The sequence below is a fragment of the Anas acuta genome, chromosome 3 (genome assembly GCF_963932015.1).
Source record: "Anas acuta chromosome 3, bAnaAcu1.1, whole genome shotgun sequence".
NCBI classification, from domain to species: domain Eukaryota; kingdom Metazoa; phylum Chordata; class Aves; order Anseriformes; family Anatidae; genus Anas; species Anas acuta.
The window spans coordinates 87,510,362-87,632,257 of NC_088981.1; the positions used below are offsets into that span (position 1 = coordinate 87,510,362).

General features: G+C 41.6%; 2 protein-coding genes across 5 annotated transcripts; one reads left to right on the forward strand and one right to left on the reverse strand.

Moving 5' to 3' along the window:
• Positions 1-15,076: 15,076 nt before the first annotated feature.
• Positions 15,077-36,367, forward strand: B3GAT2 (beta-1,3-glucuronyltransferase 2). The gene is made up of 4 exons (XM_068678236.1): positions 15,077-15,634; positions 27,396-27,540; positions 35,549-35,697; positions 35,773-36,367. Exons 1-4 carry the CDS (start codon positions 15,101-15,103, stop codon positions 35,857-35,859), a joined length of 915 nt encoding a protein of 304 aa, XP_068534337.1. The 5' UTR covers positions 15,077-15,100; the 3' UTR covers positions 35,860-36,367.
• A 393-nt stretch (positions 36,368-36,760) lies between these two features.
• Positions 36,761-119,621, reverse strand: SMAP1 (small ArfGAP 1). Of its 4 annotated transcripts, XM_068678232.1 has the most exons (12): positions 119,276-119,621; positions 101,788-101,921; positions 101,003-101,088; positions 97,732-97,807; positions 83,462-83,536; positions 79,921-80,001; positions 58,085-58,169; positions 50,004-50,131; positions 41,788-41,862; positions 40,658-40,826; positions 39,724-40,052; positions 36,761-37,359 (listed from the first exon to the last, which is right to left on the reverse strand). In XM_068678232.1, the coding sequence occupies exons 1-12, from the start codon at positions 119,391-119,393 to the stop codon at positions 37,225-37,227; spliced, it is 1,491 nt and encodes a 496-aa protein (XP_068534333.1). In that variant the 5' UTR covers positions 119,394-119,621; the 3' UTR covers positions 36,761-37,224. The 4 variants fall into 4 exon arrangements, with proteins under 4 accessions (XP_068534333.1, XP_068534335.1, XP_068534334.1 ...); XM_068678234.1 differs by lacking the exon at positions 83,462-83,536 and having other exon boundaries at positions 119,276-119,611; XM_068678233.1 differs by lacking the exon at positions 41,788-41,862 and having other exon boundaries at positions 119,276-119,603.
• Positions 119,622-121,896: the final 2,275 nt, after the last annotated feature.

The window sequence follows — 121,896 nt, forward strand, 5'->3', positions numbered from 1 at the left end:
GAATGGGATCCAGAAATCATAACTGAAAGCAATAAAGCAATAACCCTCAAACCTCCTCCCAAAATTGCACAGGTATTTTGCAGTCGCTGAAGGCCTCTGGCATCCCCCTCTGGCCATGGGTGGCTGGGTGGCCTTCTTAACTACGAAATTTAAACTACTTAACTATAAATTGCTTTACAAACAGCGTCTGGCACCTTGTGTTTCAGTCGAAGTCACCAGTAATGTGTCCAGGTTTCCTGGAAATGCATTCAGAAAGACTCGTATTGATTTAGACCTTCACACAGCTCCATTATTCCCTGCAAAAATCTCCAGGGGGTGAGGTTTGTTTTTTTCAGATGACAATCGTGCCAAGCAACCCCCCGGCACCAATCAGACAGGGCGTTTGACAAAACCAGTTTGGGGAAGACAGAGACTTTTCATTTGATGGGGGAAATAATGTAGGAGAATCCTATTACCCTGGGTGTTTAATTTGGTTTTCATCCTCCCAGTTTCACCTCCTCTCTCAGCATCACTGTGGTAGAGGCTGATACGAGTAACTGAGCCTGATACCATGCGTAGTAGAGCTGTGAATTATGTTGATCCCAGCCTTACATAAGCCCTGCACAGGTGTAGGAGCCTGTCTGCACCGTTGGATCAGGGTGTTGTTAATGAATCCCTCATCACAAGCCCCTGCACAAGCTCCTGCAGGGCGCCTGGTGGTTACCTGCGAGGATGCCTGGGTGCTGAGTGGGGCTGGGAGCAGCTTCAGGGCAGGAGCCCTGCAGAGGAGAGGGCTCTTTGCCAGCCTCTGCTGGAGTCTGACGATTAAAAAAGGGGGCTTGCCCAGGAGGGGGTTGCTTTTTATTTGTAAGACTGGTAGGAGTGATTCTGGTAAGGCGCAGCTACGCTGTAAATTTGGGGATAATAAAATTCTACTGTTCTGTTATGCTGTGCATTAAACAGGAGCCTGAACAGTTTAATAATGAAACCTCAGGCAAACAGCTCTGGGGTATCGCAAAGGGAAAAGGTTCCCCTGGGGCAGGTGTCCCTTTGGCAGGCATCACCAGCAGGCAGAGGCGAGAGGTGGGCACACCAGCGCTCAGGCTGCAGACGCTGTAGATCCAGAACAGAGTGAGCGTGTGAGGAGCCAGGAGGCTGGAGCTAGATGTCATGCTAAACCCTCAGCCGGGAGAAGCAGGGGTGTGAGACTGTCACTGGTGGGCAAGGGAAAACACCAGCAGGGCAGAGAAGAGCCATCCCTAAATGACCATCTCTTTTTCTTGTTGACTGTTTCTTTTCTACTTCTGCCTCCAACAAGCCCCTCCTCAGCCCCCTGCAAAACTCTCCTTACATTGTTTTTCTTTGAATATTTTTTTCTTTTTCTGTGTCTGGGGAAGAGTTGCTCCTCGAGAGGACGCAGATAAGGCAGATGAGTTCCCCAGGTTTCCAGACTGGACCTCACTGCTTACGTTGTAAGGGGACAAAGGCTTAGGTAATCTTAATTCAGTGTAAACTTCTGCAAACAGCTCCTGTCAGAAAAGTAACATCATCCCCCCTATAATCACTCTTCCTGATGTGTTGTTTTTGGTTTTGTTTTGTCTTAATCTAGGAAACTGGACAACCATGGTCTTGTTGTTTGATCTTATTTAATATTTAACATGGTCTTTATATCCCTTCAGTGTCTGCTTCATGTTGTTGTTGTTGTTGTTTTCTCCCTGTTGCAATGTTAAGAAATCAGGCAAGCAAGTTTTATTTCCAGAAAGCTATAAGCAGTTGAAGAAAGGGTTTTAATAATGAAAATGCCTGTTTTATTGCATTGCTGTCTATAGCAGCAATATCAAGAAGGTATAAAAAGCACACGGCTCCCTATAGAGGAGAAAAGGTCTGTTTATCACCAAAAAAAAGCCTGTTTAGCATTGAAGGAAGTATTTTAGTTTTCTGTAAGAGCTTGAAAACCCCTTGTGCTTCCTTTATTTTTCTACCTCAGTGCTATAGCCACTTATTGTCTCTGTTTGAAATTAGATTATGAATTCTTTGTGGCTGCAGCTCCTCTGTAGTGCAACCAGTGCTACGAGCCCTTCATCCCTCTGCCTTCTGTGTGATTACCCATTCCCTGCAAAGAGGCAGTGCTCAAATAAGGACAAATGCATTTTATTTATGCTGTAGTCATATGAATTACACAAAATGAGTGTCTTACTGAAAGCTCTGGACAAACATCGGCTGATGCTCTGACCCTGTTGAAGTCAGCGTTGAAGCTACCACCGGCTGCCAAACAGCAGAAATTTTATTTAGAAATTCTAACACCTCTCATTATCTAACCTGACACTGTAAACATGTGAATCTGCATCCACGAGGACAGACCGTGTGTGAGTAAAAGGAGCACATCCAGGATTTCAGGTGATGTTTTGCACCTATCACAGAAAAACACTCCGACATAAGAAAGAGGAACTGTATTAAAATAATAATGATAATAACAACAATAATAGTCTTGCATAAAAAAAAAAAGTCTAGGCATAAATTTCACGTCAGTCACAGAAGGCTGGAAGAACAAGAGGAAAGTGAAAAAAATAAGGGTGAGCCTTGCAAGTGGTGCATCGAAATAAAGATATTAACTAGCTTTCAGATGTATTTTTATCTTACGTTCTGCCTGCACAAGTTTCATTCATGCATGCTATAAATACTGTAAAGGTGAAGACGATGAGTTATGAGAGAGAGTAAGGACTAGAAAACCCAGCTCTTAAAATGATACATAATTTGACACTTACACCTTCAAAAGATTCTGAGAAAGAGAAATGATTCAGACTTTACAATAAACAGTAAGCTGTGAAGAACTGATCTTTTCATAGAATGACTTTGGTGGCTGTGACTCCGTCTCTACATTTTAATCTAGCTAGCAACTGCTAAAATAACCAATTTAATACTTATATGGATCTCAGGGTAGAATTTGAAAATCCTGTGCTGCGTTTGATCCGTGAGGGTTTCTATATAGCACTATAGGTGAGGTTTTCTGAAAAGTCTACCCAAATGTACATAACATTTTAAAAGTAATTTAACAATATTTTAATTAAAAATATATATATTTTTTAATTTTAAAACATTTTAAGTATTTTTTAAGTCTTTAAATACACATATATATGACTGAGCTTCCATCAAGCTCCTTTTGTCTTTTACTCAAAAAAAAAGTTATTTTTGACCAGATAATTAATTTCAATAAGAGCACAGGAGCAGAGGACAGATTATTTAAACAGGCGAGCTGTAATCATGTCAGCTGGCTTTGAATAAGTTTATTTAAGAGCATTTTAGGACTTAGCTTGAGCAATTTCTGAACGGTTAATGATCATTTCTGAAAAGTGTAAGTGGATGGGGAGTCCCAAAGGGCTGGAAAAATGCAAACAAAATCTGTCTTAAGAGTAATACTAGGAAGAAATCTATGGGACATACAAGATGGATGAGTTCAGCTTCAGTATTTGGAAATACTCTTACTAAAAAGCCACTTCATAAACAACAGACAATATTCTGTCTTGTTAAGAGCAGCTCACTTGATACCATTATAACAAAATCCTTTATCATGGTTAGAAACCAAGCACAAATGAGAGGAATGATAGAATTTATACTGACCAAGCCACTACTTTTGAGCTCACATGAGCTGAAGGAAAATGATACAGAAAAAAAATGGTGAGGTGGATGTCCAACCAATAGGTACCTACTGGTTGAGTTTATCCTTCAGGGGGTTGCTCCATTGAGATAATATAAGAGGCGGGGCCCTGTAGAAGCTTGTCCTATTGTGCTTGCTTTTATTCTGCTGCAGAAAACAATCCAGAAGATCACAGCGGAGCACAACTTAGAGTGGAAAATACAGCACTTTGCAAAACATTCAGATGCTCTTCTGGGATGCATCAACAGCTATAAAATATAGGAGGCATTTCTTTTACTCGGCTTGGCACTACTGACCTCAGCTAGAATATTGTGCCCAATTTTGGACTGGGTATTTTTAGAAGAATTTAACTCTCTGAATCATGCGGCTCAGAGGTGAGCAACACACCTGGTAAGAAATGTGGCTTCTTAGGAACAGCTGAAACAATCGAGCCTGTTTTTTTTTCTAGGGAGAAAAGAGGGATGATAGTGTGAGTCTTCACAGGCACAAAATATGTACTATTCCTCAACAATCAGTAGGAAAACAAGTAAAATTGTTTGTTGAGAAGAAAGGTAATTTAGATTAGATATAAGGGAAGAACTGAAAGGACAGCTGAGTGTAGGTTACCACAAGGGCTGCTGGCATCGTTCTCTACACTGAGCATTTTTAAGAGCAGCTGAGAATGGTATAAATCTACTTGATTTTGTCTCAAGAAAAAGAATAGACTAAATCAGGGCTGCTTGTTCAGCCAACCATCAGTAGATTGCTTGGACAATTTACCAAGCCAGAAGCCAGCTGTGACCTGGGTGAGCCATTTGGGGGTGGCAGCCTCTGCCCAGCTCACAGTTTCACAGAAGGCCCTCTCATATGGTGCATGCATCTTGGCTTCTCGGACTGGAGAAGGACCAGAGCCATTTGGGGAGGATGGTGGTTGGGAACAGGCTGCTGCCAGTGCAGTTTGTCTGCCCAGAGCCCATTCCCTGCTCAGGTCTGAGGATTACCTGGAAAATGGGAGAGCCAAGAACACTTGGTGTGAAATACAAGGGTATCAGCAGCATACACCTGAGTCTGCAGCAGGAGGAGGTGACTGAGATGCTATTCCTGGACTCAATATTTCCATGCTGAGACACCTGGCCACCCATAAGCTTTGGGTTTGGTGGTCCATAACTGGTCTACAGGATCATCCTACAGCTATTTCCCTTTAAAGATTCACCAATAAAGCTAGAAGTAGTTTGGGAAATATGCTGAACCTTGGCACTGATCCACCGTTTCAAAATGTGTGGAAATCATTAGATGAAATGACCTCTTGAGGTCATTTTCTGCCTCACACTGCAGAGGTTTCTGTGAAATAGAGGAATAATTTCAGTCACCTTTGGAATATCAGCAGGACTAAAAATGGAAGAGCAAATAATAGTTAAAAAATGGTGTCGATTCGGTATCCATTACTGACATAGCAAGTTCACGAGGCTTTTCTATTTGTGCTACACCTAATAGAAAGTTAATGCAGGTTTGAAAGAGATGGTGTTAATTATGCCATTTGAGAATTATACAACCCCTCATCTGTAGTGAAAACTTCTGGCAAATAGCTAAACTATGTAAAATTGTATTACTTGAGAATTACACACAGAGTAATTTGGGAGGAAGGTTGTGACAGGTACAACTACTTGCCTTGTCTCCTCACAAAGGATGAGACACCTAATTCTTCTCAAATGCCAGGACTGGTCAAGGATTTCTGAAAGAATAATATTCCCTAAAACATTATTATAAATCTGAATCCCTAAAGTTCCACCTGCCAGGGAAGAAAAGAAATGAAAGTTTCTGCATACGATATCTCACTGACATGTACTGAATTTCAAGCTGCAGGGCAAGCAATCTTCTGTGGAAAGGCCCAATTTTAATGCTTCAGGACTTCACAGCTGTGAAACGCACATCCTTACACTAACACATAGGGCTGGTTTAAGGCACATTTTTGGTTGGGACCTGGTACTTGTGTTTATCAGAGAAATCTTCTGGAATAGCAACGCCTGGCACAGCCTCATCCACTGAAGGAGGGCAGTGGGCTGGTTGAGACCCCACCACAAGCACTATCTGAAGTTGAATTCCTACCTTCAAGCCTCAGCAGAGCATGGCGGGGGTGGGAGGGGGAGCACCCCTGGTACAGGGTGGTGCTTTCATCCAGCCCTAATTATTAAATTGCAGAATATGCTGCCACGTTTATTTATCCAGCCCTCACCCTTACAACGATAAGAAATCAAAGTGTTTGAACATGGTGAGTAGGAATGTAAGCTGTTTACATAATCACTGTTTGCATTCTGTTAGAGGTGACAAAATCGTCAAGAAAAAAAAAATTGTCAGTGTTGATAAAGAGCATATCAGTAAACAGCAGATTAAGGAGGACACAGAGAGCCTTACAGCCCAATTATACATAATTTGCCATGGACATGGTTTGAGAAAGAAATGCACACAACGACTTAGAGAAAATTGCTTAGCTTGGCCACATCCTTATTAACAAAACAACAGTGCCTGAGGGCAAATTGCCCTTGAAAAATAACTCCTGGGAATAATAGCGTGTCCTCACCCATTGCCTTGCAATGAAGAAGAGACCTTTCCTCCCACTACCCACCCCCTCTAAGGCATGCCGCAGCCTGAGCCTCTTCAAAATTTACCTGACCCCCATGCTTGCCCACAGCTGCTTAGTCCCTTGTCCCTTGGAGAGACAGGGTCTGCTCCGATCTATTATGGGATTCCAACAGTTCGTTTTGGGGGATCTATGCAGTGATTCACTTTAGCCTTACAACCAGGACGCTGTGGATTTGGGTGGCTGCAATACCTCTCCCAACCCTGGTCTGCTCTTTAACCCAGTAAGCTTTCTTGCATCCTCCCCAAAGTCTCATTCCCACCCTGTCCTGCACTCATGCATTGGCTGCAAGCACGGAGGCAAATCAAATTGTCAGAAAAGTGGATGTATGAGCCTACCAGCAGCCTAAGCAAAATGTTTCTATGGCTGTATTTTATCCCATCATTCATGGAAAAGGTTCATTTTGTTCCACCACACCTTCAGCAATGGCCCCATAGGGCATTTTGTTGATCATATTTCAGAGTGACAGTCAGCTTACAGCACGTTTTCAAAATCAGAGCATATCGAGGAGGATAAGGACGGTGACTTGTTGTGCATTGTTCTCTTGTAATGAGAAAGGGATTTTAGAAAGCTTTTAAACTTCATTAAACTAACATGAATATTAAGAACAGACTGCCATAAAATATATCCTAAGACTTAAAGGTGCAATGTCTCTTCTTGTGGATTATCCCTTCCTAGAAAAATGAACTATGATCCATTGCCTAACAAATCTTAAACTTAATAGCAAGTAACAGTAACACAGAAAAGGACCTGTGATGAATAATGAACCGAACTCAACTGTTCAAAGTGTCATATGGAAGACATGGGTGGTAAATACAATCCTTCACGTGGCATTGTTAGAACCTTTGGCAGAGTAATAATTCTGGTATCGGAGTCCATATTTTATTAAATAGATGAGTGTAATAAGACTTTTACTTATTTTTACAACATCAGGTGGATGGAATATCGTCACTGGACATTTAGACAAATGTCTCCTGGCCTGAGATCAGTGTCTGGACTGCATGACCTTTTGTGCCCGGCATTTCCACAGCTTGATTCTTCCCAGCACGTACCTTGATTTTTAAGGCAATTCTCTTTGTACCGCATTCAAATTCCAGCTGCAAGCTCTTTGTTTTGTTGGCCATATGCTTTCAAGCACAGAGCAGTCTAGTGTTCTTGACAAGCTGGAAGGCTCCAGGGACACCCTGCTGGAGCAACGCAAAGAAGAAATACTGGGAAGGTGAGAGAAGAGGGAGGGAGGGATGTGTCAGCTCTCTGGCTTGGTGGAAGTGTTACAAATACCACCAAAGTAGAGCCAGATCCTCAGTGTCTTTGAGCTCTGCTAATGATGGGTGAAGTTTGCAAACTCAGCACACAGGTACTATGTAATGTATATTTACGGTATCGTGGCCATAGCTAGGGTTTAATGAGAATTTCAGTGTGGGAGGAGACACCACGAACAGATGGAAAGGCAGCAGCAAGCCACAAGACATATTGATGAGGCGTGCGGGCCAACTGGGTGCTGACCAAGCCCAGCTGTCCCTCTGTCTGGTCTAGTCTGTTCGGGAGAAAAAGAGGCAGAGTTTCAAGTAACACTCCCGGTGCATGAATTTCTGGTTAGTGTTGATGTAGTGCAACCCTTTTTCCAGTGCCTGTCTTGACCGTGACAAAGATGCCATCTCCATCTCACTAGTTCCACCATCCGCAGCCTGCACCAGGAGGCAGCCAACTCCTTTTTCCTTTCCTTGTTGGATCAGCATGGGCAAGCCCGTCTCAAGGAGAAAAAAAGGTGAAGCTAGGGAGGAGACGCTAAAAGGTGCCTGCTGTCCCCTAGCCATGATGACTTCTCAGCTGTTCTGGGACTGTAAGGTTATCAGATAGAGGTCACACCTTTGTACATGATTTTCCCATTGCCAGCCTGATGTCTCATACAATTGTTACACAATTGTTGTATACAGCACATAGAGGAGCATACAGCAGGGAGTTGCCTCCAGCTTGGCCAGTCAGCTCTACAATGTCCCTGGAGATCTGGGGAGGCAGGTATATGCTCTAGGACTTTGAAGGGATCTACCAGTCTCTAATCTGATAGACCCTACAGCACTGTAAAACACTCAACATCTCAGAGATGCACAATTTTTTATTTATTTATTTATTTTTATCTCTACATAAAACAGAGCCAGGTTCAGCCAATCACCTCCATATGACAACTAGTAAATATTATATCATGGAACCGAGTCCTCAGCCAAGACCAAGAAACTTTGCTGTCTGCTGGTTCACAACACGAGGTATCCCTCAGCTGCCTTGCAAGACAGCTTGCAAGCCTGGTCAGACAATACCCATTTTCAGTGGTGATTGCCAGCTGTCTCCGTGTGTGGTGTCAGATCAGATGCGGGTTTTTGGCCAGGGAGATAGAGGACAATAGATTCACACAGGGATGAATTGGTCTTCAGGTAGGGCTAAGCAACTTTCCTTTATTAATTAGTCAAATGATACAGCTTCACGAGTACCACTTCTGTCACTGGTATTAATTTCAGAGTGGCTTGGTTTGGCTTACCCTAAGCCTTTTCCTGATCAAATCATGCTGGACAGAAAACCACTACATTAACACTAAATTGAGTGCACTTGGAGAGAAGTTTGCTTGTATTTAGCTGTGCTGGTCTAAGTTAATGTCTGGTTAACTAAAATGACCTACTTTCAAAACCATAAGCTTAAGATTTTTACCAAAACCTCACAAGATGTTGAAATTTTGTTCTTTATGAGCAATGACTGGTAGTAGCCTGGAGGAGTTCCTCTTTTGAGGGCGTTTTGGAAAGCTGCTGTTTCCAACCCTATGAAAAGCTAGTATGCCAAAACTTTTGTTTGCTTGGTTTTTGTTTTGTTTTGTGTTTTACCATGTCGTGGAGTCTATGAGGAGGTACGGCTTCTCCTTACAAGTGTGCCTCTCGTATGCTAGGACACTGGAGCTACAACAACATTACCTCATTAATATAACATTACACTACAAACACAGAACAAAACTCTCAACGCTGCTAGTATCAGGACTAAGGGTCGAGCAGCCTTTTCAACCATGCAGCTTTTAACTTGCTCTTTTTTTTTTTGTTTGTTTGTTTGTACCTGGGGCCTGCTCAAAATAAAACAAACTGACCACATACCAGGACTCAGGAGTGAGCTCAGTAACTTCTGAATTAAGTTATGTGGATACATGGGAGGGGCACCCAAATGGTGTAAGGATGATCCTTTTTCTATCTGAAAATGTAGATTTAAGAGAAGCTGGAAAGTGCAAAGGCTGAATCATAAGGCGAGAGCTCAAAGACACCAACATAAGTTTCAAGAGGCAGTTTTAATTCTGGCTTTTCCACTCTTTGAATTCTTAAATTTGCATTTCTGAAAATATTCTTGTAGAGTGGTATTCTTCGCATGCGGTTGCCTAGGCTGAGAAGCAAGTAAGAGCTTTGCCTTCTGTGCAACCATATTACCCTGCAGGTTATTTCCAGGGATGGTGTTTTTGGCTTGACTTCACTAACCTTTGCCACTTGAGCAGATGCCATAGTTGTGAGGCGTCATCTAGATGTGGCTCAGACCCAGTAGTGTTTCAGAGGTGTTTTCAGAGGTGTCTGCTGGCAGATATTTGGTGAGAGCATTGATTTCCATCCATACCTGCATCTGGAAGACCTCCCCTGAGCAGGCTATTTGCACGTCCATTTCTCACCTCTTCCGGCCTTCATCCCAAAGCCTTAGCACAAATAATTGACCCTTCTCACAGCTGAGGATTCAGCTCTTTGTTTCAACCTCATCCTTCCTAAAGCACTTATTTCCAAGTAAAACACTGCTCATTTTTGGGATGGCCTCCGTCCTGCCATACAAAGCCACATTCCCTCCGATGTCCCCTCACACCACATGGTACCTGCCTCACCCTGCTCTGTCCTCCTGGTGCACGTCAGCCCCCAAGGAGGCAGGCACGGCACCTTGCCTGTGCAGATTGCCTGTGACCACAGAGGTCCAAATGGGCATTTGCAGCTCTTCTTTCCAGGAATTTGGAGCCGGTTGCTATAGTGATAAACAAGTTGGCTTATTAGGGAGAGGAACAAAGCACTAGAGAAAATGATTTCAAAATGGCCTACGTGCATACATAAACATGCAATCTCAACCTTCATTATCAGCTCAGGCAGCTGGTTTCTCATTTTGGGAACAGCGCAGACCCCCGATGTGTTATTTTAGCAAGTCCAGCCTGGTCTCCACTGCCCGTCCCTTCTGACACACTCAAATCTTGTGTGTGAGCGTGGGGTCCTTTACTTCTAAGTTGGAGAACAAAATTTCTTGGTGGAGAGTGTAGGGAAATGTGGTCTCTTAAAGAAAGTGTGAGGTGATCTAATAAGGCTGGAATAACTCTAAAGGACCAGATGAGGACAGAAGAAGTGTCTTTGCTGCATCCTCTTCTGCTAACTTCTTTTTTTTTTCGCCTCTTGCTGATGTCCATATCCCTCTAAGCAGACAGGGAGAGGTGATCTGCGCCTGTCAGACAGCAAAACTTTAACATTATCTGTAGGAAGTCTGGCTTAAGCTCTGGTCTTCCGGGCCTTTGCTGAAGTATAATAAACCTGATCTCATTCACATGCCCAGATAGTGCCGAGATCAGGCTCGCGCCCTTGAACGTACCGTAGACAGCGTACGTTCACCTCCTGCGAGATGTGGCCCCGGTGCTCTTTTTTGGCTAATCGCGCATTTTGATTGACTGAGTGGTGCCAAAAGGTGCAAGAAACCACACTGCGCATATTTAATTTAGATAGGCAGGCCGGCCTTACTGCCTGCTGTGATTTGAGTCAGCTCGTATCTGGCTTCGCCTATCACAGAAACTAAGCTGAGGAGCCACCTTTGCATGCCAGCGCTGATTACCCATTTTCAGTTATCACCAGTTGGTGCTGCTGAAAGGAAAACCTCAAAACATTCTGAAGAAATGAACTGTCCTTGGGCTTGATCTTTTCAATTACAAACATATGAAATAGGAACTCTTTCTCTACGGTGTTTTATCCACGAGTTAAAAATAATTGCACATTTTGATATGTTTATCCAACTGGTTTTGCTTCTGTTCCTGCAGGACCATAACAGTTCCATCAGCCACAGAACCTACAGAACAATCAATTTTAATAGCTTTTTTTTTTTCAAATGCTATCTATAACTCTGACTGTCTTTCCAATATCTGAAGAACAGTCTGTAATGCTGTAGTTAGCTTGAACAAATCCCAGCATTCAAAAACCACGGGGAAATTCAAATGTTTTGAGTAAGGAGAGGGTCTGGGCACATCCAGCTGGAAGGCTGGGGGGTCCTAGCAGAAGCTGTGGCCGAGCTGCCCAGTAAGAGGGAGAAAAACAAAAAGAAATGAATTGTTTTAGAGCCAGTAGAACCGTACATGGAAATAGAAACTCTCATGTCATGCCTGTCTTTTTCTACGGATGTTGGAAAGACTGAAACCAATGAAAAAGAAAATAAACAGGGGCACGCAATCACAGGCTAGCAATGCAATCCCTTATGACTGTGTCCAGCCTGCACAAGACAGAAGAATCTGAAACGTGCTCTAATTTAAAGAAAGGAAGAAAAAAAAGCTTCTGTGTGTTCCTGTAGAATAAAAATTCTTGTGTATGACCAGGTATATGGATACTTACACATACAAGCTGCTTTCTAGCACTGTCAAGCATTCCTCTGCCAGAGCCAGGCACCCTCCGCTGGTAAGAACCGTGCACAAAACTGGAGTTTTTGTTTTGGTTTGGTTTGTTTGATTGTTTTTTGAAGACAAATGAAAAATTGTGTGACAAATCCTGACACATCTCTGACAAAAATCTTTGGAGAACGGGGGCAGCAATCAGCAATCCCGTAATAGATGAGCCAAGCAATAAAGTACTGCAAACAAACAGCGCTGGACTAGATCCTAAAGAGAAATGCCTGCCCACACACCATCATACAACCCGGAATATGCACTGTACTGCATACCGTGTGTGAAGCCATAGGAACAACCCGAGTCACACGGTGATTGGTACCATCCATCACAAGTTAGAAACTTGTCCTTTGTTTCCGAGTTGCACCTGAGGCCCCAAATCAAATGTGACAATTTTTATAATAGCCAGAGCTAAGGCGTTTTGCAGAAAAAAAAACTATGTTTGTGGATGGTTTGTCCACACAAATGGAGTGGTTATTTGATTGGGTTTCTCCAGTGTCCAAAGGAAGAACATTTTTTCTTTGCTCATCAAAAAGCAGCAGTTTAATAAATAGCAGTTGGCTTGTACACAGTGTCTTATTATCATTTACCTCCCCATCTAATGCAATCTACACCTAAAGCCAGCAGAGAATGATGTTGCTTTATTTGATATCACACCTGACGCGCTTGAATCGTGACCTCCGAGTCTGTTCTGTGGCACATGGAAACACCTTGCAGCAGCTCTGGAGTGAAAATACAGCTGTAGTGATTTGTTACCCAACAGCCGAGTATCTGGAATCATTATGCTACAGATCCCATGCGCAGTTAGGAGCAGTAAATGCTATGTTAGCAAGCACACACAAACATGTAGTTACTGGCTTCCAGGGACGCAGTTAAAGAGGCGGGATAATGCCACACAGTTCACCAGGTGCTGGCTTAGTTTGTGCTCCTTCCTAAACCGCTGCAATTACGCCCAGCTATTCTTATTGCTACCTTTATCGAGGTTTTATAGCCACAAACTATCAGGCATCCTCCTCAGGCTAAGCTCTGAATACGGACTCGAAGTCCACCAAAGACTATTTTTGGCCGAAAAAAGGCTGCAGGCTCTGCGAAGAGCGCTAATTAAACACCTTCATTTGTAACCCTTAGTTTCCACGTTCTGCCCCAGCAGGTTTTTAGGGTGCTGACGCAGTAACACAATGGCTGGAAGTTACGAGCCTTGAGTTCCCTTTTCCAACAGACTCCCCGCTTCCAAAGGAGCACAAACAGCAGCTCGCTGGCATGTGGCTTTCACACATACGTTGCATTACTTGAATGAATCTCTCTGTAAGCAGGACCGTACTATAAATGAGAAAACAAGGGTATGTTCATTCACTGGGGAGAGATGTTATTTAGATTATTGTCCTCTAGATAAACTGCATCAGCACAAAATGGGCAACTGTAATTTCATGTCTGAGACGCGTTTGGTTGGGATATATCGAACTATTTGTGGCTGCTGCATTGTTCCATGTTATTTCATTAATCACATAACAAGCCTTCCACTTCCCGACTGAACATGCTAACTCCAATTACCTCTCAGCTACACAGATGTTTCCTCATTTAGATATTCAGTGCGTGGCCATGTGTCACCCCCACTTTCCCGAGCATTTCAGCTTGTATTACATCACTTCGACGTCCTTCCTGTGGGCGAGCCCTCTGGGTTAATATGTCCTTTTGGGTAACAAATTGATCGCTACAGAGATATGAGTGATAGATGGACGCAGCATCCACATTATCTGCGCTGGTAATACACATGCAAATGTGAAGGATGCATATAAGGCAGAAATGAAAGGAGCAGTTTGAGACAAGGAGGCTGATGTGAAGACACTATCAATTTCTCTAGCCCACACCGTTCCCACTGATAAGTCAGTGCTTCGGCGATGAATCACCCTGCTCCTGATCTCAAACCGCCCAGAAGTTGGTGAGCCCACAGTTTGGTCTATAAAGGGGGAAATGGTTTAGTCAGGGAACCGAGGAGGGTTCCCCACTTTGTAAATACTCGCTCTGTGCCCCCGTGTTTTTGTGCAAGACGGAGGCTGAAGCGCTCAGCTCCAGTTGTAAGCAGGTCTTCAGCTGCGACAGCAGCGAGTGCTGCAAAATGCACGGGGAACTTCCTCGCTGAGGGATTATTCCCGGGGGGTTTAGATCATGCATTTCAGGCGTGCTACGGCACTCGGTGAATGCCTTTTATTCAAGCTAAGTGCAGAAAGGTGGGCTCTTAGCAGATTCCCATACACGAACGATTTACAGAGGGGCTCTCACGTCATTCCGAGCTCTTCGGAGATGAGGCAAAGGAAAAGACGGGGGGAAAGCAGCGAAACGGGATTCAGAAAGGTGCCGGCAGCAGGTGCTGCCCCCTGCTCCCGGTGCCCCCCCTCCGAGCGGCAAGGGCCCGGGGGTGCCGCCGAGAGGGCTCCGGGCCACGGCCGTCGGGGGGACCCGAGGGGGATGTGGAGCAGGAACCGGCGCCTTATGCACAACTCGGGGCTCCTGCCGAGCTCCGACCCGCTCAGCCCCTGGAAGGAGAAGGAGAAGGAGAGGGAGAAATAAAATGAATTAGGCGGACCCAGGCCGCTGGAGGGGGAAGCGCCGCCGGCGGGGGGCTCGGGGCCGTCGGGGGGCGGCGGCAGAAGTTGGCGGGGGGCTGCGAGGGGTCCGGGGGGAGCCGCAGCCCCCCGGGGGCGCCCGGTGCCCCGCCTCGGAGCCCGGGGGGAGGCCGGCGGAGCGGAGCGGGGCGGAGCGGGGCGGGAGCCCCCCCGGAGCCGCCCGCGGGGACCCTCCCTCCGCTGCCTCCCCGCCGCCTCCCCGCCCCGTCAGAGCCGCCCGGGGAAGCGGCGGAGGAGCAGCCTCGCTCCCCGGAGCCCCCCTGGAGCCGCGGCGATGCTGAGGGAGGAGGAGGAGGAGGAGGAAGGGCGCTGGTAGAGGGGCGGCGGCGGCGGGGCCGCGCTGCTGCCCCCGTCGGGGGGCACCGGGGGTCTTCGAGGGGCAGCGGGGGGAGACCGGGGGGCACCGGGGGAGCACAGAGGGGGGACACCGGCGCCCCGAGGGGTGGGTTTGGGGGGCGGCCATGCGCTGAGCGCCCCCGCTGCCGTCCATGGGGCGGCGCTGAGTGTGGGGCTGGGGGGGGGGGGGGGGCTGCAGCATGAAGTCCCTGCTCTTCGGCCGCTTCCTCCTGCTGCTGCCCTGGGTGCTGGTGGTCATCATCGTGCTGGACATCGACAGCAGCCGCCCGCCGCTGCCCCCGCGGGCCGGAGCCGGGGCTGATGGCGGGGCTGGGGGGGGGTCCGGTGTGGGTGTGCGCGGCCCCGAGGCGGCGCTGCCCACCATCTACGCCATCACGCCCACCTACAGCCGCCCGGTGCAGAAGGCCGAGCTGACCCGTCTGGCCAACACCCTCCGGCAGGTGTCGCGGCTCCACTGGATCCTGGTGGAGGACGCGGCGGCCCGCAGCGAGCTGGTGAGCCGCTTCGTGGCGGCGGCCGGGCTGCCTTGCACCCACCTGCACGTCCCCACGCCCCGGCGCTACAAGAGGCCGGGGCTGCCCCGGGCCACCGAGCAGCGCAACGCCGGCCTGGCCTGGCTGCGGCAGCGCCACCAGCACCTGCCCCCCCCGCAGCCCGGGGTGCTCTTCTTCGCCGACGACGACAACACCTACAGCCTGGAGCTCTTCCACGAGGTGCGTGGGGCTCCCCTCGGGCAGCGTCCCCCCCCTAAAATCTCCTCCCTCCTTGCCCCAGCCCCGACGCCCCGCGCCGCCGCGGTGTTTTGGGGCACCCCGCCAACTTGCGGAGGGGTTTTCTGCTCCTCCCGGCAAGTTTCGGGTCCTTCAGGCTGTGCTCTCGCTGCCCGGAGGCAAAAAACTGCTCCAGGGCCAGGCACCGAGCTGCCCCGTCCTTCCTCCGGGGCTGTCCCCTGCCGCCCCGACTTCCCCGAGCCCCCCGCCCCTACAAGCAGCCCCTACGAGCAGCAGCAGGCTGTCCCCGTAAGGACCAACCAGCCCTTCGGCAGGCTCTTTCATGAAGAAATGTGCTTTCAGCCCCCCGGTGAAGGGCTTTGCCCCTTCTCGGTGGGAAGTGGCGAGGATTTGGGGGAGGTGATCCGGCTTTCTGTCTCATTTCCCTGGCAGGAAGGAGGGATGCTTAATAATAATTAATGGATGTAAAGCAGCAGCAGGATGAGCACTCGCGTCTCCCGTGACATTTGGGAGGGTAACCTTGGCAGGATGGCGTGGGAAGGGGACGGGACAGGTGGCTGGCAGGCAGGTGGGGAAGGCGAAGGGCTCGGGACGGATCCTGAGCCCTGCCTCTCCCCGGCAGGCGGTGCGGTGTAGAGCAGCGAGCAGCCCCGATCTGCACTTCACAGGCATCGTGCTCCCTCAGATGTTTTCCTCTTGGTAGGCTAAGAGGATCGTGGCGCACAGAAATGTGAAGCACGTGAAATTCCCCAGAGCGGGTTATTTTAGAAATGCTTATGTTGGCTTGTGTTTAGATTTGTAGCGCATCCGCTTTCGCTGTCTGCGTGTTGACAGGTACGAGGTCCCGTTGAGCAGAGATGCCCTAGTTCCCAGTTTAGCATTTGGCATCAAAACTGCTAATTGGGGGACCTCTGCCTGGGGGCTAAGCCCCTGCTGTGCTTGATTTCCTTAAGATCTCACGGCTGTGCTGGGGGTGTTATGAGGCGGAGTAATCCCATATACTGATCTTCAGTGGGATGGGAGTGCCCGTCTCTGCTCGGAGATGTGAAACTAACCTCACTCTTACTAAGGGACTCTGTGAATTGATTCAGAAAATGCACTTTCACACCACAAGTAGTGTGAGAGAAAATACCTGGAGGTGAATCTCTACTTTTTTTGGAGTGCAAGTGCTTAAGGCAAACTAAAGGAACAGTATTGCATGTCACCTGAGTGGCCCACAGCTATTGGGGTCTGTGTCAGGTTTATTCTTTTATTATTCCCTGTACTGTTGTTCTAATTGTTGTGGATGATGAAAAGAAAAGGTACAAGTGATCTCTCGGTCACAGAATGCATGAAGGCGAAGGAATAAATGTCTGAAGGGCTGACCTTAGAAATTACCAATGGAGCAGGCAACCTGTGCTCCCTCCTGCTGGCAGGAGCAGTAACCTCACACCTGCAGCTGCGCAGCCCCACGGCTTCTCTTTGACCAGGGTTCAGCCGCTGTGCAGGAGGTGTTTGTTTTGAATCCTGCGAATGAATGAGCTCTCCTTGTGAGAGGTAGCAGCTGGAAAGCTCCAGTGCAGGAGCAGAGGAAGAGCTCCTGCTCCAGCTATCCCTGTCTCCTGGCACTGCCGATGGGCGGTGTGTAGGGCAGGTCTCTGGGATGCCACTGACAGTAACTCCAGGAATGAATGCCCTGTTGGCCTGGCCAAGTTAACCAAAGTCTTCTGGCAGCATTTGCCGGCTGGATGTGCCTTTCTGACAAGTGGGAGGTTACGTTTGGAGGGAGCTAGTAGCCTTGTTTTCAGTCTAGGCATTGCTTGAAATTTTATTTCTTGTCTAAAAAAAAAAAAGGAAGGAAAAAAACAACTTCTCTGTGGTTACGGATTCTGGCTTGACAGCTCTGTAGTAAATCCTGCTCTCTCCTTCAGGGATTGATTGATTTATGGGGGTAAACTGTGCTTCTCTTCTCCAAGCACAAAAAGAGCAACTTCAGAACGTGTTGCATGCAGAAGGACTCCAGCAGTAACTCCGTCGTGGAAGTGGTGTAAAGAAGCCTGGGAGGGAGGTGTTTTCTGCCTGCTCTTGGTTACCTTACCAGGTGGATTCTCCAGATGGGCAGTTGCCTAATCCCGAGGTCTGATTAACTATAGTCTGCTTACCTGGGAGAGCAGTGCAAACATGGAGCAAGGAGAGAGGAGCTCCAAGTGCTGGTCCCACCTGCGTTGGCTGGGTGGCCTCCAGCTGGGTTGGTGTCAGGTGTGTGTTTCACTCACAGGTCTGTTCGTTTATATATGTAGTCAGAAAGGGGCAGGGGATGTGCCAGCTGGCTGCTGGTCGGTGTCACCATCTGCAGTAAATCTGGTGCTTTTATAATGGTTTATTTTGTAGGACACACAATGGCACGTGTGTGTGTAGCTTAGTGTTTGACTGGCAAAAGTACTTCCTCACAGTCAGGCTGGAGGGGGGCTGAACATGTTTAGTTGTAGCTGGTGTCTTTCCACTGCTACTGTGTTCCCTGCTGGCTGAGCTCAGGCTAATCCTCATGAAAAGGCTTTGGGGAAAGGAGCAATTGGCTCAGGGGTTGTAAAATTACTTGGAGAGCTAAGTGTGGTTACAGTTATGATCAAGAAATATTTCCAGGAGTGGAGGTGTGGCTTCTTTAAGTTATCCCCAGCTCTTTTCACCTGAGAGTGTAATGGTGCTCAGGTGAAAAATCATGCTTTTACTTCAGTGCTGCTGGGTCTGGTGTATTGTTTTGTCATTTATTCTTTTGGGATCCAGACCTCAAAACTGATTTATTTTTTTTCCTGGCTCAGATATGATGTGTTTGCCTGGAGGTGTCCAACTGCATCTCTCCATCAGAAAAGCAGGCCACTTTCTGAAAATGTCTTTTATCACTTGAACCTCAGCCTGGGTTCTTAAAGCTTCTGAGGGGCCTGAAATACCAAATTCAGTATCCAATAGGCTATACAGATGTTCCTACATGAGTCATCATAACTTCTATTTTTTACTGTAGGCTGTGCTTTTTGGAGTGACTCTGTTATGGTTTGTTGTCTTTGTGCTTCATCTTATTCCTGAATGCAAGTTATTGTAATATTGTGACTGATGCCTAGCAACTGCAGTTCTGTATTTTTAGACTTCCAGAAAGAAAATCTTAGATAAGGCTGGCATTCCACCTTCATAGAGGATTTTTTTTTTTTTTTAAACAAGATCAGCCCGAGCACTGGAAACTGAAGGCAGACGTTGCCGAAATTCCACTTCCCTTCCCTCTTCACATCCTTCATGTGTTTGTGGGTCTCAGTTGTTTTCTCTGCCTTTTCCATATTTTGAGTAGTTGGCCAAAGGCCACTGCTTGCTTGGCCCACAGATGGTTGTACATGCAAGTGAGGTGAAGTTGGAGATCCATTCTGCTACTGATTGTGTGGTGAAACCTCCCCTGAAACCTTTGGGGATGAGGGCCATGCTGCTTCAGGAGTACAAAGAGCAGGAACAAAGGTCTTTAATGTGCTAGAAGGTGAGCTTGCACTATTCAGAAATGCATTGACTTTCAGAGGGTCCTAAGTTTTATCTGTCACCTTTGCTTGTATTTTGATCAGACACGTAACTGTGAAATTCAAGTGCTTATATCTAAAACCATTATGTCCCTCACTGCCACCCCTAGCCCTTTGGTCACTGGTGTCTCAGATTTCATAGCAAGGTTTGCTGGGTGTCTAAAGTGTGCAAGCACACACCACTGTCTTAGACGTCTGAGTGTGAGCTGAGGATTCACAGACTGAATGTCCTTAGAGGAATTTGCACTGTAAGGTGTGTTCTGAATGCAGACCTGCAGAACACAGTGCAAAGCATTAATCACGATTTCTAAGGGGAAAGTAATCCTTTTATTTAGTGGCTTAGTTTGTCTGGTTGCTCACTGAGTTGGGGACCAGAATTCAAATTGCCACAGCTGTTGCCTAAATGAGAATGCCCTGTCGGGCTAGAAGGGAAGGAGGTGGAGGAGAGAGACCTCCATCTCCTTTGCTTGAATACTTGAATCTGAGGTAGTCTTCACAGATGATTCAAGATTTGTGGAACCACAAAAAAAAAAGATATGAATCTGATCAGTGAAGAGGACAGTCATCTGGGTCACTCTCCAAAGGAATAATTTAAACAAAATCAAAACAAAAATTCTCTAGTATTTTGGAAGTATGCTAATGCTTAGGTGGTGGCCTTGATTGCCCAGGCAGGATCATCCTCAAATCAGCCAGATGGGAATGAAGATTCATGAAGAACAGAGGAAAAATAGTAAAGATCATGCCTTCGCTAATAGACACTGATAATTTCCGTAGTGGCACTGTGGAGCAGAGGATGAGCTGTGAGAGTGATTCACACTGAAAACATTTTCTCATGCCTCTGTCCTTCCCTCTCCCAGAGGATTTGTACAAAGTAGCAGGTATCCTAAATGCTGGTAGCAGTTCGTGGCTTAAAATACCCATGTTAGTAAAATCAGAACAGAAATACTTGCAGGCATTGTGTGTCATGTAGGCATCGGATGGCCAGTGGATGTGTCTGTCAGCCACGCACAGTTCTCCTTCCTTTCCAGGGAGCCCTCTGCGATGGTGTGGGGCTTTCTGTGACGTGTGATGAGGGCAGGACAGCCTCCATCCTGTTATGGGACTGAACATGGTGTTCCCATACTGATGCTGTTCTCATTGCTGTGCTGTGCACCCCTTGCAAGGAACTCATGAACTCACCTACCTGTTACACACTGACTTGTCAAATGCATGTGTGATGCAGGTGTTGGCCCTTATCAAAGTTAATTTTATACATGTTTCAGGGTATTGCGTTCTTTGTCAATGGCTTGAATTGGTTTGGGTTTGTAGGAGGTGGCAGTTTTAATTTGCTACTTTATCCATGGACTTAAATTAGCACCAAAAGCAGACCAGCCCATTCACATTCCAGGGACTTCTGATCTGATGTAGCGATCAGAGAAACCTAATGGGAGCTTCTCCCTCCATTTGAATAGTTTCTGGATTAAACCTTAATTGAGAAGTGACATTGATATCTGCTTTGTCAAAAGAAAAAATCTCAGGAAAGAATTATGAAAGTGAAGACAAAATTTCTGCATCTCTGACTGTTCATGACTGTTATTCTCTATTAGCATAAGAAGGGCAAAGGGTTTTAAGTATTTTCTTAAAAATCTTTTTTTTTCCAGTCATTCTTCCCATCCCCCCAAGAAGGCTTCATATTAGACAGGGTTTTTCTGGGAAAGAACAGTGGGAAATTGAACTCAGGCTTCAGTTTTCCCATGATCTCCTTTGTAACATAGTTTGAAAGCAACTCAGAGAAGACACAGGAGAAGAGTTGAGTATTCACTCAATTTACTCCAAATTTAACAAGGGAAGGGTTAGTGTTCTTTTGAAAGCTTAATAAAGTATATTCAAGTTATGACAATTATGTAAAAGTAGACTTCCGTATATCTTTTAATGGATATATTTATGCAAATGATTTAAAAGTAGTGTAAATTAACCTGTTTCTCTCTAAAAACATGGAGATCTTTTGTCGCATCTCTTGGAACTGGTTGGAAAATCAGATTTTTGCCATAGCCTTAAAAATAACACTCAGTAGCCTAGACAGAATTAAATATTAGCTGGCTGTCATTAGTTATTTCCTTCGTAATAAAAAAGATCTAAATATGAGTTAGCAGCACACTAAATATCTTCCTGGTATATAAATGGTTTAAGAATACGTGACAGATTTTAAATGCACACTGACAATTCCCCTTGCACGTAGACGTGTAATACCTATGCTAAAAAGGTTGGATGAGAAAAGGCTGGTAGAAAAACAATGAAATAGCTTTTTTGTCACTGTTTCCTTGAATTTTAAGCTATTTGAAGCAGATTTATCTAAGTGAAGGACTCTGGATTACATGGTGCTAAGCACTGTCTATTTCTGTATTTTGACAACAGTCTTTTCCTTTTTACCTGTGAAACTAATGCCATTACTATCAAATTAATTATGAATGGTTGGAGGCTCTTTCGGGGGGTGCCTTGCAAGATGCAGGAACACAGCCGAATGGAATGACAGAAAGTAGGATAAGAAAAAGAATTAGTAAGTAGAAGAGCCAAAAGAAACATGAACAACAAATTTTTTGGAACTCTTCCCAAGTTGGCTCCTAACTGCTGTAGTTTAGTACTGTTTTCTCCCCTAGGGAAGCAGTGCTGACATTTGTACCCATGGATTTAGAAGCATTAATCATTGTATCCAATACATAAAATGTTGCTTGAGAGAAGGGAAAATTAATCTATCATCTTTCCGATGTGGTGTGGACTGGGTAAAAATCAGCAAAGGAAGCTTAAGGCAGATATTTGGGAAAAGTCTAACAGTAAGGATGATAAAGCACTGGATCAGATTAGCTGTGAGGGTTGTAGAGCTTCTGTTTTTTGTGGTCTTTAAGAAAAGATAAAACAAACATCAGAGGACCATAGAAAGGCTCGGGATAGGAGGGCTCTTAAAGATCACTCCGTTCCAACCTTCTTGCCATGTGCAGGGATGCCACCCACTAGATCAGGTTTCCAGGGCCCCATCCAGCCTGGCCTTGAACACCTCCAGGGATGGGGCATCCACAGCTTCTCTGGGCAGCCTGTGCCAGTGCCTCACCACCCTCTGAGTGAAGAGTTTCCAACTAACATCTAATCTAAATCTCCCCTCTTTTAGTTTAAAACCATTCTGCCTTGTCCTGTCATTATCTGACTGAGCAAAAAGCTGCTCCCCCTCTGTTTTGTAAGGCTCTTTCAAGTACTGAAAAGCTGCAATGAGGCCTCCCTGGAGCCATCTTTTCTCCAGGCTGAACATCCCCAGCTCTCTCAGTGCTCCAGCCCTCTGATCATCTTTGTGGTCCTCCTCTGGACCCGCTCCAACAGCCCCACATCCTTCTTGTGCTGGGGTCCCAGCCCTGGATGCAGCACTCCAGGTGGGGCCTCACAAGGGCAGAGCAGAGGGGCACAATCCCCTCCCTGCCCTGCTGCCCACCCCTCTGCTGGTGCAGCCCAGGACGCAGTTGCCCTTCTGGGCTGCAGGCACACACTGCTGGCTCATGTCGAGCTTTTTGTCCACCAAACTCCCCAAGTCCTTCCCTGCAGGGCTGCTCTCAGTGAGTTCTCCCAGTCTGTCCTTGTGTTTGGGATTGCCCTGGCCCAGGTGCAGCACCTTGCACTTGGCCTTGTTGAACCTCATTAGGTTCACATGGGCCCAATTCTTAAGCCTGTTCAGGTCTCTCTGGATGGCATCCCTTCCTTCTCTTGTATCAACCACACCACTCAGCTTGGTGTCATCTGCAAACTTGCTGAGGGTGCACTTGATCCTACTGTCTTTGTCACTGGTAAAGATATTAAAGAATACCAGTCCCAGGACAGACCCCTGAGGGACACCAGTCGTCACTGGCCTCCACCTGGACGTAGATCCTTCAGGTCTAGTTTAAATGCCATTTATCTAGCTGTGGGGCAGGGCAGGCTAGGTCAGTGACTGACACGTTCTTCAATTTGTAGACCCTTCCTACACATTTTGTGGTGGAGACACAGACCCCTGTTTACTGACAACAGACTTGCTTCTTAAAGTTACTACCACGAAAGCCTCACTCACAGTCCCTGAACCAGAAAACCACTGGCACAGATTTTCTGACACAGGACCTCCTCTGAAGTAAGGAGCTCCTCTTCATGTCTAAGGAAATGAACATGGCAATGTTGCTGCTGAGCTGTCATAGCTTGTAGTGCAGTCAGGTAAGTTTTGTTGAAGTAGAAGTTGACTTGATGTGACCTGAGAGTAACGCACAACACCTGGTTGAGAACTGATAAAGAACCTGGCTATGGTCATGCTTTAAAAGACTTGTGCTGAAGGAGCTCTAGGCTCCAGATCACGTTTTTGGTAGTAATAAATTGGAATTTTGCATACAGATTTGTTTGAAACTCACTGGGATGGAGTTTCATCCAGGTGAGCCTGGATGATAATCTGTAGGCTGACCAGTGCAGATCACAAACTACACAGGGGCTGAAGTGACAGAGAACAGAACAAAGCTTACTGCACATGGCAGCCAGGTTTGTTTTTGCTGTCAACACTGAATCCAAATAGAAACACATCAACATCAGCCTGCAAAAACACAGGAATTGTTGTTCCTGCCTTGAAGCCTTTTCACTGTAGGAAGTATATTTCCTTCTCTTTGTCATTTACCTTCATTCCCCTAGGGCTTTTTTATTTTCTTCCTGGCTTGGCATCTTACCTATCCATCAGCACATCCCATTAAGTAGCTCTTCTTGATTGACTGCGGTGCTATTTTTGGCAATGCTTTTAACGCTATCTATTTTATTGCTCAGCTACGTTTTGTGCATTTTCACTTGTTATTCTTTAGTGGTTCCTATATTAGTACTATGTCTACTGCTGTATTCCCATCACCTCATTGGGATTTCTTTTGTCAGTTGTTACTGCTCTCTCCTGTCATTTCCTTGCCCACTCCTTCCTAGTTCTCAATTGCTTCATTTTCGCTTGATCTGCCATCTTGCAATGTCCTCCGCATCTTTCCCCATCCAGTGCATCACTGTCCTCCTGTGTCCTGACCACCTTCAGATAATCAAAAAGTAAAGAGGAAAACAAAACATTTCCAGAGGGACATTCATCCTATTTTAAGATTGCTGTCTAAGCTGGGCAGGATGAATCACATCGGCAGGTTTATCTCTGCTCATTAACTCTCAAAGTTTAACTAGGATTGACTAGATGCCTACCCTTCGGAGAGTTATGTGTAAGAAAGATGAATCTTATTCGTGTAAACTAATAGGACTTAAAAGTGGCAAACATTAAGATAGCATGTGCTGCCACACATTAAAGTGACAGCTAGAAGAGTAATTTAGGAAGCTGTTTGTAATTTATAGGATTTTGGCGGTAGTTTAACTCACAGTAGCAAAGCTATTTAGAATTAACATGTTTTTCAATCACCTTTTTGTGTCCTAATGATTAGTAGTGTCAAATCTCAGTTGCAAGCTGACCTTTTAATCCAAATACAGCTTTCTTCCCATCGTACATAAATACAGCCATGACACGTGAGTACATTAAATGCAATAATGCAATTCTCAGAAGATTAAAAGAAATATTCCTACTTCTGTCTGCCTAGCAAATCCTGAGGCTGTAAGGTATTTCAGAATTAACATAAATACCGGTCTAGATGTGCTTTTTCAGTTTGTACTTAAAGGGATTGCTGTATTCTTGACACCTACTTATTTCATTCTCCACAAATGTAACCTGTGAGAACAAAGAAAGTAACACGAGTGCAAAATGAAGAGCTCTGTAAATGTGTGCCTATTTTCCCCTGAGGTATGGTGGCATTACAAACTTAACTCACAGACATGGAGATGAACACAAGACTGTAATAATTAAACCTTCCTGGGACATTTCATGCTACTTTCTGGAGGTCAGTGGGATGCTCTTGAGTAGCAAGGTTTCCCTACAGACTGTAAGCTGAAGTACTGATGAAAATTTGTCTAGCTGTGTTAGCATAAATGCTGCAGCTAGTATTTGCCTTGCCTAGAAGCTCTGTGTGGTCGGGCTCACTTTGCAACGTAGCTGCCCAAAGGCTTCCTGTGGGAGAAGGCAGGGCTGTGGTGCAGCTGGGATCCTGCCCATACCTTGTGGCAGCTTGTGATCACCATGCAGAGCATGGGTGCAGGCTGGCAGCTAGCACAGAGCTGTCAAAGTGCTGTAAATCCAGACGCCGAGAAGTTGCTCCTGCAGCCATGCACTCCAGAAGGTATTAGTGCCAACAGAAAGTGGGCAGAGGACACGTGTCCTAACACCGGTGTGCCATAGGTGGGTGCGCGGTTTGATCGTGCCCCATAAAACCTAAGGCACAGTTAGCTGTGTAGACAAGCCTGAAAGGATCATGCTCTGTGTCCATATCCCATGTGCTTAGATGTTAATGCCAATACGCTGTTAGAAAAACTTGCAAATGGGATGTATCATTAAAACCAGAGCTAAAAGAGCTTCATGAGAAGGTTTGTCTGATTTCCATATCTGAATAGTTACTTGCTAATTCTGTTTTTTTGTTTTTTTTTTTTTGTTTGTTTGTTTGTTTTTTTTTTTTTTTTTTCTGAATGGAGGAGTGGGAGAGAAAAGAAAAATACTTTTAAGCAGGCAGAACGGTTAAAGGCAAACACCTTTGACAGTAACCTGTAGAGACATTCATGGCGGTCTCTTACCGACGCTGAAATAGTCAATAGTTTTGACATTAAATGTGCACAAACAAGTGGAAGGAGAGGAGGTGTACACCTCTCCTTTGCGTGCACATACATATCTGGATTTTTAAATATGTATTTTATGCATTTCCTGTATTCTCTTAAAAAAAACTGCTAATGTGTCTAGCTTAGAAATGCCAACAAGAGTGAAGTGTTCTCTTTGTTTTTTCTAGTGGATCTCTTGGGAGTGTAGATGATACATATGATAAATCTTTCACCTTGACGGAAAGAGGGAAGTGTTTAATATTTAACCAAGGTTGTCTTTTACTTGAACATCTATCGATAGGGGAGTGCAGTTACAAATAAGTAAAATTTCATTTGCTTTTCTTGCTAAGATGAGTGCTTGGAAGGAGAAAGGGATAACCGTTCCCTAAGGAACAGGCCTCAACTGCACTAGAAGATGAGATTGTTTTAAAAATTGATCGAATTAAACCCATGTCACACTGGAATAGTTTCCTGCTTGCTTAAGTAAGATCATATTTAAGCACGGTAGTTAAACCAGTGGCTTTTGAACTAGCGTGTTAAAATGGTGTGAGTTGTGTCCCCGTTGTCAGTTCTGTGCTTGGCCTCTCAAGTCCTCAGGCCGCAGCGGCGGCCATTTTCCTGCGGGGAGCAGGGCCTGGGGCTCGCCTCCTGTGTTCTGCAGGTGGTGGTCTTCTAGCCTGTGAACAGAAGAATCCCAGTACAACACGCCTGTTGCTAAAGAAAGAGTGATTTTCCAGTACCTATAGTTTCTTCTAGGATAGATGAAGACTGCATTTCCAGAATTACATTTGGTTACACTGGGGAAAAAAACTCCCATTACTGACAACAAACTCGCAGCAGCACACTGCCCAACCTGCCTCATGTCCTTCTCAGAAATATAACGGCTCTTTCTGAGAGGAAATGTAAATGTTAAAAGGGATAGCCCCAACATTTATTTATTTGTGAGCCTTTAGTAGATCTAATCTGCATCTTTTGTCCAAATCTGGTATGTTGTGGATAGGGGAAGGGTTGTGTGTCACCGTATCTTGTACTCTGTGTATTTGTTAACAGTCTCTAATTATACATGTCTTAATGAAATGCGTATTTGTTAATCATTCCTATAAACTCTCTCACTGGGATCTCTCTCACAACTGATAAGAGGTCTATAGAAATACACCTACGGATAGTATGCTGTAGTTTTTTGCCTGCAACAAAGATCTAATGCACCATGAAAAACCCAAACAAACAAGAAAGCAAGTACTGTTTTTTCATGGCTTTTAACATTTTTGTTATAAAGAGAACTTGAATCAGGTATTTCCAGTAGAACGGAGGTGCCTAGTAGCTAGGGAGCTGGAGATTTCACAGAAAATGAGTGGGCCTATGCAGCTTCCAAGTGTTTACTCTGTTGGGCTGACATCTGTAAGCTAGAATTCCTCATAAGTATCTAGTATTGATGATTAATGTGTAGGCTTTCCACCAACGCTTACAGAAAAGCTTACTAGGTAAAAGCATGCCCAAAGTCACGCTGTGCCCACCTCTTGCAGATGCGTACGACCCGCAAAGTGTCGGTGTGGCCCGTGGGACTGGTGGGAGGACGGCGGTACGAGCGCCCCGTGGTGGAAAACGGCAAAGTCGTCGGCTGGTATACGGGCTGGAGGGCTGACAGGCCGTTTGCTATCGACATGGCAGGTGAGCACCAAGCTTCATGGCACATGAATGTGTTTCTTGTAACACCCAGACCTACATTTTCTGTGAGTGGGACAGAAACAGATGTCTCGAGGTAAGCAGCTGTTAAAACTTCTGAAGTGTAGCCGCTGTACGTAGCCCTTTAGCATTAAATATCCTGGAAGTCTTAGCTTGCACATCTCGTTTAATTAAGTTGCTTCTTAGTGATAGCTGAACTTACTTCTCACTTGCTTTTAATTTTATGTGGCAGCTTGGCAGTTACGTTGTATAAATTGTCTGAAACAATTACAAGTACAATTTACAAGTTAATTGTAAATTAAGCTGTTAATTTTTTTAAAAAATTAACGAGTTAATTTTTGCAAGGAACGCCTCCCTTTCCTTGTGTCATCAATCTACTGCAGCCAGTATAAATGGAGACCCTTCTTAGACCCCATATTGTAAAATGCTACTTTATCATGAAATAATTCATTTTTTATTGGCTATTTGGAATGATGGTGATAACTGTAGATGGATATAGTATGAAATGGTGTGCTGAGGGGGGGAAAAAATCACTGTCAGCTATAGCCTAATAGATGAAGGCAGAAAAGCTTCAAAATTGATCTACTCAATCTTCTGCTATGAAGTTAGCACACCACAGAGCTCTGTCTTGCTGTCAGTCCATGCTTAGACACTCTTTTTTATATACTCACAACTGCCACATGAATCAACACGGTGCCGAATTCTGGTTGCTGATGTAGCAGCAGCTGGTTTCCCAGAATGATACGGTATTTGCACTAAAGCATATTCTGTACTCAGGGAGCAGAGGGAGGGGGAAAAGTAGGGATACAAGGGCAAGAATGGGATAGAAATAGCCAGCAGTTTTCAATTTTCTTAAAACCTTTATGCTTCAGGAATGGGAAAGGGGCACTGCTTTCTCCTCTCAACAGAATGTTTTTATATGGATTGAAGTGTTTGATGACAAATATGTGCAGTATTTATAGTACAGTTGGTTAAAAATAGCACTAGGAGAACTAAGTAGTAGCAGAAGTATCAACAGGTGAATTTTTCTGCACTGTAGAAACCTGACAGGTTACTAGTATCACCTGGCATGAAAAATTTTGAAGCCCCTAGGTAGAGGCATTCCTCAGGGAGATATCTAGGTATGTCAGTCCCAAAATGCCAGCAGCCTGGCTGCAGCTCCATGCTTTAAGAACAGTCTCTGCCTGTGGATATATAGATATGTACAGATACTATGTAGTAGAACTGGTTGCTCTTGGGCATTGTAAGGTTGATAGCATGGTTCATAATTCATTAGCAGCAGGCAAAAAGCCATTACAAGACATTAGCCAAGGGACTCTAACCCTGATATGAAGAGATACATGGGAAGTTCATGTCATCTTTGCTTACAGCTTGCAGTGGCTGGCTGAAACACTGGCATGAGGGAAAAGCAGCTCCACTAGGAGCATGACCTGCTCTGACATGACTACAGAAGTCATGGAAGAGAGAGTTACGGAAACAGATGCAAGGGCTGAGAGTATAGGAAATTATTGCAGAATCACCAAAAAGGAGGTACTACTTTGTGAAAGTACTTATATTTTTCTTCAAAAAAGAAAAATCGGGGAAAAAAAAGTTTTTAATACCATTATTTCAGTAAAGAGGAAAATGAATGTTATGTAGTCAGGTAAATATGTATTTTAAGTTTGCATCTTCATTCCCCTCAGGAACACAGCAGAAGGGCACAATCAGAACAGAAGCTGTGAATTCAGAAATAAAAAGGTGTCTGAAGAGGTGTAGTGTACAGGATGTGCATGAGCACTGTTTTCCAGCCTTGTCACCCCTACCACACCTCTATACCTTCAGGGACTTAGAGGACTTGCTAGTAAACTGAAGTGAATGCTTGTTGCATCATTGGAATTCCTCCTCCTACTGGCACCAACTACGTAAGCAACTAAGGTTATTTCATATATTGCACCTAGGGAAGATCAGGAATAAAAAATAGTGCATAAGTTAAGCTGTCCAGCTGTCTATAGCTGTTTCTAATTAATGTTCTGGTTCCCAAGGTACTGCTAAGGGGCCTCTGTTCTTTCACAGAACCGTATTTTCTTAGTGATTTTCACAAGGATTTGATCAGGAGGCTTGGTATGAAAAGGATGGCTGTTCAAAAGGTCCCCGATTTAATTTGTGGCTGTTCAGCTGAAGTGCATCCTTGTGTTTAAGTACACAAACTTCTTATCCTCGACTTTAAGATACAGGGCCAAATTCAAATCTACCACAAGTGGAGACAGGTACTGCTGATTTCATCAGGATCAGCTGAAGACCCTAGCTGGCCAACTTCTGGTTTCTTCTTTGAAACGTCCTCGCATGTGGCAGTCACATTTTATCTGTTCAGTGAACATTGATTTCTTTCGAGAAGTTTGTGGTTGACACTGTTATTCCCCGGTGCTAAATTGCATTCAGAAAGCAGAGGAGCTGTTTCCTGTGTTCCTTATTGTCTGGCAACCAACAGAGCATACAAATTAGTTCTGGTGTTTTTAAAGTACTGCCTCAGTTTTAACAGTAGGTGTTTTCTAGAGTTTGACAGACTTCCTTATCATAAGGGAAGACAAGGGAAGGAGAATTGGGTGTTGTAAGCAAAATGTGACAGTGAGTCCGAGTTAGCAGGAAGAAGGGGTAAGAAATGACTGGAAACACATGGGAGAGCATTTGGCTGTTAGAGAAAAGGGGTGTGAGAAAAGAGTGTGTGAGTTCAAGGAAAATAAGCAGGAAAAGCACAAGTTACCTGGAAGATAGATAAGTGTGCATTCAGAAAAAGGCTGGGGCAGGGGAAGAGTATATGTCTCTTTTTTCCCCTTTTTGCTCTGTCCAGCAGAAGCAGGGGAGAGCGGGGCTGAGGAGGGAAAAGAAAGGAGCTGCTCTTTGCTCTCTCGCCTCCTGAGAGCCCCTGGACTCATCCGCAGGGCTCAGTGATACAATAAGCACCCCTCTTTTTCCACAGTTAGAAGTGGTCTTCTTGCTAAAGCCTGTGTGCCAGGGCTGTATTTCCATGTTTGCAGAACTGGCTTTGGAACAGATTTAAGTAGGGAAAGCAGTGTGGCAGAACAAGCCAAAATTAATTCTCAACTTCTAAGGTAAATTTTACCTATTTGGTTTCATGAGAATGGTAAAAGGTGTTTACCATTGGCTGAAATTCAACCTGTGCTTATTACTTTAGAAACGTGCATTACCTAGAGCTGTTGAAGAGTTGGCTTTGTAGTTCTCAGTGAAAACGGTACATTACTGGATTCTGCAATAAATATTGTTTGTACTTTTACCTAGACTATGATGATATTTTATTAAACGAAGCTAAGCAAAATTCTATATCCACAACATGAAAGGTACAGAAGTTGGGCTCTTGTATTACACAAAGAATGAAATTAAGAAAATCTTCCTCCAGATACAGACAAACATTGCCCGGAGGGTAGGAAAGGAAACATACTGTCTTTTCAAACACACAGTCCTAAGGTTTTAAAAGTGTTATTAAAATCTAGGTTAAACACAAACTGAGGAAAACTAGGTTAAAAAAAAAAAAAAAGTTATACCATCATGTTAGGAACTAGAAGTATGGAAATGCGTTGTCACTCAAAGCAGGTTTCATCTTAATCTAAGCAAAATTTACTGCAAGACAGACACCTTTTTTCATTAGTATTTCTGTCACAGGCTGAACAGGATTTGACTGTGAAAGCTGCGAAGCATCTTTGCTCCTGGTGACTCTAGCTGAGGCACTCTTTTTGTAATAGGTTGGCAGAAAAATGATGTGACAGAGCCATCGCACTCCCTTTTTCAGGGGAGTCCCGTAGTGAAGGAGGTGAAACTCCAGTAGTTGGTTGCCTTGATGTAAAACTGCCTGAGAAGGGCTTGAACACCGTTCCTTATTTCACCAACTTGCCTCCTGTCATGGCTTTTATCCCTGAAGGACGCACACCCATTGAGTATGGCATCGTTTTTTTTACGTCTTTTTAGGCAGCTTGGTCTGAATGGTTGGGAAAATAATAACTTGAAGCAATAGCTGCTTTTGGTTTGGTTAGAACACTATTCCCGTGTACTGCCTGATAATTTCTGTTAAAGATTTGGTCTATTTGTGCTTGTCCTAACATCAGGCTCCACAAATACTTAGGCTGCCTACAAGGACATACTAGAATTTCTCTGGACCTAGAGAGCCTGATGCAAATACCAGCTCCAGTACGTCATGATATGTTGATATCTAAAAGAACGCAGGCTGCAACAAGAACACTTTGAGGCTAGGGGGAATTTAAAAAATCCTTCCCTGTGCCTCCCCCAAAAAAAACAAATCACCACAAACTATTTTCAGGTTACAGAACCACAGAATTTCTAGGTTGGAAGAGACCTCAAGATCATCGAGTCCAACCCCTGACCTAACACTAACAGTCCCCACTAAACCATATCCCTAAGCTCTACATCTAAATGTTTTCTAAAGACCTCCTGGGATGGTGACTCCACCGCTTCCCTGGGCAGCCTGTTCCAATGCCTCACAACCCTTTTGGTAAAGGAGTTAACCGTAGGGGTTATCCATAGCCACCTGGGCAGCTGAAGTGAGTGCGCTGTGTTGTTTATTATAGACCTGATTCTAAATCTTCTGTAAGTGACACTGTTATCGATTTACTTACAGCTTGTTTCCAGTGCAGGAGTTTTTCACCACCCATGAGAACAAGTTAGATCATGAATCTCGCAATGTCAAGCCTGGTCAAGGAAAACAGATGCATGCTTCACATTAGCATTGCAGCAGCTGCTTCGGGCATACAGATTAATCTATATGTGAGATTCACTGGGCAGGCAGATTTTGAGTCATTCGTTGTGCTCCAAGTCCCTCTGCTAGGGCTGGAGCAGCCACCTGCTTCCTGGATGCTGTGGCGATGAGATCTTTAATACATCTCATCCTTCTCACGGTTCTCCTGAGAAAAAAGCCAGTCTATTAAAGACACTGCAAAGCATGGTGCATTGCATCTGGATCTGATAGAGCCGCTGCTGCAAGACAAAGTACAAACAAAAAAAAAAAATATTGAGTGGCTACAGCAGACAATCTCAGAGCCCCCACCCCGCCATCAAGTATGTAACAGCTATTTCACAGGTTGCCCAGTTCATAATGGAGAACCTCTTTCAGGTGAATGAATTGTTAGAACATTTCTCTGTCCTGAAGTACAAACAATACATATTTTTAAAAATTGAACCCAAATTTTCCATCACAGGGAGAAGGAGGAAGCAGATCCCAGGTCAGGACATGTTTAACACATCAAAGTTGGTACTACCTCAAACTGTGTGGAAACCAGTGTCAACACCAGCACTGAGCTAAACAGGCTAAAATGCTAAACATTTATTCCATTATCACTCTGGAAGTGATAAAGATGTTCAGTTTCTAGCTTGCCTTCAGCTAGTATCCTGTCTAGAGCCTTCAGGAGGCAGAGGCATTTATTGTGGCAACTCAATCCTCAAAGGCTGTCTGACTGGGTGAAGAAAAATGTTTATCACTGAACAGGAACTATTCATCCAAGACAAGCCAAGGTGTGAATTAACAGATCGGTTCCACAGAAGGAAGCACAGATGCAGGTTTTGCCACGTCTTCCAGAGGTCTCATCCTCCAAAAACTCATTCGTATCCAGGTAGAGATTCAGCCTGTTAGATTTTGGTCACAGCCTTGCACTTAACAAACAAAATGCCCCTTTACACTTTGTCTATGAAATTGTCCTGTGGTATTTCAAGTGATTAAGCTCAGTGTGACCTTGCAGGAATAATGAAGTAAGAGTTGTCTGAGCGTGGTGCTGCTCAGTTATGCTACACTGGAGACATTAATTCCACGTAATTCCTTGGTGGGGAGAGAATTCAGACACAACGATGGCTCTTCATCTACTGTCCTGGGATCGTGAGCTACCAAGGGGAGTAACTAGTGCCAGCGTGGCCAAAACCTCAGCCATCTATCTCTTCTTGATGCCAAAATGATCTGTGATAAAGCCAACCGAAAGCTGGCACTAGAAAATGTTTTCCAAGTCCGCTGGAAGTCTTATCTACAGAAATATGTCATGTGAAAGTAAAGCAGTTATACAGCAGAGCTGAAGAACTGCAGAGCTGGGAGATAAGTCTCCCTGAATTATTTTCAAGTTGCTGCTTACTCAGTCTCTTAAGATACCCAGAGAATGCGTGACCACTGCTCACGAAACCAAGCCTCAGGCCAGTCAGTGCACAGCAGTCTATGTCCTTATTGTGTACAACAGTTTAATAATTTGGCTTAATTTCATGTCTGAAAACGTGGGGGGATTTTTGACAGCACTCTAGGAGAGTGGTTTGCAGTAACACAGTACCGAGGCTACAGCATTGTTGAAGATATAAGCATAGGACAAATTCATCCTTAGACCTGACTCCATTTCTCAACGCAGAAGCAGGTTTGCACCAAGAGACCCTAGAAGGAATTCTTGTATTGATAAGTATGGACTATGGGGAATCAGAGGCCAAGTTAGGTGAAACGTGCAAAGAAATGCTAGGAAATGTGTTTCTGTTCTACCTAGGATGGATGCTTTCACCACTCTTTAAATCTAGGCCACGGCACTAATTTTGGTGTTTACTTGGTTTTCTTCTTCACGGATGACGAGCTTAAATCTTCGAGCGTTTTAAAAGGAAACAGCTCCTGCAGCTGATCAGGGCTCCAGCAAAGACTGACTTACCTTGCAGAGCAAACAGTGTGGTTTTGTGCCCAAACTGTCAACCGCAGTGGTTACACCAAAAATTGTAATTGCTTGTTCTAATTTAGAAGAAAACCTAACCAAAAATACTGAACTGAACCAGGGCAATTCTTTACTTTTAAAGAAAAAAATCACTTTCTGGAATCTTACTGTATTGTAAGGTAAACATGGTTTCAACACACTATCTTTGCATGTGATGTATTAACTGCTTCCTTTTATTTTCCTCTTTAAAAGACTCCCATAAAAGACCCAGGTAGTTTCAAGGAAAATACAGCAGCAAGACAGTTCCGGTAAAAAAGGAGACAGAGTTATATTCCATTAGAGAAAATTATACTCCTTTTTAATGAGAAAAATCTTAACATTGTCTTTAGAACTTAACATGCTCACAGTTTTCCAAAGCAGATGTCAAAACTGTTGTAAAGGGACAGCAGCTTCTCTTACAAAGGGCAGCTGGCACCACTCAGAACTGACTAAAAAGCATTTATTTATGTGGTAGTCTTAACTATTAGACATAAGGCATTGCAAACGTATTTTTTCTCCACAAGTGTATCAGAACAGTTTTGGGTCATACCTGAAGTACGCATATGACTGAACCTTACTGAATGAAAACACACATTTCTGTAAGTAACAGCAAATGGGAAGGAAGGCTAACCTTTCTGCTTCAGAAAGGGTGTTTGTTCACACTCCTGATTTTTTCTTGGTTTCTTATCTCCCTTTGGGGGGCCTAGGGTATGTTATTAGGGGGAACGCATTGCCAACAGAGCTATGCCCACAGATAAAATCCTTTGCATAGTGCAATGCACAGATCAGCTACAGACTGTCGTGCAGGTGACTGCTTATAAACAACCTGTCTGATCAACAAGGTAAAAAAATCTCTAAAGATGACAGTCATCAGTTACGTAACTTTTTTTTTTACTCTCACCTTTAAACCTAGAAGTGTTTGTTCAGTGTCAATGTCATACATTTTATTTTAGTAAAAATTTAGTTTTATTTTCTGAACTAGGAGTAGAAAGGGAAAATAGTCCAACATCTTAGCAATAGCTGACTTCTCAGGCAAAAAACATTCTCTTCATTACAGGAAACTGATTAAACGTGTTGAAAATACAGTGCAATAAAAAAAAATCTGAGTGCATCTCCAGGGCAAAACAAAACAATGTGGGATGTACAGAACTACTAAATATTGTCTACCCAGATAATCAAATTTACACGTTTTTAAAAGGAACATGGAGATTTCTAGGCTTAAGTGTAATCTGCACAAAATGTAAAACCTTAAGCGTTTTCTTAACCTTTTTTTTTTCTTCAAGGGTTTGCTGTGAGTCTTCAAGTGATTCTGTCGCATCCAAAAGCTGTATTCAAGCGTCGTGGTTCTCAGCCGGGAATGCAAGAATCAGATTTTCTGAAACAGATAACTACAGTGGAGGAACTGGAACCAAAAGCAAACAACTGCACAAAGGTAATAATTTCCTTTCTAAGGAGCTCTTGTGTTTTCTTTGGAGAAGGCTGTACTAACACAGATGCTGTTTTATAGGTCCTTGTATGGCACACACGAACAGAAAAAGTCAATCTAGCTAATGAGCCAAAATACCATCTGGACACAGTCAATATCGAGGTATGAACTGGAGACAAAGTTGTACAGGAGGTGCAGTACAACAGGCGTGTCGGAAGGTGTTTGCAATCAGCCAGTTACAACAGTCTACACGTGTGAGATCTCTGAACAGTCACCTGGCGGACTTCTGTGGAAACAAAACGAAAGTTGTCAGATACTCTAATAAGCAAATCAAATGGGTGTGCTTCGTTCTAACTTGTTTGCATGCATTTCTGAGCTCGTCTTAATAAACTGACACTTACCTTTATTTTGAAGCTGTTTCCACGTAGTAAAAACAAGCAAGAGAAACATGACTGCAATGGAATATTTTCAAAATCATCATGTATGTACATAGTTTTTGTATTTATCCAGCTTAATGGTGTAATTATAAACTGATTTTAAATCATGAACAGTTGATCTCAATATTTGCATAAATAGCTGCTCCAAATTGAACGTTTTCCTTCATTAAAAGCAGACTTCTGGAAGAAATAGCTGTCCAGTTGATCGTACAATGATGAAATAAAAACCCACAATCATTTATGGATTTATCCTTTTAATATAGGGAAATAACATTTTATCATTACGAGGCACCATAAAATGTAAACACAATCACTGTCATAAACCTGGATCACTGCGAGGAAAAAATATATCTGTTCACACTGAGTTACCTTGTATACATGTTGTGCCACTAGTTCTCAGCATTAATACTGTGTACATGCCTCGTGAGCCAGATTGGGTACTTTATCACAGGAAACTCAAATGGATCAAATGCTCATTTTTTAAAAGAATAAACTATTAATTTGTAGAACTACAGTAACATCCAGGTTTATCTTTCTTTCAATAACCATATTCCCTGTTATGCACACCATAATAACATCACAGTGAAATGTATGATGAAACAAAATTTCTTTGATACACTAGAAAACATTGCTCAGTGATACATTTACATTCTATTTATATATGATTAAACATTTGTTCATACAGTACCTTCTACAGGATTACTGGGTAATTTTTTTGGGGGGGGTGGGGTCAGGGTTTATATTTTTGGATATTACTAACATGATAGCTACATCCCTTATATGCAAACATTTGATCTAGAATTTTGAGGGAAAAAAATCAGTATGTGGTTAAGCAGCTTCTTAAATACATGGTCTATGAAATCATATGCATTGTATGAAAACGCTGCCAATGATATATAAATGTGTTCTTGATCTGCTTTTCACTACATCAAATTTAAATCAATATAGACCACAACACGGTCAGTCAGTTATATTCTTAATCTGAACAGCTTGGGAAAAAGAAAAAGAGTATGTACATGGAGAGAACAGCAAAAGTAAATGCATTTGAACAAGGAATGTTAGGTGGCTGTTCTGGAGGAAACTTCTATTGCAACTTTCATTTCCACAGTTGTGTGCTCAGAGTCTGACCAGAGGAGCTTCCAGTCCATCCTGCCACTGTGCTGGGGGGCTGGCCAAAGCCCATCACGTTGCTGGAACTACTGAGATTCATCCCGGCCATTTGCTGATTCATCTGTGAAGCATACACAAGTCTTGTTAGTACTGGTGCTGAGAAACAACACACTATTAGCCAAAAAGCAGTAATGCCTCCTAAATTAGCAACCCAGTTAAATTATATTTTCCTAACTTTAATATTTCGTATTAAATATTGACTCAAGATAAGCTTCTGAACATTTTTTAAGGGACCAGCTTGTTGGGAACCAGTTTCTGGTCAAGTGATCATCATTATACATAGGTTGGCTGGCTGTAGCACTTGGTGTGTATGACAAGCCTACAAACATTCTGCTGGTGAATTCACAGAGCATGTGACAACGAAATCTGATGTGTTTCAGTTGGTACCAGCCTGAAGTTTCAAAGCTAACCAACAAAATGTTGGCAACTGCAATAAGGAAACACAAAAGCAGGTAGCACAGCCTTGTCTACATTTGCAACTCCACATGTTTTTTGTTTCACCATTATTTATTTGGAGACCTCAAAATCTTGACTACACTTTTTTATATAAATTGTCGATTTAGCTGGCCAAAAAAGATACAGATTTATTAACTTGCGTGTTGTCTAAATCTAAGCATTTTTGCTAAAGAAGCAACTCAAGATACCCTAACTACTTTAAAACAAGTGAAATAGTTTGCCTTAAATTAAGAAAGCTAATTCGTTAAAGGTGGGAAACGGTTCAAATCAAGCACATTTATCTTAAGGACAGTGCAAAAAATACTTCTACTTTCTAAAACTATTATCTATTTGGTGTAATTTTCAGCACCCAATATAAAAACCTTTAAAAACCTCTTACCTTCTAAAAAACACTTACTGACAAGCTCAAAACTTAACCATATAGACAGAGTAAAGATGTCCCCTCTTAAGTGTTTGAGAGCAAGACAGCAATTAATAATCAGAAGCAATGAACAGGGATGTTGGCTAAGCAGCATCAGATTAAAGTAAGAGACTGCATTAGGTAAAATTTCAGAGTTCATGTAAACAAAACCATGCAACACCAGTGTACAAAAGGAAATTGTGAAAAACTGGTGAAAGAAGTTGTTAAATGAACTGCAAGCTAGTATTTCAGGGTAAAATTCAGTACTGTGTGCTTTCATACTTTTATCCGCAAAAATGACTGACCAATCACTGAACATGGAAATTAAAAACTGCTGATGAGAACATCTCACCTAATTGTTAATCTTTTCTTGAGCAGAATTCTTAAGAAGCAGACTATATAAAGTAGGCTATTCTGGTAAGTAAAGCAAGCTCTTCCCCTTTTAACTGAAACACATTTCCCCTACAAATTGCTGAATATGAGCATACTGATATTATTATCTGGTGTGCAAGTAGTGCAGAAATAGGTAGGAGCTTGTCCTGTGAGCCAACTTTTAATATATATTTGAAAAGAAGCATAATTTTTATGTCAAAGCTGATATGGGGCTTTTTTAAAGTCAGGTATCTTAAAAAAAAGATTGTTAACAGTAAGACCATAGAGGATTTTTTCATTTGAAATTCTGGAATTCTCACATTTTAAAAAGTAATTTTCGAAGCAGAATGACAGCCTCTATTTTCAAATAAGGCCTATTTTATTCCTTTAAGAAATACTGCTTACCTTCATACCTGTTCATACTGCAGGACTTTATATAATTAAATCTAAATAAGTCATTAAGGTTCACTTCATGAATCACTAGAGTAAGCAGCATGTAAATATTGTATTGTTCCTCTCATTAAAAACATATGAAAAAAAGAGTTGCTATCATCCATATTGATCTCTTAGGGAATCGTTTATTTAAAAAAAAAAAAGCTTTCAACTACATAATTTTAAGACGTTTCATTGGACACTGTATAAATATAGTACTAAGCATATACCGACACTTAGAGAACCCTTTAAACATAAAAAATAGCATGGAAATACTACAGATAAGTAACGTGAATCTAAGCAAATTATGTACAGTAGAATATCGCAGTGTAAAGCAGTGCACATTCCACTGCAATTTATCCTGAAGTCTGTAAATGAAAGTATTAATTGTTAATAGCCATCCTCAAGCAATTAAATTCTGCTTTTAGCTATACTGCTGTGTTTACACTTCAGTATGGCATGATTACAGTGAAGCTAGTAGGTTATTATTTTATTTAACCTAATTCAGACAATGGGCTGAGACTAGCTACAGCAGCAGAAAGCTGAGTTTGGTCTCCCTTGGCAAAGTTTATTCTGTGCTTATTTATTAGTTATCTTTAATTTATTTCATTGTGGATTCTTTTTTCCTGTGTGTCTGAGCAACTCATAGTCCGGCAGTCTGTAACTCAGTTCCACTGCAGCTGTCTTCCTACAGCTCAACAGTTTGTATCAGAAAAGCAGCATCTTTTTTTAAATCACCCTTATCTGGGAACAGGGAGCATTTACCTGAGTGAGGTTCCATTGAGCTTGTTGATTTTGTTGCAATCCATACTTATTTTGTGGAGTAACCATTTGTCCCACCATTCCACCTTGAGGTCCAACGACATTCTGAGGAAGTCCCATCACACCAGTTTGTGCAGTACCAGTAAATCCATTGGGCATTCCCATTCCTACCATCACACCCGTGCTCTGTCCCATGACTGGCACCGATTGTCCCATCATGCTTCCCATCATTCCAGTTGCTGCAGGCACAGGAACTCCCATGGCTGGAAAACCTTGAAAGTGAGTTGATGGTTGTGTGGTAAATGGCATAGAGGACGAGCCCATGAACATACCTGTATCAGAGAAGGGAAGATTTCAGAGAAAGTGTTTTGTGATTTTCAACCCACGTGCCCCAAAGTTGGAAACGCATCAAAGTAATTTTCAGGGATAACTTTATCCAGTTGTATGTCAGCGCTGTTAATTTACCTTCTCTAAAAGTAGGAAGTTGCTTAAAATCTCTCAAAGGAAAGGGACTCACCACCACAAATTAACCACCCAAAAGAGTTTGGCAAATCCCTGTGATCAGTGAGAATCTTTCAATTGCTGTACTAAAAGTCTTTGGTTTCACACAAATATAGCCAAAATCAAAACATGACAGCTCTGCCCTCATCCTGGCAGAATTAGACGGCAGAAGCTGAATTCACAAATCTTTCAGTCAAATGCATACTTGGTAATTTCAACAGCTATAAATACATTACAATCACACTATTGTGTTCTGCAGCTTCAATATTCATGTTTCAGTAATTTTCCCATTGCTTGTAAATGGTAAAAACAGAATTCCTCATTTGAAGAGAGGCAGCAGAGTACCCCACCTTGGTTGTACACTCGTAGGAGATTATTGCATTCCAGGTAAAGCTTAAAATAAAATTGCATTAGAAACAGTCACAAGATGATTTACCTGGCGCATTCTGCTGCTGCATGGTTCCTGTGCCATACAGCGATAAGATGGAGTCTTTGGAGAGCTGTTTCTTTGCCGACTCTTCTGATTTTGTTGTTTGCTCAGTGAACAGATCGAGATCCCCGGATGCTGCAGACAAGGTGGCAGCTGCTGGTTTAGTGGAAGCGCTCTGGGAAATAAAGGTCAAGACAGACTACTGAAGGAAAGCAGCAGAAGTTGTTACATTAAATATTTACTGCACACCCTCATCCCTTAACAACATGAAAACCAGTCCATTTGTAGAGATTAAATTAAACGAGGCTTTGAAAAGCAAGACAGCAGTACATGCGGTATGGCAAGAACACCACCCAGACAGGTTATGAAACAAGACTAAAACCCAGACCAACACCAGGGATTACACATACAGGTTATTCACTCTTGGTGCTCCTACATTATTATTATTTTTTATCAGTGAGCAGCATAAATCACAAGCTTTAGCTAGATTATGAAAAATAATTAGGAAATCAATAAGGAGATTACAATTCACATCTCATTAATCCTCTCATAGAATAAATTAGAGAGGAGCTAACAAAAGATTCAGTGTTTTAGAATATACTCCAGCTAAGAGGATCGTATTTTTTGGAGAAAAGGCAGAAATAAAATTTCAGTTGATAAAGTAATACAAGTTCTAAAATACAATGTAATTAGCTTTTAGTTCTTTAAGCACGTTTGAGTTATTGAGAAAGCTTAATTATCTGAAGCTTACTGTAGCCCAGGACTGAAAACCTAAACCACACTCAGGCTGTCAGGCTTTTTATTGCTCTTGCACCAAGTGTTTTATAAACAAATTTCCTCCAAGTGTCTGTCAGTTATGTTACTTTGCTGTTAACACACACACTTCCATACCAGAGTTTGCTTAGGTAACAAGGCAATACGCTGCACTCCCGTTACATTTCTTAAACCAACTCATTCTGTTAGCAGCGGGAACTTTCAATACATAACAACTGTATGCACACCGCAAGAAAGCCAGGATCACAGCACGTATTTAAGTTATGGTCCAGCCAAACAACACCACCCAGTTAGCATACATCTGCCTGATGCCAGAACCTATGCGATTTTTCAACCCTTTTCTACAAAACACAAAAACCTACTTGCAGTACCACAACAAATGGACTGGATTTGCAGTCAGGTCCGTCTCCTTCTTCACCATCATCCCACAGCAATGCCTGTAGGACAAGATGCCACCCCAAAACAAGCAGCTGCTGTAAGACATCTGTATTCTCCCTTGGAGCCACAACCTCGATGCTTTCCTGGTTTTGCTGGCAGGCCCTGAAAACTCCCCTACACTTACTGACACTGGATTTGTACCAACACTGCAATACGAGCATTGAGTACACAGCCTCAAAAAGCGTATCTGACTGCTGCAGTGCTAAAAAGCCATGGAATAAGGCAGTGTTATAAATTAGGAGGAAAATAACTTTTAAAAAGTGATACCAACTAAATTGGTCAGAAACCATAGGGAGAAAGAGTGTGGATTCGGATGATTGATGGGCAGAATCTCCAAGACTACTGTAGGAAGGGCAGAGAGTAAGGAATGGGAACTCTCTGGCAACTGAAAACCCTGCATTTATACAATAGTCAATTTGGGCAAAAGTCAAACTGAGACCCTATGGAAGCCATCCTACAAAGAGCAGGATGATGGCACTACAAAGGGGAAAGAAGACAGAAAAAGACCCGTAGCTGTTTAACTCCCATGAAATCATCTCTCTGGCCAACATGTACTTAAATTACCAACTTCCTTCAGCATGTATTAATAAAGCTGGTGCCTCCTGCTTGTAACTGACAACAAATTGTGATTGCAAAGCCAAAATAAGAGTTTTGTAATGGGCAGTAGGAAGTCCTCTCAGTCTGAGAGCATTATTTGTCAGGCTGGTGTGACCTTCTTTGAAAATACCGGAGATGAATTTAAATGATGTATTCAGGTAAAAGTCCACCCTAAATGGTTGCACCTGTTTCCCGTGCATTCACACAGGAAGTCCCATTACCGAATTATTGTGTGTTCTCCCGTTACCAAATTATTAGATGTTCTCCTCTTACTGCATAAGGTAGCCTCTGTACAACAGCTGTGCTCAGCATACTAGAGAAAGACATTTAAATAGCAGAGGTGAGTTAACAGAGGCATCTTCTCTGCCACTCATACAGCAGTAAGGAAAAGGTTTGCTTTTTTCTAGGAGGGAAAACAGTAGTATCTGTGTTTTTTTCTGGTTTTTGTTTGTTTTCATGTGCATTTTAGTTTGGTTTTAAATAAACAATAGCATCAGAGATAAACTGTTCTCATCTGGGGTGACCTCAGATTAAAATCGTCTCCAGATACATGAAATATTGCTACCTGTAGGTGCTTTAGTGAAATAAAGCAAATCATACATGTGTGCACAAAAGAGAAGAGACAGCTAAAGACCATGGGGACTGATCACCTGCTACGTTTGAAATGAATGTTCAATGAACGTCTGTTCCTTCAGTTTGTTTGGGGAAGATTGTAAGAGGAGCCAAAGGCACTGAACAACCACTGCCCTAAGTGTTCAACAGCTAAATAGATGGAAGATAATGCAAAATACATGGCAAGAAAACAGCAGGTGGCATTCAAGTTAAAAAAACATTGAGATCATTTTCACATACCTAACATTCTCATGCTCTCCAAGGCCTCTAGAAAAGCATGTCTTGAATACATATAGTATCAGGCCTTCAAGACAGGCTACGTGCAGTACTCTCAGTCGCTGTATCAAAACTAAACACTTGTCAGGTGGTTAAGAAATAACACTGCTGAGCTGTTTGATACAGCAGAATTTATCTGAACTACTAGCCGTTATCTCAAATGTGCGTCACGTTCAAATGTAAGTTGGTTTAGTTATTGACAGCTTATTTATTACCTGTAAAGGTAATACCTAAGCTAGGGAAATTTTCACCATAAAGTGTCAGCAAAATGTGTCAGGACCACAAATCTGGTAGCTGAATCCATCACTTTACCATCTGGCTACACAAATTGCACATGGCTATTTTCACAGAATCACAGAATTTTGCACATCTACATTATTTCTCCATTAGACTGTAAGCTTCTTAGCACCGTTACCTCCACTACGAACTGTACAGCATGCATACTAATATGACAGCTTTCAAAAGCACGCCAAGATACAGACTTATATAAGGAGTTCCTTAGTTCCTTCTCTTCCCCCAGGCGCAGAGTGATGCAGATCCTGTTACTGTAATAACATCCATCATATCTAAATTCCAGCTCTTCTTCAACAATTCATTAGTCTGGTATGGCTTCTGCACTGAATTATATACATTTTTACTCATCATGGCCCAAAATGTAAAGTTATTGACGAGAAAGAAAAAAGTAGTAGTAGTATACTGCAAAGTATAGGCTGGAGACACTTCATAGTGCCTACAAATTTTCAGCATGCAGAGAGGTCCAAGAACAAGCACCTTCTACTCTTCATTCCCTGTCAAGCCTCTTCAGCTGGGCCATGTCTTCAGGAAACAGAGGGGAACCTGGGTCATGATTCTGGTTTGTCTATCACAGCTGAGGAAGAAAGTGTAATTCAACTAAAACCACAAAGATTGCAACATTACAAGCACCCACTGTTCTGCCAGTTCCCCAGGAAGAAGAGATGTCACCCTACTGCAGACTTCATGGCCTTCTCTGAAGCACTGCATTCTTTAAACATAAAACTAAAGAAGCACAAGAGTAGTTAAAACAGGAGAAAGGTAAACTAAGGAATGTCTGTATATAGCTTGAAGCAGTCTTTTTCATCAAGAATATAATAAAAGAGGGCACGTTCTTGCCACTCAACACAAGAACAATTGAGATTTGTATCAGAAGTTTCAAGAGTTTAAAACTGAAAAAGGTCAACACCGAAGAACAGAAATACAACACTTGGGAGAACATGAGCCAGCAGTGTGCCCAGGTGTCCAAGAAAGCCAACGGCATCCTGGCTTGTATCAGGAATAGTGTGGCCAGCAGGACCAGGAAGGTGATCTTCCCCCTGTACTCGGCTCTGGTGAGGCCACACCTCGAGTACTGTGTTCAGCTTTGGGCCCCTCACTACAAGAAGGATATCGAGGCCCTGGAGCATGTCCAGAGCAGGACTACAAAGCTGGTGAAGAGCCTGGAGCTCAAGTCCTGTGAGGAGCGGCTGAGGGACCTGGGGTTGTTTAGTCTGGAGAAGAGCGGGCTGAGGGGAGACCTTATTGCTCTCTACGACTACTTGAAAGGAAGGTGTGGGGAGCTGGGGGTCGGCCTCTTCTCACAGATAACTAGTGATAGGACTAGAGGGAATGGCCTCAAGTTGTGTCAGGGACGGTTCAGGTTGGAAATGAGGACACATTTCTCCTCAGAAAGAGCAGTCAGGCATTGGGACGGGTTGCCCAGGGAGGTGGTGGAGTCACTGTCCCTGGGGGTGTTCAAGGAAAGGTCGGACGTGGTGCTTAGGGACATTGGTAGTAGGGTGATGGTTGGGCCAGATGATCTTGGAGGTCTTTTCCAACCTTAATGCTGCTATGATTCCATGACCTCAAAATGATTCAAATCTTGTGCATCAATGCTTCCAGCAATATTTGAATTGCCACAACGTGAACACACATATAGAAAAAGGAACTTAGGACCAGCGCTAACCAATGTTAATTTATACTAAACTGCAGAAATCCTCTTAAGCTTCTTCACGAGATAAACAAACAGCTATTGGCATCAGAACAAATAATTCAATAATTTCAAGATCATTTGACCACTTCTATGTTCCATAATCTGATCACTGACACCACATCTAAACAATTTGCTGAAGAAGGGCCAGGAGCAGCACGGTGCTGAAGAATTCCCAATGACCAACTTCCCAAACACAGACTAGAGATCCGAGTAGCTTCAATTTGCAGATACAGACATAATTACACAGGATTTCAGCTCTGCCTACCATGTGCAAACATACAGCGACTGCCTGAGTAAGAAGCTTCAGTGTGAACCCCAAGTCCAGCCTGCCACTGAACACTGCCAGTCATCACCAGACACCACAGGTTGTATCAACGATGATTTTCTACAGTTAGAGAAACACTCCACATCCCCCACGTTCAGATGAAGGAATAAACTTATCTTTCAGATTACCTCAAAGTCTAGAAGGATAAAATAAACATGAGCAGAAGCCACAAGCAATCCAACAGATCATAATATAACAGAACTAAATAGCTCTCCAGTAAGGCCTCACACAAAAAACATTCACCATAAAGCAAGTTTCTGAGCAACTCATTTGCTGTCCAGAAAAAAACAAGGACTACGACACATCATCATTACCACAACTTTTGTTAAAAAGTTAAAGCTTGTGGGATGATGGATAGCAGCCACAGTAAGTGCATACATCTGGCCTCAGGGAAAAACGAGTATTTGAGAACGCATAGTTATCTAAACCACATTACTACTTTAAAGTTTGCCTTCAAACACTCATGAAGAACATATAGCATCTCTACAAAAACATATTTTGGTAGCCCTTGAACCAATTCTCAGTTCCCAATATGATCTGAAACAGGCACAGAAAAATCCAAAGTGTAATTTCAGTGGATTTTAGTATTTTGCTCAATTAAAGATGCACATGAAGTGTTTCAGTGAATTAATACTTTTTAACTTACTACCTACAGTTCTCCACGTCTCCCCCATACAACAAGTTTCCGCAAAGACTGAAGATCACATTTTTGCTGGAGGATATTCCCATACAAAATCTGAAATTACAATCTGGCTAAAACAATTTAGGAAATTGCTTAATTACAACGAAGAGTGATAGACCGTTGTACAATTCCCATCCAATGTTTGGCAACAAAAAACCTTGTACTAATAATTATAATTCAGCTATGCTCACTTCACATTACAAAGTGTCACTAACCGTACAAAATGTCATTTTTTCTTTTTCTGTCCACGAACACTGCATAATTGGTAAATTTTATAGCACATGCCTTTTATCTAGCTTTACAGTTGGAGCTGGTTAAGCTAACTGAAACCCTCTTGAATTTGCTAGTCAGCAAATTTCTAGAAAAAAAGTTACCCATTCCCATATTGTGCATTTTACAAAATCAACTGTTGTTTGTTGTTTTTTTTTTTTTTTTAATATCCAGCTACACAGAGAAGTAGGAAGAAATATTTTTAGTTTTTATGAAAACTATAATAAAGACGCATCTGAAAGGAGAGTAAAAGTCAATAAAACACTGTATACTGAAGTAATGGTTGAGAACAAAAAATAAATAAATGCTTTTGTTTTCATTTAAAATCATGTCTTAGCCATGTCGACTGTCACAACAAATCCTAAGTTCTTCAGACATCACACTGTTCTGTTCTCATTATAAAACATTCAAACAGTACACTTCTGGGCTCTGCAGTGCCATAAAAATACTCATCGAATACTAAGTCCTAACTTAAAGGTTAGATTGGAAAAGAAAAGCAATCCTGTGAATAACGAATGAGCGTATGTTGCTCCTGCAAATCAGTCTGAGGAACAGAAGTTATATTTCCTTCTCTTTTGATGCCCACAAACCCTGCTGCAGTATCTCAGAAACACCTATGCAGAACACCACAGCAAATCTGGGTGAGAATGTAAGCCATACTATTTTGCATTTGATCCCTTCTTTTACCTTCAGTTTTTGAAGTTGGTTCTTTCTATTATTAGATATTCAAACAAGTGCTACTCATCCCAACTTCAGAATTGGCCACAGATTTCTACTCTGAATTTTCCAATTCCAAATGTAGGAACTGCACAGTAGGGTTACTCAGCTACTGGACTCCATGTCCACCTTCCCATTTGCAGTCTCATACAAAATAATTACAGAACATAATCACACCACCTCTTTGCTTCAGTACATTAAACAGAGAGAATCCTTAAAATCTCATAACAAAGCATAGTTTCCAGCCTCCAGTATTTTCCTGACACATCCCTGAATCCCATCCAACTTTTATCCATGTTGCAAAATACTCATCCTGCTGCCAAATGAGAGGCACCCTCAAGTCCTTTCCAGAATCAGTGCCCAAACTAGATACCACCGTCCAAATGTGCAAGACCTGCAAGGCCTTTTTAGACCTAAAGGAAAATGGAATATTCACTTTACCAAGCAAGCCATTTAATCAGCACCAGAAACCCATCCTCTGCTACCTACCATTTCCCTGCCTCTAATCTAGGGAAATTATCTGTTTATATCACATTTTCTTTGAGACTGCTGATTAAAAATGGAAGACAACCAAGAATTAAATCTTGCAAGATGCCATAAGGGCCATTTATTTGATAAAAGTTCTATTTGCCGCTCCTGATTATGGCTCTCAGAAAAAAGCAAATTATCACTAAAAATCTGGACTGGTTTGTTAACTGCAAGTAAATATAGCCACGCTTCCCAGGATACAAACAAGTTGATACTTCACAGATATTGAGAATATTTTCCTTTTTACTACTTTGTAATCTATTTAATAAGTGCTATACTTGGTCTACAAACTAGCACAATCACAGATAAACTATAAATATCAGAACAATCTTTATCACAGAAATGCACTTTCTTACCTTTAACTGCTAATACATTTTATTCAATATGCTGTAGCAGCCACCCCATTATTTAACGCTTCAGAAATCATCACCATCCAGATAATCACCCTTCACTTAACTTTTTCTCACTCTTAAGCCTTCTTTTTGGCTTCCTGAACTCTGCAGCTACATCACTTGTTTAACCAGAGGATCTCGCCACTTGCTCACGGAATGGAATCAAGAGAAAGCTGCAATTCTGAAAGCTCCCTGAAAAGACTGATTGGGCAATGTTAATTGTACCCCAAAAATCTTTTCTCCTGTGCAGACAATAACTACATATAGGGGAAATCATTTTCAGCATCAGAAAGGCAGGAAAAGGGGAAAAACACAAGTCAGCCCTTCCTATTACACGTGCTACTATTGCCGGTCTGTTTATTATGGGGTTGAGTGGAAACTGCATGATTCTAGATTTCAATTTACCCAATCTACACCAAAATTGGATACATTAAACAGCTCAGTGAAGCTGGAAATGGGCTCCTGCTTTTCCCATCTAGCTCTACAGGTAGGTTTATCTAGATCAATTTTGACATAAGGCGGTAGAATAGCAGACAGCGTGCACTTAGATACCGTCCTTTCTGGTACTTTGAACACAGACATCCACAAGAGCCAAGAAAATCCATACCAACAATTTCCTTTGCAGTCTGAGCTAACACATCCAAACCACTCATCTCTCACCATTTACAGCTGGCTGAAGGCATGCTGGGAAGCCTGCCCTATCTGTAGTTTTTATGCTGAAAAAGAAGTGTGATTTCAGGCTCTAAAACCCTACCCAGCATTTTTCAGAAAGCCAGCCCTCAGCAACAACTAGATGAGGGGAGAGTAAAATATAAAGAATAACAATTACAATCAAATCTTGTGACAACAGCAATTGATCCTCAAGGCTTTGAGGTGACCACAGTGATAAATGGATCATTTGGGAACAAAATGACGATAGGCCAGTCCAATCACAATTACTTTCCAACACCATTCCTTCCAGTTTCTATATGATCGGAACTACTGGGGAAGGAAAAGTAAGTACGGATCATAGGTCCCAAAGCATAAATTCAAGAATACATACAGACGACCTTCCTGCTTCAGCTGAGTCAGGCAGAAAGCCTTCTGCAAGCAGAAGCCTCCAAATAACCTTAAAGGTCTCCACAGATGGGGCAAAACCTCCCTGTCAGAAGCCACTTTGGGTAAGGAAGTCGTCCCGTGTGCATTCTCATCTGTACCTGCCACGTTCAGCACCAGCACTTTGTTCTCTGAGGCTGAAAGCTACTTTGATGGAGATGCAGCATTAAGTGCTTTCTTTGTGCATCCCAAAGCTGCCTTTCCCAGCTACAGCATACAAGGCAATGGGGTCTCTTTCGAACTATCATGGTGCTATGACAGGGAGGAGACCAGGTGTAAGGGTTTCATGCCACCCCTTCCTTGAGGAAGGAGGGACACATAAGTTCCAAGATGAGAAAAAGACAGATCAGTCCAGGAAGCAGTATTAGTTTTTCTTGGTATCCATTCTTGATTTTGGGTATGATGCTTGAGACCCCAATTTGTCAGCAGCTTTAAGATAGAAGCATCTGCTGTAGCGTTTCCTAAATATCCCTCTTAATTCTATATCCAAGTGCAGGGAAGCCCGAAGAAGTGAGAAAAATGTAGTCATTATGGCTAGAGTCTCCAGCTGCAAACAGACACATTCCTTCTCTCTGAATCTCCATGAGAACAACTCCTGGAAAGAAACTATGTGCACCAACACACAAATTGAGGCACACATATGGCCAAATAAATTTTACCTGAGCAGGAGATACAGCAGCTGCTGGTAAAGGATTAGAGATCATCGGACCGAAGATATCCAGGTCATCGTTCAATGCTGCGGCGGTAGCAGTGCCTCCATTTGTAACAGATGCTTCAGCTGGACCATCTTAAAAAGACAATGGAATTGCATTTAAAGTGAAAATTGTTAATATTTTAATGGGTAATAAATAATTAAAAAATAATTAAAGCTGCCCATCCTCCCCACTGCCATCAAATATGTACTCAGTTCCTAAGATAAGACTGTTCTCATTATTCAGAGTAAGTTTCTGTAAAGCAAATTTTAATTTATGTAGAATTCTAATTAAAGGATTTTTTTTTGAAGTCATACAATTACACACAGGTAGCTAACTTCAAATATATCTACCAGAAACTTCTGAAACACTTACAGACTCTCAGTAATATATTCCAAATTTAAAACACAGACTACAGATCACCAGTTTTAAACTTAAAAAACACCAAGAACCTTCAAAAACAGTTAATATTTATTTAAGAAAAAACAGTCACTTGCTCCTTTTTACTACAATGTATGGCGGTTTTTTCCAATATCCTACAACCATGAAAATTATCAAGCACAGTGAAAAGATCTATTTCCAGAGCAGAGGTCTATCACTGGAATATCAGCATTAGCAATCTCGTGATAACACGCAAAGCATATGCCTTGCTACCACAGAGAAATACGTAAGGCAGAAGGGAGATGTGAGGTTTTGGTATATTAAAATTTCTACAACTCTAATAAAAGCACAGAAGCGGTCTGATTAGTGAAGAGCATGGTTGAAATGAAATGTTTAATTAAAAGCAAATCATAAGAGGCTTCCAACACTTATTTAAAATAATACAAGTCCATCTCTTAAATAACTGCAGCATTCTTTCCCATCTGGAAAACAATCATAAATGAATTGGCATTTTGTTTTATTAAAGACAGAATAGAATAAAAGAGTAAGTTTATTAGTTAGAAATAAGATCTCCTTTTGCTCCTCTATTTTTTTTTTTTTAGAAACACGAATAAGTGGCTGAATATAGTAAAATCTGTCACCTTGCATGAAGAATATTCTCATTTTTCATTATTTTGTTCAGTCACATGCAAACTTGCTGCAGTGCCAGCAGCTGGAGACTACTGCTCCCAGTAGCCCAGGATGCTGACAAGTTAGAAGAAGCCTGAAGGCATCACCAGACACTTCATCAGTTTCCTCACTCAAGTGGTTTCTAGGCTATCACAGAAGAGCTGACAAGATTTTTAGCTGTTAACTCATATTAGAAGTCAATGCATTGGAAACAGTCCATCCGAAATATCCCCACAAGATGTCTTCATGTTTCAGTGATGCCTGCCTTCAAACTCCGATGGCCCACCGTCCATCCATGACACCCCCACCCCTTTGGCCACGCTGCTCGTAAATATTTATTTTAAAAGCACAGCCTGGTACTGCTGTGTGTTTGAAAAGCTGACACTGAAGTCACAAGTGTCAAAACCTGTCAATGCGGAATGTCTGAAGTTACCACCACCCATCCATATCCATCTTTTGCCTTACTTTAGAGATGCTAACCTTTGTGTCTTTGTAAGTACAGAAAATGTGGCACAGCTATAGCTGCTACAGAAACAGAACAGCTTTGGTATATGTAAAAGCAGATTTTAAAGCACTTACTGCACCTTTTTAACGCAGGGAATTAGGAAACAACCAAGTGGAAGGGTGCTGGGTTGCAATTCTTTGAAAGCTGTATCCTTGCTTTTGTGACTCCTTCAGACACACAACGTGATTTTATGCCTTGATTCAGTATCAAGCAGGAACATTAATAGTTCCTAATTCCTGTTTGCTAATTCTCAAACCCACTTCCTATCAATAGGGAATTCAGACCAAATTGTGCACGCCAGCAAAGGCACGCAGACCCCGTAACAAGACCAAAATACCTACAAGGCAGGGATACAGGAAGGATGCAAGTGAGCAGCATTCTCCAGAAACTGAACCTCAGCATGTGTGTTTATTGCCCTAAGTTCCCCAAAGTCTGTGAGGATAATTATAATGTCTGCAAGGACTAAGAAAGACCCAAGAACTCCACAGAGGCAAAATGGCCATGGGAATGGCTTGGCCATATTAGATCTTCTCTACTAAATAAGTTAGTGACTTGAACATTGACAACAAGACTGCAGTAGCCACATCACATTTAATTCCTGTGTCATGATTTGACTTTGCTGGGAGGATTACCACTTCAACAATTCTGAAAACCAAAGTTACACAAAGTCATCTATGATCATGGCAAACCTGCTTACATCTTAGCTATGAAGATCTCCTTTCCTTATTTCTGTTCTGATGACTGGAAGCCAGCAGACACCGTACACATAATCTGGTCCACCATTCATCCACACCCACGCTTTAAGACATGTGCAGATAAATGTATTTGCACACAATGAACAAGCTTCTGGCAGTGCAAAGTGTTCTATTCATTCGAAGTCATTCTGCAGACAGGCAGTTCCAAAAACATCTCCCCAAAAGTTGACTGTTTCAGATAAATTTAGGAATGAACAGTGCATAATTTTCACGCAAAAGTATTTGTCTAGAATTAATAATTTAATGTGCTCATTTTCTCAGTGAGACATGTGTATTAAAGAGAAAATCTTACATTCCAAAGTGGTGCAGTTTCCCTGAATGTAAAAATGTTTAACATAAGACTTTAAATTTAAACACAGTCATTTAGCAAAACAAACATTTCATATGTTTGAGCATTCATTGGGAGAACACATTTGCAAGAGCACATTTTCTTCCAAGTATTTAATAACCTGCTTATAAGTTAGTACTACGAAAACTTAGGTTTTCATCAGATCAATCTAAAGCTGTTTTAACAGCTACACATATTCACAAAGACTTTTATTTGATAATGTACATACTTTCGACCTCTTACTGAATTTTACATTAAAAATGAGCATTTCCTTGTCTGTATCAGTGCAGAAGCCAGCCACTCTGAATAACTGTTTAAAACACAGTTCAACTCTGGAATAATATGAGATCCTGTATTACTAATTTTTTCAAAACCACGATGGTTGGGGTACTTGCATCTATTAAAAAGTGATTTGTAAAACATTTTTTCCACAGTGAAACTAGAAGATTCCAGAATGTGATTAATTTCAGGACATAAAAAAAAAAAAACAACTAAGTGTTTTCAATCGTGTTTATCATTTGTAGCAATATAAGTGTCTTCGTTTAAATATATGCATGCAGGCATACACAAACTTGTGTTTCAGTGTAATAGTTCACATGTTGGGTATTCTCAACCGCAGTGCACCAGACCATTGATTTGAAAGCACTTTCTCATTTCTCTCCTCACTTTAAATTTCGAGAAATTTCTAGCTTTAACCAACAGAAGTCTTATGGAGACGATCACAGAGTTGCTTGGAAAGCACTTTTAATCAAAAGCACTCCCATCTCTTCATCCTTACCAGTAGCTGCAGGTGAAGCACAAGATGTGGCACAACCCCACCACAGTAGATGCTGGCTTTCATTGCTGTTCCTATCTGTGGTCCCAAACTTGCTCTTTCTACATTTATGACAATATGACAGGTAATATCCGGCTGCTGTCTGCCATGCTACACAACAGCAGATGCTGCTTCTGCTTTCAGATTAGGAAGTCTTATTTAAATTGGCTAGTAGAAAGAAAAGCCATTTACCAGGATATATTCAATAAGTGAAGGATTTACCATTATAGTGCTTTTCTGTATACATTTTGCTGGTTTCTGACACTTTCCAAGTCATGCTGCCTTTTGTTATGAAAGCTTTAATACACAGCATTAATGTGTGGTATAATTTGCTTTGCCAACAGTGGAAATGACCAACAGAAGAGATTCAAGGGCACAGCAAGAAGATTTATTCTTAAACTCTGCACTATGTTTCTGAAGCTGATTTTCTATGGGGCAAGCTATTTGCAAGACCTTTGTTACTAAGCTGCCATGTGTTTTAATACATCTTTCTTTATATATTTATGACAGCCATACTAAAACTTGCAAGGAAAGGAGAGAAGGCTTTGAGTATGCATATGATTATTTATTGCACCAAATTATTAAAAAGGCAGAGTTGAGAAAAATAGTTGAACACTTGAAACAAAATCTGGGACAGAGATATTGTTTATATCCCAAATTGTTGTGGAGTTATATACTGCATTACTAAACTGCTGTTTACTGCTAAAACCTTTGCAGAAGTGAAAAATCACTCATAGGAAGGTTGTTTCTAAATAATACTTCTCAAAATGAAATGTGGAAAGCCAGAAGCTAACAATGCCACATGCCCCAAGTGGTTGTAAACATTTTCATTTTGGGTGGATACACTGCTTACCTAAACATGATCTTAACATAGCAGCAATACCATAAATATTATGCATCTATGTCTGCATATGGTATTTATGTAATTATAAATGTCTTTTTTTAATTTCATAAATGCAGCTTTCCAATTTATGACCAATGATGCTGCTTTGGTACTCACCAGACAGCACTGACACAAGCGCATCTCTCTCATATGCAACACCGTGCTACGTTTCATGCTATGATGAGGCTCTCAAAACTTCATAGAAATCCTTCACAGAATGTTTCCCCCGCACAAGCAGACAGACATGCAGCTTTTGGCACATCCTACTTTACCTCCAAGCACATCAGATGAGTGCCCCACACATCTCATTCAATTAATGATAGCTTCCTTCCATGATGATGCCACTTCCTTCCATAATGCTACCTTCCTTCCATTCAATTAATGATGCTGTATTCTGGTTTATTGTATTAGAGCTCCTTTCCAGCAGCACAATGATTATGGTATATTTAGGAGTATCTTAAATAAGCATGAAGATTAAAAAAACAAAACGACAAACCATGCAACATAATAAAACTCATTTTCTCCTGATTATTTGTAACAGCTTACTACACTGATTAATCAAGGATGTGCAATTAACTGGTTTATAAAAGGCATGCCTAAACACAGTAGATGGTGCAGAATACGTAAAATGCACTTTCCTTTTTTCTCATTATTCTGTAAGATAACATAGTTTAAAAATATTAACTTCTCACTTTTTTCTGTATTCATGTAATGCTGAAATAATTTAAGTGGCATACGCTGATAGCATTCCGGAAAAAAACACCTCACTATCTTAAATAGCTATCATACAATTTTTTACAAATATTTCTTTAAATAGTCTTTATTTCTATTGATCTGACATAAATGGAGAGAATTCTTGTAAGAGGAACCCCCAAGGCACCAAGCAGCACAGAATGCAAGATTAACGCCACTGCGATGGAGAGAGCAGTGACAGTGACTTCAATGCTGAGCAACTCTGGTTTACATGCTGTGACTTTCAAACTGAAAAAATGTTTCATATAATTCCCCTATTAAAAATTAATGTTATAAAATCCCATGCTACCGATTTTGGCATTAACTTCCAAGTCCTAACATTCTCAATAGGGCACTCGTTCAGTGTGGGCAAGATCCAGCTAATTGTAGAGATCAATAACCAAAAGCGGCTGCAGTTTTAGCCTGCAGAAACAGGCTGTGATTCCTCATAGCTTGGGAAGTAAGGGAAAGAATTTGAGGTAGCACAGCATGAACATTAACTATCGCTATTGCTTGTGAAGAATGTAAGAATTTAGCTTGTACACATCTGTTTCCCACCTTTCTATGTCTGTGGATGACTGAATTAAAATCTACATTGAAACAAAAGGCCAAAAAGGCACAGATGTTTATCTAGCTGGATCATCGAAAATTGAATTTTGAAACACTATCTCAGTTAATAGCCTCCTGAACAGGACAAACTCAAGGAAACCACATGAATCTATTTTAAAAGCTCAGAAGAAATCCTTGGTGACTGTAGTGTTTTTCTGCATCATGCTTCTGCTGCTGTTACAAGTTTTAAAGAAGCAATTTGCCCAGGCATATTACCTTGAGAATTTTGCATTTTGTAAAGAAAAATAATAATAAAAAAATGTTTCCAGAAAATTATATTGCCTAGCTATAACTGCTGCTCGTTTTCTCAGGGTAAGTCCTACTTCACAGGATGAGGTTTACCTTCTGATGAGGTGATGAGGTCACTATTAAAAAAAAACTACTGGAGACAAAAAAAAAAAAAAAAGCAATCACCCAGAGGTTAACTTGATACCCAAAGCTGCTCTTTACTCAAGAAAATACTCCCCAAGAGGCCAGGCTGTTTTGAAAGCCAGAATTCTTCTAGCATGAATTGTGATCCATTAAAATTACTTAATCTGCTATTACAAGTGATTCTGATCCATCTAGTGAAAACTTCTATCATTCTCCATTTGCAGAAATAAAATCCCAAGGGAATGAATCACTGTTATTAGAAATGTGTCCACTCAGTAAGAAATATGAGCTATACAATCGTGTCCACTCCATTCTTGTTTGATATGGCATATAGATTGTTTTGAAGTGATCGCTCTTTTAATACCAACAAATTAACAACAAGTAGTCCACTGCAGGAATTAATTAGAAGACAACTCTCCAAATGAAAACACGCAGGTCTGCTCTCATTAATCCCCCTCATTTGTAGCTCAGCGGACTCTGAGTGATACTGGCTTATTACACTGCCTTTCAATTTGTTACTGAAGAAGTCTTTAACACCCCCTCCTCTAAAATCATTTTATTCTACAATACAAATTATAAACCTTGCCCTTTGCGTATCTCGCTGTGCTTCCTTACAATGAAGAACCACAGCTGCTGAACACAATTCCAATTCTCTTTCTATTGCATATTGCATCTCGATGTGATCCGAGTTCATTACCACATCATGAAGCGGCATTACCAAGATGCTTTTCAAACAATAACTAAAAGGATACAGAAGTCTGACAGCCTCAGAACCACACATTGATTAAATTTTAATTCTTAATTAGGTCTGGTAAAGGAAAAGAAAGGAGGACCAGTTTTCCGTGACGTCTGAATTACTTTTGTTTTTAACAAGTTCATTCTATATCCATAATCTAACTTCTACTGTGTTAATTAAGATTTGCTTGCCTTTAGTAGCAGATTACTTGGGATGAGATACGGACCACAACACACATGCATAACCAGTACAAAAACAGTATTTTGCAGCTACTCTGCATACAGAAGGAAAATAAATTGCATTCTGAATGCCAGTGCAAATTCGAAAAAAAGGGAAGACGCTTTTTGCTTTGTTGCAACATTATTACCTTAAACCCCAAAGTGTGTTTTTTTTGTTTTAAAAGGCAACAAAACATTTTCCAACAAATTCCAGATTGTACTACAGACTGAAAAAATAATTCCATTTTAAAAACTTATCTGCCTCATTTAACACCCTGTAAACACTATGTAGAAATCTAGAATAGTTTAAATTGAAAATACTAATATCCACTCCCAATTCATAAACAATATTCAAATTCATAAACAAATAATTCAGACAATGAAAGGGATTTAAAGTAATTACTGTAATACTTTGTTTTTCTAGGTTTTGTTTCTTTCCAATGGGCAAACGCATATATTATACAAATATGGCCTTCAACAAGCAGAGGAAACACATAAAAATTACGGGGTCTGAAACAGTTTATTTACAAGACAAATGGATGTTACCTGCCAGTCAAGAAAACAAAAGCCATATCACATAAAACTGAATGACTGTCACAGTCAGTATACAGCAAAGCAGTGCCCAGTGTATTAAATTTTACAAGATACTGGTCAGTTGCAGTGAGACACTTTATTGTTCTTTTAACAAAGATAGGAGTTTTATGATATAAGGCATTTTAGAGAAGTACAATTCAGATTACCTCAGCATTTCAATTAAAAAGTATGCTTGTACCATAAACTCTGAAATACCACCATCCGCAAGCCCTTTGAAGATCACTTTGATAACTTCCCCTTCCCACAGGAGCTCATTACTCTCCTTAGCAAAACACAAGTATTGATATACACACGTCCCCATGGCATTTTCCTTTATAGTTTCAAATTCATAGACTCAATCTTACGATTTTCAAATTCAGCTAACAGCATCAGTAAGCAGAGAGAATATTTATTGAAACATAAAATGATGTATCCGTATTTGATAGAAAAACAGGTAATTATCTATTGCTTACCAAGTCCTAAAAGGTCAATAGTGGGTTCTGATGACTTTTTGGGACTTGCTTTAGCTTCTAATTGCTGATCCTCCTTCTTCTGTGGCTTTAGAAAGGAAAAAAAAATCACAAGTAAATTTTCTGAAAAGTATAAAGTGCTTAAAAATTCCCATTACAGTGTCAGAAATAAAAACTCTTTTCTGTATTGTTTATTGTAATGAATTTGATGTATAAGGAGATAAATTGCAGTTTTGGTATAAAGGACAAGGCGTATTACTCTAAAACATTATCCTTATTCCTTCACTGATATGTAATCAATTTTTAAATAAAACTTCCAGGATAAATTAAAAATAAATTGAAATCTTAAACTGAGCCACTGCTTATCATGCACCAGCCAGAAATCTGTCTATGCTCTTATTTATTGACTAACTTCAGCATCCAAACTACGCCGTTCTGCATCATTAAAGAGAAAAGAGTTCTATTTTTCAAAAGCTTGTAGTAAAAATTCAGAAGCAGACTAGAGACTGCCACTATTTACCCTTCTTGAAAACAGTATCTGCAGAATGTGCAGACTTCATAGATGCTAAGTGCAGATGTGCTTCCACACAGATGTGTTTTCACGGTCCTTCTTTGTAAACCTGAAGGCAAGTGACACCATTTGTCTCCTTTGGAGATGGAGACTTTTTATCTTTTCTTGCCAAGAGACTTCTAAGAGAATGTAAGATGGTATTGACATGAAATTTGACTATGAAAATGACTTCATACATCTATTTATAGTTCGTCTCATAGTAATATCAGATTGACCATCTTAATCCATCCAAACATCGCTTTTTAAAATGAACATAAACTGGTTTACAGTACAGACATGGCAAATGTATCCTCTTCTATGTATCTAATATGCCTTTACTCCATACTTAATCACAAAAAAAGCACACCTGAAGTGAACTGGTCAATCTTTTGTACAGCTTTTAACAAGAACGGATTCCTGATGGATAGCAGAAAAGCTATCAAGCTGGGCACTGGGCTGAGATCCCACCTTTATAATCCCTATAGCTGCCTTTGACAGAGCCACTGAGTCTGCTAAGGTCGCTGAAGTCCTTAAATCTTAGCATTTAGTATTAGGAGAATTTCACAGTTCTGTAACATATATCACTGCGTGGGTACAGAGTTATCTTTGTTTACATCATCCTTTCCTTTTCTCTCCTGCAAACTGGGAATAAAGAGTAAATGAGGTTGGTGTCTGTGTCAAGACTACCCCAAACCCAACATACCACTGATGCTCCTCTGAAACGAGCATTGAAAACCTCTAGGAAATATCTGTAGCGATGGGAAATAGGAACCTGCACACCCAAACTCGTCCCTGCTCATCTTTCAGAGAAATACTGATTTGCTCTAGCAAAAAAATCCCTGCACGCAGTGTGCACAGAAGCATGCAATGGGCTAAAGAACTGCATAACAAGGCAGTGAAATTGCTTTAACTTAGTGTTTCATTTAGTGACCTGCTTGAATTTTGTAGCAGTGTCATAAACCGTGACAAAAGGCTGCTTGGGACTTGTGCTGCACTCAGATTCATCTCAGTCTATTACTATAACTAGTCTGCTAGAATATCACAGCAATTATTGTTAATTATCAACACCGCTAATAGATTAATTACTCTTTGCAGTATCTTTTCGGAAAAGGCTGCATAAAGGTAGGAGACAAAGCAGCATCAAATAAAAAATGGCATAAAAACCTGCTATAATGGAGTCTGCATGAAGGGACAGTAGGCAGTATTTCTGTATTTACTTTCAAGTGAAGTCTTCACAATTACTGGGGCTACCATTTTAACCATATTCCAGGCTGGCATAGCAGCATGTGTGGTTTTGTAAGTCAAGTACACAGTTTCAGTGATTTCTACATATGTTTACTTCAGATCATGCATAAACAACTTCAGATTGAAAAACTAAATCTTTATGGTAATAGACTATACCCCTGAAACACTGTCCTTGCAAACAGCAGAGCAAAGGTCTTCCATACACATACCTTAAACTTCCATTTTTCACAGTTGTCACAAATGGGCACTACACTTTACGGTTGTTCTCATTTTCAAGAGTCTACTGAAACCAAGCAATGTGGTAAGCTTTAAATTATTCCTAGATAACTGAAAGCAGATCATTTGCAAGTGTCATGGAGAAACACCTGAGGTCAGAACAAGCTTCTTGGAAGTCAATTATTTTGCATCCCCCGTGCTATCAGCCTGGTATCCAACATGACTTGGAATTTTCTGCCCTAAAAAAAAATGAGCCCCTGTTTTGAAGAGGGCAACAACAATCCATTGAAGTTATCGCTTGTTCAGCAGGTATTGTATACTTAAGCTCTTTATATAGCTCCTCAGATTGGCAAGTCTTGCAATTTTCATCCATAAAGCAAATTTCTTCAGTAGAGAAGCAGGGAAACAATCATTATTGAGATCCGGTATGGGTATCATGATTTTCTGCAATTGCACAGATAATATCCAGCTGAGATACAGTAATCCTCCCCAACCCCCCCAATCCCAATTATATCCTTTTAACCTTTTACTTAAGCACATTCTTCTATCCCAGCTATCTTCAAGAAGGGCAAGGAGGATGACCAGGGAACTACAGGCCAGTCAGCCTCACCTTGACCCCTGGGAAGATGACAGACCTGCTGGTCCTGGAAACCATTTCTAGGCACACAAAGGCCAAAAGGTGGTTTAGGAGAAGTCAGCACAGATTCAACCAAGGAGAAGTCATGCTAGACACATCTAATAAGCTTCTGTGATGGAACGACTAGCATGGTAGAAAGGGGAGAGCATTGCATACTGTCTGCCCAGACTTCAGTAAGGTCTTTGATGCCATCTCCTGTAAGGTCCTCATAGAGAAGCTAATGAAGTATGAGCTGGATGAGCAGTGAAGTGGCCTGAAAACTGGCTGAGTGGCTGGGTCAAGTAGGTGGTGATCAATGGCATGAAGTCTCCTTGGAGGTCAGTAACTAGTGGTGTACCCCAGGGACCCAAATTGTGTCCAGTCGGGTTCACCATCTTCTCTAAGTATTTAGGTGATGGGGCAGTGGATTGTGCACTCCTCAGCACGGTTGGAGATGACAAAATTGGGAGGAGTGTCTGGTACACAAGACAAAAACTGGCTGGTACACCAGAGGGTTGTGCTGCCAACCAGACAGACCTCAGCAGGCTGACAGAAACCTCATGAAGCAAAGTCCTGCATCCGGGAAGCAACAATCCCAGGCACCAGGACAAGCTGAGGGCCAACCAGCAGGAAAGCAGTTTGGCTTTACTTCTTTACTTCAGCAGTAATGTAGGTAAAGTATTGCCAACAGGTCCAGCGAGGTGATCCTTCCGCCCTGCTCCAAGTGAGGCCATGCTTGGAGTGCTGGGCCCCTCAGTACAAAAGAAACATGGACAGACTGGAGAGAGTCCAGTGATGGGCCAGTATGTGGATTTAAGGCACTTCTCCTCTGGGGAAAGGCTGAGAGAGCTGGGACCGCTCAGCCTGAAGAAGAGGAGGTTCAGGGGCGATCTCATCAAACTCTATAAACACCTGCAGGGAGGGAGCACAGAGGAAGGAGCCAGGCTCTTTTCAGTGGTGCCCAGTGCCTGGACAAGGCTAAAGGCTTTCCACGGTTTCAGGCACCCTCACAATGTTTTAAGTTCTCAACAGAAGGGGCTAAAGCAGTCTTCTGTAGAAGACTATCTGCAAGTAATTCGTGGCATCAAACACTGATTTCTAAGCCACTCATCGATCTTGGCTGGTGTGATGCTGAACGCACAAAAACCACTGTTTAAGGATTGGTTTTACACCACTGAATCCTCTCATTTATAAGCAATCATTCCTTTGTATTGGATTTTGTTTCATCTACTATAGCCTATTCTTGAAGCTCTCTCTGAGAGATCGTTTTTAGTAACACCTCTGAAGATCGCTTCAGCAATGAAAGTATCTACTGCATAAATATTATGTGATATTCATCTTCCATTAAAACTGGGAAAAAACAATCAAGTTCAACTGCAGCAGAGGTTGCAGTTGCTATGAGGATCCTAAGAGGGATGCCAGGATGTAGGGGATGATATGGAAAGGTGAGTACTGAACAGGAGTTGAGTATGAATGGACTGAGGTCAAGAATAGCTTTTTCTTATGTTGTCTGGTCAGAATTTCCCTTTATTATTCTTCTGATAAGAACGTGTGATACGTGAGACTAATGCAAGTCCTACTCCTTCATAGAATACCTGAATGTTGGCTTATTATTTAGGAGGTAAACTAATTGTCAGAACCTCAGATAATCACAATACCTGTGGTGGCTGCATTTTAATAAGACATACATAGCTGTGTGCTTAAAACTGATCAAGTTGCTCTCACTGAATCAGCTCCCACTTCAAGTTTTTGCTCCCACTCCATTCTCTATTTACTATCCAGTGATGAGTGACTCCCAATTTTGTTCCCATATTAATCTCCATCTACAATACAATAAAAGCATACCATGACAACATAGCTCTAAAACTTTATTCATAAGTAGTCCTTAGGCAACAAGATAAATAATCTTTTAGTATTTAAAGAGCAAGAATTTAAAATTAGTTGGGAACTTCCCATAACTTTACTTCTACCAAACAAAACCAACAGTTGAGAAAATAGCTTCTACAGATAATAAGAAACATCTCTTTCCTGTTTATGTAAAATGGAAATACAGAAATGACTATATGGATCTTAACAATTACCTCACATCTTCACTCGAAGTTAATTGGCTTGAAATTAGCAGACAGAACATTATGTGCTGGCAATCTGCATATACCTCCACTTTGCAACTTGGTCAACTTTAATATGATGTGCTCAGAAGCTATCACAAACAGATTTCTTGTCCTAATGGCTGTAAAAAGCAGTCAGCTGTGGATAAAATCAGGCCATCTGTAATTTATTACAATTTTTAAGCAAGCGCTTAAGCCTGCCTGAATAATTTTATGTAATGTAATTTTTCCTAAGATTCACACCGGTCTGCTTCTAATCCATAGCCATACTAGGTATTATATAATCAAAATCACTTATCCATCTAGCTCCTTTCCTAGCATTTCATGCCTAAGATTATTTTAAAATATTTGTACTGAAATCAAAGTTTTGAGCTGTGTTTTGCTCGAATTCAGAACCAGAAGAACATCATTCTAGAAAACTGCACTATTTTCATAGGATGAGAAAGTTTTCCATTCCATTGTGAAAGAATAACTCATAATTCAGCAACCTACGTTTAATGATGCACTGCTGTTTTCTCCTCTGCTATTCTTTCTATTCTCATTCTGTGCAGTAATAAAGGTTTAATTTGAAAAATAGGTTTTGTAAGCATACTAGTTTAGACCAGCAAAAAATAAATCATTTTATTTGTCCCTACCAGGTTTCAATTCAAAAAGCAAAGCTTTTATATAAACCAATATTACATTTTATTGAACTCTCACAATGCATTGCTCTCAATATAATACCAATAACACCATTCTAGTTCAATCTAATTTATGTGAAACACTTTTCTTGAATTAGTTTAAACCAAATAAATCAGCAAGTAACAATGTTAATTACTCTACCACACATCAAGGTCTAGGGTAGATTTTAGAGATTTGTTTCTCTCTTATATGTTCCTCTAAGGCAGATCTTCCAGTAAATAAAAACACTTCTTTGACAAGGACAAGAGAACTGAAATCTATTTTGCAAACAAATTGCCTGTATGGGTCTGGCTGGGGTGCAGTTAACTTTTTTCAGAGAGGCTACTGTGGTGCTGTGCTTTGACTTTCTGACTAGAACACTGTAGGTAGCACAGCAGTGTTTTTGACTATGGCTGAGCACCACTTGCACAGCTTCAAGAAAGTGCAAACCACAACTCACATTGAGTTCCCAGTCTGTTTTCCCATTGAAGCCTAGCTTACACAAGCTTTGAATCTGAGCATAACACAGTTTCACACCAGCCTCATCCAAAGGTGAGCTCCCACTCCACTGAACAGCAGCCATGTGTTGTCCCAGGGACTCAGCAGCTCTGCAGAAGATGGGGCTGTGAAGAACCCCATAAGTAGCACTGAAGCCTAAGTTGCATACTGTTGAAAGTCTGCTGTCTCAGTCAGGCACTTCATCAGATTTTGTTCAGCCAGCTATTTTTGAAGATAACCATTAAATGAATAATTCATTCTGTCTCATCAGAGAAAAGAGAAAAAATGAAAGCATTGCCAAGTCAATCTTCCTCCTTTGCACAAAGATTACAGTTCAGCATGTACGATATCGTCTACAAGGATATGGCTATCTCATGGGCAAGACAAGAAGAAAGATCAGTACCTGACCCTGACCAACAGGCACACTTCTATTACATTCACAAAAGAAAGGAGGATGCTGTAAGGTTTATTGCTGGAACCCAAGTTCCCTTCTGAAAGTGCCCACATGGACGTTTGACTATGAGGTGTACAAGAAGGGTAGGGGAATGGGAAACAAAGCTTCATCCCAGCTGGCTTGGTGGACAATGTGAGGTCTTCCTACATGAGTTAAACCCTGAAGAAGAAAAACTAAGAATATTCAGACCCAACAACTCCACTTGTCAGTTACTCCCACATTCTTTTTAATCATTATTGTAACAAAATAGGAAATCAATCCAAGTTTGTGAAATGATTTAAGGACACACTACCCATACACTGCAGTCCTTTCAGAACATTTTCAGACGTGACTACACACTGAAGAGCCTACAGGTCAGTCTGAACTCTGCCTTTATGAGCTACTTGTCTGCACGTTCCTGTTCACCAGATTACTCTCCTCTGACAGAGGCAGCTGAGGACATTTTGCATAAAACTCACGACGGTGAAACAAACTTGTTTGGGAAGGGTAGGTTCAAAAGAGCCAGCACACTGAGAACATATTGTGGTTATTTTTCATCGTAAATGACTGGCTTTGGGATAAAAGAATAATGCTGGGTAATTCGAATGTCCATTTTCTGCTTCTGTAACTTCATGACAATTACTTCGTATGTACAATTTTTAAGGGTTCAACAGCTCTAGAAAGGAAGTAACACCCAACAGAAATGTAAAACTGAAAAAACACTTCAAAAAACAAATGGAACTTTTGCTGAATTCACTACCACAAGATATTCATGCAAATAATTTAGTTTCAACAACAGCATTTAGGATTAAAATTTACCTTACTCTCATTTACTTTAGCTGAGAAGTATTACGAAGGGTAGCATACATGGTGCAAGACATAAGACACGTGACTAGTAGCTCTGAAGTAGAAAAAGTTTAAAGTAAGAGCAGTCAGAAGTTACTACTGTAAATCCCTCTTCTCCTCCTTTGAAGCAAGGAATCAATCACTGTCAAAGATTGATCCATCAGCTGTCCAGTCCAGTTATCTGCTCCTATTTTCATACTTAAACATTATACACACAAAAAACCTCTCTGAACATTTTCCTCAATTTCATGCTTCAATGAAAAATTCACATGAATCTAGAATTTAGTTTGTTTCATATACATCAGACCCACTCAGGCATTTATTCCTGTACTCTACCTTAGCTACATGAGGGTTCATGAAAGCCGAAGATCCATCAAATAATTTAGTGAAAATCACTCCTAACCTACTTAAAAGCAATTTCCAGTTTACTCACTAGAGCTTATAGATACCTCTATGCTTACTGAACAAAAGTCCTCCTTTGCTCTTTATTAGGTAGGAACTTCATGCCTTGTGCATAAAGTAATTGGATTCCTTCCTTCTTCATTACCTGCTTGCAATAAAACTTTTGAAGACAGCATAAACATTTGAGAATTTCGATATGAGAAAATAATGTTAGTCATTTACTATAAGCTTGCAGCAGGTGGGATTTTTCTGACAGCTTATATACTTTCACTATACAAGTTAGTTTGGCCAGTATCTATTTAAAGCATCACTCACAGAAGTCCCAGAATTTTTAAAGGACATTTTAAAGCTTTTGTACCTTTTGTACAAGCAAATAAGTAAAAACTAAATTCTTCCATAATACTAAATTTAAATCACGTTAAAAATGAAATGTGTTGTTCTGTTTACCTTCCTGTAAATTATCAGGATTTTTCTCAGACTTGTAACTAAATAAGATGGAATTCAATAACGAGAATGACAGATCAAAAACTTAGGATACCTTTAATAAATGAACTTTCATTTTGACTAAATTGAAAAAAAAAATAATAAAAAAAGAGCCACAAAACAAATATACTGCGTTGAAGCACAAGAGACACTACAGTGGTATCACTCTGAAGTTGTACAGATTGCAGTGTCTCAGCATGCAAACTCTGACGCATTTCTAATCAAGAGAAAAACCACTGCATGCCAACCAAACAAAAAGCTGCAACTCTTCTTTAAAGAAGAACTTCCTCAAACTAACAGTTACTCCAAAGAGAAGTCCTGATTTTATTATTTTTAAGTCTATTGCGATTATTCTAATGAATCACTCTCGGACACTGAACATGAAATGTTCATGTAGATGTACATGCTGATGTAGGTAATTTAATTTAGAGTGTTTATATCAAGCAAACCAACAAAACTGAAACACTTTTTTTTTTTTTTAGTTGGAATCGGCACACTTGTAGGCCATTCAGTCTGAAGGAAAACATTTTTAAGTCGTCCTTGATCTAAATTTCCATTTTAAAAACCCGAGTATTTGGATTTCGTTAATTTTTCACAGTTTGGGGCAAGTACTTGCCTAGCTTTTGGCTGGGAGAGAGTTATTTTTCTTCCTAGTAGCTGATATGGTGCTGTGTTTTGGATTTTTGTTTAAAATAATTTGATAACACATGGGTATTTTAGTTGTTGCAGAGCAGTGCTTGCACAGAGCCAAGAGGGGGCACGGTCAGGGCAGCTGGCCCAGGCTGGCCAAAGGGATGTCCCATACCAGGTGGTGTCATGCTCAGCAATAACAGCTGGGGGAAGAAGGAGGAAGAGGGGGGATGTTCAGAATGATGGCATTTGTCTTCCCAAGGAACCACTACCCGTGATGAGCCCTGCTGTCCTAGCAGCAGCTGCACCCCTGCCTGCTGATGGGAAAAAGTGAATGAATTCGTTGTTTTGCTCTGCTTGTGAGCACAACTTTTTCTTTAAACTGTCTTCATCTCAATCCACAACTTTTCTCACTTTTACCTTTCCGATTCTCGCCCCCATCCCACTGTGGGGTGAGCGAGCGGCTGCGTGGTGCTGAGCTGCCTGCTGGAGTCAAACCAGGCCAGCCCTAGCAGAAGATAGCGTACAATGTGTCGTATCTTCAGTCACCTGAATGAAAATCTTTGTGGCGGAGCTATCAGACAGCTGCACCTTAATCTTGTCCCATTAATATAGGTTTATCAAGGCTAAGAGGCTATTAATATCTCTGAAGTGGATTAGACTATTCTTTTGTTATCACTTCTTGACCACCCGGTGCTGCCATTTTAACAGAACATAAAATGTTAGCTCGGGTCTCATTTACTTCAGTCAATGTATTCCAAGAAAGCTTAAAACCTTTCATGTCTCATACTGAGCTCCTTTCTAGTACCTGCATCAGACGCCCCGAGAGGCCCTTTTAGCCTTGTTCAAAGTAACACGTGCAATGTAGAAGCATCATTTCTTAAAATGCAGATGTCTGGTTTTTATACTTATTGCTGAGACTACATCAGGCAAAACATCTAAGATTGAACACAAGAATTTCAAGGGCAAGTACAAGATTTACTTATTAAAAAGATCTAAACCGCATTTGGTGCACTAATCGTATAGATTCGTTTTCGAGGTGACAAGTCCACGATAAGGTCTGAGACATGGGGACAAGTTCTTTCTCCCAAGAGCTTGAAGAAAAGCATCGAAAGGCTGCATGTGCACTAGGTTACAGTCACAAGGAGTAGGAACCTGAAGAGGGAGGGATGGCAAGACTGCTGAGAAGGAGAGGCCCACAGCCTGCATGCAGAGGTAGCAGTTTTATGGGGATTCTGGGGGTAAGGAAACAGTTTTATAGGGATTCTGGGGGTAAGGATGTGAGCAGAGTTTGCTGCAGCTCAAGATCTTTGAAATGACTGCCTTTGAACCTAGAATTGAGGACCCACTTACAACGATGTGTAAAGCACTAGGAAAAGCTGTTTATCAACCCTTTTCCTGTTTTGTCTTATCTAACTAATTTTCATGATGAGATTAAAACTAAAGCATTCTACTTTTAATCCAATAAAACCTGTTCTTAAATCTTTGATAAGTCATTTTAAAGCAGAAAATCTGGACAGATCCATCATAAAGCTGGGGTTGATCCAGTGTCCCATTACAGCATCTATAAATCAGATTAGAGTGGGAGTGTTTTAATGCACCTCAATTTGCAAGCTGTGACATGCAATACACGTGCCTTGCATTTCTATAAGCTGTTTTAAATATGCCTTCAGCTTTAGAACCACATTCTGGTTACACGAACTCTGTTAAAAAGTATTTCAATGTTGTTTATACAGAGCCTGTATAATTAGCCTGGACAATATTATGGTAATACAGCTGTATGAGCTCCACTTCCTCAGCTCATTCACAACCATGTGGCACTGTACTGAGTCTTTACCGAAAGGGTTGTTAGACACTGGAACAGGCTGCCCAGGGAAGTGGTGGAGTCACCATCCCTGGAAGTCTTTAAAAGACGTTTAGATGTAGAGCTTAGGGATATGGTTTAGTGGGGACTGTTAGTGTTAGGTCAGAGGTTGGACTTGGTGATCTTGAGGTCTCTTCCAACCTAGAAATTCTGTGATTCTGTGAGTTTTGTAAATGTATCCTGGAAAGGATTCAACTGTTTTTCCAATCTTTTTTTTTAAATAACTTTTCTTCTAAAAATCTTTACCCATACATTATATAACATCAGTGTTCCTGACTAGATAGATAGATAGATGGATGTGTAATTCCTTGTTTACAGACCTCCAGACAAGAGTAAGCTGTTGTGGGCATGGCACTTGACTGAACTCATACTGAAAAAGCAATCTAATAGGAACCTTGCTTTCTATCCTTATTTGTGAATACATGGTTTGCATTCTTTTCCTTGACCACAACAGAAGTGTTCTGCTGAAAAATGCTTTTTGCACGGAACTGAAGTTCATGGGGTATCAGGACCCTACACCTGCAGCCAGTCCCCAGCTCAGGCCTTGGGTCTTTCCAGATGCTGTTTTCCTGCTCACTGGCTAACTCAGCTTGAGGTTTGCTAGCTCTGTGTGAGCATGCTGAGTGTCTCCAGTTGGTGACCTTAAGGTCCTCTGACCTGAAGCCTTTCTCGTGTCCAACACTAACCTCTTATCCTACTTGTCTGGTAGTCCAACTTGAGGTGTGCTAGTGTTCACACAGGTATGGAAGAAGGAACGCCATGGTTGCAAACAGAAGTTGATACAAACACAGGGTAGCCTGCAGTGATCCTCAATCCTGATTGTCTTCAGGGCTCTGACGAGCATAGCGCCCAGCAACCTGCATCGAACCTGCATCCATGTGAGTGGCCCTTTACATCCCTTTCTCCCTGGGTATCCTCATGCTTGATCCACCCTCATCCACCTTGATGCCTTCATTTCTCTGCTTTTGGTCTGTCACCTAATTGCATAATTAACCTGTCACCTAACTGCATGTTAATTGCATAATTAACTTTTCACAGTCCCAATCCCCTCTGCCCAATCCCCACATTCTTTTCTCTCTGCATCCCATAAGAACTGTTTAATAAATATTTAAGCATCATTAACTTTTCATGCCTATGACAATGTACTAGTTTTTCCTGCATTTTTTTTCCCTCAGTTTTGCTCTCATTTCAAATTTAACCACTTCGAAACAATTATTTTAGAAGCTAATTTTAACCTATCACAATCAATACCAAAATGGATTTCGCTCTACTTGAGTAAACTCTATTTTCTTTCTCTTTGCCCTTCATATAACTGTAATTTTTTTTAACACCTGCTAAACTGCAATCCAGTCTCGCAGTCTACATCTGCACTGCAAATGGATCAAACTTCTTTCTGCTTTTATTCCTCCAGCTTAAATAATATGAACCTATATGAAATTTGTGTGTTCTGAAAATGAATGTTTTAAAGCATCCCTACTAAACGTCAGGATCACTGAAACTTTAGATTCATAGCTTCAAGGGATTCTGAACTTTTACAACTGACCCTTCAAAGTGACGTTACAAGGACTCCAATTTGCTTATTTGTGCAGCCATTTCAATATTTATGCTCAGATGCAACCAAATCAATTTCTTCTACACCACTGGGTTAGTCTGTTTCTAAATGAAGGCAAAGGATATTTGGTATGTACGGACTGTGTAAACTGAGGATTTAAGTACATGAGACAAAATCCATAGGTTATCTTGCGCAGAAGTTACCCACGCTACTCCACAGTATAAAATGCACTATTTGCCTAGCAGCCAGGTATGCAGGATGAACTACAATATCCTTAAGCTTGGAGATAGCTTGTATTAGAAGATCCTGCTCTCTACCTTGTCTTGCTTATATCTCTATCACAGCTAGAGCGGTATCTTCCAAATACCTTTGAGTAAAGAGTGTGAAGACATAATTAGGTAACAGGATTAATGCCAGAGCCATAAAGATTTTTATGCAATTGTTCTAGTGTCACGAGCATCTACCAAAACATAGTAAATTCAGTGTGAATAGCCTTCTTCCCTTTTAATAAAAAGCTGCACAATCAATACCTATGTCAACTGTTAACCTACACTGAAAGGCTCTGAAAATTTCACGAGTGTCTGTTAACTTCTTGTTGAAAACTCTTAAAACACACTATTTAAAAAAAATATACTAAAAGCTAAAGCTTACATTGGAGCTGTTAACATTGCCAATGACATCTAAAATTATCATTATAAAAAATAGGTTACCATCTTTACTCCTAAGAAAGATTTACACATCTGACAGCTCTTCCTGCTACCCAGTTGTCCTATCTCAAGGCCTTACACTGTAGTACGGTATCTCCCAAGGATTTTAAGCACGTTCTTCTAGCCTAAGCACAGTAAAATGAAAACGAACACAAAGGCACTTGGCTGCTTTGCTCATGATCCAATATTTGTATTATGTAAGAAAAACAAATGAAGCCTATTATACAAAACAAGGTAAGGTTATTATTTTGAGCAACATTCTTTAAATTCAATTTATTTTTCCTGTTCTCAACTTCCTATCTCATCCCATCCTTACCCTTCTTTATATTCAATTTTGCATGTCAGTACCACTTCTGTAAAAGCATCATACTTGTTTTTGCACGTGATTGATTGTACACAATTTAACTAGTACTGTAATTTTTATAATATGCTTTACATGAGATTGCATACTTGCACTTTCAATCATGCATGCTGCCATAGTTCAAATGCCTCAATGTGTAAGACTTGGTCATACAGATGTTTTTAATCTAAAGATAGCGTCCATCTGCAAATAACACTGATTTAGTTCAAGCTAATTTAAGTGCACACTTTTCTTTTTTTAAATATATGTAAGTATATGTAAATTTGTAAGTAAAATCATGTCAACAGACTAAAAGTAGAACTAATGTACCTCAGCACTTATTCCAATGTAAAATTGATGCATGGAAGTGAAAGTTGCAGCCTAACATATTCCAGCAATTCTGCGTGAGTTGCCTTCCTAAATGTCTCAAGGCCGTACAGAAAAAAGATGAAGCTTATCACAAGCAAGCAGGAGAAACCTGAAAATGCCATCTGTTAATATGTATTGTCAACCCAAAACCCAGGTCTGTTTTAGCTTTTGACTCCATATGCAGGAAAAACAACTGAGGATCAACTAAAACGAAGCATACTTAAGAATACCTTTTGGTTAAAAATAGTTTAAGAAATTAAACAAAGGCAAATTTAACCAAAGCGGCCCAAACCCAAGCTTGTTTTCATAGCTTTAAGATTCCATTTATTTAAAAATAATAAAGTGAAAACACTGTTATGCCATGGAGCAGAGTTGAGAGAATCAAGCAGATGCAGAGAAAGCACGCTGCGCTGAAGAGAAAAAAATGTGATATCCTTCCTGTGGCTCTTTTTCCAGAACTAAAAAAACAAATGTCCTTCCCCTCTCGTCCCCCATATGACAAAACAAGGCTCTCTTTCAATTGCTTCTACCTACAATATTTATTTCTTAATATCTTTGTCTACAACTCTAATAAATAATAATACCCATGACAGATTACTTCTGTGAAATAAAGACTATTTTTCAAAGCAGTCCTTAAACACGAGTAATCCTTTGTTCCCTGCACAAAAAATGAATTGCACAGCTTTGGGAAGAAGAATCGTGTTGTAAACCATTGAACAGAAGCAACAAAACAACTCAAAAATAATCTGGTCTCTTCCAAAACACTGGAAAGGTATGATTAGAAATATAAAACCAGTCTGCACAAGTCCATAAAATGCAGAGCAAGCATAGAAAACAGAACAAGCCTGAAAACTTCACCCTCTGTGGAAGTAGGAGGAAGGGAAACAGGTTGTCCTATGTCTTACCACTTACTCCTGACTCCTGAGCTTTAAATCAAATCTACTTTGTTTGAATTTTGAGACAAGCACTATGTATATAAAATAGACTAAACAGTCATAGTGCAAAACCTGTTTGTTTCTCTGTTCCTCTGATAAACAATCAATTGCTTACATACGAACATTTTATGTAAGATTACAATCTAAAAAAACCTTAAAAATGAAATCATTCAGGAAGGCAAAATTGTGGTTATAGGGCTAGGAGAACATGAATAACTGTTCAAGTGATTTAGCAGATCTCATCAATCATATCATCATATCAAGAAAACATTTACAATATCAATGATTTAATTCTGTAGTTACATTTTATCGTTCGGGTCAATACCCATCAAGTCAAAGATACTCCTACAGCTTAAAAGTAAACACCTAAGTACACCACCTCCATCAAACTGGTGTTTAAGTAAAGACCAAAATTTTCCTTCTTCCAGCCAACAGGGACTAATAGTCCTCTTGCTTCACTTGCCTGGATGGACTGATTTTTGTGGGAGTTTTACCTGTCTTTGGAGAGTGAGGGGACAACACAAACAACTACAATACATTCTTCCTCTTCAGTGAAAGGATATTTGACACCGTTTGTGCCATATGAAGTGGAAAAGCTGCTAATGTATGCCCTCAATTCTACTTGAGGGGTTTGCTAGCACTTGTAAAGTGCAAATAAACTTGTCAATACCTCCATAACACTGGCCATTTGGTGCAAGTTGGTCCTACCTAGACAGAGGCAGCAGCTTACTCTTACTGCAGAGATTAAGCTGGCAATTTAGTCCTCAGCTTGGGAAAGAAAAATAGAATTTGATTGACTGCCACTAAAAGACAGCCTCTAACTTACCCATTCCTGTCACTTATCTCAACTCTATACATAAGAGCCAATTTCAAACTCAAAATGCGATATAATAAAGCAAATTACACTCAGTGTCAAACAGTACTTCAATTAATCAAGTTAACTGCTGCAGTCCTTTAGAAACATTCATCCTGATATGTTCATGAGAATGAAAAACTTAACTCTGAATATCATTATTAGTTTGCAAAAGCACAAGGAGTTGGTGAACACAAAAAAAAATAGATTACAACCCTTAATATGCAGTATTTTACAGAGAAATCATCACAATGTTATCATGAAAGCCTTCAACTGATGCAAAGTCTGTAAAATAAACACCATAAAGAGCTATACTGTGCCGAATCCAAGCACTTAGAAATCACTCAGTGCCATGGGCTTCACTGAACTTTGTAATTTTGAGGATGGTTTTCCAGATCACTACTGGCTAAGTTCTGGATTGCTAGCACACAAATACATCAGATTTCCTTCATTTAATTTAAAAATTAAATCTCTAAAAAAATTGAAACCTACAAAAATCTGAACATTCTAGTTACATGGACTTTCTCTTCCTTACTTTGGAAGCGCTTGAACTTGAAAGAATCATGCCTGGTTATGCTTATTTTTGTCTGAATTTGTACTGCAGGTGGATATATAATGTATGTTTTGGAACAACAAAAAGCAGAATGGTCTTAGTCACTGTGATATTCAGGAAGTCTCATTCATAAAACTCAACCCAAGTTCTGTTCTAAATGAAGCATTGTGCAACACAAGTACCTTTACTAAATGAAGTATTGTATCCTTAATAGGCCTCACTTATTAGAAGTCCTGCCAAATGACGAAGAGTTTCCTGTCGATTCTGCGGAGATCAGATTCCATTCGATTATCCCCAAACACCAACTTCCTGACTCCATTCTGTGCAGCCTTAATGACCAGGTTGCACTGTACCCCATCCCTCCTTTCAGTGGAACAGGTACGAGATGGATGGGGTGCACACTGCTTGAAGCAGCAGCACGGACTTAACCTCAAGTGCTCCTTTGGTAGCTCCAAAAACTACTAATGAGGCTTTGGTAGCTCCCTTACACACTAGTTGAATATTTAGGCTAGGTATTCTTCTCAAATTTACCAAATGACTAAAATGAACACATTCAATTTCCTGAGGATGAAGAAGTCCTCCTCAGTAGAAATGCTAGAAATAAAAAGGAGTTCAGTGTTTTGCTCCCCAACTAAGAACCAGTTCAATCAGCTTCGGCATAAAAGGAAAACAAGAAGTGGTGGCTTATTTAGGAAAGTTTACCTACTTTGACTGTGCAATGGACTAATTAATGACAAAGGAAAGCTACTCAGCAGCTGATGAAAGGGTGGGCAGGACGATGAAGCTTAAAAGATGACTACTGAAAGCTTAGCTGGTTTTTCTCAAAGAAATTAAAAATTTTCCTGTGTTACCATCAGTGGAATACACAGGACTAGTGGCAGACTACAGACTTTCTTCCCTCTCCCTTCACAAACTGGCTCTTAATACATCAGATTTTTTTTAAGCTAATTCAAAATCTTAGTAATAATTGCGTTTACAAAACATCTAAAAATTTCCTTCCGTGCATGACAGTCTCTCTTGTGCTATTACTCTTGCTGTTGGCCCTTAAGAAACATTACGAAACACATGAGTAGCCCCATTTATTTTTTCTTGCAAGTCAAGACATTTTATATTGCTATTTATATTGATGTTTCTGTTGCTCGCAAACAAGCTGGGCTTTGGCTGGACACCCCAGCTCCACGTGCTCAGTCCCTGGTTTTCATGTCAAGAAGAACTGCATAGTGATTGTTCCAGCAGTTTTCTTACAATCTTTTCTCAAAGCAACTGTAAAGGTAAGGTTATTTAAATCATGAGGAAAAAAAAGAAACCTGAAGTCTGTAACTGTGGAAATGGCACAAGGAGAGGGGGAAGAAGAATCCTGGGTTTCTGAGAGACAAGGGCATTCACTGAAAGAGCGGTGTCGGAGTGCTGGAGATGGCAGAATTTGGTCCCTGCCGGCTTCAGAAAAGACATTAATGAAAGACTTTAAGCTGAAAATTGATGAATGCCAGAAGACCTTGCTGGGAGACACTACAAACGTGAGTTCCTGAATACTGAGCGAGTAACGTGACAAGTAGTTCTGCTTCTATCCTTAAAGCATCATCTTGCTTATTCTGAGCAGAATCAGCTGGCAGTGAATGAAAGGAAAAGAGGATACGAGATATTCCCAGAGAGTCCAGGCCTCATTAGGTCAACCGCTCCCAGAATAAGCTGCCAGATTTCTGAAGAGTATTCCTTCAGTAGTCCCTTACTCCTGAAATATGTCCCTTTATACTTACTAGGTGGTTATTTATCGTGTTCAAGGAAGTTTGCAATTTCACACAAAATGAGAGATTTTATTTCCCGTTCCTTATTAAAGTTAGAAATTCAAGAGCTTTATTCCTCATGCTCCAGTTCTCTGCCCACCCTTATACAGAGATATTACTTCCCTTTAATTTTGGAACTGCTTTATTTAAAATCTGGGTATGAATTTGTGAAATGAGCGTGCTGGCAAAGTAGCACCCATCTCCTCTGACTGCCAATATGATCTGCCAATAGTTAGAGTCCATGAGGCCTTCAAGTCACTTTAACTTCCCATTTAAAACTGCGTGCCAGTCTTCTGTGTTACGAGAAGCTCTAGCTCAAACCATGGAAATAATATTTCATTGAAGATTAGCATGATTTGTTCTTGGAAAGCACCCTCTTAAAGCCAAAGAGAAGTCTAAAAGGACTAACATTCAGACTTTACTTTCATCTTCCCGAGGTGTGTCAATAATCGTATTTTAACTGTCCAAGTAGCAACGCCTCAAAATTGTTTTTCAAACCTTTGTAAAGATGATCTAACAAAGGCAATTAACCCCTCAGAGTACAATTTTGACATCCCAGAAATAGTAATTTTACTGATTAATTTACTGTAATTTAAAACACAAATTGGAATCCGGACAGACTACCATACCAGCCCTAATTGAAATATTCGGCCCATATTAGAAATTCTAAAAACAAAGATAAAATTGTAGTTTCCTGACATGATAGGTTAGTGTATAACCTCATGTATGCTGAGCATCTAGTATTCCAATTATTATTCAATTTTCCTGGAGAAACTGAAGAGTGTTGACACTGAACACTGTAGTTTGTATTGGTAGCTTAGTTATATTTTAGCAAGTCTTAAACATCATCTTTAGAAAGACACAAACTACTGCTGAATCAATGAAGCTTTCAGTATAAACTTTGATATCTACTGGCTACAAGAAGTTTTTTATATAGGAATAAGAACAGTTTTATCAACTGAGACCCATGATCAACAAGCATACAGTACTAGAGGATCAAATGAGCACGTCGGAGGAAAGCTAACTCCCTGTCTTTTCTGACTGCTATCAGCCTATTACCAACATGAAAAACCTTCAGACCACTAGACCAGGCTTTATGAAGCACCAGAAGCTATAATTAATAACAGCAAGGCTGACAACATTACTATTCCATAGTAAGATTTCATGAGGTAGATCTCAATTAGACTGAAAATAAATCATTACAACTGCCAGTAGCTTGGCAACATCACCGGTTTTTAGAAACTGCAGGATCTGATGTGGAACACCACAGTGTTGGCTATTCCCAATAAACCACTAACCACTGGGCTAGACTCATTCTGCAGCTGACATAGTAAGAGCCTGTTAAAACAGAAATTACCCAGCCATTTTGTCACAGAAAATGGAACGGCCCAGAAAAATCGAGTCAGAGCCAAGTATCCTTGCTACTCACTGTTCTGCAGAAGATCTCGTTTGGACCTTGAAAAAATTCCTAATTACCTGACACAGTAATACAGTATTGAAATAATGCTGTTTACTAAACCCATGTTATAAGCTTTCAGCAGTATGTGAAAATGCAAGAGAAACAGGACTGGATACTCAGCTTGTGAAAGACTAAAGATCAGTTAGTCACCAGTGAAAGGCTCTTATATGCAGCCACAGGAGCAGATCAGTTGGTTCCTTGATGCAGAGACCAGAACATAAGCACTGAATGTCAACATTTTGCTTTTTTTTTTCATTTTTTTTAAACTCATTTCCAAAGCTAACAAATTTGAACTCAGTATAAGATATAAAAATGACACTAGGCACTTAAGGCTCATAGAAGTACATCACTTTTGGAAAGTTATCTGAAGTTTTCTTAATAGTTTCATTTCCAACTTTTTGCTAGCTTAAAGCCTCCTCCTCCCCCCCAGTCTTCACTGATTCTTCTGTAGGATGGCTAAAACACTGCTTGAATCATCTTAATCAACAAAATTCCTGTAAAACTGACAATTGCTTGGTTACATGCTTTTACTTTATTGACTTTTCAAGCCTGGAATGTCTACACTTGATATACGATGCCTGATGAAGGTGACCAGTGACTGCACATAGGAAGTGTCCAAAGAATTCTTAAGTTGTTTCCTTCTTCAGAAAGCTCGGAACTGGGATAAACTGCCATCTGCTGCTTGTGGTGGTTGCTGGCAATATCATACTGTGGTCAAGACTCCATCCTCCTCCTACTGATTCAACACGCAACATTTAAGATACCCTGCAGTCAGTCTTAACTGGACACAAAGTCCATCATTATTAGTCAAACTAAGAAGAATATTATTGTTTATGATCTCCTGAAGCTGAATCATGAAAAAAAAACCAGCAATGTATGACTCTATACACATAAATAAAAACCTTCTGATCCTCTATCTCACCACACCACTTTCCAATGGAAACAAACATTCAATATAGGTCTCTTTCCCTTGGATTCTAGAAACTGTCTGCAATTTTAAAGTAACGTTTACAGGTGGTATCTAAAAATAGTGTATTTTGAGTGATCCTTAAAAGCCTTGAAAAGCCCCAGCTTAAAGAATCTTTTAAATCAAACAGACACATAGATGAGTTTCATTTGAGCAACCAGTGCTGTTGCATTAATAATGAAATAAAATGCACTGCATGCTCAAACACTTTGCAGCTGCTACAACAGCACTATTACCTAATGCAGATGTATTTACAAAATGCCACGTTTTGTAGCACAAGCATTTAAAATCAAAATACGTCTTTTCCTTGCTTAATCATTTAACTGGTAACCTAATGACAGTAGACATTAATGACATTGGGACATGATCATGGATATCTAATCATGTTAATATAAATCTTGTCAGTAGCATTTGATTTGGGCTTTATGTCAAGTGTAAGGGAAGCCCCTCTGCTCTAACTGTGCACTGCTGTTCTTTCTTCTCACTTAAATCTTGCCATATGACACGGTTAAGGGTCCCTTCCAAAAGCAACTTCTCCCTCCCCACAACCAACACTAGATCTCTAGACTTTAAAAAGTTAACACTTAGAAACCACAGCAATATTTTTAGCCCATACAACGGAACAACGCTGTTCTAATCACGAGGATAAAACACTTAATTTGGCTGGATGCAAAAAGCCTGTACTTTTACAAAACTTCAAAAAATAATAATTTTAATATTTGTATTACCACCCTTAAACATGCTTTGACCTCCTACCATATGTGTAAGGACATCCTTTCCCACTAGCTCACTGAAGACTCGTGCTGTCATAACAAACTTGCTTTGTTATTCCAAAACTGCTTTCCAATTCCGGAAAAAAAGATACTTAAATTGGGGAGGGTTTTTTCCCCATCCACAGATGCATATATTTTTGTACTTATTTTTGGTTATGCAAAATAAATATAAAATATATAGAAAATTAATAAACAAAATAAAAACTGAACTAGAAATATACCCACAATTATAATTTATGAATACACACTTTTCATAGTTGTAACACAGCACTACTGGCAAATTAACTGACAAATCAGAGTCCCCACTGTGTTCTGTGGACTACGCAGCAGATACGAACATACTAATGGAGTCACCTAATTGGTGAGAGGACATTTGTCTCAGAAGAAACTGTTGTATCTAATACTTAAATTATCCCTTCCATTTCTGTTAATATTAACTCTACAAGCAGTGTACATCAGTGCACATGAAATTTTAAATGTACCTATGTTGCTAAAACTGCTCGTTATGCTTTAATATAGTTGCTGAAAAAAGCAGCTTAAGCTGGTTTGTCTGTCACATTTTGTTGAATGCTTTCAAGTTACCTAGACTGAAGTTAGTAATTCAATTTTATAATTATACACCTGTTCAAACTGATTCATTTAAGAAAGACAGCATTAAATAATCACACTGTGCTCAATAAAGCTGCAAATTTTCTATGTAAGAATATTAATGGCACATGTTGAAAACCTGAATCATCTGAGCTTAAATCTTAACAAATCCTAACTCACTTCCCTGCTCCACCAAACACATTCCTCATCAAATGGTCAACCAATGTCTGTATGCAAGCAGAAGTACAAACATTAAGTACACCTTTCATGTGGTTATCGAGGTATCTATTCATGTGTGCGCATGTGTATATACATTATTTCCTCTGCAACTAAAAATTTCATTTTTTCAAGTCCTCACATGTCTAACACTATGTGTAATTTTTAAGGAACTGGGAAAAATATTCTTACCTTTTCAACTGCTACTTGTTTTGATGTTTTTTCTGATTCTTTCTCTCTCTTTTTCTCTTCTTTCTTCTTTTCTTTTTCCTTCTGAAAAATGAATAAAAGCATTTTGCTAGTACTCAATAACAATACATTCGCAAACATACTGAATACAGAAAAATCTTCAGCTAGTCCCTTTCAAATACAGAGGCTATGCTTTTATCTGTTCTGATTCCAGAAGTATCTTTTGTTCAAATAGTACTACCAAAAAATCCTTTTTTTTTTTTTTTTTTTTTTTTTTTTTACTTTCCTTGCATCATCCATAATTTCATAAATCAGAGTCTGCCTTGAATTTCTGCTTCAGAAATATGGAAAAAAATTATCAAAAGGTACAAGTAAGCAGATTTTTATAAATCTTGCAATCTTGGTTCAAAACAGCAGGACACCGTCACTTCTAATGGTGGTGGCAGCAGTCGCCGTGTGTTGACCACCCAGCTCTGGGGCTGTGGGGAGGGCCTGGCGCCGCTCCCTGAGGTGGAGGGTGAGGGCACACAGGAGGTGTGCTTGGGCAGATGGATTGCCCTGCCTGGTGGCCAAGCTTCAGGAAGAGCTGGGGAGACTGGGAAGCACCTGGGAATCTGAAAAGGTGATAGATGAATGGAGCCATGCTCTGCTTTCTCAGGTATGCACGTGCCAACCTGGCATCTGATCTGCATCAGGAGCAAGGCAGCACCTTGAGGGACATGAAAGAGTGGAAGCAAGTTACCACATGGAACTGGAAGAGGAGCTGTCTGCCTGCTCGGTTTCCACTACCAAAGAGGTGCAAGGCTCTGAGAGTGGCAGATGAGGAATGTGCAAAGAGGGAAGAAGAGACATCCATGCAAACTCCCCCTCCACGGTCAGATCAGCCAAGGCCTCACAGCAAGTGCAGCACCAAGACCAGCACCGTGAAGAAATGACAGCGGGTTGTAGCTGTAGACGACTCCATCCTCAAGGGACTGGAGGCTCCCATCTGCAGGCCGGACCCTCTTCACGGAGCAGTTTGCTGCCTCCCCAGGGCTCAGATCAAGGATTTTACCAGGGAACTTTCAAGCGTAATGCAGCCTTCAAACTATTGCATTCACTGCAGTGAATCTGGTTGGCATTCACCAGTGGTGTTCCCTATAAAACAGCTCTGATACCAGGATTTTTGTTTTAAGGAACTCAAAGAACACTCTTTCTTCACAGCTTCAAGTAATGCTTTCAAAAGCTTCGCTGTATTTACCAGATGGATTGAGGTTATTCAACAGAGGTTTCTCAAGACCCAAGTAACCCCTGTGTATTATTTAATCTTGTATTAACTTAATCTCTGACCCTGAAAAGTGAGACTACCACATAAACCAACTTGAAGCACAGGCAGCTGTCAGTCAAGCAACATGAACTATTAGGAACACAAAATGCAGTCCAAACCAGGGGACCAGCCAACACTGCACCTCACCTGTGGCAGTGTCAGGTATAGAAGAGAAAGCTTATCGGGACAAGTATTGAGAGCAGGGTTTTATGTTGAAACCATCATAATAACCCGAGATTTGCAGGTTTATTGAAGTAAGATTGCAAATGCACAGCCAGGCCTTTCAAACGAAGCTTAATCTTCCCTTCATTACTGCATTACTGATTCCAGCACCAACTTGCATTCTAAACACTCCCCAAATCCTGCGACCGCAATAATGTATAGGGCACAAATACACTGTTGGAGTAAGAGAGATTTCTTTTTCCAAAAGTTTTTTATCCCTTTCCTCGCTGCTTTCTCAAGTTGAATAATTTAAGTACACTTAATCTCCTCCCTTATGGAAGCTCTTTTATGTCTTAGATGCTATTTGTTCTTCTTCTCTTAGAAAAGGTTGTTGGAAGTACCATAGCAGTACTTACTTTTCAAATAGAGTACAATAAGTTTACTACAATATGTCAAGTGAAAGAAGAGTATTTTTTTTATATATGATCTTCTTCAAGATGTCCTGATTTCCAGTTTGACTTTAACATTTTTTAAAATATATTTTGTTAGAGAAATTTCACTTTCAGAGGGAGAAGTATCAGAAAATTTTAATTTTTCAGACTTCAGGAAAGAAGAGAGCTTGCATTATGCTTCATGTAGCAAACACTCCATAAAGGTGACCAAATATAAATAAGAAATGCCTCTCATGGCCTTTATAAAACTCCTGCGTTCTTCATAGTGAAGATGTGAAGTCAAACTGTACACCCGTGTTTCCACCTCCACACCTCACAAAGCCCACAGGACTTCTCTCAATTCCCAGAGACTTTATTTTTGCTAAACACATTTTCACTGAGGACTTAAAAACCCATAACTTCATCTTCACACTTCACAAGTCCAATATGCAAGCTTTCTGCTTCAGCTCCGTTAGATAAAAATGAATTCAGACTAAATAAAAGCATTTCTCAGAGGCTGTATCCATGCCAGAACTTCAACTCAAGTGTTTCATTACTTGCAAAATTAGTCAAAAGACACTATCAAGATCATAATGTGAAATTGTCTTTATACTGGTCCTAAATTCTAAGCAAAAATCATTAATTTTTCCCCCAGATTCATTTCCAACAACACGGTATATGAGTTACATAGCAGAACTTTTAAATTGGAATACAAGAGAGGAGGTTAGGAAATGAAAGGTGAGTTTAGTTACAGAATGGCAGCTGAGATTCCTGCTACAACGTTAAGAGCATGTCTCATTCCCCAAGGCTTGTGGTCTTGTCCATGACACTAACTTAAATTTTAATGAATGTCAAATATAGCTGAACTAAAATAATTTATAACATCTGGTCACATTTTCTTTATCTAGAAGAAAAAAGCATGATATACGTTTAGATCATAACTTTTTTCATATACTGTATACAGTCTCAATTTAGAGTGAAGTACACAAAAGAACCCAGCATTCACATTTAAAAATATGCATTTCGTTATTGTTATGAATCGTAACATTTACCAGACGTTCAGGCAAATGATATCTCATCCCTGGGTATGTGTGAAAATTCAAAGGTCCTTCTACACAGTAAATATAACTTTAATACATGAGCACATACCCCAACTAGAAGGGATATTAAAACCACGTAAGTTAACAGAAATACAGAATTAATTCCATGACCCTCATCTCCAAGGAGACTGAAGTCACTGGCTGGAATAGCACTGATCATTTAGGTTCTGAAACAATTAATATTAAGAAGTTATCAAGAACTATTCCTGAGGAGAAAGGACAAAGTCACTCAAGCTCATTAGCTTGGAATGAAAAAGTTTTTCCACACAGCTCTGAGACACTAAACCAGAGCAAAATCTGAATTTTGACACGCAGATGTTAGCACATATCACTCATGCATGTGTTTTGTCCCGCTCTATCAGTTCTTTTAATTTATCAAGCCCTGGAAGCGAGGGGGGAGAGAAGTACTTTAAATGCCTGAAGTATTACTAACAATACAAATTACCTGGTTAGCTCACTGAAATTACTCTATAGCAATGCAAACATTTGTGCAAAGGAGCAGATTAGATAACTTGACAAGAGTTACAGCAGAAAACCCAATATACCTCTGCTTTGCTCTTCTCAGCAGCAGCTTGCAGAGGAGAGGATGTCAAAGGTTGAGCAGTATCAGAAGAGGATATCTGTACAAAATAGAGGAAAGAAATGAGAAGGAAAATAAGCAAGAATAGGTGGGAAATGGGTGGATGGGGAACAGAGGCAGCTAAGACATGATTTTCATTCTTTTTTAATAGTTTTGAGAGTATAGAAAAAAAAACATACAACACAGGAAAAGCGAAAGTAAGAAATAAAGTATTTCCACTTAACTTCATAAATTTTCTCAGTACAATTTCTAAAGGAGATCTGTCAAGTAGGAACGAGTGACTCCTAATGAGGTTCACTAGAACAGCATGTAAGCAAATGAACCTGGATATGATCGTATCACAGGCCTACGAGAAATAATTAGGTTTCATCCATTTTTCAATTTTTTCCAACGTGACTCCTGAAATATTAATGTCCTGAAGCATGAAGGCATACTGTCCCCAGAGGAGGGGGGGAGAAAGAGTGCCTTTGTTCTTTTTCACTGCCTCAGTAATTTTATTAAAAACAACGCAAAATAACTCTGGAAGTTATTCAGTAATTAAAGTTGTAATTAACTGTCCTCTAAGAGCACTCCAGAGGAGTAAACAGCTTAATGCAAAGCAGCATCCTAGAGGTAGGATGCCAGACCTGCTAGTTGATGCTTCTTTCCTAGGACCCAGTGCATAAATTTGCTATAAGCACTGCTAGACTTGCAGAGTGGTCCAAAAGGTTTAAGTTTGATATGCAGCCGATGCAGTTTGCTCAAGAAAATGGGATTTCTCTAAATGCATTTCCATACATCTTCCTATTCTGTTTCTTTATGCATAGTTGATCACTTTAATGGAAACATTATCTTTCCGTTACACTTACTACAAAAATGCAACAGAATTACCTTTACCAAACAGGTAGTAGATCCTGAGAGCTATAAAGGTGACACTTCTGCTATGTCTTGGATCATCTCTACTATCTACAGGGAAAACTTAGAAGTAAATGAAGCTATTGCAGAGCAGGCCATTATGCTGGATCAAAACAACCAATTTAGATGACAGTTGTTTTTTTTCCTGTAGCTTTCAGTTTCCTTTTAGTGCCTTTTTTGTTGTTGTTAAATAAAAGTATCTTATATCTACATACTTCATATTTGCTACAAACAATCCTGCCAGTGCCATAGCCCATATATCTGGATATTCATAGAGTATATATAAACATTTTTTTTCACAAACTCAAACTATACTTAACCTGGAAGGTGGTGTAGTTTCAGCAAAGCTTTTTAAAGCGTTTAGTTTTAAACCAGATTTAACCTACAGAGACATGGAACAGAGTCCTCTGTTTTGAATTTACTGTTTTAAAATCCTCAGGTTATCAAAAGAGTTAGGGATACATCTGCTGCAAGAAAGCAGTCCTACACCGTAGCATTCAGTTGCTATAGGAACACAGGGAATCTGGTTATTCCAATTACACCACGCTGCAGCCAAATAAAGGTGTCAGAAAAATAGGTAGGTACATACACTGAACAATGAGCTCTAATAAAGTGCTCTTCGTCAACATTTCACTTAAATGCAAGTGTGTGAAATTGTGATACCATCTTACGTATGGTTTCTATAGATAACATACAATTTTTGCTTTCAAAAAATTGTTTGGAATTCTTCAGATTTTAGAGAATTTGACAGCTGCTCTCACAGGTGAACACAGGTAGCAGCTACTCACCCCACAGAACCAGATGAGCAGAAGTGCATTTGGGTGTTGGGAGAAATCAGCACTATAGATGCTTGTGTCACATTTCTATTTCTATAACAGCTCTTCTCAATCTGTATTTCATCTTCAAAAATTAAGGGATCATCTAACCTGGGATGCGATAATCCTACAAAGGCCTGAAATTATTGCAGCTTTGCCAATCAAGTAATGGAGAAGTGGCATGCAAGTTGTAAGCAGCTAGACAGGAACAAACAGTGGCAGTCTGTCCTGTGATAGGATCAGGATGTACAAGCTGAGAAATGCCCAGAGGAAGCATTTATAGACACACAGCTCTGCATTCACTTTAGGCTAAACACCAACTCTTCAAAGCACACTTGACATATGCGAACACTTGACTGAGCAGGAATACAAAAGGTGTACGACTGAATATAATCTTTAAAAGAAAACACTTTACAATGTATAGAACTGATTAAATTTATATAGTGGAAATAATGGTGTGAGTTCAAGCTGCCAAACAGTTTCTATCATCACTGCATCATGTTACATTTGTTATCTACCGTGCTGCACCAGATAAGGAAATCTGAATTAAAAAAACATCAAGTCAGACTGGGTGGCTGGATAAAGCTAAACATGAAACAGGATTGAAAGACAGATGGATGCAGCCCGCTGTAGAGTTGTCAGGGTACAAGAGAAGCCTGGAGAATTACTTGCCACTGGTACAAATGGATGCTTGAGGGACAAGCACCATTCCCAGCTCGCTCTGAACAAGCCCCTCCTGAGCTAAAAGCAGCCCAGCGTGGCACTGACTGCAGAGGACCCTTAAGGAGAGCTGGAGCAAAGCAGCCAGTGTCAGCCCCGGCAGTGCCAGCTATTTTGCCCCTAGCTGATGATCAGGTGTTTCCCTGTGTCACGTCCATATACCAGAAGGAGCACCAAACACAGCTAAGAACTGTAATAATGCTGCAATGTACGGGCGTTTTGTTATATTGGGATTCTGAATTTTGACTAGTATCAAAGTCATTATAAAAGCTGATCTACTCTTCCAACCCAGATGATTCTGTGATACTGTCTTCAAGCATAAAGAGACAAGACTCAATCATCGAGAACTTGTTTTCCAGTTTGCAAAAAATTTAAGTCAAACTCAGCCACATGTACTATTTTTGCAAATCACTGAAGTTGCCTGATGCTCTGAGATCTCAATAAAACCTTGTACTGTCCCCGGACTATTACTTTGCAAGGTCGTGGTGTGCTCCTATTCTCAAACCGCAGCACACTCCACAGATGTGTATGTTATAATGTACAGAAAAAACCTCTTCAAATAATCCTTCTCGTTCGCATAAATCACCCATAAACAACTTCAACACTATTCCAATGATTTTATTGCAAAAATGCATGTTTGAGCACTCTCAAAATTAGCATTAAGAGCTTCTAGACCCTGCCTGCACTGCTGGCACACCACTAGTGATGGTCATAAAGTCACTGAACAACTGTAATGCTGACGAGGAACAGCGGCTGACAAGTTGTGTGTTGCTGCCTTACAGTTCCAGCAAATCTTTGTTTTAAAAACCACTACAGCGCTAAAGCAGCTCATGAAGCTGTCCCAGTTTGTTGGCAAGCTAACGAAGCTCATTTGACTAACAAATGGCAACTGAAAAAGCATCTGCTCGGTGACCTACTTCCACGGTTGTGCTGATACCACTGGCTGGCCGGCAGCGTGAGTGCTGAGGTTCAGAGCAGCTCCTGCATCAAACCTGTCGCTCACCCAGCTCCGCAGTGCTGCAGGCTGTGCTGCTCACACTGCCCCTAATTAGTGGAAAGCCCCAAACGCACCTTGAATATTTATAGCTGATCGCCGCGCAGGAGGCCGACCATGGTTTTTAATAATAATTTTAAAACCTTTTTAGTAGACTGAGATCATTGGAAAGCAGCACTACGTGATCCCATCTCACAGTAATACATGGTTTCTGTTTGGCATTTACCAGCCTTTCTTAATAATGTTCTGTGGGAGTGATCAGAAACATCGCTAGGGAAGATCAGCTCTCCAACTGAGAGCACGTTCCAGTCCCTAAAATACTGTTGTTTGCAAGCAGACATCCCCCTCTGTAGAGTGCCAAAAAAAACATGGTTTGCAAAACCACCATTCCACAGCAATAATCCTGTTACCACTTCCCTGATTTGTCAGTTTTAATTCACTTCTAACACTCCATTGGAAGCAAAAAGAAAGTTTCTAGAAAAACAGGCCAGTGCTGATACCAATTATGAAGTCTGAAGGGCAGACAGCAGGAAAATGGAAAATATCTTTGTATTTAATTCAGATGCAACAGAAAGGCATTTGAGAAAGTAGGTGGTAGGAGTGAGGTTTGTCACCAAAGCCATTAAAGATAAATGACCGAAGCCTTTTGGCCACAAGTATAAAACATAAAATTCATCTGAATTTCTATATCAAAACCCAAAAAGCTGTTTCTAGCCATTTTCCTGAATCCAAGTAAAGCAGCACACGCTGCTCCACTCCAACAGCATATGCTAGCATTCTGCTCTGGAAAGCTGTCAGCAACAGTTGATTGTTGGCACTTGAAACCACCAGACAAAACCAGTGGCAACCCCTACAACCAACCGTACATGCTGCTGGGAAGAGGATAAAACTGACATGCCTGTATGCATTAAAAATGCATTACAAACTGACAACTAGCATCTGAATATTTCATTTTAGTTTTTAACCTAAGAATAGTGGGGCCTTGTGATTGAGAAGTGAATTCAGAAGTGCCTAAAAGAGACAGTGAAGTATGGAGCTCTTTATTAAGGCTCTGCATTTATATTCTTAAGATCATAAAATTTTAATTGAGTTTGAGACTTAAAGACTTGCAACCATTTCATTTTAGCAATTCTTGAATCTCTTTCCAGTGTTTGTTTTGGGAGTACTTTTAAGAAAGCTGGTATTGGCCAAGACAACCCTTTTGTGCAATGAAACTCATCAGTGTCTTTTAAAACATCAAGAATATTCAGTGCAGAACAAGAAAATACGTACACATGTAATGGTACCATAAGACTTCATTTCCAACTATGCTCTCTAAGAGGCTCTTTGGTTCAGAAAAAAAGAACAGAAAAGCATGGACCTACAAGTTCAAAATATTAATCCAGTTCCTTGTCCTTCTTACACAGAAAGGGGTTACCAGTTTCCTATTTTCTCCATTAAAAGCGTCTATAGGATTTCTTAGTAGCACTATCCGAACACACACCGTGGTAGTAGTTCAATGGGAAGGCACCAATACAAGCTGTTTGGCCCTACAGCTTTGCTGCAGTCTACACACCAGAGACTATTTCAAGTGAAAAGTAAGGTTAAAAGAAATGAAGTTATCAGAGAACATGCACAAAATCTAAGAATGATTTTACTTAAGCTTTTACTAAGATATTTCTGGTGGTAGGCAGCAGTCATACAAACACTTACGGACATTAAGGTCAAAAGTTTTCATCAACTTTTAGTTTCAGTTTTTCCAAAATCTCTCTCTTGAAGTACTGCATTTGACTGTTTAACTAGATTTATTAGAGAGTTCAAGTTAAAGCTTTAGAAACCTGTAACAAGCTCCCATTACACCTGACATTTATGGTGCTATCATTCAGAAGATTCAAGATACTAAAAAATGAGTCAATTACCAAACCAGGTCGATACATTCAGGAAGTTAGCAGCTGAACCAGATACAAAGGTGCCCTCGAGTGGCCATTTTAAATGCACACAATACACAGGGAAATAACTTAAATCAGGGGGACTACTCCATACTCTTTTGGCAGGTTTTAAGTTTGGCTACTAGGTGTGTTTCTCATTGTCTTTATTACTGCACATCCCCAACACACACTGAAAAAACTATTTCAAAGCAGCAGCAATCACTGAGTCCTAGCAGATGTGCACACACAACTGCTTACCACTTTTTAATATTTCAAGAGTAAATCTCTTTAAAAGAAGTGTAAGAATGTTAACATACTATTATTAACGCTTATCTCCGAATCCTTGCAGAAGTTCCTCAGGCTAACTGTGATGGCTTTTTGCCAGTAAAGCATTTCTGCCATTCAGACCTCTAGCTGCTGGATACTACGGAGAACAGATGCGATGCCCCACGTTTCACAAAACACAGCAGTCGGTGGCTTTTCAAAGAACCCAGTACTGCTGTGCAGTCACTATTTTGGACATGTTTGCCCCTCCTCCGTTCCTTTTGAGTGCTCGCATCTCATTTCAGGAATACTGCAACGCTTGTGCAAAACCTGCCTGTAGTTCTTCTTGTATGTGTGCAGAAATACAGACACTCAGAACATTTACATCACATAGAGACTCAATGATCTGGAAGTTTGTTTTGCTTTTTAAATAGTATTTGACTTCAGTGCAAAATACATATTTTTTTCCCAACTTCACGAGCATCCATACCTATTGCTGCCCATGTTTCTTTAGGTTACTTAGCTTCTCTTTAGGTATCTATCCTCTTGGGATGTTACAGAGTCAACATGGCTTGATTAAAGGCTGACACTGGATGAACAGAACAGATGCTTTTAATCTCTTACTGGAGCACTCTCCATTTCCCCTGTCCAATCCAACAGATGTTTCTGCATTTGTTCTGGGGAAAAGAGCTCTCTTCGGTGAGAGCTTCCCAACACTTCACAACAAAACCTTTTTTCCTCCCGAGTGGCAATGCCTGATCCGCTGCACACCAGGATCGTTTACATTTTCATGACTGACATTGAACTGGCAACTCAATCGCTACCGATTCCGGCTTTGGCAGAGTTTTTGTCCACATGGACATAGGTAGTTGTAGCTAGGTAATTCACCTGTGTTAACTACTCCTCAAATGAAAGTACTTTATACCTAATGGAAAAGGGGAAAACAAGACACCACACGTGACTACTGCTGGGAATGCAGCTGCACACAGAAAATTCACACCCTGGCCTCTCCAAACTATTTGCTTAACCACTGCTGGGTGATGTCCAGCTCAAGGCCAGGCACTGGTTTTATGCCCAGGTGTTGACGCTGGGGTCAGTATTGCTGAACTTTTTCATCAATGACCTACACAATGGGACAGTCTATCACCAGCAGCTCTGCAGAAGAGGACCTGGAGGTCCTGGTGAACAAGCTGGGCAGGTGTCAGCAACGCATCCAGTTCTGGGCCCCCCAGCATAAGACAGACATGGGCTGACAGGAGCAAGGCAAGAGTTGCTAAAGTAATTAAAGGACTGGAGCATCTTTCAGGCAAAGAGAGGCTTAGCGAGTTGGGACTGTTCAGTCTGGAGGACAGAAAGCTAATGAGGGGGAAGAAATATAACCAATGTGTACAAATACCCAGTGGCGGAGAACAAAGATGACTGAGGCAAACAGCTACTCTGCCATTCTGTAGCTTAACTCATTCTAACAGCACGATCTTGCAAAATAGTTTTATCCCTGCCCTCAAGTCATTATCATATTGTGTTTCTGTGCTTCCTCATGTTTAGCATATTTCAAAGATGCTTTGTATCACTTGATTCACACATTTTCCATTTTGGAAAAACATTAAAAACACCAGGGAGGTGGTGAAGTCACTGTCCTTGAGGGTGTTTAAGGAAAGGTTGGATGTGGTGCTTAGGGACATGGTTTAGTGGGTGACACTGGTGACAAGGGGATGGTTGGACCAGATGATCTTGGAGGGCTTTTCCAACCATAATGACTCTGTGATTACGGTTCTTGTAATATTGGGAGCGGAGCTGTTTTGGTTTTTAAGCCACCAGTAACCTCTCCCCAAGCCAATGACTCTGAATGCTGCTCAATGCTCATTACTATAAAGCAATTGTTCACCTACTCTACCATACCCCAATTTTTCCATCTTAAATTGCCCATGCGGTATATTTTAAATCCATAATAAATTTACAACACTAATCTCCTTTAAGATAACTTTCTGGAAAATGTGTTACCACATTCTTTAAATTCACATCACATTTTATCCAGTTGCCTGATTTCAAATCTCTTAAATTATACACAGCATCTTAAAGCATGGAAAATGTAGGCCCATTATTCTTTTCTTCCCATGAACTTAAGAGTTACGTAGAACTGCTGCTGCATACATAATTCACACCCTTTCTAAAATGTAGAAACTTTGTTTATTATTCTGAGTATCATCAGTACATGATAATATATTCACACTACACGTAGTGGAATAAGTTGTACCAGTTCATTATTTCTGAGGCTGAAAGTATCTGGAGGGAGCTTAAGCTGATTTACCATCCACCCTTACAGGGCAGTTTCCATAGGCATTCCGAGAAGTCGTGCTGTTTCTTCTTATATACTTCTATTAAAAACTGCAGAGATACTTGTGTTAATAGCTACACCACTCATCTTTATACACAACCAACACAGTGACCTCACTGCTTCTTTTCCTTGTTACTCATATGGCATAAGGGTCTTTGCATTTGATATAAACAAAAGTTTAAACAAGCTTGTCTTTTGATAGTTTTTATTTTATATCGAAGAGAGGTGCTACTTTTGTTGTTGTTGTTGTTAGGAAATAGGATGGCTTCAAACTTGATCTCCCAAACCTCTGTGCAACTTGAATAATTTCTCCTGGCCACTGCGTCTAAGAACCTGGCCTCATTATCAGCTTTCCTGCCACCTTACTAGGTGTACAGCTTTGATTACAAGTATTTGGAGCTCAATACAGAGATCATCAGTTGAGATGAATGCCCTGTTCAGAAAAAGCTTTCAAAAAGATTTTGCAGATGCAGAACGCCTTTTGCCTCTTTCCAGAGTGAACAAGTAACTTCTGCTGAAGACGAGACAAGCTACCCTTTGAGCACTTCACATTGTTGGGTATAATCACAGCACTGAATCATTCCACTTGTGACCAAAAATCAGGCAGCAACTCATGCCCCAGCACAGACACACAATCAACGCTCTTTCAGGAGCTCTGTTCAGACCTTTAGCAAGCCCAGGGCTCTGGCTTTTCACAATGCCTTCCCTTCAACGAGAGCAAATTCCACCCACTACTGCCACCTCAGACATCATTCCACATACTGGTGACAAACCTGCTAAAGGCTAGGCAGAAATTATATATGAATAAAGTACAGCAGCAGCTTTGGTATCAGATAAATTGTTTAGCAATGAGAGTAAGACAATACCCACTCCCATACAATACTCCTATACAACTAGGAACCATCTTCCTATTATTTGAGCAGATAATGAATATCTATTTCTTAGGATAACAGGATGGAGGGGAAGCAATGCAGTCTTAGCTTCCAAGTTTAATTATTACAGTTACTAATATTGGTAAGTCTAATCTCTGAACTTCTTCCAGGCTAGGAAGTGATCTCTAAAAACACTCTCCCCATTTCCACTTCTGTTTTCAAGTAATTTGTCTTTGGTTGGTTAGAGAATTAAGGGAAAGAAACAAGGCCAAAAAGTGCACTTGACAAATAAGGGCTTTGTCTTGATAGTCACAAAAATAAGTTAATACTTGGAAATGTGCTCTACTTCACTGAGAAAACTGGCCTAACATTTGTAGAGATGTTCTGAAGAGATTCCTGAGAACACTTCTCAGCCTGCATTCAAACTAAGCTGCTTCAGTTGCAAACCAATCTGCTTTCAGCGCCATACAAGTGTTTCAAAAGAATCAAAAATTATGATAGTTCAACTAAAAATACCATTAGCTGTAAATACAGTTTTCTTTCTTTTTTTCAGCCTCTATCCTAAGTTTTATTAATGAACTGCATACAACCCATTTTCAACTCATTTAACATCTTACATCATCAGTGGCATTACAAAGCCTACGGCAAATGTTGTTTCTGCAATACAGATAAATTTCATACGAGCTGGGAAGAAGAACCCGACCTCAAAGTCAAGAACAGCTGTATCTGCGGCAACTTCAGCAATGAAAATATCACCATAAGAAATTTATAATAAAAATAATAATCGCCTTGCACAATCACATAGGCTGGACAACTACAGGCTGCATCTGGAAGTCTTAACAACCAAAGTTTCTTTTTCTGGCTCTTCATCACTGCCTGCATCCACGGCTTTCTTGGAAGTAGCAGAAAGTGGTATGAGGAAGTAAGAGAATATTAAATAATCCAGAAAGATACCAATATGCACCAGAAAAAAAATAATAGAAGAGTAAAGTCAAAAATACAGAAACAGAAGAATTATCGTCACTTGTACTAAAGTCTGGTGGGAGGAATACAGTAGAAAACCCCAACCAGAAAAAAAAAAAGACTGAAAATCAAGGGAATTAAAACAGTCAGCTGCCTTCTCTGTATTTTTCCCATTTAGGAACCCCCTTTCATACCCAACTTTAAAGCTATGTAAGTATGCTCTGCTGTAACAGGGAACAGCCCTCAAAAATAGTAAGGCAGTTTATTCTCCTAAAAATAATGACAGTTTTATACTATGTTCTCTTGGAATACGTCGTGTCTCTGACTAGGCTTGCATCTGCTCCACTTCTATTTACTGCAACAAGTCTGGCAAAGTCCTCCAAGTCATTAATTTAAGCAGACAAGTTCAGATTTTTGTGGAAAGGTGTTTGTGTAACTGTAAGCTGTGCTTGCCTAAGAGCGCTCCAGGAAAAAATAAAAGAGCATAACCAGTTTAATGAGAGCCTACAGCAAACAACAGATTTACTAAGCAACAGTCTTTACAACTGAAGGAGAAACCACTCTGCATGCTTTACCCTTCATGTCTTGGATTGTTCTGTACAGCAAAACCACAGGATGAGCACAGAAGGATTTGCCTTTGCTTTGTAGTGAAACTCAGGTGCAAGTCTGAAGTGGAATGATATTCTTGAACAGCTTCATATCAGCACCCACCTGAGGTTTCACATGCTTTAACATTGAGGTTTAACATTGCTTTAACATGCAAAATTACCTCACACCGCCTGACCTCTAATAAGTATCTTTAGTTAATTACAGAAGCGATGCAAGCCCTCAGTTGCTGTGTACAAGCTTTTGGGGTAAATCAAGTCAAATACCACAGCACAGTGCACAGCAAGTTGTTCACATGACTCTGTCTTAGATGCATTGCATTCATAGACCCCGATCCTTTTGCTACGTGAAGTTTGTTTTAATAGATTCCACATTGCACATGGCATCCTTTACAGATTATGTATTGCTCAAAAACTTGGGGGCTTGGCAGAAAAGACTTAGGTGGACAGTATTATGTTGGGAGTATTTTAAATTAGTCAAATTGTTAACAATTACTGCTGCTCTTAAAGTGATTATTCAATAAGCAAAAAAAGTTCCTGCGGTTAGCAATGTCAAAGCCGACAGTATTCACACAAAAATAACATGTACTCCCAAGTAGTCAGCTTCATATTTTATTTGTATTATTTCTCAAGTTTCAAAGTTCAAGCACTCATAAAAGCATAACAAACACGAAGTCCTGCATGTTTCAAATTTCCATCACAACAAAGCAAACCAGGAAGGCAGCCGGTCAGATGGACACTCGGCTTCCTTAAGCAACTGGTCTTTAGAAATCTTGACAAACCAAGGTCTCACCACAGTAGGGCTATGAAGTACTTCCTGAGAAAGGAAGTGGTAATCTTTTATACCAGCGTGACTAATTAATGTTGAAAGAGAAATATGATGGGCACCAGCCTGAGAAATCCTATTTCTGTCACAGGCTACGCTGCTTACATGGAATATGCTTTGATAATAAGGATACATTTTCCTGAGTACAATAAATACCATACAGCTGTCTTGACAATTTAGTCATAGTCAGAATCCTACAACTGTATCTTCACATTTACAGATCATTACAACAGTAACGATTCCTCATAGAGCTGACACACATTAAGTTACTCTGAAATTCCCAGTCTTTGGGCTGGCTCAATGATAATTGCTTTTGCAAATGAAAACCACCTGCCTTAAAGGATTCCTGAGGATTACGTCTCCCTAAACTACACCTTAACTTCAAAAAAAGATTCTCTTGCTTATAAAGCTTGATTTGACTTTGGCTGTGTGGAGCTTACAGAAGTTACTGCCTCCTTCCATGCTTGTTGGTCATACCTTGCCCCTGAGCAGATGCTTGAAAAAGCAGGAAAGGAAAAAAAGGAAAAAAGGAAAAAACCACTCAGTTGTGCAAACTCAGCACCATGTCATATGCACCCAGTCTATCTGAGGATGCTTCCATGGGACACAAAAAATAAAACAGTTTGCCTCATAGCAGGCTTATTTATTCAAAATTTTGTTGTTCTGGTTTTCCACTGATCAGAATAAAACAAAGTCAAATAGTGCAACATTAGCAGAAGCTAAATAGAAAAAAAAATTAAAAATATATGAAAAGAGTCATTAAATTTTTCATATTTGCTTATTTTTGGCCTGCGTGTTTGATGGCAGTACAAGTCTGGTCACTAGAGAAATTTGTTATTATAGTAAGGGTCTCTCAAAACTCAATTTAGTACTACACCAGTCTGCTTGTCACCTCATGTAATTAACATTTTGATACAAGAATCCTGATAACCACAGCAGCAAGAAGGGAGTCTTGACACTTACACTGCTGACTCCACCAGACAGACTACATTAACACAGACACTGTGCTGTTAACAAACTTGAAAAGCTTCTGATCTTGCCAAAACTGATCTATGAAAAATTGTGTATGGTTTTGAACAGATTCTCTTAAAATGTACAATTTTTATGCTGCTTGAAGCTTTTATCACAAGCACTTTTAACGGTGAATCAAATCCAGGGAAGTCCCTTGAAGTTTTTAACACCACTTCAGCAAAATCACTTGATTAAGGAAAGCAGCCCTGAAGGTCTAGCTAGCCAATTTTTGCACTTGTTTTACCTGCTCAAACCCAGAAGGGACTCCTTGTACCAGATGACAATACACATATGCATCTCCAAATTAAACTGTTCACAACCAACAGCTCCTGAGACTGATGCTGATAAAAGGCTCTCCAGGAGGAGAAAAGAAGTGCATCAGACATGCAGAATATGAAGGCCCACCTTCAATTCACCTTTTCTTCCTCTTCCCTGTCTGTCCAAAGCCCACAGAAGAGGTGATCACAGAATACCAGGTACACAAACACAAGTGTGCATGAGCTGGGCTGGGATCAGCGCCAAGCAGAGCAACTGAAAACAAGCAGCCCACCAGGATGACAGGCACTGCACTAGTTCAGGGAATCTGTGTGCTTTTAGGACTTTGCTACTACAGTAGCAAAAAATTGCCTACCTCAAACCCAATGTCTGATGGCCCTGAAGAAAAGCAGATAAATGTGAGTGTGCAGGATTTGTCTATTTGTTAAAGTATTTCATAATCAGGTTTTGGTCCTAATCAGAAAAATAATGCAATTTATACTAGTCAAGGAAAGAAAAGTCCAGGTAGGAAGAAATAAAATGCTGTTCCCTACTCAGCAGTACCGCGCATCTCTCCAGCTTACCTGGGTTCTATTCTCAATGCTATGTCAAAAACGATTTTTATTAGTTTGCAGTACTACAAGCAAAGTCTGATTACTCATTCAAATCTACTAAAGCAGTAGACTATTATACCAGACACCTAGGCTTTGTGCTTAAAAGCATGTTGCGAGTCTTTTGAGCTTTTTATACTAGTTTCAAGTGATTGTTGCTATTTTCTACTTTGTAATTAAAATAACAGAGGTAGCTAACAGTAATTCAAGAGGTAAAATATAAATTGTGGTTTAAGTGAAGCGACTTTTCCCCTACTGCAATAATGCTTGATGAAATTCACTTCTCTGATTTCCACATTCTTCTAAATTTTCTAAAATAAGAACATCTTTTGAAGATCCATTTTTTCAAACAGCAAAGGCAGCATAAATTCACAGTCTACTCCCATCCTTAGGCTCATTTCAACAGACAAAGTTCACTGCCTAGTCAGACAGACTAGTAAGTTTTTTTTTGTGTTAGGCCATTCTTAAATAATGTAGATATACAGGAGTTTAAGCATACATATACCTATACAAAAATTGAGATGTATAAACTAGATTGTACACTCCATGAACTGCTTTATCAAGAAAACAAATGAATTCTGAACTTCAGGAAGGACTGACATTCTCAAAACTGCTTTGCAAGGAAATCTCTCACCAGCTTACTCTGGTGAATGCATGACTATTTCATTTTTTATTGTCTTATTACTCATTTGCTATTACAGTGCACCTCACTGGAAGCAAGGTTCTGACATTTTGGCAGAGCAACAAAACCCTCATAAAAGGGACCCAAAACACCTTAGGACCTCTCTCATCAAGATATTACAGAGAAAGAGGAAAGCCAAAGTACGCAGGAACAGTAATTCTGTTTTATTTCTATGACAGAGAAAGATACTCAAAAAGGACTCAAAAGGATACTGTTAAAGAACTATCCATCACTGAAAGAACAAAACACAATATAAAAGGCTTGAAGAAAGTTATTGCAATCCAACAGTTTGCTGTTAAAAATGCAATAGACAATGCATGTTGTACTTACAGAATCTAGGAATAGATTTCAACAGATAAAAGAAAGCATTTAGCTCTGTATCAAAAAGTTTTCTACTCTGAAAGACATTTTAACATGTGTAGTGTTTTCTACATTTCTCTCATATAGCTCTCAAGTAAGAAAAGTGAAACTGTTTACTTACATTGAAGGTGTTTACTGCATTTTTATCATAATACTTCTTCTTTTCATACTTGTCCCTGATGAAGAATTCCACGGCTCTGGAAACAGCTAGTTTAAGGAAAATACGCATTCCGATAAATAGCGACAGTACGTTAAATGGCTGACAGGTTATTCAAATTAAAGAACTGCAGATTTTGTTCCAACCCATTTTGTCACTTTAAAACAACGGAACAGAAACTACTCTGCACAGATCAATTGCTATTGTATTGTCCAAAAAGAGCTGCTTTTTACTGCAGAAAATTAGTCATTTTCATCTCTTAATGAAGTATCAGAAAGACTTACTAGAAGTAACCCAGCGTTCCACAGTTACGATATTTACACTTGGTATTTATAAGCTGCAGAACTGTAGCACTGCAAATACTCACAAAGGTACTCACAGTAAATACAGTAAATAATTAAAGGATCATTTATCATCATAACTTGGAAAAAACGCTCTCTCTTCAGAAAAAAAGGTGAGATGTATGTACTTGTTTCTTGATTTGCACAAATTCTAGCATACATCGAAAGCTGATCATAAAAAGTCCTCTGGGATCAGCAAGTCCTCTATAAGAATATTCCACTACAACAAACATCTCTGTGGAAGGGAAAGAAAACTAAAGCAATAGTGATAAAAAGGTATTGAACCACAGGTGGAAATAACAGCAAGCATCCTAACATGGAAGACCAGAACAGACAACTTGCTAGCTCGAACACGGGAAGGACAATTGTTATTTTCTTCAAGTATTATCTCAGCTTAATAAAGCAGCTCATCCAAAGCACAGTGAGTACTTGAATTTTAGTAAAGCTGACTCTCTGGTATCTACAGAATAAATTTTAAATTTTAACTAATCTATTTGGCAATATGATTATCCATACAGAAATCAAGATTTCAGCTGTGAAAGCTGAGGTTCATTGCATCTTTAATTCCCGTACCATTTTTTCCTCAATCAAGGGAAAGGTACCTTAGTTCCCTGTACAATCTCTTAAGATTAGCACTGAGCTCAGAGCACTCAGTTACTTCCTTTCATACATCAAGTTTTATCTTCAACGATAATACTTAGTTTCAAAGGCATGCAAGTGTCACCTAAACACTTGCCTCATAAAAAAAGCTACAAAAAGAAAACATTATTTTCTTACTCCTTTCAAATGTATCTACATTCTAAAGGGTATCTCGAGCTCTTTAAAATGTTAGTACCAAGCTGTACGTATGTTGTTCTTTATATACCAAACAATCAGAAGTTTTTAGATTTCAGAAGGTTTAATTTTTCGGGATTCTATTACACTAGGGTATGAACTTGTGCATTTTGAAAGATACCACTTTATTCAAGATAACCCACGTTAATGTATGCCAAGTTTTGAATGATGTCTCCCCTTACGTCAGGAACCCACTGTGTCCTTGTTAGCAGAGTAACTTAATGCAACCTCAACAGATACCAAAACTGTTTTAAGAGACAAGTAAAACAAAGGGGGGAAATTAATTTACTCTTAGAACAAAACCACTTTCAAACAGTAAATTAATGTTCACATCAACAAGATCCTCAAAGCCAGCTTCCAGGCTAGAGGACCCCTGTCAGGTACAAGAGAAAATGAAAATGCTCAGAAAGGTCAGTCTTGTGATCAAGTCTTGTGATTGGGGGACCTTTATCGGGAGATTTTGGGCAGATTCCAACCCTGCAAGCTTCTCCATTTCTCCATTCATCTACCCAGAAAGTAGAAGAATGTACATTATAGTGCTACAAGAAATTAAACGCTAAGATAAAATAATATATAAAAAAACGATCACTGTAAGGCGAAGGGTTTTCACAGCTCATCCAAAAGTTGCTTCAGAATATTAAGAATATTCACAACCAGAATACTTTCGAGACCATAATGATTTTGTACTGATACAAAAGGTCAAAAAGATGGCAAAAAAGTTCATATCACAGCAGTTATTACCAATGTTGTGCAGCTAAGTAGCTGCCAAAATTGAGGGAGAAGAGAATTAGAACAGAAAACACTGTCATCATTTTTCCTAGCACTGTATTTTTAATGAGAGGACATATGCAATTAAATAAACTCAGTTTACCAAGTCAACCACTTAGAAACTGACAAAAGACTGTATCATTATCTCAAGGTATACACCGACTTTTGTTAAGTTTTAACCTAAGTATTGCAGCTGGGACACTACAGTACTATGTGGTTCCAGTTGTTTTTTTTCCTTAAACTTATGTACATTTAATGCAAAACCTACTGGAATGTCAAGAAACATTTTTTTTCCCCCAAGTGCTCATTAAAATGAAGAGTGTTACCCTTCAAAAAAATCTTCAGCACATTACATATCAAGCATAGTATCTAATAAACAGAAGAACCAAGATCACTTTGGGATATAGAAAAAGAAAATTCAGATCCAATTACAGCTAAGTCAGTTTATCAGCCTCTATAGCCTGTGTCAGGTTAAGAGAGCTGGGAAAAGATTCAGCTCACTTAACAGTAAGTGTTTAGTATCTCATTACAGTTAAGAGTTCCAGTAAGATCAGGTGAAGCAAATCCTACCTGCGGAGTGCCATCACTAAATCAGAGGCTAATACAAACCTAGGTTAATGCTACTATAAATTATCCAAAGGATTCAGTACATTCCAGAAAGCTAATTTTTGAGTAAAGCCATTCCATCAGTGGCAGACAATTTTTCCTCCAACCCTCCCCTTCCAGGTACCTGGTGACAAACAGGCACCAACACAAATGGCAGTTGTCAGAGATGTTTGGTTTATTCAGATATTCCCATACTTATCATCTATGCTCACGTAGTTCATAGACTGCACACACTCGAACTTCAGAAAACTAAACTATACTTAATCCAGAGGAAGAAATCTGTACTTCACTTTCCATAGGATCCAATGACTTATTTTTCTCTACTGTTCAGCTCATTATTTCCTGTTCAAATGCTTCTAACTTCAGCTGGCAGTTATTCAAGATAGGGACAGAATCAAGAGCTCTCTGGTATCACTCTTAACTTCTTACATACATGGAATTTATGAAGTCACTTCTTTTGACAGTAAAAATAAATGGGGCTTGCCAAATCTCATTACAAAGTAGATTTGCTATAACCGAAGTAATTTAAACCTTTTCTGAACCGTACCCAACTTCTACTGTTACTTCTTACACAACAGTATCGACAAAATAACAAGATGGCAAAAGTAGATTTTTCTTGAAATAGTCCTAACGTCTAAATAGCAGTTGAAGTCATTTCAATGTGAAAACTAAAGCGAAAAGGATACTGATCTGTTTGAGGTCTTCTAAAGTTCTCTGGGAGGTTAGCTTCATAGAGTAGTCTTGCTTTAGTATTTCCCATTTCCTGCATGCACTAAGGAAAAGTGATAGAAAACAGTTAGTTCTTGACCATTTATACTTCACATCATGACCATCAGAATGCTAAAGGCATGCTTAAATGATGCTGTAGGTTTAAAAGAACTCAGATGTCCCAAATTTATAGCATTTAACAAGCTTCAGCTTCTCAAACTCATTCAGCATAATAAAGATTCATGTGAACGTGAGTATTTCTGATCCCCTGCTCTAGTAATTCAAGTTGTGTACCAAGATTATATATAAAAAAAGGTTTAAATAATACATTAGGTATTTGTGAATAGACTGTAGCTGACTACAATCTGTTCAGTCCTATGGCATGAAATCTAAAAAATTGCTTGCAATATCTATAAAGGACACAGTCTCTTTACAATGAATCAGAAGAGCTAGAGAGTACATTCAATATTTTATTTATATAGAAACACAGTTGAAAGATTCGAGGAAAAAGGAAAGTAGAGTAAGTACTCTTTAAATACACCTCCTCAAAAGTGGAGGCATCTTTCTTTGATTCTGTAGCTTTTCTGTGCACATAGGGATATTAAGTTACCTTGCCAGACAGTTAAAATTGCCCTTAAACATTTGAAAATCACAGTAGCTCTCCTGTCTCTCCACTTTGACTGTAAAACATTCATGATAAACTCAATCATTCGAAAAGGATTCCTTGAATTCCTTCAAATTTGAAAACATTCTAATATTTTACCTGTATTTGTTCTGGTGTCCACTGGTCCAGGTTGACAGATTTGACCCTTGATATATGGACCCCAAGATTTCGATGTATTCCAGCACATCTGATGCAAATGAAAACACCAGTGTTCCAGGAAGCCCATCTTGGACCTAAAGGAAATAGGGAAATACATGAGTTATTCTCAAAATTCCATATACTGTGACGATCTTCTTTGGCATGACTCTGTTCTCTCCAATTAAAAGCAACCTAAGACACACACTTGTACCAAACTTGAAATAAAATGCAGAGCAATCATATATGAATGCACCAAATCTTTTAATACCTCACATATGCAACAGTAGCATACAAGCTTTTAGGGAATGATTATACAGAGATTTACACAGCCAAATGATCAACATACCCAAGACAAAGTACAGTGGAAAATGAAATATGTTCAGTCCCCTTGATGCCTGAACTACTTAATGAAGTGCCATTCACAGCCCGATGAATTTTCCTATAGAATCAAGATGATTTATGAACTTTATCACTGTTAATGCAGCTGAGAAACATGTTGACACAGACCTAGGATACGCTGACCTGAAATCTCACAGACACTTGGGATATTTGGGACTGCAGTAACTTCGAGTCAAACGCCCTTTAATGTTCTCTCTAATGTTTTTATAAATGATCTGGACGCAGGACTCAAATGCATACTAAGTAGATTTGCAGATGATACTGAACTGGGAGGAGCTGTTGACTCTCTTGAGGGTGGAGATGCCTTGCAGAGAGATCTTGAGACAAATTAGAGGGCTGGGCAATCATCAAGCACCTGAAGTTGAATGAGAGCAAGTGCCCAATGCTGCACCTAGATGAGAGAGCAGCCCTGCAAAAAGGGATCTGGGGTTCTGGTCAACAGCAAACTGAATGCGGGTCAGCAGCGTGCCCTGGAAGCCAAAAGGGCCAACCATGTCCTGGGGTGATTCCATGACTCTCACTTAGGTTGTTTTACTTCAGCTCTGAACACCGCCAGTATTAAAGGCAGTGTTTTAAACTCCATCTAGTTCTGAACTCTACACAATTAAAGTGAACAAATAATTAACACCCAGAAGCAAAGAAGACACACATTGAAGAGCTGGAGCTTGTTTGGAGCAATCACTTTCCCTTCTGTAGGACAGATGGGCACCCAAACCATTACCATAACTGCAGCAGTTTGCATTACACCACTAACACACTGTTAGCACATACACAGGGCCCTGGCTTTACTGTGAGAGGCATTCCTCTTCCTAGCTACAGCAGGAGTAGCCACTCTGCTTTTAATTTGTCTTGCTTATGACCTCAACAAGTCAGACCCCTGATGTCCAGCGCTTGACCCTTAAGACCAAAGTGATTCAGGTGACTGGCAGTTTTACAAAGAAGTGCTACGGTGATAAAATTAGATTTCAGGGGTCAGGAGAGCTAACCATTACTCACTGAAACTGACCCTGCACAAATTACACTTCTACAGAAATACTCACCAGGTATGAACTAACAGTCAAACTATTTGCAATATACATCTGAAAAGAGCTCAAAAGCTAGCAGCCTCCTGACCTGCTGCTCCCCCCATAAAATACTCCATACACAAAGCACCCCGTTCAATCAGTCCATAGAGATCCCAAAGCGCGGGAGGACCCCACTAGCAGTGTGCACTGCCACAAGTTTCAGTGCTCCAGGATGTGCAGGCTGCTGGCATCCAGATATTAACCAAGTTTCAGCTGAAGTTATGCACCAGATGAAACTTATTACAAATACTCCACTGTGGTTAACGTACCTTAGCTTGTGCAGCTGCTGAATGTAGCCAAGATGGTTTAAAACAACTACAGCAAGGTCTTGTGCACCCAACTGCTTGTCCAGTTTTAGGTCACCTATCTAGTTTATTCCTCAGATTTTTCTCAGTTATAGTCCCCATATACATCAACAGGGCAAGATTGGGATGAGGTTTCAACATGGCCAAAATCTGTTTTAACAAACGAGGAGGGAGACTGCTAACTTGATAGTTGAATAGCTTAGCTTAGAATTGCTAACAAACAGTAAGATCATAATACGTAACAGCTATTCTTCTCCTGGAGAGGAACGGTTTTGTTTTTTCCCAGAAGCTCAAAGTTCATTAATTTTTACTTATTTCTGAATAACTCAGGGAAATAAAACTTCACTGAGCAACAGAGTAACAAACTGAGCAGTGGAATAACACTAATAAACCTGAGGCCAGATCAAAATGCATATATGTAATCCCTGAATTTATTTCAGACTAATGACAGTGTGCAATATTAAATACTTCAAATAAAAAGTAATTAATACAAATCAATTATGCTACAGTAAGCAGTAGAAAAGTTATAAAATAATTTGTCTGTATGGGTACCAAAACACTTGCTCTAAGTGCAGTAGGGCAGTCTGAACAAAATTAACCACTCCAACTGTGTGCTTTATGCCACTGAGCTTTGCCCAGCTTCGCCAGAAAGTTGGCAGCCTGCAAACCTTTCTGTGTCAGAGACGTTCAAGGGTAAATTGGACTGATCCAATAAACAATTCACAAATTTAGCAAAGTAAGCTAGCTTATCTGCTGTACATATTCTGCTACTGACATAAGAAAACAGGAGTTTGGCTTCAGCACTGGAGACTGAACATTAAGAAATTCAAAAAAAAAAAAAACTAAAAACTGCTAATTTACATTATCTAAAACACCTTCACACGGCAGTAACAAAGCAACCTCGCCTGTCAAGAACTGCCATGATATAGTGCAACTCCAGCTGGCCAACACTAGTAGGAAATGTTATCTGGTATAAGTTTTAAAATAATAGTTAATTTTCTTCATTTGAAAGCCATTTAATACAAGCTTCTTACTGGAATGGCTGGGCTGAACTTCACCAACTTGCTATGTTGCTGCTATCAGGGTACCATTTCTGATACCAAATCCACTTCAAATAACTTCCGCCATTTAAGATACAGTTAACCGCTTAAAAATATCTTCTGCCTCTTTCATCACGGGCTAAAGACAATGCAGGTAGAAAAGCCACAAGACTTTTAGTGCAATGTGCTTACGGTGGCCCCTTCCAGCAGTCCATGAAGCCTTTCAAACACTATCTGGGCACACCCAGGAAAACACTAATCCAAAGGCAGATTGCTGTTTCAAAGATGAGAACTATTTGTTTCATTTAAACTTTTCCTCTTCTATGTTGTCTATTGATTAGACTTAAGTTTACTTTTCAGTTCTTACTAGGTAGTTAGGTAAAGCCAGCTGCTACCTGCTATTTTCTAGAAAACTTACCAAGACTAGGTTATTCTTGTGAACATTTGGCAGTCTTTGTTAAGACAGTCTGACATTAACAAGTAACCATAACAATAACCAGTACTGAATACAACCACACATGGCTTATCGTGCCGATTTAGTTGTATTTGTAGCTGCCATTCAGTTCCCTTCTGAAGAAGCAGAAAGGGGATAAAATTTCAATTTGAAATTTAAGCTTCACAAGCTTCATAAAACCCAAACAGAAACTTATATTTGTGATGTTACACATTCACATAAATTAATTTGGATTCCTGGATGTTAACCAGAAAAAAAGCAAGCGACATTTCCCCGGGGCTGGCTGTGGCTGGGCTAGCCAGCTTTCTCTGGGCCACATCCTGCACTGTGCCACTGCACCCAGCAGGAAAAGCCCCAGGAGAGGAGGAAGAGGGGACATATGTGGTTATAGGGTCTGTCTTCCCATACAGCTGATATGTGTGCTGAGGCCCTGCCTTCCAGGAAGCAGCCGGACAGCTGCCTGATGATGGGAAGCAGTGAATGAACTCCTCTGTCTCCCTTGTGCACAGGGCTTTTTCCTTTCCTTATTCAGCTGTCAGTCTCAGCCCTCAAGTCTGTTCGCCCTCCTGTTTTCTCCCCATTTCACAGGAGAGGGGAGTGAGAGCTTGGGTGCACATTTGGTTGCTCACCGGGGTCAGCCACAGCCACAGCCGGATTCACCGGCATCCAGGAATGGGGTCAGGTTGGGATCAGAAACTAGAATTTAATCAGATGCACAGAAACATCACTGACCACGACATACTTCAAGTATTTAAGTAGTCTTTTATTAGAGACCATTTGGACTTTTAGAATTAAATTAGTACAGCCACAGGGCTCCACATTGCCCGACACGTCTCAAGTATTCTTGCTAGAAATTGCCAGGTAACTTGGGAATTTCAGAAACTAACTGGGGAGCTTTTTTTCCCCCTCTTCCAGTAAACATCCATGCCCCTATATAGTTACTGCACAGAACTTCTCCCTACTTGCAAAAACATCCACAGCTACCAAAAAGATGAGAATATTTCAACATCAGAATTCAGCTGCTTTAAACCTAAGCAATAAAGCGCCTGAAAGCCACTGACAATTTTAAACACAAATCTTCACATAAGTTGATTTTCATCCAATTTCTAAGCTGCTGAAGTGATCTGTCTTCACACGATGCATATTCTAAGATGATTTCAAAGTATGAATTTTGTGAAAAATAGCCATCATTTTCATGTGTTTTTCTGTTGAACCAGATGCTTTCCCTGAACAGCTTTCAAAGATCTTCCCACTTTTCCCTTTCCAGGGCATGATTTCTGATGATATGTTTCTCCTCCATGTTATTTAAACGGGACGAATTCCAGCGCCTTACACGAGGTACCACGGGCCGAGGTCCATCAGCTCCTGCGGGTCCAAAGTCGAAGTACAGCTACACGCTTAGCCAAGGCTAGGGCAGGAGCACTTCCTACACAGATATATTAAAAAAAAATAATAAAATCTATAAGGAAAGAAGCCAAATATTACAGGTAACAGAGCACTAACTCCTGTGCATCTCAAAATAGTCCACAGCAAACTTCTCCAGGCCAGCATCATCCATGTCTTCTGCCAGACTCCGGCTCCGTGGCTCTTCCCTTTGCTCCAATGTCACCGACTAGGAGTACACTGCTCTGCCTCCAAAGAGCACAGCTGGCTGACAGACTGTATTTGTCAAATAACTGGCTCCATCTTGTGGAATAGAGAATTAACTGCAAGGAGATTTACACAGCTGATGGTCACCAGCCAGTTCCTGAAGAGTCACTCCTTCTGCCAAAGCTTCACCAAAGGCTGGGTGGCTGCACCACGTCAGCGTGCTCGTGCAGTGCTCTCTCCACGACTTCCCCACGCAATTTGGGCCGTGTAAGTGCTCTGCTACTCCAGACTTCAGTGAAATTATCCATGAACATTTTCCAGAAGCATCTCTCACTTCCCCAAGGTGAGATTCAGATAACAATTGTGAACAGAAAACAAGCGTTCTTATGTATCAGATATATCAAAACAGAAAAATATGTAAGCAGCAGTTGTATTTTGTGTGATTCAACAGCAGCACCACTAACACTAGAGTCCTGCCTCCACTGGCCACACAGGGAAGAAGAAAAATACGAGGCAGAACCACAGAGACTCCTATCAGTTCCTCCCCTCAAGGCAACGCACTTGAGACAGGGATTAAATCAAGATGAGACTAAAATGCTCAAAAGCAGCACTAGCACTGTCACACGCATTCAGTATTTCCCTGTCTTTCAGAGACTCTCTTACCAGCCTCACTGGAAGCTGCTCAGATCCCCTGAAAGAAGAATCCCATCCACCACCTCCTACCACGTATGGTTCAGACTCTCACACACACAACACAAAACACACACACAAAAAGCACCCCAGAACCAAAGACTAATGCAACTACAATCTTAATCATGCCTATTCAATCAGTTAAGTCTTCAAGTCAGGAAGAAGAAGCCGTGAAGAAATACATCAGATTTTGTGAATTAAGGACAGGATCTCAGAAAGAGCAAAAATCTTGAGAATCTTACACAAAGGCCTTTACGCAAGGGAAATTGTGCAAGAACCACAACACATGAATCTTTACTCTTGAATAAAGACTTCTTCGAGGACCTTGAACCTTTAGTCTTTACAAACAGAAGATATGGGACTATTTACCTACCACCTGCTGCACTGGGTTAGTTCCTGGTTAAAGGGAACAAACAGCCTGAAGCAATCTTGTGCCACAGTACGCTCATTCTTCTGCCTTTCCCCACAGTAAGCTCTTTCTTCTCCTATGCAGCAGAGGCTTCCCTGCTTTACCTTTATACTCAAAGGCTAAGAAAATCATGTGAGTGCACCCTTCTTGTTCTTTTCAGATGTGAAAGCATCCAGCAAAAAGCTCTCTTATATTGAAAACAAAGGTGACAGAAGTCTGTAGCTTAAACAGATCTGCAGAACCACAGAACGGGTTGTTCCAAATCGTTATTAGAAATGTCTCGTAGCTGGCTTAGTAATAAGCCTGTACTTTGACAGTTGTGACAACCATAACACTTGGGACGTTCAGTGACCAAGTAGGAAAGAGGACCAAAGGCAGATTTACAACAGGACTGAAGCTCAGTCCTGATCATGACTCTTCCTCCATCAGGAAAAGGAGAGGTCACGTCACCATTTCCAGCAGGCTACATACAATTACCAGCAAACTATGCAAACATCTCGTGGTGTTATCACACCAGTTACCTTATCCCATCCACATGCAAGGCGGAGCTGCTTCTGCCACGGGACAGGTTCAGGTCTGAGGGTGGCTCCAGTCCATAGTTTATGCCTCCCTTAGACCTTGCTATTCTCAAAGCAGGTTTTTGGTGGGTTTGACACAGTTGAAGCCAGAACCTGAGAACAAACTCAAAGTTTGCTACTGCTAGCCAAAATCTGGTAAGCGGCGTAGAGCTTCAAGGACAGGATTCCTCCAAGTTTCTCTCTTCCATCCGGACAACCATTTTTCACCAAAGTCATCCACAACAACCCCCCTAAGCTTGGTTTTATTCCCAACTCTGAAGCAGCCATGCAGCGGCTTTCTGAACAAGACTCTCCCCCTGCGCAGCCTGCCCCACCTCTGCAACTGGGAGAGAAATCCTTATCAGCCTGTTTTAATTAGCCCTTCAGCTTGCTAATGCTTGCTTCCACAGCATCAGTAAGTGTTAAGTGTTTTAAAGAAAGACAGCATCCCTATTCCAACAAGCGTATACAACCTTAACTAGAACGGTACCACAATGACATGAAAATTATTCTAGTTCTGTATAAGCCACAAAATAAAGTGTACCTGATTCAGTTGACTTACCTGATAACCACACGGAGCTTCAATGGAAAAAAAAAAAAATCAAAGCTCTGACTACTTTAACTCTGGAGTACACTCACGTCATACAACAATTCAAACATCAAACTCTGTATTCGGGAAACTTCTTAGGAATATGAGCAGTATGCAAATCAGGACTGGCTACTTAGAGCTGTTGAGGACACACAGGAAAAGTCAGTTTGTTCTTGCAATGAACAGCATTTTACTCACACCAAATTGCTACTAGATAAGAAATTTTGTAAGAGATGGAATCCAAGTATTTTGGCCTTACTGACAGCCAGTTACTAAAAGTCTGAGTTTGATTGGCTACAACCACGAGGTGTCTGTTTTTCCAAAATAAATAATAATAATGTCACCAAACATTAGGGAATGATTTGATGCAAACGCTAAGTTGTTTACCAAATGAAAACACGGTATTTCCATGTTCAGTGTGAAGTTATACACATCCATCCATCCCATATGTGGTTGGCCAGTCTTCATGGGATATTAACAGAAAAGAGAGATCAATAATGGCTTTTGGGAGGTTTGTTCCCGAAGTATCACCAAGATTTCCTACTCATCTTTATTTCTAAGATGATGATGTTTAAATAAACACATTCCCCATTGAAACACTGTGCACGGGACACTGCCCCAGCATTCCTCTCAGCCTCACAGGCTAGGAGCATGCCGCAGCATCCCCGTTGGAAAGGCAAAAAGCAAACCCTTTGGCATGGGAAACGTCAGCGGTGCTAACCCAGCCACGTGCAATAAGCCAGCAATTCCAGAAATCAAATTCCAGTTTGGTTAAGGAGCAGTGCTCTGACTTCACTCGGCCTGTTTGCTTGCAAAGAGAAAAAGCACTGCTCGTGTCAGAGTTCAAGCTGCGAGAAAGAAGCGTGCGAGCAGTCATTTCCTCTGAACAGCATCTGGGGTTTTCTAAGATGACACGGCCATAGAGAATGTTACATACTGGTAAGAGGCTTCTGGAGGTGGTCTTGACTGCAACTTTTCCCTTGTCAGCAAGGAACTGCTGAAACGCTTACTGTTTTTAAAGTGAACAATTTATATTCCTTCTGTAATTTAAAAACAAAGGATAATTTAGGGAATAGTAAGGTCTTACAAAAGTTTTTAGAAATTGATAGCTAAGCATTGAGAGCATCGCTGATACAGCACTGATTGCACGTGGGTGTTTTAGTGGCTGCAGGGCAGTGCTTGCACAGAGCCGAGGACTCTCCTGCTCCTGGTGCTGCCCTGCCCACAAGGACACCGGGGGTGCCCCAAGAGCTGGGAGGGGACACAGGCAGAACAGGGGGCCCAGGCTGCCCAAACAGATGGCCCAACAGTGTTGTGCTCCTCACACAGGCTCTAACTAGATTGGTGTTTCACAAGAAAAAAAAAACTTTTTTCTGAAGCTTTTTCCCCCCAAACATGGTTACTACTTCCTCAAGTAGTAAGACACAGAGTTGTGGCTGGAAAATACTTGTTGCAAAATATCCGTTTCTTCAGAAGCCAGGAAGAGAAACTGAATAATCCACCAAAGCAATCAGTTGCCTTTATTTTCACATACACGATTTAAATAAGTGTTTAGAGTGGCATCAAGGGTGCTCGAGAAGTATCAGCTCTCAAAATGTATTCCCAAAACTTGAAAGGATCCTCCAGCATGTAATCTGGAGCCTGGATTTCTTCTGTTGCATTCTTAAGTCTTGAAGACCAAACACATGACAAGCTTTTTGCTAATAAAGCACATTTTTTGAGTAACTTTTCTTAAAGAGCAGCAACTCCATGAAAATTACCGTGAGCCAGACAAGGGGCGTTCAGCATCACTCTCAGAGGCCCTTTGCTGTGTGAGCAGAACACCCAGGCAGACTGCTTAATAAAGGAGTGTGAAGCCTGGAGCTTAGGAAGGGATTGTGATTTTAGGAAAGGATTGTGATTTTCTGAAACACCAAAGCAGCCCTCAGCAGCTCAGCGAGCCGAGAACTGGAAAGAGCCATGTAGGTGTCACTTGGTAATCAGAGCAAAGTCCACCTGGTGGGGGTGTCTGTGGCTTAACCAGCCCCTAGGAAGGGAGCTGAGATGCACACAATTTCTGCTGAAGGTCTGAAGAGTGAATGCTAAGGATGGCATTTGTTATGTTTGAAGGAACGGCTGTTTTTGCCCTTATCTAGAGGTAACAGGCAACAGAACCAACATCCCACAGGTATTTACCCTATTAGAGAAGTCAGATGCTACACAGAAAAGCACTGGGTTTTATGCACACACTGGCTGTTTCTAGAAAGTGTCATGGATGACAAACAAACCCAGCTGACTTGAGCACACAGCACAAAGTTTATTTGAAATTTATTACTCAAACCCAGCTGCTACTCACTGCCACGCTCTGACTCCACCTGCAAGCTCTGCTGCGTTCAGGTTACAGGCAATAAATCACTTCCACCTCCTTCTGCAGGAATTCCTACACTACTACAGCCTTTAATCCTCCTGAGGAATCCTATCAATACATCAGTAGCATACAAGAGGAGCACAGCAATCAGCCACCAGACCTGGACACCAAATTCCTTTCCCCAGCCACGCCAGGAGCACAGCTCCTCCCCAATGTAGCCATTTTCTGCCAGAGAAATCAGAGCCAGGCGCAGCTTCAAGGAACAGAGCCACTTTTTCCCCAAATCACAGCTCAAAGTTAGTTGCTTGGCAACCCTGCTCCGACAAGCCCCGAGCGGTGCTGCTGCTGCTGCTCCCGCTGCCCCGGCCACGTGCAGGGTGTCAGCGCCTCCCTCGGGACGGGCAGAGCTGCTGAAGGGCCAGGTTAAGGGAGATGCTTGGCGAGCTGACCTGGGCACTTTCTCACCTTCCTCATAGAAGTCATCTCCACGTTTGTCAGCTGCAGGATGAGAGCTCTCCGTGCCCAGTACAGGCTGGGAGCACTGGGATGCTCTCCGTGCTGCCAAGCTCTTCCTCTGCCTCAGACGATGGCCCCACAGCACAGCAGCACCTGGTTGCTCTGGGGAGGGGACACGGAGCAGCTTGGGGTGCTTGGGGTAAGGTGGGAGCAGAGCAGGAGCTCAGCACCCCGTGCAAGTACCCTTACACCAAGCAGGAACGCCTCGACACCGCATACGTGTTTATTGCCTGCTGAAAGCAGTGATGGATCGATGCAGGAGTGGAGGGTAAGCAAGGGTTTGCTCCATATCCTACAATCAACCACTGTAAAGAAAGATAAACATAAAATAGATAGCAAGCTTCGATCTGAATGGGTAACTTTCCACAGAGGGTGAAGCAGCTTTAAGTTGAGTGAAGTTGTTGAGGAAGAGCAGAGGGTATCCTTTTTGGTCACAACCCAGAGAACCAACCAGGAGTTTTAAGATCCAGGGAGATTTCTGACACCTAAGGGACTCCTTGAAGGCAATTCAACAAGTAAAGACCAGGGTGAAGAAGGCAAGGGATGCCTCAGCCTTTTCCTCATCACCAGGTCCCCTGCCCCATTTAGCAGCAGGTCCACATTTTCTCCAGCCCTCTCTTTCCTGATGATGTGGTTTGAGTCCCCCACAAGCACCCTGGCTCATGAATGTCAGCCCTCGAGCTGCCTGAGGAAGGTATTCATTTCTCATTCCTGCTTCTGCCTGACCAGGTGGCCAGGAACAGACACCAGCATCCCTGCTGCGCTGCCCTCTAGCCCTGACCCGTAAGCCCCTAAGCTCATCAGGCCCGTGCTCTGACAGAAAAGGACTTCTGCTAGCCCAGGGCTACTGTGCCTGAATCCTGGGCTGGATTCCAGCAGCTGCAGACCCAACAGGGATACTCCAAGAACCTCAACGTGAGACTAAGATCTCACCAAACATTACCTGCTGGCAAGGCAAACTCATTAAGACTCAGGGAATTTACTTGAGGCCGCCAGAGAGAACAAAACAAAGCACCTCCATCAGTACTGTAGGGCTGAATCGTGCTCAAATGAACCTGCGTGAGCCAGTGGGGGGAAGACGCAACACCTGAGCTAAATTAACCTCTGACTACCCCTGAGTAATAGCTGCTAATTGACTCTATGAAATCCCCTCGGGAAATCCGGATTGAGGAGGGAGCCACCCCTCCAGGAAAGGTCCCTCCCTGCAAGCCTACTTGTCACATAACGTGTTTAAATGCTTCCTCTGCATTGCTGACAAGGACTGCTTTGGGCTGCATCAACGCTGCTCTGCTGTTCATCGGGACCAAGGAAGGAATATCTCACAGCTTCATAGCACAGGAACAGCCTCAGCTCCACGAGAGGAGATCTGGGAACAGAGCAAAGATCAACATCTGGCCTCAACAGCATCCTGCAGCGGCCCCTTTCTCGTGTCACTGAGGAGTGACAGGGCCACAGGTGAGGTGTGGTTAGGGGGGAGACACCGGTAGCTCCTGGCCAAGAGCTCTGGGACCTCCTGCACTGAAAGGCCAGGAGATGGTCCCACCAACACCACTGCTCCAGAAACTGCCCCACTTTTATGGTCGGCACAAAGGCAACAGCTCAGATCGCAGAGGCCCGTGCTCCTCCATGTAGGGCTGCAAACCACAGTAAGGACGGCTGCGGCTGTGCAAGAGCATCAGCTACACAAGCCCTGCACTTATTTTTAAAAGTCAAAGAGAGATTTAAGCTGCGAGGGATCTCCAAAAGGTCAACTCGCCCAGCATCCCGTCAAAACAAGGCCAACTTCAAAGCTGCACCACGCCACTTGGGGTCTCACCCCATCGAGCTCTGCCAAACGCCGAAGAATGGGGTTCTACAGAAACACCGCTGTGGGCTCGGGTAAAACGCCTTCAGGCAGCACGCAGAACTTCAAAAGCAGGAATAGGCATTTGCAAACAAGCCTTGTTCTATTCCAAGTTAAACAGATTTCCTGGGGCTCGTGTCAGGATATTTTTCTGTACTGAGAGTCAGGAGATAGAAACAAACCCAAACAAACTGTAAAGAGACCACCACTTGAGTCACCCAGCATTACAACAACCCCACTGCCCTTTTCCACCTGCTTATGGGTTGTGAGCCAGAGCCACCACGCTCTCCCAGCTGGGAAGAGAAGCGTCTCCTCCAGAGCTCGTATCTCACCCCAGGCAGTTAACTTCCCAGCTCTCACTCTTAAAGTTTCAGCCTCATGCAAGCATGAGACAAGCAAAAGGTCAAAGGGCACAGAACAAAAATCAACGATCGGCACAGCCTGTAGCAGCAGAGCATCAGGAAAAAGAAAAACCCTGCAGACACAGTGGCAAGAGAGCACAGAGCTTCTGGTCCCTTAAGGTCTTTGACGGTGTGATGTTCTGCAAAGAGGTGAGAAAAAATAGTAATGTAACCAGGTGAACTGTGGGCTTTCTAATGACACAGCTCCTTCCTGTTGTTAGAGGTCAAAGCCCACCCTGGAAGGACAGGGGCCGTAGAAGCCCTCAGCTAGGACAAGGTACCACAGTGCAACCACGAGCTGCTTGGTTTCTGCTCTGTGCCTGACCTTCAGTATCGGGCTAAAGGCTCCACCTGAGCTGTCAGTCGTGGACTTCACCTCCCATCTAAGCGAACTCAATTCCACTTGCCCTCACGTCCTGCTTCAGCAGTTTCTCCACCTTTGGAGGCAGGAGAAAGCCTTGACCGCGGGAGGTAGAGCAGCCAGCACCTCATGCTACATCAAGCTACTAGCGTTGATGAGCTGACCCAAAAGCGTGCTGACACTGGCAGCCAGAGGCAAAAGCTCCAGAGCTGCAGCGGTGGGCTGAGAGTTAGCCGTATGCTTCAGGGTACTGCCTAAGGAGAAGAAATCAATTAAAGTATACAAGCAAGATTAAGATGCTGAGACCCCTGGTCACCAAAACAAGCAAAGAGCAGAAGTAGCTTCAAAGACATTGAGGCTTAGCTGCATTTAAGTTGGCCTCCCAGACACAGAAGATAAACCCAAGAATCAGTTGTCTGCAAAAAAAAAAAAAAAAAGAGTCTGAACAGCTAAGCCCAGCAGGAACTTGGTTTGACTGCTGGTTTGTCCATTTCATTTTCTTTTTGTTTGTTTTTTGAAAGGCAGGTGATTAGGCAAATTAAAGTTAGGTTTACTTAAAGCCAAGTTTGTAGAAATTGGCTTTGACTACACAAATTTCAGTACTGTGATTTTCCTTGTTCAGTCTCTCCCCACGCTCCCTAAAAGCCCATACTTGTTTTTCTTCAGACAAAAAAGACCAAGTCGTCACTCATAGACAAGTATCTAGGAATTGTACAGTACAACTAGAATGTACTGAAAAACATTTAATACAGCGATTGTATCTGGTTTAAGAAGCAGTGTCAATGTGTCCTTTTCTGCCAGAGCTCAGGTAAGGGATCGTTTATCCAGACTTCGTACCTCATCGCACTAGAAGCAAACACTAAGAAAAAATGATAAAACAGCTGACACAAATTTATGCACCTCTTCTGATGGTCCAAAATATCTCAAATTGTCTGTACAAGATCTGCAAGCTTCCAATTACTTCACTGTAACTGCTCCAGCTTAAAAAAAAAATAAAAAATCGAATGGGGCTGACAAGCCAGGTAATTGTCTTCTTGACAGACACGTGAATTCCCCAGCAGAGCTCACAAGTCCACACCTTTGGGTTAAAGCCAACACCGAAACACAAGGCATGAGAAAGAGCCAAGATGCTGGAGTAGGCTCACACTGCCTTCAAACAGGTGCCTCACGCCTGCACGCTGTCAGGAACAGCCAGCAGAGCCTCCCCAGCATCAGGTCTCCTGCCTCCAGCTTACTGGGCAGGCCTTCTTGCTCAGGTGGCTGTTCCTTTGATAGCGGTGAGCACCTCGACCCTTTCTAACAAAGGGCATCCCCCCGGGGGCTCTGTCACGCTCTTCAGATCCCCAGTACTCAAGGCACTGCTGTTCAATGGCAGTGCCCAAGCCATACCTGCTGCCAAGCAGGTCCACGAGCCTGGCAGACTTCTGGCACGCTACAACGAGGCACTAAACAGACAGAAAGAGCAAACCCTGATAGCCAAAGGGGGGACTGAAGGTGATGCTTTCTGACTGTCCTTCCATTTGAGACATCCCTAAGGGCTGGTTTTGCTTAGGAGACTCAAACATCAGCACAAATAGCAACAATGCATTTAGACTCGCTATACAGTGGGGAAAAAACAACACAAAACACAGGTGCTTCAGGGTGGCTTTCAGCACAGCCTGCCTCACACATCTGTAGCTATTTCTCTCTCCCAGAGCCTTCCAGTTCCTGCCAGCTTTACCCACCCACACACAGAACAGGACTGTGAAGAGCTGCACCACGCAGTGATGCACTAGAGGGAATTTCAGTTGCTCGTCTCTTTCAGAAACTCAGGATCACTGAAGTTTCTGCCTACATGCCTTAGTATTTCCTCCAAATACTAGGAGTAGGTAGTATAACATTAGGAAGACATTTACAGCCTACAGCTGCTCAGACAGGGACACCAAGACCCGTCAGCACGCAGACAAGAACTGTCACAAGTCAGCCCGCTCTCCTCACTCTTCCACAAACCTCAGTGGCTGCAGAGACAGCTCCAGAGCATTTCATTTGGAGGCTTTTTCCCCACAGAGGTGGCATTGAGCCTTCCTGTGCAGCTGGGAGCATGACAGTGCCCTACACAGCCCAGCCGTACAGCAGGTAGCTCCCAACACGTGCCAGCAGTGGCAGTCAGGTTCCCAGCAGCTCTTCCAACAGTTCAAACAAATACAGAACAAGAAACGCTTCCACAAGCTGTACCCAGAGTCAGCAGTCCTAATTATTGCTTCGTGCCTGCTCTGGCAGATGCATCCTCAGCTGTAGTCTCCACCTTCTGAAGGATTTGCAGAACAAAGCAGCAAGGAGGTATAATCCCTAACTCATCCACGTACCTCACGCGTTAAGAAGTAGGCCAGAAAGCCATGGATGGGTTTCTTCTTGATACACAATCACTATTAATAACGGTGTTATCATTTTGAGAAGGACAAATGTTTCTTCTTAAAAAGAAGAGAGATCCTCTTACACAGAGCAAGCAGGCAGTAATATGGGAAAGATGCATGCTCAACACTTCCTCATGAGCAGTGCAGAAGGTCCTCAGGGAGCAAGGAGCCAACTCAGGGATTTGGGAGTGGATCAGGACAACAGCAAGTGCCAAAGACCCACTTTTCAATGTGAGATGTAAAAGCCAGCAGAGAAGCCTTAGTGGTAGCTGTGGTCAAAGCAAAGCGTGATAAAAATGCAAGTGGGACCACGTTAAGGTGGTTAGGGGCTAGAGGATACTCACAAGGCTTCAGACGGTATCTAGCTGCTGGAGAACTCCCAGGGCCTCAGAGAACAGCAGTTAATAGAGATACACAGGCACAGGGTGAGGTTACAACATCCCTGGATGCAACTACTTGAACAGAAGCCCAGGGTAAATAGAGCACCTGAGGCTTCAGATCCAGGGGAAGACTGCAACATCTCCGGCGAGAGGAGGGAATCTGCGATGACAGGCACTGCGCCTCAGTTCGGAGCGCGCTGAATCTGGGCTGATGCTAGGCAGCTGCAAGGCCCTACCAGGCAGAAAGGTTTTAAATATCGGCAGAGGAAGAACCAAGAAGCGAGTGCAACTCATGTAAGCGTGAATAAACTGAACTCGGGGAATCCTAGCCAACAGAAAGGAGGATGACAGACAAGGAAGCAAAGCTTGCACAAAGAGGAAAAGTAACCTAAGCTGAAGCGGACAATAGCTCCATGAAAACAGAATCAGTAACACCACCAAAAGGAAACAGAAGGTCTGAACTAGAGCTCACGCCAAAGAAATCCTCAGTATTTCATCATGAACAATTTCACAGGTCAGTTTCCAGAAGGCAGGACTAAGGGAAGTCAGTTCCTCTAGAGCAACCGACAGTGGGGAACTCCAGCCTGTAATTACACCTTTGGTGATGACAGGGATGTTGCTAGCCATGCAGTGGAGCAGGCCACTGCCAGAGCCTGGGGAGAGCTCACAGACCTCGTTTCCTCGCAGAGCCGTTCTAAAAACTGCTGCCTCAGACATCCGTGCGCGCCATGACTAATAAAACCATACCTCTGCCAGCCACCAGCACGTATCGAAACCATGGGTCAAGTGTGAAACATCAGGAGAAAGAAAACGCTGGCTGTATCTGCAAGCAGCAGCCTCCACTTCTTTTCCTCAAGAAGTTTCAACAAGGGAATGGTACGACGAAGGAGTTCAACAGTGTCATTACATTTTGATGGCGGGGAAGGCTTGATTTTCAGCTGGCAAACCAATTTTGCTTTTTCTTCTGAACCACATCTTCTGGAAAGATACAAAAATCCAGACTCCAGGGTATAACGAAGGCACCTCAACACTGCTCACACAACTCTGCTGCCTGGAAGGAAACTTCTTCAACATAAGAAAAGAAACCTACACGGCATCTCCACGTATAACCACCTCCCAGCAGGAGCTCCCAGGACAGCTGAGGCTCAGCTAAGTTCACCACTCCACCTCCAGCATGCAGAAAGACAGCGTGGGAGGAAGAGGTTTTGGCGAAATAGAACACAAAAGACTTTAGAAATGCAGTCAAATTTTGACTTACTTGGCTACCTTATCTAACTTACTAGAAAGATGGAAAACAGGTGGCGGGTACGGGCAGAAGGTATCTGGTTAAGGAACTGGTAGGTGCTCCAGAACCTGGACAGAAGGCACAGACTGAAGGTAAGAGCTTTCTGCCAGTTCCTTTGCCTTGGGACAGGCAAGAAGCTTGGAAGCATCAAAGAAAGAACAGTGCAGAGAAAATGCTTGATAACACAGGTAGGAGGAGGAGGAGGCTGGAAGCATCAGTATTGCTGGACTGAAGTGGCAAAAGATACCAGGCAAGGACTACAGGGATTCATGAACAGCTTGACCAGGTGGTGGCTGGAAAGAGCAAACATCAGCCAGGACAAAACACAGCTGGAGAGCTGGAGGCACAACTGGAGCACCCGAGCTCCGAGGCCTGTGCCGGGGAGCAGCACCCGCGCCGAGCTGCCAGCAAGGACCGAGCAGCGCCCAGCACTGCATTCCCAAACGCCAGAAATGCACAAAACACACGATTTTTCCAGAAAAGCACAGCCTGGGGGGCCCGAACAAGCTGTGCCAGCGAACGGGTCCGGAGAGCTGCTTGCCAAAACCACAGGGCTGGCACCCCCGGGAGGGAAGGGGTGGGGAGGGGAGCGAGGCAGCGCCCTCGCCGTCCCCGTCCCCGTCCCCTCAGCGCGGCCCCTGCAGCCTGGGGGCCGCCTCCCGAGCCCGGGCAGCACCGGGCAGGGCCGGGCCGGGGCCGGGGCCGCTGCTGCAGACGTGGAGCGGGGCGGGGCGGCGCTGGGTGCCCGCACCCCGCCGCCTGCGGCTCCCTCCTCACCCGGCGGTTGTCCCCTTCCCCCCCCTTCTCCCGCTGCCCCCCGCCGTACCCTTGGCCTCGCAGTCGGCGCAGTACTTGTTGTCCTCCTCCCGCAGCAGCTTGGCCAGGATGGCCTGGTGCTGCTCGTTCTGCTTCTGCGCCTTCTCCCGGCACGAGCGGGTGGCCATGGCGGCGGGGCCGGGCCGGGGGAGCGGGGGAAGGGGCCCGGGGGGGAGGCGCCGCCGCTGCCCAGCCGCGGCCCCCGGCAGCCGCCAGCGCCGACTTCCGCGACCGGCGCTACTTCGTGGAGGGCGGAGGGATTCGCTCCTCCTCCTCTTCCTCCTCCTCCTCTTCCTCCCCCCCGCCTCCGATCAGAGCCGCAAAATAGTCCGCGGGGTGCTGCCGCCGCCTCCCGGGAGCCCTGGGGGGTTTTGGGTTCCTCGCGGCTCACCCCGTGGAAAGGGCGGGGTGGGCGCTGGGACCGGGCGAGGAGGAGGAGGAGGATGAGGAAGAAGAGGAGAGGAAGGAGGAGGAAGGCTCTGTCCCTTCCCGCCCCTCAGCACCGCGTGGCGGTGCCGCCTGCCCGCCGCCATTTTGTGTGGGGTCCCCTCGCCTCGCTCTGTGCCGGCTGCCCCTCAGGAATGGCCCTTTGTCAGCCCCTATCAAGCTTTTTTTTTTTTTTTTTTCCTAATCCATCTCTTCTGGAAAGAGCTAGAGCCTAAATATATAGCCTATAAAATACTTAAGTGAGGCACATGGGAATTCAGGTCTCTTCTCCCTCAGATGTTAAACTCCTGAGTCACGCTCTGTATCTTTCTTATACTCAACTCCAATGGTTAATTAATTATCCCCTAAATTTGGAAGGTTATGACAGAAAAAAAGTAAGAAAATGTTTATCACAATAATTTAGCAGTTAAGTTCGTATCACAGAATCACTGAGGTTGGAAGAGACCTCAAGATCATCGAGTCCAACCTCTGACCTAACACTAACAGTCCCCACTAAGCCATATCCCTAAGCTCTACATCTAAATGTCTTTTAAAGACCTCCAGGGATGGTGACTCCACCACTTCCCTGGGCAGCCCATTCCAATGCCTCACAACCCTCTCAGTAAATAAGTTCTTCCTAATATCCAACCTAAACCTCCCCTGGCGCAACTTAAGCCCATTCCCCCTCGTCCTGTCACCAGGCACGTGGGAGAACAGACCAACACATGGGAGACCGTGTTTAGATCTCCCTCAAATAAATAAAGACACTCACAGTGCCCCGGTATTGGGCATGAGGCCGCAGGATGTGGACATGGTGCTGATGTATGAGTCCAAAAGATGGGTTCACATCCTAGTGCTGCCGTGCTGTAGTGCCTGAGTCCGAAGAGGTAATGTACCAGAAGGATCGTAAAATTAACAGCAGTGTAGTTTGGTGTTAACCATGCTTTACTAGGGACTTGGTTATTGGGGTGCAATAGTCCCGGCTGTTTCAACATGACATTAAACAGGGGTGACCAGTTCCAGCTGAGTATTTTACCTATGAACATACAATTGTTCTCCTTTTCTAGCCCAATGTATCTTTAATTCTTGTGTCTTTTGTAGAGAAAAACAGCTCCAGCTAGAAGGGCAGAGGATAAGCCTCTGCTCCTCGCCTTCATCCCAGGGCTCTGGGGAACAGAACGCTTTTCAGAAAGGCGGGGACTGTGGGCACAAATGCCCTCAGAGAGGAAAGGAAACGAGCTTGCGTTTTATATGCTTGGTAAGTTCTTCTTGTGTTCTTATATCAAAGGACTGTGGCAGCAGCACTGCCATTTTAGAAGGAAATAGTACTTGCTTGTACATTTTGTGACAGACTCGACCTGTACGTTACATATGCTCTGAAAACATCTGCTGCGCTGCCAGAAGGTGTCAAGTTCAGCAATCGGCTTAGCTTAATGTGCATCAGCTTCTCTGATCCTAAAATGAATACAGGGATACTTGCCATGAAAAGTGGCTATTGATCCAGTTTCTGTGTTTGAAAAAAAATTACAGAAGTGCAGAGTAAGTGTATTTGTTTAGTCTGTGCTTTGGCCTTAGTGCCTTAAACCCAGATGTCCCAATTGTTTATTTTGTGGGACTAATGCCCACTTTGCATGCATGCTTGAGTGGATTCGTATGGGATATCCTCTTCTAACTGTCAAGCATTAAGATGTCCTTCATGTGAAAATTATCCTTTCCTTCAGTATACTTATCCATGCTTTCTATAAAGTAGTGGAAACATAAAATTTCCTGCTTCCCTAGGGGACTGAGATGAGTAAGCTATTAATATTTTAATAGGTAGTGCTTTGAAAACAGCATGCTGTAAATGCATTATTAGGTATTTCCCTAAGAGCTTAAATGAATGTAAAGAAGATGAAAGGATAGCCCCTTTGCTGCTTTTCCTAGACCCTAAAGAACAGCAAAGTATTATATATATGAAGTTACCGCCAGAAGCATTTTTCAGAAGGAAAATAAAAGGGAAGATGTCTTTCAGGATATGGTATGGATTTTAGAAAAAGTTAAGGTCTGCAGTGAAATGGCCAGGCAGTGAATGTAGTGCACAGAGGCCAGAGATGGCATCACCTCGGGCTCCTTCAGAAGGAGAAGACAGACAGCTGTCTCGCTGAGCCTGTCAGCCTGGTGCCCTTTGCTTCACCTTTCATAAAGCCCTGCAGAGCACAGCCTATA

What these genes read in the sequence shown, in the direction of transcription:
- B3GAT2 (XM_068678236.1), top strand. Translation starts at nt 15,101, where the DNA reads ATGAAGTCCCTGCTCTTCGGCCGCTTCCTCCTGCTGCTGCCCTGGGTG. An exon ending in GTTTGCTATCGACATGGCAG is followed by an intron (nt 27,541 to 35,548) that starts GTGAGCACCAAG and finishes TTTTTCTTCAAG; the next exon opens with GGTTTGCTGTGAGTCTTCAA. An exon ending in AAGCAAACAACTGCACAAAG is followed by an intron (nt 35,698 to 35,772) that starts GTAATAATTTCC and finishes GCTGTTTTATAG; the next exon opens with GTCCTTGTATGGCACACACG.
- SMAP1 (XM_068678232.1), bottom strand. Translation starts at nt 119,393, where the DNA reads ATGGCCACCCGCTCGTGCCGGGAGAAGGCGCAGAAGCAGAACGAGCAG. An exon ending in CTGAGAAGAGCAAAGCAGAG is followed by an intron (nt 80,002 to 83,461) that starts GTATATTGGGTT and finishes TTCATTTTTCAG; the next exon opens with AAGGAAAAAGAAAAGAAGAA. An exon ending in CATTTGTTGTGGTACTGCAA is followed by an intron (nt 40,827 to 41,787) that starts GTAGGTTTTTGT and finishes TTTATTTCCCAG; the next exon opens with AGCGCTTCCACTAAACCAGC.